The 144179-nt window shown below is 41.6% G+C and overlaps 1 protein-coding gene across 2 annotated transcripts; it reads left to right on the top strand.

Moving 5' to 3' along the window:
- Positions 1-57996: 57996 nt before the first annotated feature.
- NGF (nerve growth factor) lies at positions 57997-111683 on the top strand. 2 transcript variants are annotated; one of them, XM_053393599.1, is made up of 3 exons: positions 58434-58524; positions 86932-87019; positions 110787-111683. In XM_053393599.1, exon 3 carries the CDS (start codon positions 110799-110801, stop codon positions 111528-111530), a length of 732 nt encoding a protein of 243 aa, XP_053249574.1. In that variant the 5' UTR covers positions 58434-58524; positions 86932-87019; positions 110787-110798; the 3' UTR covers positions 111531-111683. The 2 variants fall into 2 exon arrangements, with proteins under 2 accessions (XP_053249572.1, XP_053249574.1); XM_053393597.1 differs by lacking the exon at positions 86932-87019 and having other exon boundaries at positions 57997-58524.
- The last annotated feature ends 32496 nt before the right edge of the window (positions 111684-144179 follow it).

Below are 144179 nucleotides of genomic sequence, written 5' to 3'. Positions count from 1 at the left end.
ACAGCATCTTGAGAAGTAGAGACGTCACCTTGCCAACAAAGGTCCGTATAGTTAAAGCCATGGTTTTCCCAGTAGTGATGTATGGAAGTGAGAGCTGGACCATAAAGAAGGCTGATCGCCGAAGAATTGATGCTTTTGAATTATGGTGCTGGAGAAGACTCTTGAGAGTCCCATGGACTGCAAGAAGATCAAACGCATCCATTCTTAATGAAATCAGCCCTGAGTGCTCACTGGAAGGACAGATCGTGAAGCTGAGGCTCCAGTACTTTGGCCACCTCATGAGAAGAGAAGACTCCCTGGAGAAGACACTGATGCTGGGAAAGATGGAGGGAACAAGGAGAAGGGGGAGACAGAGGACGAGATGGTTGGATAGTGTTTTCGAGGTTACTAGCATGAGTTTGACCAAACTGCGGGAGGTAGTGGAGGACAGAGGTGCCTGGCGTGCTCTGGTCCATGGGGTCACGAAGAGTCGGACACGACTAAACGACTAAACAACAACAACATGTTCTTGTGGTTCCAGTAAGGTATCGTTTGTCTCATGATGTTGCACGAACCAGTCCAGTTTCTCACCATGACTGGAGATTGGACATGGTGAGCCAACTGAAGCTGAACCCATTCCAGGCAAAGTTGGGACAACAATGACTGCTGAGTGACAGGAAGGGGAGGAATAGAAACAACAATAGATACTGTTCTGCCTCACTTGGTCTCTCAAGTCCATGACTGTAAGCTCTATGCGCTCCTGAATCTGTCTCTGGTGTTGTGAATGTAAATGCTACCTCAAGCTTCTTGGAGGAAGGGTAGGATATAAACACAATAAACATAAGAATAACAAAAATCTTTTTAAAAGTTTTGCAGAATAAGATCCCATAGATCTTCACTGAACGGTTGAAAGTGAGGAGAAAACTTTGCCTGGCTACATATGCGAATGTGGAGGGAGTTTAAGCACCAGGCAGATGGCTTCTGTCTTAAGAGTTCCTTAAATAAAAGAACCAGCCACAAGTCCTAGAACTATGGTTGATTTATGGCTTTAGACATTATTTTTCAGTCGATTTTATATTAAGACTCTGATAATGCATGATACATTTTTCACAAGTGAAAGACCAGTGCCTCTTTTAAAATGTTTTTAAAATACTGAGATATGGCGAGGAATTATTGGCAGGGCTTCAGTTATAAAGAAACACACAAGACATTAAACAGCAGCTCCCATTTTGGAAGGATTCACTGTGTCCATGAACGTTTCAGCTGTTTATAGATGCCAATCTTCCATTTCCCCCTCTAACTTGCAGTTGTAGTAAATGCTTGGGCCAGGTTTAAAGAAAACTCATCAAAGAATCCTTCCTTAGCAATAGGCTTTGTAATTGCTAGGTTTCATTTTATCAGTGCTAATAAACTGAGAAATGCCCGAACTTGTTCTATCTAGTGACTTGTTTCAGTTACAAGCCCCTAGCTTTTCACTAACCTCGTGCTTTCCAATATTTTTAATGTGTTTACAATGTTTTTGCAAATCAGTTTACAATCTAGCAGCATGAACTGCTGCACCAGAAAACTGTTTTAGGATTAGTGTGTGTTTAGGATTAGTGTGTGTGTTTCTTGTGGCTGATTAGCTGCTCTCCCTGTGCAAAGGTCAGAGGGGGCCAGGTTTCTGTTGAGGCAGGTGATTAGCTGTGGGAGGAGCTTATCAGAGCTTGCAGGGCAGCAGCTGAAGAAGGAGCAAAAAGGGTTTTCTCATGTGTGTGTTTCTTTGTGGCTGATTAGCTGCTCTCCCTGTGCAAAGGTCACAGGGGGCACACGCAGTTTGATCCATCTTATAGATTTAGGGGAGCTAGTCTCAAACGTTTGTTGGGGGGAAACCTAGGGTTTTTTTGGGGGGAGTTATTTGTCCTGTCTTCACGCTTCTTATGATGGAGGACCGCTGTAGTCACCCCCAATGACATGTTCTCAAGATGGAGGGTGAGGGAACAGCTGCAGTCGCCTGCGGTTCCTGCGCAATTTGCCATCTTGCCAAAGGTTGCAGGCAGCTTTACCTGCAGCAATTGCATGTTGATTGCCCTCTTAAAAGACAAAGTCCAGCAACTAGAGGAACGTGTAGCTATGCTCCAAAGAATTAGAGAGCTGGAGCTCTTCTTGGAAGCAACAGAGCACATCGTCTCCACCAAGGAGGAGACAGGGGACTCCCCTGAGAAGGAGGCTAGTTCACCAATACAGGAGCCAGATATATGGAGAAACGTGACTCAAAGAAGTAGGAGGCCCAGGGTTCGCTCTGATTGTTTAGAAATACACAATCGCTTTGAGGTCCTCTCCCCTAGCATGGAAGACGAAGAGCAGACTCCATTTGAGGATCTCTCCCTCATTACAGTCGATCAGGTATATGAAGACGAGCAGCAAAGTCAGTCCTCAGGGAATGTGCAGGTGACCTTGGAACGGACAGCTCACGGAAGAACCCCGACCAGACCTAAGAGGAGGCGTGTAGTGGTGATAGGGGATTCCCTACTGAGGGGAACAGAAGCAGTGATCTGTGGGCCTGACAAGATGTCTCGGGAAGTGTGCTGTCTCCCCGGGGGCTAAGATCCAAGATGTAACTGAACGACTGCATGGAATCATAAAACCCACTGACAAATACCCCTTCTTCTTGGTTCATGTGGGAACCAATGACACTGCAAGCAATAGCCTCCAGAAGATCAAAAGAGATCAAAAAAGATCAAAAAAGCCAATGCAATTCTGGGCTGCATCAATAGGAGTATAGCATCTAGATCAAGGGAAGTAATAGTGCCACTGTATTCTGCTCTGGTCAGACCTCACCTGGAGTACTGTGTCCAGTTCTGGGCACCACAGTTCAAGAAGAACACTGACAAGCTGGAACGTGTCCAGAGGAGGGCAACCAAAATGGTCAAAGGCCTGGAAACGATGCCTTATGAGGAACGGCTAAGGGAGCTGGGCATGTTTAGCCTGGAGAAGAGGAGGTTAAGGGGTGATATGATAGCCATGTTCAAATATATAAAAGGATGTCACATAGAGGAGGGGGAAAGGTTGTTTTCTGCTGCTCCAGAGAAGCGGACACGGAGCAATGGATCCAAACTACAAGAAAGAAGATTCCACCTAAACATTAGGAATAACTTCCTGACAGTAAGAGCTGTTCGGCAGTGGAATTTGCTGCCAAGGAGTGTGGTGGAGTCTCCTTCTTTGGAGGTCCTTAAGCAGAGGCTTGACAACCATATGTCAGGAGTGCTCTGATGGTGTTTCCTGCTTGGCAGGGGGTTGGACTCGATGGCCCTTGTGGTCTCTTCCAACTCTATGATTCTATGATTCTAGATTTCAAGGTCAGCTTAACTTGTGGTGTGAATACAGTGGTATCTGGGATATCTCTGCCCAGTTCATGCATACACATAGATGTTTGGTTGTCACAGTTGAAATGCAACCATGTAGGAGTTCTATGTGGGGAGCCATTTGGATGAAGGGGCTTCCTAACTAAGGATGAATTCTGGAAGACCTGTATGGTACAGTACATATGATATACAGGAAGCCAAATAGGGAATTATATTGTTGCAGCTGTTGGGATCTCTCTTCAACAGAAGAGCATAGAAGAAACCTACTTTGAATTTCTGCTTTGGATCCTGAACTGCCTCTTCTTGGTCTTCATACTTCAAACTGCTGTTCTTTCTCCTTTTTCGAACTTGTTCTGTGTCAAAGTTCGGTAATATTTCTATGTCCTTTGCAATCTCAGTAGCATCTATCAAAAGGTGTTGCAAATCCTCATCACACCTGCAGCCTGCAAGGCAATTCTTGGTCACTTGCAATTGGCTGGTGGCTGAATTTAAATTAGCTTCCTTATTTTGTAGTAGCTTGCTTGTAAGATTGACTTCAAAAAAAGGATGCTGTAACAAGAGATGCTGCAAACCTGAACTTACAAATTGTACCAGCAAGGGTCTTAGCTTCAATTCAAGAAGTGTTTCCAGATAAACCTTTTAGGCTTGTGTCATCAAATATCTCTATTAAGGTATAGTATATACTACCAAGGTGATATCTCAGTGGTTTCAAAGCATCAATCCGACTATCCCATCTTGTTTCACTCAGTGGCTTAATAGTTATGCCTAAGTCTAATACATGGCTAGTTAAAATTTGCCAATGTTGAGTCTATGCAGAGAATTATAGATCTGTTGAAGCATTAACTACCAAGTTTAAAGAGTGTACATTGCAGGGCACAAAAAGGGCGTGTGGGTTTACATCCAGGACTTTTTGCACGCTTTTTTTTTTCTCCTTTAAAATTAGTGTCATTTTCATTTTTTTATGTTTGTGTGTGTGAGTATCACCTAACCTGAAACAAACTCTATGTTCTATTTATTTCATTTATAAATATACATAGCAACCCATGTCGGAAGTGGGCAAAACTAGAAAAACTAGAAGAAAAAAAAGCTCAACAACTTTTGTGACTGGATTTTCACTTTGTGAAATAATGGCAATGCTATCAAAATAGAAAATAAAAGTAAAATATTACCAGAAAATTATAAAATAGATCAAACACTAATCTGTATGAACCAGGGCTGAATTTGAATCGGCATTCACCAGGGCGGATTCTTGAAACCAATCATCAGTCACAGGCCTGAAGCCTGGAATGTATGGCTGAAAAATAGTGTTCCAGGCACATGCATATTATTGTTTACCTTCCTCATTGACTAACCAAAACCAGCCCACACAAATATTAGGAGCGACGGTTTCTGGGGCAAAGGCAATGACTTTTCAACAGGCTAACACCCTGTCACCTCTCGTTTTCGAAACACAGCATAGTGATGATCTTTTCAGAGGAATGTGCATCCCACACCCTTTATTTATAGAAAGCATATTCCTGTTCCCAATACAACTCTAATTTTGCCTCTTCTGAATTTGCCCCTCAGCCACTTGAGCTTCATTGTATGGTACCATCAGAGGGTAGGTGTCATTCTTGCCACTTAGTTTAGGAAATAAAACAAGGACAAATGGCCACTTTGTGCAAGAGAACAGTATCGTCCCCCAGTTGCTCAAGGCAGATGCATTGCAGCATCCGATCCAAAGATCTCATCTACTTTGAACAAAGGAAGTGAAGACAAAGGAAGTGATTTTTGTCCTTTAGCAGCACTGCATGTTATAGGATAAATGCCTCTTTTCCCTCTTCTAAAATGTAACAGCCTCAGTTATCTGTAGCAGTGGGATATTTAGGCATTCAACAAAAAGGAAGTAAATAACAAATTGGCTCACTTTTCAGATTCCACTGGCCTTGGGAATGACCTGAACAAAATTTGTTATCTAGTGGGAGACTCAAGTAAGTATGTCACCCACAGAGTTCTGTGTTTGTTGTGGCAAGAGTCAGATGCATCAGAAAGAGAACTGTCAGAAGACAAGCACAGCGGACATTCGTGCTGATTTCTTTTCTCAGGCTGATTATTCAGTTTTATACACTTCTGTATTTTTGCTATTTATATGGTTCCAAATGTTATGTGATGCTATGTTTTATGTGATGTGATGTTTTGCTATTTTATATGTGATTTATTGCCTTGCAATGAAGCATGCAAACAGATATATTTCTTGACCAAAGTCTATGGGGCAAACTGACAGGTAGCAGCAGCGTGTGGGGCACAGGGTGAGCCAAGCCATTATGATCTATTTCTTTGCACAGGTCAAACTCCTTACAGATTACAAGCTACATTTGACTGGGAAGTTTCCAAGGGGTGAGGGGTGCATACTCACTTTTTCACAAATGTGTCAAGAAATAGATTAATGGATCACTACCATAATGAAATATAGATATTCAGCATATATTGGGTTCCATTCAACTAATTTTTACTCAGAGGAGACCGTTGAAATAAGTGGCCATTAATTTCAGTGGGTCTACTTGAAGTACAGTGGTACCTTGGTTCTCAAACTTAATCCATTCCAGGAGTCCGTTCCACTCCCAAAACCGTTCAAAAACCAAGGTGCGGCTTCCAGTTGGCTGCAGGAGCTTCCTGCACTGAAATAGAAGCCATGTTGGATGTTTGGCTTCCGAAAAACATTCTCAAAGCAGAACACTTACTTCCGGATTTGAAGGGTTCAGGAGCCAATTTGTTCGACAACTAAGCCGTTCAGGAACCAAGGTACCACTGTACAAGTTAGTCAACAACAACAGTGTTCTATGTATGTATGTTTTTTGTTTCATTTTTTGGATTCTATGCCACTTAAAAATTTCTAAATTATTACCAATTGCTTTTACATAAAAATAATGACGCCGTACTGGACACTGTTGTATAATAACAACAAATGCTTTATTCATATAATCTTAGGGCTGTAAGTGATTTTAAAGGGCATCTAGCCCAATCCACTGCTGATGCATAAAACCCACTGCTACAGCATCCTTGATAAGTGGCTCTCCAGCCTTTGCTTGCAAAGCTCTAATGAAAGAAAACTTGCCTCCTTCCAAAGCAGTCTGTTCAAACACCTGATACTGACCGCAAGCTCTTACTGATGTTGAGTTGAAATCCACTTTCTTGTAATTTGAACCTGTTAGTTCAGATCCTACATCCCAGAACAAAGAACTTCTTATACGTTTTCAGGGTCCACCCTATTCCTCTAATTATAATTTCTTTTCAACAGCTTTTAGTGTTCTATTCTTATATGAAGTGACCTACCAGGGGCCTAAGGGTGAAGGAGGAGGTAATAAATTAAAATCAGCATCTTTTAAAGTATGAGATAAAGGGGCAAGGGCAGTGGGGAGAAAGGGATTATGCGGGCAACTCTCTCTCTCTCCTTGATGTCATGGTATGCCCTGTTCCTCATTTTAATAGCTCCAGATCACTCTGGGGGGACCTGACCCAGTTCAGGGCTGCCTTGACCCAATCCAGAAGAGCCCCAATTCAGTTAGAGAGTCAGGATTTAGTTGGATTGGTTGTACAACCCTAATATCCGCACCTTCATCCTATTTTCATAGGAACTCAGAAAGCTGTCTTATACTAAGCTGGACCATCTAGTTCAGCACTATTGCCAACAATGATCAGCAGTGGTTCTCCAGGGTTTCAGAGATGGAATGTTTCCTGACCCCACCTGGAGATGCCAGGTATTGAACCTGGTACTTTCTGCTTGCAAAGCAGATTCTTTGCCACTGAGCTATGGCCCTTTCCCATAGGATGCAGCCTCTTGAACAAGCACCAACTTGCTGATGCCACTGTTAAAACTGTTGTGCTTGTTCTTAGTTAACCATCCTATTTTCCCCTTCCCACTCTCTGCAATGTATTTCTTCAGGTTGTTCCTTCCAGCTCATCACTTAAAATGAGCTTTATTCTCACCAGTATGTGGTTGTTTTTTTCATATGGAAATCATATGGTAATAAAGGTGTGTCCATACCCTTCATTTGAGAAGCACTTACAGCTTTGGGAGCTACAAGTACTTATGAAGTACTTATGTCCTCTAAAGCATGTTTAAACAGTTCCTCCCTTCCTAGGAACTGAATCCAAGAAGACATGGGCGGATCCCTTTAGAAATCTAGTAAATAAAGTCTCATTATCCCTCTGAATAGACTTTGTTTGCCCTCAGTGATGTAAGTAATTTGATTGGCTGTCTTATGCTGCAGTGTCATCACACAGTCTAATTGTTTTCTAATTGGCTGGCATTGACCAATTTAATCCAAGAACCATTGCCTTCATGCGGAATGGGCATTGTTTGCCATCAGTGACATTTGGCTGTGCAATGTCGTTGGGTTCATTTCATAAACCCTGATTGGAGAAAGAAGCTGGAATTAAATGGCATCAAGCCAGCAGACAAGGGAAACAAATGTGATAAAACAGGATTCCTCTTCCCACACTTCTATTAGCCTTAGGGTGGGGTGGGTGGGGGATCCCTTTGGCACTAAAGCTTACAGCAGGTGTGTAGGGATTCTCATCAGGATTACTTCTGATAGAACACTGATAAAACCCTATCTATGAGCACTGCAGTCCCATTGAAGATTGACTTCCATGTCTATCATTAGAGGTGGGGACTACTGTTGTGCAAGCAAAAATCCTTGCACTGGCAGGATGAGAGAGGTCTTTTCAGGTTTCGAAATTGCAAAGCATGTGCATATTTGGCAATTGACTTATCTTTATGGTTTGTTGGTGTGTGTGGTTTTTTTAAAAAAAACTCCTCTGTTGCTGAGGGTCCAGGGCAGATAATATTTATAAATAATTGCATATTTAAAATATAAAGTCCCACAAATTAAGATCTAACAGTCCCCAAAAATATTTTCTAGTCAAACTTGGTTATTGAACATGTAGTTGTCTTAATAAAAAGGCCTTGCAGACTGCATTTCTCTACACACCACACACAACTTGCTCAGCAGTTCTAAACTGGGATGTTCATTATAACTGGTCTTGTAGGTTTCTTGTATTCTTCACTGACATAACTTGTCATTGTGTTTCATGTAATCTCCTTAATTGACTGAGTTTAGCTGTACTGGAGGAATATTGCAGACATGCTGTTCACATGGATATTCTCTGAAATTATACAACTTTCAAGATGGGATTCAAGCCTGAGAGTCTACCTCTCTTTAGCTATGATTCATTAAAAGGCTATTAATGGTACTCTGATTTCATCCCCCACACTGGCTGATTTGCGTATGAATGAAGTGGACTATATTAATCCATCAATGATTATGCTACAGTACATGGCCTGGAGAGCCAGGCCTTGAAACATGTTGATTTCCATTTCTCCCTTTCAACAATGGCTTTGGAAATGCCTTTATGCCACGACAGCAGAGCCCTGCAGTGATCAAGACACACAGTTGGCAGCTACAGAGTCACCAACTAAGGAGCCAAACCCGGGTCTGGCTCCTTAGACTGTTGCTGGAGAGTAGGAGACCACTGAGCTGACAGAGGAGTTCAAAGAACAACCTTCCAGGTCTGTAGAGCCAGGACCTTGCCAAGGGTTTTTTACTGAGCCTGAGGAACCAAAAGCCTCCCATAATGCTTCCCTAGTTCAGTGGTGCAGGGAATGCCCCAGGCAGGAGGCTATGGGACATCTTCAGACCAGAGAAGTTCTCCATGAGGGGAACGAGCCTCAAACAAAGCCAAAAGATAAGATAGTCACTGAAAGAACTGGGCAGTCAGAGTGTTTCCTTTTTTTGATTTCCCTCCCACAGGACAGTTTTCCTTGGGCCTTACTATTCTCATCCTCCTCCCTTATCAGTAAAACATCAGAGATGACACTCTGCTGGGAAACTGGAGCAGGTTATCACCTCTGGCTATACCACTTCAAAGCGCAGATTAGGACCTCTGCTTTGCTTTGGGACCTCAACAGCATCTGAAGATAGGGTTGCCATATTATGAAGAGCAAAAAATGAGGACACATTAGCTAACTTCTACTTTTAACTATGGATCATTTTGACAACTTTATGCCTGAAAAAGAGGACATATGGTAACCCTATCTGAAGCACTCTCTTCTGGTCTGACTCATTTTTGCTTGAAACCATTGAGACCATTGACACAGATGCATTACAGTAATGACATTTTGCTCTCTGCCAGGGATGGGGAACCTGAGGCCCTCCATTTGTTTTTGTCCTGCTTGTGGCCTTCTGGTTGGCCACTGCTGGACTAGATGGGCCATTGGTCTGATCCAACAGGGCTCTTCTTTTAGGAAGTCATACATCAACCTCAGGCAGCTTGGCCAATGGTCAGGAATAGTGGGAGTTGTGGTCCAATGTAAGAACTTAGGAAGCGCCAGCTGGATCAGGCCTGGTCATCTAGTCCAGCATCCTCTTATCACAGTGACCAAACCAATGCCTATGGGAAACCCACAAGCAAAACAGCAGGATCCCCAACCCTGTCCTCTGCCCATTGCCCCAGCTATGGCAGGAATGTTTGATTGTGTAACACATTAGCGATTGCACACCACTGAAAAGGTCCTTCCCACTGTTTTGTTACTGCTGATGTGTTATAGAACCAGGCATACACTTCTTGTGTAGTTGGGGATGGAAATTGTCTCCTCACATGCTTAGAAAGAACTGTGGCTGTTGTAGACATGGAAGAGACACCTTCAGATTCACAAGAGAAAACAGTGGAGGTTCATTCATCTGTTTGGCTAATGTCGGAAGGAAAGAATGTTTTGTCATCAGGAAATCTTTACAGAGATGACCTAAGCTGAGCAATCAAAAAGAAATGACTGTTGAGAGAGAAACTATTGTGTTCCTTTTCACTCCATTTACTATGACAAGGAAGGCATTCATCCCAGACGATTTATTACACAACGAACGGCTGGCTGTGAAGTACAATACAAGTGAATATTATTCACACTTAATGATGCGAGGGGCGGGGGCGGGGGATGGATCAGGTGGAAAATGCATGTAAAAGCACAACAATCTGCACCTGCTCCAGAGATGGTAATAGCATGGTAAATTGCAATGCAGTTTGAGGTAGTGTCTGCAGGGAAAGCTAGCCAAAGGGTCTATCACACTGACCTTCTGAGTGCAAACGAGCTGCCACCATGGCAGTGGTGACCTTGGGATGACTGAATGAGTATTAGGGGTTAGCATAGATACAGGCAGGGTGATCATGAATAGGTAGAGTATTAGAATTTTAGAGCTGAACGGGATCTTCAAGCCCCACATTCAATGCAGTACCTACCATTCAGAATGCAACTACATCTTCCCTCTGCCTAAATACTTCCAGTGAAGAGGAGCCCAACACTTCCTGAGGCCACTGTCAAAAAGCTCTGACCATTAGGTGTCTCCTAGTGTTTAGCCAAAATCTGCTTTCTTGCTGAAGAGAGACCATTAGCCTTGTTGACTGTCCACCATAGGCACCCTGTCTCTTTCCCTGTGTGTTCCCTGGAGACTATTAGTAAGACCCTGGGGAAACACTAAACATCTAGCTGATTCTCCTAACACATGCATTAAGCCTTTATAAATCCACTGAGAATCCCATATGAAGAAAACATACTTCTAAATTACTGTTTTTGAAACCACAAGTATTACAATTGTACAAAATAACTTATTGAAAATAGAGATAGAACCAAATCCAATTAATGATGGCTCGACCTTGACCTAACCTAATTAATTTGAACTGTGATGAGCACTCCAGCATCAAATACCTGACGGAAGGGAATAATGTTTGAACCCACAACTGGATGAAATTTCAAACTGAGATATTTTCACTCCACAAAAGAAATATAACATCTTCAGAGCCCTGAAGCTTAATTCCGGGACAATTTCTAATTACTCTTGAGACATCTTTTGACTTCTCAAAAAGGAAAGTGATGTAAGAAAATAATCAGGGTTGATGTTTGAAGGCTAGATTTTTCTTTATGACAGCATGCTGTACTTAGACATAAAAAAGAGGACATTTATTAACTAAGGATGAATGGGATTTTCTACATTCATATTTAACACAGGTCAGCATTCTGAGAGATTTCAGTCAGACACAGCTAATTAGCCACGGTACTTTCAAACAAGTATAACAAACAAGAATCCATTGTGGACTTTTATGCTATCATCCTATATACTAATAGTGAACTCATTCTCCATGTGGATCTTTATGTAGTCAAAATGGCATCATCCATTCACAACAGGGGAGTATGAGCAGGCTTAGGAGACCCTCAAGCTTTGCAGAAGTACAAAAACTATTTTGGAGTGGGGACCCTCATGAGGTAACCTCCCTCCAAAGTATTTCAGTGGGCACAGAGTGCTGACTGACTGTTGGATGGAGGAGGGGAATCAAGGCACCTGTTGGTGGGGAGAAAAGTGCAATGTAATGGAGTGTTCTGGAAAAGGGCATAGCTGGTTGGCTGGAATCCTGAAAAGGAGCATATTGTGTTGCACATGCCACTTCTGATGTTTAGGTATAAGTGTCATTGCTTATGAAGCCAAAATGGTATCAGCTACACACAGCTAACTCAGGTTGCATCTCTCTCTATTTTTTCCTCCCTCCCTCCCTCTTTAGGAAAATCCCTAAGGGAGCAACAGGGACCTCAAATACAGTGCAATGAGGACTGAGTGTGCTCATGGAATACTGACTGGGAGGGGGCTGGAAAACAAGAGGAAGATGGGGGATGGAAAGGAATATAATGAGATCACATACTGAAATTCACTGTATTCCACACTGCAACATTTTGTTGCAGGCGCCACTTGTTAATCTTCTGTGGACATTTATTACAGCTTTGAAACTAGTAAGTGCATCTGAAGTTAAATATAAACCATTTCAGATGTAATTTGGTTAATTTATTTCTTTGTTCTTCCTATTAGATTTCTCCATAACTCTATGGTTTGGGGGGCGGGAGAGGGAGTGTGGAAATAACTTGTCACTGAAATCACTGGCAAATTCATAGTTTTGAGTGCAGGCCTTGTAAAATGCTGTGCTGGTAATGACATAAACAAGTCAGCCATCTTAACTAGCATCTTATTACAGTTGACTATCATTTTGATAAATTGGGTATAATTATTTTTTTGAAAATATGGAGCAGAAATCTTCTAGATTTGCTCATTGGTTTTCTCCTTAAGAAAAGGGACGCGGGTGGCGCAGTGGGTAAAAGCCTCAGCGCCTAGGGCTTGCCGATCGAAAGGTCGGCAGTTCGAATCCCCGCGGCGGGGTGTGCTCCCGTTGCTTGGTCCCAGTGCCTGCCAACCTAGCAGTTCGAAAGCACCCCCAGGTGCAAGTAGATAAATAGGGACCGCTTACTGGCGGGAAGGTAAACGGCGTTTCCGTGTGCTGCGCTGGCTCGCCAGATGCAGCTTTGTCACGCTGGCCACGTGACCCGGAAGTGTCTCCGGACAGCGCTGGCCCCTGGCCTCTAAAGTGAGATGGGCGCACAACCCCAGAGTCTGTCAAGACTGGCCCGTACGGGCAGGGGTACCTTTACCTTTACCTTTTACTTTCTCCTTAAGTGCTCCTTACTATATTTTTGTTGTTGTTGATTCATGTATGAATCATTTCCTATGAAGCAACTCACAGCAATTCCACAATATAAGAAAAAAATATGTAAAATAATTGCACGTGTAAGAAAATTGAAACAATTGCATATAGAAAAACAATATTTATACTAGTTCAATTCATTCTGTTTGATTCACTTAGAACACTTGCTGCCTGAAGCTTTCTATAGATCCTCCTCCAAATGTTAAGATCTGGAGTGTTAACATACAGTGGTACCTCAGTTTACAGACACTTCAGGTTACAGACTCTGCTAACCCAGAAATAGTACCTCGGGTTAAGAACTTTACTTCAGGATGAGAACAGAAATTGTGCAGTGGCAGCGGCGTGGCGGCAGACACAAAAGTTGTTGAGCTTTTTGCAAAGTTTTGGAGCTTTTCTTTTTTCTTTTCTTTTTTTCTTTTTTGCAAAATCAGACGTTTTGAGCTATTTTTCAGGAAAAATGGCAAAATTGACACTGCTGACACCAGTTGTCATATGGCCAGATTTTCCCAGGCATTTTCTGCCCTGATACTGCTTCCAACTGCAGTATTCCAGGTATATCCGGGAAATTCTGGATGTATGGCAACCTGGCAACCCTACCCACTGCTCACTGGGATGGAATACCACCATCACATCAAGCCACTGCTAAAAGAATTGCTCAAGGTATAGCTATTGCTGTACAAAAATCTTATCTCACTGCCTCACCCCCCTACACACATACCCCAAACATAGAATTCTGCATTAGAGGGTGTCCTGCAGGAGATGAGTTCTGCCCTACGTTCCTCATTCAAAAAGCCCTCTAAATGGATATCTTTATCCCAGTTGGAATGCACATTGGATTTGAATTGGTTTCATGTCTATGTTGCTGTTACTTGAAGCTGTTTTTATGTCCATTTTTTTGCCAATAGTTTATATATATGTAACTATTTTAGATATGTTTTTATTATATTGTAAATCACAGCAGGATGCCTTGGGGGAAGTGATTCATAAATGAAATAAATCATCATCTACTTTGAGTTTTGGCTGTTGGCTTCATATTCTTATGTATATGTGCTTGTTGGCTGAAGAGCTCGCTAGCAAAACGTCACTTCATTTTTCTTCATATCCAGCGATATCCAGCGCACAATATCCCCCTCCCCACTTGGAGAGAAGGATGGTATGGCAAAGGGACATCTGGTTGTAATCTGGGAGAGGGGGCACACTGTCACAAACCTGTTAGAATACTTGTAAGTCAGCAAACGTGAAACTAGTATTTTTTTAAAGGATATATATATGCTCTGGTCAATTTCCCCAGTCCAGCAGTAGTGGAAGCAGCTTTTCACATTCATGGTCAATGCTGATTTAGATGTTGATCTCGAGGCCCATCTCCATCCACATCAGTGGTCATCCAGGCCCAGGTGGTCTTTTGATGTATATGGGGCTTTGCATCATTCTCTGAGGCTACTAGGTGCAGGCAACTAGTGGTGGGTTGAGACGACATAAGATTATTGTTGATTGCAGCCAGTACTTTGTTTCTTTTTGTGGGAAAAAGCTTGGCTTGCTCTCATTTTCATGTGCAGGTTTTTGAAAGGGATGCAGTCAAAAGCACTAATTAGGCTTATAGAGTATATTGGCCTTGATAGCTAAGCAATGATACTGTTGACAGGCAAACCTGGTGACCCGATACTATGAAGATCCACCACTGGGATTTCTCTAAGAGGAGAGGTGGCACAGGGGAAAGTACTGTTTCATGAGAGGAAAAGATGCTGGGGTTAGGAGACAGCTTCAGCTAAGTCAATTTGTAAGTACGGTCTGCCTGGTTTTACAATAATTCTCAAACAAATGGAAATAGTGAACCTTCTAGGCAAAGTATTGGTGATAAAGAATTTTCCAGATATAGCAACTGCCTTTTTGAATGGAAAATAGTTTAATCTAATCAGCATTTTCCATAGTGAATTTCTGTAATCATCAATGAATGGTCTCCCATCTGCTTTTGGCTGCTTGGTTTCCAGAATCTGTATATGCCAGAATGATTCACCCTAGATCAAAGCTTTTGGTTGATAATTTCCCCCAAAATGCTTCATTTAGACCTGGAAAACTACAATATGACGTAGGGGAGCTGTTTCTGTTTGTGATTCTTTCCTCTTAAGGATCTGTGCATGAGTGGTTCTGGGAAACTTGCGACCTCATTGTATTTTAATTAGAAGATTTAATTTTTCCATGGCAACTTGTTTTCATGTAAAAAAAACAAAACTACAGAAGCTGTTAAATCACATGTCTATGTAGAGAGAACCTGGCTTGACTTAACAGAAAGACAAACATGGCAGAATGGCATTACAAATAAGTTTGGCGTAACTTCAAAGCACTAGCAAGCCAATTGTCTGCTAATCAAATTCACTGTCCATTCACTCAAAGTACAACTTAGTGCCAGATCATATGCTCAATTTAATCCCAACATGATGTTCCTCAAGTGTCTCTGAATGTCAGGAATGAGCCAGGGTCTCCATGGACACAGCCAACACTTCACAGAGTTGATTCCCATGAAATAGAGCAGCACATTTTTCAGCCAATGAAGTCACAGAGATTGCCCCTGAGTTGTGAGAGATGTACCTGTAGAGATGCTGGTTCATTCACAACAGATATTCTCCATTCAAATGCCTGCTCAGGGAGTAATGAAAAGCGGGGGGGGGGGGGATGGTTATGATAACTGGAGCTTCATTCAAATAATAAATTCATTCATAATACATTCACTAGAGGGTTTTCTCAAGGGAGAAATCCTGGGATGGTGGATGCCAATTTGTGTGTGTGTTTAGCTTGACTTGCATTGCATGGGTACCCACAACTGGGAAATTTAACTCAAGCAAACAAGTCTTATGATCTGTTTGTTGTTAACAGGGAGTTGCCATAGGCTACAGGGGAGAGAGAGAGGTCTGTGATGAGCTGAATGCCAAAACAGCCAAGTCAGGGCTGCTGTAAAGCATACCTGACTCTACCCCAGAAGGTGTGTTTTCCAGTTCAGCATCCCCAAGGCCAGTTTTACTTATCTCTAGTAAGGATAGCACACATACATGAAGCAGATTTGAAACAATGACAAGAAACACCCCTCATTTCCTTTTCCACAATGGAAATTGCTGCTGTTTGCATGTTCCTCTGTGGCTGGGAACAGAAATCATTCAAGCAAACAAAACTGGTATTTGTTCACATCCTTGTTGTTGCTTTCAAAATCTGATAATGATCTGTAATTAATGGCTTGTTTTACAGTGTTTTGATGCTTTCTTTGCTGTTAAATGAATGTAAGTTACATAAATGGTTGCATAAGTTATATAATTTATGTCAAACAGCAGACAGTGAGGACAGTGAAGTAGTTTTTGGTAGAAACGGAACTGCAGCAGAAAGGAAACATTGCTGATCATGAAATGGATATCACTTCCCTCTTACATTCCTATTGGTGTTTGTGGTGGCGCAGAGCTGACCTCCTGACACTGGCATCACTGCAGCTTAACTGGATAGGCATGGAATTCGGCAGGGCATCATCAAGGTCAGGGCTGGCAGAGCCAATCTGCCACTGCCACTGGTACATCCATGCAGTCCTGACCTCATCACTCCTCTGCCTGCCCTAGCCCTGTACCAGTGCTGGACCTCCATTTTAGGGGCCCTGAAGCTTCAACTGTCATGGGGGTCCCTTCACAACCAGCAACGAGGTCTGAGCAACCACTGTTATCTTCTTCCATGGCATTCTTCCATGGCAAATCGCCACACCTTTACAACATCTGTTCTACTGACTCTCAAACTATAGGACTGTTGAAATATACACAACAAAAAATTAATCAGTTTGAGTGGTGCAACTCAAATTGAGTCTACTAGACCCAAAAATTTAAAGTAATGTGGACTAAATTTACTTCTGGGGCCCCTCCAGGATTAGGGGCCAAAAAGCTTAAGCTTCATCAGTTTCATAGTAGATCTGCTCCTGCTCTGTCCAAATAAGTTGTGGTGGAGTCGGTTTCAGGGCAGCTTGGCTGCTGTCCTCTACCACATGGACCACTACATTGTGAAAAGTAACCTTGCTATTATCAATATGGTTTCAAAAAGACTGGCTTGTTTCTGGATGAGGAAAGAGTAGCGATTCAATCATTTCCTATAAACAGGCAATAAATAGAGTATTCTATGGTAATTGACTCTTCCCCACATTTTCACAGTCCCACTGCTGAACACATCAAACTGAAAGGGAAATAGATACAATGTCATTGGTGGAGAAAAATATTTTAACTCAACTGAGGATCAAACTGTATTCTCCAATATATTTTATATTTTGTTTATGGTAGGAAACACCTTTTGACTCTCTATGTACTGTTTACATTTATGTCACAGAAAAAAAATTAGGAGCAATGTAGCATGCATGTCTATAACATAAATCAGCTACGTTTATGCCTATTGTAATTCATTACTTTGCTGGGAACACAACCAATAGTGATTAAAAGAGTGAGTGCAAACTGTTCTGCTCTTATTTGTTCCTGATTTTAGGATTAAAAGTCAGATACTGCCATGAACTGGCAGGACAATGGGGAGAAGGAAGAGGATCCTGGCAAGGGGTGCAGTTGGGAATGGGATACATCGGGGAAAGCTGGGAATGGGGAAGAAGAGGTTGATGTACGAAGTACTCACAGGATGATGGAGGATGGCAAGGGGATAGGGGGTCAATGCACAGGAACCAGAACAGCCGGACCCATCACCTCTGTATCCACAATCATGGTAGGCTCTGAGGTGTAGGGAACAGCAGGAGGTGCACTCTAGGAGGCTGAGGCAGGCAAGAGCCCACAGCCCAGCTCAGTAGTTGGCAAGTGAGGTTCACTAGCTTTAGGAGGAGGTGTGTGATTCCTCAACTGGAGTAGGCTTGGAACAGGTGAGGGTCACCTGCCTCATCCAGCCCAGATGCTGCAATCAGCATGCAAAGTATAAAAAGGCAGCAGAGCCAAGGTGCTGTGTCTACTCAACTGCCCATGTTGATGGACCTCGGCTTGGATGCTCCAGGATCTCTATGCGGCTGTCCTTTGGTTTTGACTTTGGACACTTGGATTGACTCCAGACTGGGGACTTGACATACTGACATGCTGCCAGGTAGGCTGGGGGTTCAGAACACACCACCACTCTCTCCCACTATTATATTTCACATGCCAAATTTTAAAGCTTATTGTGTTCTCTCCTTCTCTCTCTCTCTCTCCCCCATTCAGGACTGACCACAGTGCACTGATAGAAATAGCTAAGTCTTTCATGGTGTATGTTTTCTATTATTGTTCAGTTTTCAATAAAGGCTGATTCTGCGACTTTAAAACTCTAGGGAAAGAGGGGTCAAGTATCTGGCATCTGTTACTCATGCACTATTATGCAGATTAAAATGTTATTTTGGTGTTTAGATTTATTTGGTATAAACACATCTGGGTGATTGTTCCAGCATGAATTTGTTGAAAGCCCACATCTCTATGTTATCACCTCATTATGTTATCTTTTAGTTCAGAGGATTATTATTTTTGGCACTTTCATTAATGGCCATCCCCACTCTGCTAAAAGGTCAGATCTTTGAAACAATCCTCACCATGTGCTTAACATTTAGGTTAGGATGTGAGCGGATTAACTCTGTAGCAAAACAAACTGGAGGAAAAACTCTTAGTGTTTTGTAAACACCTTTGGTCAGGTAGACCCTACCAATCTCATGCTTCTCCAATTTAAAGTCCAGGATCTGTGCTTCTCAGCATCACCTCACAGATTTTATTTTTTTTTCTTTTACGCAGTTGTGTTGCAGTGATCCTCATGCTACTCACACCAGCCAAAATAGCTGGGGCAGCAAAAGAGCAAAAAGCTCGAGTGGATTTGGCACACTGGCAATGCCCAGATGGTTTACATGTGCAACCTCTGCTGCCTGAGTCAGAGACTCAGTAGAAGCATCCAAATTATGCTATCATTCTTACTCTTCCAGGCTATAGCTTGCGCTATAATTTTAACAGAACTGTTAACAAGAGCAAGTGACCCATCTCCAGGTGGAGTTCACAGCCCCTGTAGCAGGGCAGCCCAAGACATTTTGTCACCTGAGGCAAACCACAAAATGACACCCCCTCCCCACTGGGGAAAAGTGGATGAGTAACTATCTAAATCAGGAACGGGAGTGGGGGTGGGATAAAGATCTACATTGGGATCCCTGTGGGATAAAAATCTACATTGCTGCCCATGTGGATCTTGCCACCTGAGGCAGTTGCTTCACCTTGTCTCATGAGTGGGCTGGCCCTGCCCTGTAGAAAGTAGAACAAAACTTGGGGATCTGTGGCCATCCAGATGTTTCTGGACTACAACTCACATCATTCCTGACCATTAGCTATGCTGGCTGAGGCTGATGGAATTTGGAGTGCAACAGCGTTTGGAGGGCCACAAGCTCCTCACCTCTGAAGTAGAAGCATTTGCGACACTTCTTTGACACATCAAGGGAAATGCACCATCAGGTACCACTTCACACATTATTAAATCTTCAAGGTGGCAAGTCCAACTGAACCAAATAGGGCCTGCTTTTGAATAGGCATGTATAGGATTGCACTTCACATCTTATAACTGCACAGTTAGCCTGTCTTCTTGATAGATACTAATGGTTGTGAAGTCAATGAATGTGAAACGGTCGGCACAGTACAAATAGCCCCTTAGGGCCTGACATTGCAGCATTCTAAACTGTTGCAGCATCCTACGCTTACAGACCACATTTTGTGCCTCCCAGCTTGTAAGATCTAGGTAGCACACAAGTTCCTGGCACTTCTGTAAAAGAGTAGCCAGGTGCAAAAGAGGACAGGGCTTCTGTTTTGTTGGTTGTGCCAGCTACACCTGCTGAAATTCCTTTTGCTCAAATTTTACAGATGCAGGAGTCCTGCTACCCTCCTTTGCATCTGGCCACCCTCTTGCAAAATCATTACTATTTATATAAGCTCTTTGCAGTATGAAACCACTAGCTGATTGACTACTAATCTTAACACGCAACAGATGAACATAGTGGGAATTCCGACAAACTCTTGCTAAAGCTGTGCCCTTTCTGACATCTGTGTGTGAGGGGACCATATAATCCACATCTGCCATTGAGCAAAGTCATTTCCATAGTAGCTGTTGCTACAAAACTGGCTTATGCCAATATATATACTGAAGTGCCATAAAAATAAAATGGCAATGACAGCAGCCCACACCAATCCACCACCATGATTTCTATTTTTTCAAGGGTCTAATTCAATATTGAATCCTGTTCATTACAAATGCTGAGGAAGAACCAGGAAATTAGAGGCAAGAGACCTGTGTTTCTTCCTCCCCCATGTATTGTCTTCTGCTGTTTACTTTACCTTTACCTTACAAACTCACTACAAAGTGAGTTAATGACAAATCAAACTTTATTCTTAATGAGGCCTGGGAGCCTGCACAGACTATTAAGTAACTCTCCCAACCACCTCTGAGTCAGCCCCCTAGGAACTGGTTTCCTGGGTCCTAGCTGTTACTCTTAAAGAAGCTGTATATTTAGTTGACAATGCATATCTTATGTCCATCTACTCTGCAATATCTCCTTCAAATTACCCCATATCCTGACTTCATTGTGGTGTCTCTTTCTATGTTTGCCCACTTCTTGATTGGCTACCACTGGTAGATCCAGCAGAGGGATCTTCTATCTCCCATCTTAATTCTAAGTGCCACAATGGCAAGATGGGAAATAAAGCCCTCTGCTTGCTCTGAGAAGGAAAAGATAGCATTTCCAGACACTGGGGTGGGGAGGGCCAGAAATGCTGGCCATGGGTTGTGAGTGGAAATGTATGTATGGGTGTGGGGGTGTTGGGGGGGGGGGAGAGAGAGCTATGTTCCAGCATATCTTGTATGTGAGTGTGCTGCATGTGCTTTTTTCTCTGCAAACAACCTGCATGGGTGAACTTGGAGGTGATGAATTTGGGACCTTCTTCTGGATGGTGGGCAACAAGAGGAAGGGCTATTTCCACCTGGAGTTTCAGTGGCTAAAGAGGCATAGTGTTTAATGTCTCGTCTGTTATAATTTGTCACATATGTTGCTGCTAAATTTGCTCTGTAGGGTAACAAGGCTTTGAAAATAGTAAGGCAGACATTTTTGTGGAAGAAGTGGACGGATTGTGGTTGCATTTATTTAGCCCTTGAATGCATTTATTTGCTGTTTTTTTATTTTAAAAAATACTGGTCTTTGTTTGTTCGATGGAGCCATGTGAAAAAGCTGCAGCTCAAATTTTTTCAGCCTGTGGCAGAGCCAGAATTCAACTAGTGCATTCTCCCCCAAATTGTGAGTGCCCCTTGGCACATAGTGGCACCATTGCCATTTTGGGACCGTTAGCATTGTTGTTTTACAGCACTGTAACACGAAAAGCTATCCAGAGGAACTGCTAAATGCAGGGGTTCCATGGGGGGGGATGCTTTTATTGGACACAGCCCTTCCTCTGTCAGAGTTAACATTTCTATCAACAAGATGTAAGAGCCAGTGGATTTATGGAGTCCAACATAAACATCTCACAACAGTTCAGGAAAACTACGCCATACGTCCAAGCTGAGTTAAAAAGTAATGTCAAACTGAAGAGCAGACAAAGAGACCTTGAGGCACAGATATTGTTGCTTAGAGAATGTGGAGAAGTTCAACACTGTTACTCAGTCTTCCTGTGAAGTTTCAGGGCAACTGTGCATGCTTAAAGCTCGCTGTAAAACTGAGTATTTCAATAGGACAGTATTTACAATAAAATACACTGTCCTCCAGGGGAAGATCATTCTGCAGCTGCTGGGCAGAGGAGATAGAAGCTGTGAATTGTGAGTTGTGTTTTGTTTTGTATTAATCTAGGAACACTAGTAAAAAGCAAAACTGATAGCTAATTGCACCAAAGCCAGGGAACTTTATGAATCCCACATCAAGCTTAACTCCACCTTACTATACATTAGGTATCAGCACAATCTTTTATTCAGAAGTTCATGTCTAGAACTGCAATATATAGTCTAGAATTATGCGATGAAGAAATCTTGTGCAATGCATCATGCACATGTAAGGGCAAGACTGGACTCTTGCCTCCAATTTCCTGGTTTTTAAAGGCTCAGTACTGAGATTTTAAAATAACTGCATCCTTCTAAATACTTTCTGGATCTGTCAGATACTTACGCAATGAAGATGACACAGGCAGAATGTATTTCTTATCATTTGAACATACCATTCTCCATGAGCTATCTCCTTCAAGGTGTTTTAAGTTTGATTATGGGTTCCAATTTGAAAAGAACAAAGTTGGGGGTTGATGACAGTCATATTAACAGAACATGCACAGTGGATCGATCAAACCCAGAGTTTCTTCCTGTCTTGGAAACTCGGGTTACAAATTAATCAAATCAGCAGATCTGCTGCTAGCTTTGAGACCACCACCCTTCTCCCTCTCTGCCGCCACTGCCTGCTTCTTCCTTTCTTCTCTTACCTATTGTAGTCTCATGGGTGACAGCGATCTTCTCCCTCTATCTTTTCCTTTCTGGCTAGTTGGCATAGGCAAGACTGCTAGCCAACTTCCATGGCAAAATGAAGTGATGCACGGGCCAGTTCCTCTGAGGCTCTAGCTGCCCCCTATTTTAATTTAAAACATTTCAGAACAACATAAGACAATCCTGCTGCATCAAGCCAGTGCCCCATCTGGTCCAGCGTCCTGTTGTCGCAGTGGCCAGACAGATGCCCGAGGGAAGCAGGACATGCGGGCAACAGCAATCTCCCATCCTGAGGTTTTCATTCCACTGGTTTTAGAGGTCCAGAGCCGCAGACAGTAGATGTAGAACATAACCATTATGGTTAGCAGTCTTGGGGAGCTTTAACCTTCATGAATTTGCTGTAGTTCACCTGTTATTTTTCCCTACCTTACTCCTAAATCGATGATCTTGGACTCTTCCCTGTCTTAATGGGGCACAGCAATTGCTGGGGCTACTTATGTCTTCATTCACATAAGGCAAAATGCTCTATCATCTTGCCAGGGCTGTTCAGACTGGTTCCTTATTGGTGAGTAGGCTAATTCCTACCAGATTTTTAACAGAGATTTTCATATGTGCATCTACCGTAATTCTTGGTAGATTATGCAAGTGTTGGAATACCATAACTTCTCTTGATTTCCACACATACACACACGCATATGCTCAGAAAGATGCAATAATTGTTTTAGAATCATTAGACAGAAACTCCTACCTCTGGCTTAAAAGGGAAAAAAAAAAGTAACAGTTAATCCTGCCTGCAGAACCAGCTTGGATTAAAACCAAAATGAGCATGTGAGGAGAATGTTTACATGGCTTTAGAAGCAATTAGAAAGCTAGCTTCTGAAAAAAGTAAAAAACAAAAACCCATAAATGAATAGAAAAGTCTTCTCTGCACTGGTACCACAGCTTTAACACTCCTTGTCGCATTAATAATAATAATAATAATAAATAATAATTTTTCTAGTGCATATGCTTTTGACATTTAAACACCAGGTCAAGGCATGGCTTTTTAATGCTGATTTTGCTATGCTGAAGTGTTTAAGTGCTTCTGATTATCTTGCACTGATGTATAGGGTAAAACAAAAAAGCAGTCTGCTGGATCAGGCCAATGGCCTATCTAGCCCAGCATCCTGTTGCTGATACAGCTCTTTCTTCATTTCACACTGTTGTCAGGGCACTGCTAGGCCATCACTGGGGTCACCTGGGGGACATCTGAGGTGCCCAAAGTCCCAGACCTGCACCTAGTGTTTCTTTTAAAAAAAATATTTAATCATTTTTTCGATACAAACAACAACCGCAAAAGACACTACAACAAAAACCATAATAACAATAATAACACAATTTGACAATTCAGATTTAAATACACTGATATACCTATGACTGCACCTTTTTAACAATATTTCCCCACCTCTCTCTCCTCCCCCCACTTCCCACCACTATCCACCTTATCGCTTAAATATTCATTCCAGATTTCTTCATATTTATCCATTCTTAATTTGCGTTGACATGCAATTCATTCATTTGTAGCTAATCTGTCCATATTATCAATCCATGTGCTCAATGGAATCTTTTTGCGGCTCTTCCAATTCATCATAACAAGTTTTTTTGTTTTGTAACGCAACCCTACCAGTGCCAACTGCACATCAGTGAACTGAATTCAAGCTCTTTCCTCCATACTTGAGGCAGATTGTTGGTCCTCCTTTTTGTTGTTGTTAAAATCAGTATTTACTAATTGTCTTATTAATGAAAAACAAACTTCTTTTTTAAAAAAGCATTAAAATTTCCCCAACTTCCTTTTATATCCAATTGGAATGAAGTCCAGAAGCCACTGCAGAGTCCTCTCCCACCCCATAACCCAGCCTCCTGCCCATTCATTCTTCTAGTTGGGCCCCAGAGCCACTTATTGAATGTAGTTCTCAATTACTGTGACACTCATACTTCAGATAAGTATAAGATCATTTGTCTGTCTAGCCCAGTACTGTCTGTTGCAGGGATAAGGAATCTTTTTAGGCCTGCGGCCACATTCCCTCTTGGCTGACCCTCTGGGGGGGCCACATGTCAGTAGTGGACATGGCCAAGAAAAGCAGACTCTACTGTGACTGACAGCAGCTCTCTCTGTGCCAAGCAGAAGCCTTTCACAGCTGTGCTTAAGAACCTGGGACCTTCATCACTGAAGGTAGGTTCTCCAATGATGAGCTGCGCTTCTCCTCGAACACTTTTCATTGGCTGACCTTTCAAAACAAAATGGTGACGCCTTGCTAATCTGTTCTCCCAAGTGCCTTGTCTATGAATGTTTCCCATCCCAGTTCCACATGTTTTTGCAGCTGGCAGCAACTGACATTGCCCGCCAACCTTTATGGGTAGTGTATTCCCACCAGCATACTATTTTTATTGTTCCTTTGTTTCTTCTTGCATACAGAATTCACATAGTGATTTGCATTTCTCCATAAGGAGCGCTATAAAAATAAGGAACTGGTGGGTAAAGGAATTCAGATTCTCTGCATCAAGGGGCCAGTAATGCCACATTGATGCATCTGTGAGGTCTGCATGAAAACGTTGTGATTTTGCTTTGTGTCTGTGGACTTATTAATCAGTCTCTGACTGACCCAAGTTGTTTGTGGGAGAGGTTTGTATGTCACCTGCTGAAATCCCCTCTTTTAAAGGTGCACAAGCCATGTTCGCTTTTTCACCTAGCTGTGCTATAGCAACTGCTACATACATAGTCCATATTCATCATCTCGAGTCAGCAGTCTAATGATTATCCCACAATCCTTTGCTTGAGTAACAGATGGACCAAAATGGAAGGAAAAGTTAAGGACCTTCAAGTGCTACTCTGTGCTCATACTGGGGGATATAAATTAAACAACAGTGATGGGTAATCTGACAGTGACTAAACATAAACTGAGAAGTAATTACCGTGGGGAAATGAGGACATAATACTGATAATTATATTATACATACAGTGGTGAAATTGTAGCACAGATACACCCTGTCTTACTTTAACCAAGTGTATAATTAACTAATTAAAATAAATAATAGAGTATCTCACCGCAGGTGATGTTTTGACACCATTTAATGAAGACAATCATCTGCCTTATTAAATAACACAAGCAATGCATATAATATCATCATGAATGTATTGCGCGGCCAGGAGACACATACACACCAACTTAATTCTATGAGAGTCCCATTACCACTAACACTCTATCACAGGAAGCACTGCAGGTTTGAAGATAACTTCTAAAATCACATTTCACCTGTACAAGTAATGAACGCATCAGAAAATTCCATTAATAAATTGACGTATGTCATCAGTCCTAAATTAAGGGTCTGAATAGGATTTCTTATTTGCAAACCAGAAGGAATCTCACAGGTTGTGGACTCTGCATTACATAAAGGGTCACTGTGAGACTCTGGGAAGCATGACAATTTCAGGGGTGGAGGGTGGGGGGTAGGTTGTGAAGACGAGCCTCTTGTCTTAGTGACGGCATCAACAGCTCTGAGCAAGCTTCACATAGTTTAGCTTGTTACCACAAGACTTAATGAAGTATTTTTAAATCCTTGTGATAAAATTGCTGTTCAGAAATGTCAGAACACCTGCACCCTAGCATTGTGTATTCCTTAGATTTTTTAAATGAACTAAATAAATCCTATAAGCAAGCCTACTATTTGGGGGCTAGGGAAGAGTTTTTGCCCCCCCCCCCAATGACAATATATTTTCATGGCATAAACATTTCCTTGAGACCAAGAAGCTTTCACCTTTAATTCTCTTTGACAGATATTTGTATAACAATTAAACAAAGAAGCTGAGGCCTATTGGTAAATCATAGAGCTGAAACCACTTGCCCCCCTCAAAGCTTATAGCTAGCATCAAATCTCTGATCACATCTGCCTCCATTGCCTGAGTAAAACAAAAAAATATAAAAGTCAGTGCTTTCCAGTGCTACCATGGTGCAAACCATGGATCTGAGATTTGTATGGATCCTCATAAATTTGATAAGTGATCCCTTCAAAACCACCATTTACCTCTGTATCCACTGACATGTTCTGTGATTTGTTGGTTGTTGTTTTTTCATCCTGTCTAAAAACCGTGAAGTTCCATGAGGAACTCTGCCTTGAATTAATTCTTTCTGTGGCACTGACAAGCACCGGATCTGTGATTTCCACTGTGTAGTCTATCAGCGTAGGCTTTAACATGATGATGGGTTTGTGGGGGGGATGGGGAACCTCATTTAAAATCATGACAGGACTATAGACAAAATGAGCAGAAGGAACCTTGGCTGCCTTCTCTTCTACATGACAGGATACTTAAAGGGCTCTTTCCAGTGTCCAGGATGTAAGGTAGGAAATCCTGTTAATAGAAAGCAGGAGATGCCCTGGTACAATGTTCGTGGGAGGGCCATAGCTCAGTGGCAGATCATCTGCTCTGAATGCAGAAGGACCCAGGTTCAGTCCCCAGCATTTCCACGTGGGGCTAAGAGAGACATCTGCCCCAAACCCTGGAGAGCTGCTACCAATCAATGTTGACAATCTGGACTAGATGAACCAATGATCTCGCCCAGTATAAGACAGCTTCCCGTGTTCCGAATACAATCAAATAAGCGTGCTATTCATCAATATCCACCTTAGCCCTGTAGCGTACTATCTCCTGCCTCTTTTAAGAATGGTGTTGTGGCAAACTGAAAGGGTGTGTTGAGTGAAGGATGAAGTGTCACATGGGAAACTTTCATGTTAAACAAAGAAACAAAAGGCAGGAAATGAAACGCTTGTGCCTCATTATCCTCTATGTCATTTCTTTGATGTATCCTCAGGATGGCCTAGGGAAGCCTGGACATTGGGGCATGACATATCATCATGGAGCCCAGGTTCCTCGGATAAAAGGAGAGCACACCAAGAAAGCTCAGAATTTCTTAGAGCACTTTTATTTACTGAACTAGCCCTATAGATTTGAAAGCTAGCAGAAATATGTACTTTGTTGCTGCTGAGTCTCGGATTCATCCAACAGCCTCCTGCCAACTTCATTACAACTGATTTAGGGGGATAACACTCTGTAACAGAGAAATGCAACACCCAGCGGAATTTGGGGGCAGAGATGTCATAAAAAGTGAGAGTTCTTCAACCTTCCACCATCTGCAGTTTCCCCAGCTTCTACAACCTCCTACACTTTTAGCATTCATCAGTAACTGTACAACCAAGGTACCTGCCTAAACTTAATAAACACAAAGATCCAGATAATAGGGGCTGCCACAGCAAAGGATCCAATCCTAGCAAGAAATCTGACTTTCTGGACAATATGAAGGGTTAGAAATAAAGCCGGTGAAGGGGCTGAGTATGGCATCAGGTTCTCAAAAGGCAGAAAAATTGCATCTCCTGCATTAACTACCTGTCCATTTCCAAATCTTCCCAGCTGCTACATCCTTTTTGCACTCCCCCTATATTATATAACACTAACCAAGTTAAGCCACCCGAAGGCAGGCTGATGGGAGCTTGATGTGGCATCAGTGCCACTTCAATGACAGGGAGGAGCTGTTTGTTAGGATATTGATGTTCCGTTCCACCTTAAGAGGAACAGACATGTGGGTTGTTGTATGTCACATGTCTGTTTACTTCCAGCACAACCTGCTGGGAACTTCCGTTGTGTATAGCTTTTGCTTATGCTTTTGCTTGGACACGAAGGGGAGCAGACATGTTTTTCCTTTGTCCTGATGCTGAATAAAATGCTTGTAAATATGCTTTACACAGCCTCTCTCTGACCTTCTGTTACAAAGAGTTCTTATTTCTGCTGGCTTGCGTGCCCAGCTTCTGACGGCTTCTGAAGCTTGGGTCGCAGATACATGCTGATCCAAGGACCGGAGTTCGCCTGGCTGCCGGCTGGTGGGCTGGAGCCAGCTGGGGGCCTGCCAATTGCCCCCGTTCCCTTGGACGCATCCCAACACTGTTCTGGTAGATCAGCACTTACCCCCCAAGACAAGTTATTGGTACCACCGGCAGTGTATCACTGGCAGTAGAGACCAAGAACACAAGAGCCATGCTGGATCAGACTAAAGGCCCCTAGTCCTGCATCCTGTTCTCACAAGAGCCAGCCAGATGCTCGTGAGGAGCCCACAAGCAGCACCAGAGTGCAACAGCACTCTCCCCAACTATGATTTTACAACGACTAGTATTTAGCAGCATACAGCAACACAGCACCAACCTCCATGCTGACTCAACTTTTTCCCTTTATAAAGTGGTGGTTCCTCCACTATGGGATCGTATAACTATTGCTCAGCAACTCACAAAAACAACCATTAAGAAATAAACATATATAATAGCTACGGCAGTAAAGCTAAACACAAATTGTACAGTCGACTATAATAATAAAGAATAATTTATTATTTATACCTTGCCCTTATGGCTGGGTTTCCCCAGCCACTCTGGGCGGCTTCCAACAAAATCTTAAAACACAATAGCCCTTCAAATATGAAAAGCTTCCCTAAACAGGACTGCCTTCAGATGTCTTCTAAAAGTCGGGTAGTTGTTTTTTCCTTTGACTTCGGATGGGAGGGCGTTCCACAGGGTGGGCGCCACTACCGAGAAGGCCCTGCAACTTTGCTTCTCGCAGGGAGGGAACCGCCAGAAGGCCCTCAGCACTGGACCTCAGTGCCCGACATACTTTAAAGTACACTACATCATTGCTTCTTTAGAGGGATCACTGTGAAGAATTACAAATATGTCAACCTGCAATTAAACTGGAACAGTGGAGTAAAAGACACTTGTTACAGCATTTACTCACAAGCAATGTAACTGAAATTCTATCACTTGAAATCAAACTATAGATTTGCAGTCTGCCATCCTCAGAAATGTTCCTCCCTGTTCTGGGACTGGATAATCATTTATTCACGTACGACCAATTTATGAATAATGTGACCTCTGTAGCTCTCAATAAGCCAAAACTTTCTGCTGAATTGGAAAATCCATCTGATGTGGCCTAGAAGTTATGTTTTGGGGGTTTATCTGTGTCGCTCCTGCCAAAGTGTGGATTATCTGTTTTCACATCCATTTACCATACTGGGGTTGTGACAGCACAGACAGCAATCTGGATTTCATTGGCTGGGAAAGCTGCCCTCATAAACCTGACTTGATACATCTGTCCTCTTGGCTGCCTGCACTTGTGCCCATGTGCTTTCTTGGACTTCTGCCTGCTCGGTGGTGGATCAGCTTCTGTGGTGACAGCTCGGAAGATTTTCTGCATTCCCTTCCTCTTGTACAAAAACAAACTTACCCCAAGACGTAAAGAGAGGGAGATGTGTTTATGAGCAATTCTGGATGACAGCCACAGGCAAGATTTATTCTCAGAAATCTCAGGGGAAAAAGAAAGATTACTTGATGTGTCAAATTTACTTGATGCCTCCCTGTCCAGGCATTCCTATACTTGTCATTTGCTCTGCCATAATGAGTGAAGAAGAAGTAAATGTGCCGTGTTCAGAGCAAGGTTCTAGAAGGCTTGCTGCCTTGTTTATTATGCCTATCGCATGTGCTGGTCCTCTGTGGCATTGGTCTTCAGCTGGTGGGTTGGGACATGACCTAAGGTGGATCACAACAGCAACCTCCATGTAAATATATAGTAAAAAAGAAAGAAAGGAGGACTTCCGGTTAGCGCCAGCGCTTAATGGCGGATTTCTCCCGGAGCTCCGGGAGAGATCTGCTTCGTGGGTTCGGGTCCTGCAGCCACGGCGGAGCGAGGACCCCTAAAAATCACAGGCGCGTAGCCTGTGAACTGGAGACTCGGCGGGCACCTTTGCGCCCCCCCGACGTTGTGAAATAGCCTTTCTAAAGGCTACGGAACAGCGGAGGGTGTATGGAGCGGTGCTGAGAGTCGTTTTCACCCAGCCTGCGAAGCGAAGCCGCGTCGCCATTAGCGGAGAGCGCTGACTTCTTCTGGTGAATTTGGACTAAAAAGAGCAACTTTCCGTGAGTAGGATTGAGCTTTAAAATATAATTGGACGTTAAAACTAAAGAAATTGGGCACCGAGACGGATAAGCATCAAAAAGGAAGTCTGCTTTCCGTTCTGTAGCAAGATCAAAGCAAAAGGCATTTCAGCTGTAACTTTTTGACAGGAGAGTTTTATGAACTAAGAAATCCATCACCAAGTAAAGAACTCCCTCCCCCGAAGGCAGGAGGGGGGGGGAGAAGACTTTAAAGTGATTTCCTGCCTGTTTTAAAAGAAATTGAACTGTTTACCGCTGCTCTTTTACCTGGGGGTCGGACTGCCGGAGGAAAGGAACCGGCTAAGGACTGTCGCTACAATAAGGCTAAAAAGTAACTGTAATATTGACTTTGGCTACTCTCAACTTGAAACATCTTATTTTGTTGAAATTAAAAGAGAAGGTGAGAGATTGGTTGCATTATCACCAAATAAATGAAGTGTTTAAATTGGACAGTAAAGTTGGCTTCCAGGTGGAAAAATCAAAATTAGAGACTGAATTGTTAGAATCCAGTACTAAGAATTTGTCAAAAATGTATAACTTGCTGCTGAAATGGAATACACAAGATGAAACGGTCAAGTCAACTATGATTAAATGGGCTCAGGACATTGGTCATAATATTTTGTTTGCTGACTGGGAAAAGTTGTGGACTACCGGGATGAAATTTACGGCATGTAATGCCTTAAGAGAAAACATTATGAAAATGATTTATAGGTGGTACATAACCCCAGTCAAGCTTGCAAAGATTTACCATTTGCCTGATAATAAATGTTGGAAATGTAAAGAAAAGGAAGGTACATTTTTTCACCTTTGGTGGACGTGCCCGAAGATTAAGGCATTCTGGGAAATGATCTATAATGAACTTAAAAAGGTATTTAAATATACCTTTCCTAAGAAACCAGAGGCCTTTCTCTTGGGCATTGTCGGCCAAGGGGTGTTAAAGACGGATACAACTTTCTTTATGTATGCTACAACAGCAGCTAGAATACTCATTGCAAAGTACTGGAAGACACAGGATCTACCCACACTGGAAGAATGGCAGATGAAGGTGATGGACTACATGGGCCTGGCAGAAATGACGAGCAGAATCCGAAACCAGGGAAGAGAAGCGGCGGAAGAAGATTGGAAAAAGTTTAAGGACTATTTAAAGAAATACTACAAAATTAATGAAAGTTAGAATGATGTTGGACTGGAAAGTAAATGGTTACTATTAGCGATGATTAAGACAAGGAGAATAAGGAAGATTAGCTTAAATTCAAAGTAAAATAAGGGAAGATTTGCTGAGTATTTGATTAGAATTTGGAATACAGAAAAGGGAGGCATGAGGAAGTCGAGGAAAAAAGGTTTAAGAAATTAGGTTATGAAATGGTACTTGTCTTTTTTCTTTGTTTTGTTTTTGTTATTGTTATTGTTTGTCTATGTATTTGTTGTTGTTATGTATTGTTTGTGTGATTATAAAAACTGTTTAATAAAAATATTTTTTAAAAAAAAGAGATAAAAAAGAAAGAAAGAAAGAAAGAAAGAAAGAAAGAAAGAAAGAAAGAAAGTAAGTAGTGAGTCCCCAGTGTTTGGACCAAAAGATGGGTCTGTGGATGGGCAGATGAGCCACTGGATTAACTTCTCTCTACCTGCTTTGAAATTTTGCATGATACTAAAATGTTCTCCTGCATTTTCCCAACCACTGTCCTTCAGTCAATGAGGGGAAAATGCATTTGGAAATTAACATGGGGGAAGGCATTGCTCATCAGTAATTTGTGGGGCTTTTTCTTGTGCTTCCCTTCATTTTGAGGGGACTGAGAGGTGTTTGTATGTGTGTGTCCTTTCTTTCATTCTACAAATCATCTCTCTGAAGGTCTGTGCTCTGCAGCCTTCCTGGGTGCCCATGCTTAGAGGGAAGCCCAACCATGGATGTCAGGAGTTTGTGAGAACATGCAGGATGGGAAGGCTGACAACAGATTGTTGTACTCACTCGCACATACCCCTCATCCACTTTGTAAGTAAGGTAAGTGCAGACCAGGAATGGCTGGTGGGGTGGTGGGGTGGTATGCACCTGCCTTCCAGGCAACAGTGTCACCACTGCTGACCAAGAGGAAGAGGGGTCAGGCAGCGGGGAGGTTGGCACTAGAGTGCTAGATTGGCTCCATTGGTGCATCTCCATAGCACTGATCTCCCTGCCACCTTGCCCTCCTCAGTAAGCTGTAGTTATGCAGCTGCCAGGGGTACACTCCCTCCCTCCTTGCTGGCTGCTCATGGTGCAAGCTCTGATAAAACAACATTATAAAACTCTATATCTAGCTATATTCCTACCAGCAAAAGAGGTAGAGTAGGTGGTTGGGGAGAGGAACAGCCTCTTTTGCATGGGAAGAAAATTATCTAGAAATGTTGAGGGCAGAATTGGCATGGCACTAATTTGAGGTGAATGCTTCACAAAAATGAATGAGGCGCTCCTTTGCAATGCTGCTTGGGTTACTCCCCATTTCAGGACTCTTACAGGGCATGTGTACAGATGGGAACTTGCTCCCCACCACCCAACACATTCCTCCCTGGGCACTGGAGCCCACAGTTGCCAGGATCTGTGTTGTGTGCTCAGACATATGAAAAGTCATGCAAGATCATTAGAAATACATGCAATTAATTGTGCCAAACACAGGCGCACACACATGTGCACCCCAAATTTAAAGACAAATTCAAAGACACTATCCTGGTAGGAAGGACGTTACACATATAATGTTAACTTAATACCACTTAAAAAGCAGAGACGTCACCTTGCCGACAAAGGTCCGTATGATTAAAGCTATTGTTTTTCCAGTAGTAATGTATGGAAGTGTGAGATGGACCATAAAGGCTGATCGCCGAAGAATTGATGCTTTTGAATTATGGTGCTGGAGGAGACTCTTGAGAGTCCCATGGACTGCAAGAAGATCAAACCTCTCCATTCTGAAGGAAATCAGCCCTGTGTGCTCACTGGATCCTGAAGCTGAGGCTCCAATACTTTGGCCACCTCATGAGAAGAGAAAACTCCCTGGAAAAGACCCTGATGTTGGGAAAAGAATGAGGGCACAAGGAGAAGGGGATGACAGAGGATGAGATGGTTGGACAGTGTTCTCAAAGCTACTAACATGAGTTTGGTCAAACTGCGGGAGGCCGTGGAAGACAGGAGTGCCTGGCGTGCTCTGGTCCATGGGGTCACCAAGAGTCAAACACGACTAAACGACTAAACAACAAACCACCATTGTTTTGTTGGTTTGCTGTTTTAATTGTTATACAGATGTAGTTAGGGAAGCAGGAGTTAATCACTGGAAATTAGCACATGATCACTTTGTATTACATTTATTTATGTAATTTTTATATCTTCTTTGTATCTGTTGTACATTGCCCTGAGACCTTTGTGGTAATAGACAACCAATAATATTAAAATTAAGAACTTAAGACGAGCCTGCTTTATCAGGCCAATGACCCATCTAGTCCAGCATCCTGTTCTCACCGATGCTGATCAAATACCTGTGGGAAAAGCCTGCAAGCTAGACATGAGTTTAACAGCACTTTACCCTCCTGCGATTCCCAGCAACAGGCATTCAGAGGCAAAAATGCAAAGTACGACAGTTATACAGATTCTAGTGAGAAAGGTGTATTTACAGCAAGGTATGGCAAGTTCCACAATTGCCAATAAATGAAAAGTAGCTACAGTAGAACCATTTTTTGAGATGGCGGGGGAAGATGACAAGATGAATGGAACTGTGCATTTGCCCTGTTCCTGGTTTAAAGCATCCATGCCCTGGTCATTTGTATCTGCCTGATGCTACCAAATATGGTTTATGAGGGTGAGGGCGGGGGTGGGAACTTGCGGAGAACAGGGCATTGATAGAATATAACCCCTAGGCAAAACTATATTCTCTATTCCTCCTGCTTTAATTGAATTTGTGGCTCTACCTTTTAGAATCTTTGCTCTCACAGAGTCAGCTAAAGTACGAAGAACAAAAAAAAAGTTAAAGTAGTGGGAAATATCAGATTCTTGAGTAGTGTCCAGCTGGAATTGGACAAAAATAGACAGAAAGATTCTCACTGCAAATTTGCCACTGGAATGAAGGACTTGTTTTTTCATGTCTTCACTAAAGTCCTCTCAGAAGAAAGGGGGATGTGGAAGAGTAACTACTGGGAAAGGGAGATTTTCTTGTTCCCAGCCATGAGGTTAGGGCCTAAAAGTGAGTGGTTGGTATAGAACAACACACAGCAGTTGACTCTTGACAGAACCCCATAATAACTTGGCAGGATGGGTCAAATTGCCATCAACAATATCAATCAAGCTATCAATCAAAAAACCAATAACTTCCTGTCAATCAAGGACTTGTTACCAGATCTCAGTATATTACTGGTATCCAGCTTCTGATAATGGTAACTCCCAGTATCCAGTCTCCGAGAACAGCCAGGACATCACAGTTCAAATATATAGAAAGGTACCAATATTGTTCACTCCAAATAACCAGCAATTAATAGTAGTCTTTAACCTCTGTGTGGATGTGTTCAGCTTCTTTGGGAATCTTCTATATCATTTTTATTTTACCTTGAGGATCCTTTGTTTACTGTAGCTCAGGGGCTGAGAAAATGCAAAGGGAGATCTTTTTATCACCCGGACTGAAAACGGAGGTGGTAAAATCTGAAAGTTCTCTAGAGAATTAGTTCCTACTTTAGTAACTCCTATAAATGCCACAAATCCATAGGTTGCTGTGTTGTGCCTAATCAATAACAGACCTTGTGGTGGAATATTTAAATTAGGGCTGATTATAATTTTCTGACTTCAAACAAATCCCCCTCACACACACACACCCGCCACCAATTTTGTTGCCCACAAATAGAATGGAGAATTTTGGAAGTCCATTTTAGCTCAGCCCTAATTTATATGAAATAACAAGGCCAGTGGAAGTGATGATATTCCAGCTGAACTGTTTAAAATTTTAAATGATGATGCTGTTAAGGTGCTACACAAAATATGCCAGCAAATTTGGAAAACTCAGCAGTGGCCAGAGGATTGGAGAAGATCAGTCTACATCCCAATCCCCAAGAAGAGCAGTGTCAAATAATGCTCTAACTACCGCACAATTGCACTCATTTCACACGCTAGCAAGGTTATGCTTAAAATTCTACAAGGCAGGCTCAAGCAGTATGTGGACCGAGAACTCCCAGAAGTGCAAGCTGGATTTCGAAGGGGCAGAGGAACCAGAGACCAAATTGCAAACATGCGCTGGATTATGGAGAAAGCTAGAGAGTTCCAGAAAGACATATACTTCTGCTTCATTGACTATGCAAAAGCCTTTGACTGTGTTGACCACAGCAAACTATGGCAAGTTCTTAAAGAAATGGGAGTGCCTGATCACCTCATCTGTCTCCTGAGAAATCTCTATGTGGGACAAGAAGCTACAGTTAGAACTGGATATGGAACAACTGATTGGTTCAAAATTGGGAAAGGAGTACGGCAAGGCTGTATATTGTCTCCCTGCTTATTTAACTTATATGCAGAATTCATCATGCGAAAGGCTGGGCTGGATGAATCCCAAGCCGGAATTAAGATCGCCGGAAGAAATATCAACAACCTCAGGTATGCAGTTGACACAACATTGATGGCAGAAAGTGAAGAGGAATTAAAGAACCTTTTAATGAGGGTGAAAGAGGAGAGCGCAAAATATGGTCTGAAGCTCAACATCAAAAAATCGAATATCATGGCCACTGGTCCCATCACCTCCTGGCAAATAGAAGGGGAAGAAATGGAGGCAGTGAGAGATTTTACTTTCTTGGGCTCCATGATCACTGCAGATGGTGACAGCAGTCACGAAATTAAAAGACGCTTGCTCCTTGGGAGAAAGGCGATGGCAAACCTAGACAGCATCTTAAAAAACAGAGACATCACCTTGCCAACAAAGGTTCGTAGAGTTAAAGCCATGGTTTTCCCAGTAGTGATGTATGGAAGTGAGAGCTGGACCATAAAGAAGGCTGATCGCCGAAGAATTGATGCTTTTGAATTATGGTGCTGGAGGAGACTCTTGAGAGTCCTATGGACTGCAAGAAGTTCAAATGCATCCATTCTTAAGGAAATCAGCCCTGAGTGCTCACTGGAAGGACAGATCGTGAAGCTGAGGCTCCAGTACTTTGGCCACCTCATGAGAAGAGAAGACTCCCTGGAAAAGACCCTGATGTTGGGAAAGATGGAGGGCACAAGGAGAAGGGGACGACAGAGGACGAGATGGTTGGACAGTGTTCTCGAAGCTACAAACATGAGTCTGACCAAACTGCGGGAGGCAGTGGAAGACAGGAGTGCCTGGCGTGCTCTGGTCCATGGGGTCACGAAGAGTCGGACACGACTAAATGACTAAACAACAACAACAACAATTTATATGATAACTTTGCTTTTCTTATTTCTTGAAGATAAAAAAATAATAATATCACCCCGTGCATTGAAAAATCTTTCCAAATGCCTGTGGGAATCATCCTCAACCCCAAGAACAGACCACCACCAATGTATTTTACAAGGTGACAAAACCTGCTTTCACTTTGAAAGGCAAGCACCTGAAAAATGAGAGCAACCAGGACCCATGAATGCAGTGAAACTGTGACGCCAAGATAAGGATCAAAGAACAAGGTGTGGTGCAGGTTGTCCTCTTGTGCTCGTCTCTATACTGATGCTAGCCATTTTTCATAATCCAGTCCTCAGCATTGTTGGACTTCATCCAGAACTGGTGGTAAGATTTAAAAAAACCAACCCATTAAGCAATCATACACCTTAGTCTTTGACTCTCCACCTGGAATTGATTTTCATCGCTTAATGTATATGTATGATTCCCAGAAGATATTCCCATGCAATTTTTTTAAAAAAACATTATTCAGTACTACAAAAGCACTTATTACAAAACATCCAGTATACCACAAGAGATACTCATCTCAATAAGTTCTTCCCATTGCTAATTCCATTATATAAATATATCAGTTCTGTTGTTATCTGTTTCAGTAACAAATAATCCAGAGTACACAAAGGATCTCTAGATTTCCTGATTAGTACAATTATAATCTTAACCACAACTAATAGATATGCAGCCAATTTGTTTTTGATTATACACTTAAATCACTGGAGCAATGTTGTAAGAGGGTTCCAGTTCAACAGCCCCTGCTATGAAATTTCTTCAAAAATTCCTAACATAAGGGCAAACTCAAGACATAATTAAGATGGTATTTCCACCACTGAATCAACTACACACACACACACACACACACACACACACACACACATATATATTCTTGCTAACAAATCTTTGGGATATGATAAAATCTACACATAACTTTGTTCTATGCTTCTGTGTTTTAAGGATAAGGGCAATCCTCTAAATGTCATGTAACATCTTCCAACCTTCTTTCATTACTTGAATGTATAAGATCCATTTGTGGTCAGGTAGTGTGTGTGCACCTTGTCAGATGAAGGTGCATAAACTGGAGGGGCATGATCCCACTGTTGCTGCAACTGCTCCATATGGCACAGACCTGGGAACAGCTGCCTAGAGGCTAGAAGCATGTGTGCATGTGTATCTGGGGCACCAGGGAAGTTGTTGTAGATGCACACTTTTAGCTGTGGGTGCTTTAGAAGCATATATGCATATTACAGTGAAACGCACATACTAGTTCACAGATAGAGCAATCATGGATGGTTGGTGAGATGAAAATTAGCATATAGGTCAAAAATAGACTTTTCTCACTTCTGGAAAGCATAAGACCCAGAACATACTCCTGATCAGTAGCTGTAATGGATGCAATATACCATGTGTATATACACAACATGGATAATGATTTTGGTGGTGTCTGAAATGCGTTTGAATGTCCACATTCATGTACAAATGTTAACAATCCAAGATGAATTTTGTGAATGTCACTCCCTAGGTTTATATCTATATCTAACCATTCATAAGATAATTCTGACAATCAAAAATGCAAAGTACCACAGTTATACAGATTCTAGTGAGAAAGGTGTCTTTACAGCAAGGTATGGCATGATTGACACTCACAAAAAGCTGCTTGGGATTTTCAAAGTGTGAGTGCTGACACTAACCATATTTTCAACATTCACTTTAACAGAACATGTTGGCTTGTGGAATCCCAGGGCCCATTTAAATAATATACACTGGGGCTCTGCACACACACCCTGATACATTTTTCTTGGGGCGGGGGCCTAATCTGGGAATCTGGAATGGTCCCAATTTGACCTGGATCTGGGCCCTGAACCCAATCATGGGACCTTGCAGTGTTTAATTAAATTAAACTACTCATTAATCTGGGAATCTGGAATGGTCCCGATTTGACCTGGATCTGGGCCCTGAACCCAATCATGGGACCTTGCAGTGTTTAATTAAATTAAACTACTCATTAAACTAAAATATTAGTTAAACACTGCAAGGTCCCATGATTTTAAAACATAACTGAGCATGTCCTGGGAGGTGAGGAGCTGCAGGCTGCATGTACAGTTAGGGTTTAAAACGGGGGACAGCAAACTTTTTCAGCAGGGGGTCGGTCCACTGTCCCTCAGACCTTGTGGGGGACTGGACTATATTTATTTGGGGGGGTGAACAAATTCCTATGCCCCACAAATAAACCAGAGATGCATTTTAAATAAAAACACACATTCTACTCATGTAAAAACACTCTGATTCCCAGACCATCCATGGGCCGGATTTAGAAGGCGATTGGGCCAGATCCCGCCCCTGGGCCTTAGTTTGTCTACCCATGGTTTAAAACACCATTCAAGGCTCCCAATTAGGCTTATTGCCTGAAAGCCCCCCTTTTGACAGCCCCAGATATCTCTGGATGGACCTGAATTTGGGCAATTCAGGGCTGCATCAACCTGCTCCAGCCAAATCTCAGATTGGCCCAGATCAGCCCAATTTGGCTGGAGTGGTTGCACATCCATGGCTCTTTTCTTTTAAAGAAGACTTTCAGAATGATGATTCTGTCCAGCAGGCAGGCAAGCCTGACTTTCCTTCCACACTTTATTGCACCCTGTAAAAGTCTTGCTTCTGGCGGCATCCTCCGTCCTCCTATAAACCATTTGCACTGTACAAATTATCAAAGCTACATGTGTGGCTGTCACATCACAGCGACGTGTCCCATAGATCAGAACAAGAGCCTAACATTTTATGTGTGTAGAGGCGGCATTCTAGTAAGGCATTTCCACCCCACCCCAAACTAGTAATATGGCAACGTCACCCTGTGCGATGTAGAGTGAGAGTCTCAGTATGCTATCCATTCCTGGTTTACTTCAAAGTCACAGACTATGGGGGGGGGAAACTTTCCCTTTTCCTATTAAAAGAGATAATAGTACATTTCTCAGAAATCTAAGCACACTAAAACTTCATAACTCTGTTTTGTGAAACAAACTATAGCTGATTTAACTGTGTTTTTTTAAAAAACGTAGACAACTGTTGCCACATTTATAGCAGAACCGAAAGTCTTGTGTGTGCCCTTTATAGGGAAAACTGAAGCCTGTTTACAGGACGTGCGATTTATAAGCCTGAACTCTTCTCTTAATATAGCCACTATCGTAACTCTCAGGTTAAGTGCCATGCCGGATGGCTACCCATCTGACAGCTTGAATGCGGAGTCCAGACTAAATTATAGCACCAAAAATGCAATGAAAATATCCTCATAAAATTCTGTGTGTACGGGGGGAAAAAAAGAAGTACATGGAGGAGATATCACTACTTGGAGAGGCCTGAGGTACTAACTGAGCACAGAGTAGTCACATATCCTTACTGCATGCTTGAGGACAGCCAGTAGGGGAGCTGGACAGTGCAGGGAAGCATGCACTGCCCATGCTCTGGGTACCTCCAGGGTAGAATACTGTAAGGTGCGACACAAGGCGCTGCCTTGAAGACTGATTTGAAACTGCAGAATGAGGCTGTTAACTAATACTTGGCTTATGGACATATTCCACCTGTGCTACGCTGCATACACTGGCTCCCAGTCTATTTCTGGGCCCAATGCAAAATGCTGCTTTTGACTTTTACAACTCTTCATGGTTTAGTTTTGGAGTACATGAAAAATCTCTTGTTCCATGTGTATTTTCCCATACACCCAGTCGCTGCAGGTACCACCAGAGGTGAGGTGGGTTGTTACCGGAGAGGGGTGTCTCAAGAGTGGTCCCACAATTGTGGAATGTCCTCCCCAAAGAGATTCACCAGGCATCTTCTGGGAACCAGTAGCCTTAATGCTACCCCTCACCCCACAATTTTTAGATACAGGCTGGATCTAGACACATCAAAAAAAGTGTTTCAGGAAAACTTCATCAAGGGAAATCAACTTGGCGAAAGATGGGACTCCACAGCGCCATCTGGTGTTATAACGCATATAAAGCTGTTTTTCTTTACTAAAGCAGCTGAGTCCACAGTGTTCAACTTGCTGATTTTTGTGTTGCTTTTGTGATCTTAGGGCCTTGGCTGGAGCAATCCAAACTTCCAAATTCTGTGCTGGAGAGGGTTTCTCTGCCAGCACTGTTTGTCTTTGCCAGCCTCTGCTGATAGTGGAAGCCACCAAGGAGTGATTCGGTGCGCTTGCCTAGACTGTGGCCAGGTGCAGGCTGCAAGCCAATGGTATCCATACTGGCAGTAGACCGTATGAACCCCCAAAATGGGGTGGTCAGGGGATGGGGTGGGTTAGAGGTACATGAGCAAAGGATCAGCTGGATACTGAGGCAGCCCTGCTACTGTTACATGACAGCCCCCAATCCAGACATCTTCACTACTGCACCCTGGGAGGCAACATAGCTGAAATGTACCCCATACCCTCCAGCGGGCTGCTGTGAGCATCAGGGTTGTAGATGCTGTAGTGGCTAAGCCACTCCATGGAACCTTGCTGCTGTTAGCCAGGGGATTGGATTGGAGTTTTATTTTATGTAGTCCCAAGGCAGGAAATCTCACAAGGACCTCTTCCTCTCTCCCTCCTTTGGCAGTAAAAATACAACAATAAATTAAATAATTTATCCCTTCCAAGGTTGCAGCTGAAACTTCATCTAAAGTGAAATGCGAAGGAATCTCAAAAGAAGCTCAAAGAGTTCTGATGACTACCCAAATTGTTGTACTGCTTGCTAGCAAAACAGCTGTGTGAATGGTGTATGGAGCATTCATGTCTTTGCAGAAGTAGGCATTTCAATGAAGACATTCCAGACCTTGTGTTTCTGGAGAATTTCTCCCCATCCCATGGCCTGTTGCAATTATTTGAACCACACAGGCAGAGGTGGAGCTAGCTGCTCCGGCACCTGGAGCGGTGCAAATGCATGCAGCTCAGGCAAGTGTCCTGGGGGGTGGGGCAGTGATGTCAACCCCCCACCCCGGATGACACCCGGGGTGGTTTGCACCCACTGCACCCCCTTCCTCCACCAGTGCACACAGGTACCCATTGAACCACGTGACTACACTGCAAGTGGTCACCAAGTTTACCCCATGTGCAAATCAGACTTTAGCCGCATAGCTCCTTGGAGGCAATGCTGATGTAGAAGCACCATGGATGGATCATTTTTTCCATGAACACCATGGAATAGTGGATCAGGCTGATATTTGATTTACTAAGACAGAAACAATTATGAATTGATTCTTTGGTAACAAAGTTATTTCACTTCACAAGCCAAAGTGATGTCTCAATAATAGATCAGAGAGTTGGAGAAGATATTTTCAGTCATTCTGTCCAAGCACAACACATTTTGGGTCAATTCAAAAGGGCACGACACAAGGTCCAGACTTCCAATCTGCAAGCGACTCCATTTGGCTGGAATATGTGCAGTATCAGATTTCATTAAGCCCAATGCTTGACTTATTGTCACCACACTAAGTGCATCCTGTGCTCTGTGGCTGACCTGTGCAGAATATTATGTGCCCCTGTTGCTCTGATTCTAGCTTATCAATGAAGGACACAGATGTTCACACATTTATGTCTATTTCTTATTCCCTCTGCCCAGCTTCCTTTGCTCTCCTGACAGCAAATGCCATAAACGAGGTCACAGTATAAAACAAGTACTCTGCTTGGATTAATTTCCCAGATATCTCCTTGCCAATTTAAACAAACTGTCTAGTTCAGTTTCTGATCTAAGCTAGCTCCATCTAGGGCTCTGCCCACTTGGGAGCTTACTGAGCAGGCAATTCTTTGCTAAACTCTAATTTTGGGAAACAGTACCATAAATAGGAGGTACTAGACTGTTTGTACAATATACTTCCATGAGAACAGTGGTACCTTAGTGAACCCCAAATTGCCCAGGCATACTCTGCAGGTTAGCAACAATGAGCATGGAGATCAGCATAATTGGCATGAAGTTTGCAAGAAGCAGGCATTGGAAGATGCAATAAAATGCAGGGGGAGGAAAGCACCTGAGATGTAATGAGACACAGGTTCAATTCCCAGCATCTGCCAGATATATATTTAATAACTTTTGGTTTGCACAGTTCTTAAACAACTTGTAATGAAGCATGAGCCTATTGTAGGGTCCTTGTTTATCTTTCATGGAATATACCTTCCTAACACTAAAACACTGGGGGCATGCTGGAGTTCCTGTTTGTGTCTGAAAACCACTTTGATAGAAATAGCTTAAGTTAATCTTGAAGATTCTGTTGATTCTGATGCCTCCCAGACTTACTGTAGCTTCAATATACATGATGAAGTCAATTTGTCAGGACTAGCCTGATAGACCATCTCTTGTGACAAGAAAGGACTTATCCCAGAAAATAACTGGCCTGATAGGCTGCAAGCCACACATTAAATATCATATGGTACTCATTCACAAACCCAGTTGGATTACAGATTTCCCTGGGGATGGGACTGACAGCTGGTCCCATTGATGCTCTTGTTGTTGAAAGATGGAATTGCATGGCCATCAGCAAGTTGTTTCTAGGTTGCCTCGAGCATTCTCCTCTCAATTTTCAGCAGCAGAAATTTCATCCAAAGATATCTGATTGACCGCTTCATACTCTTAAACCACAGTTTGCCACCATTTAGTGTGAATTTGCAGGGCTTCCACTTCCAGCTGGCTTTTGGCAAAAGCTGTAAATAAATTAAGAGAGGACATTTCACTGCGGAGGGTCTAACCTCAAGTTGGAGTTGCAATGTTATGACGCAGTTGTAGCTCTTGAGTTGTTTGTCCATGGAAAAAAGAGCAGAAATTGAACCCTATTGCCCAGAGATCCCGTTCACATATTCTAGAAAGAAAAGTACAAATGTACTTGCAAAAATAGTCTGTTGAAATATTCATATAACTGAATTATCTTACTCATAACAAAAAAGAACTGAAAACATTGAAAAGTGTTTAAAAAACAAAACTGTATCTGGATTTGTGGTAAAAAAAGATAGTGTCTCAGAATTCATTTGCCTGAACTGCAGTGACAGTTACTCAGAGTAGTCTAATTGAAATGAATAAACATGGAAGATGGAGAGAGCTTGTTTTCTGCTGCTCCAAAGGGTAGGACCTGAACCAATGGATTCAAATTATAAGAAAAGAGATTCCGACAAAACAGTAGGAAGAACTTTCTGGTGGTGAGAGCAGTTCCACAGTGTAATGGACTACTGCAGAAGGTGGTGGGCTGTCCTTAATTGGAGGTTATTAAGCAGAGGTTGGATGACCATTCTGTCAGGAATGATTCCTGCATTGCAGGGGGTTGTAGATGGCCCTTTGAGTCACTTCCAACTATGACTTCATGACTAAGTGAAGTCTATTCATTGCAATGTGTCTACTCTTGAGTAAAACTTAGTTGCATACCACCCATTCTATGCCTTCTGATGATTGACAGTGGTCACTTATGCATCATCAAAAAGGGGGGAAGTTGCATAAAATTTGCAGATGATCATTTATCTATAGATGCACATTTAAAAATAATTGCAGCAATTTAAATAGAAATACAATACATCTCACCATAGTGGGGAATAGCATGGCCAGGTAACTTCTATGCCTGATCAGTCTGCTGTTCAGGTGCTAGTTGTTGTTGGGCAACTTCAAGGTTCCTGCTTCCCCTTCATAGACTTATTTATCTTCAATCAGAACTTGGACAGGACAGCCTTCCCAACAATAGACTATCCCCTTGACAGTCTTCACTCTCCTCTATAGGAAACAATGTTGGTTTCAGTGGATACTTTTCTCTGCTACTTAATTTTTGCCTTAATTTCTGCAGCCTGAAAGAACAACATAGAAAAAGTCTGAAAGGCAAGTAAGCTCCTTTAGCAATAAGAGCAGGTTATCACTTACAAGATTCTTTTTAAGTTTAGCATCCTGATCTGTGTTTGCTTCTACCTCCATCCTTGCTGTGGGCTTGACAGCGCATTCCTTAAGCTGCCCCAGAGTAATAAAGCAATAATAATAATATTAATTATGGTACTGCTCCTTCTAAGGTCATGCTTATGTTCCATGACCTTTTCTTTCCCACTGCTCCTAAATTCAATAGCAACCTGACTGGAACAGCCATCTTTTCTTCACCTTCTGAACCACTCCTCTATTTTCAGTGGAGTTTAGCCAAAGCCAGCCACACACATGGAGGAGAGGAATGTGAGGAAGTTTTCCCTGTCCATCTCTAGGTCATGAAATGAACTTTGCAGTTTTAGTCGGGGGGGGGGGGTGCTTGAAGTTTGTCACCAAGCCTGGTAAGGCAGAAGACAAACCAAAGGGTCTAAATGAATGAAGGATTTAAATGAATGAGAGGTTAGCAGAATGAACCTAATGGAGAGCCCAAATCAATGTTCCTTGTTGTTAAAATTAAATTTTTACTTATTGGTTTGCAGTGGTTCTGCTGTTTACATTAGCAAGCCATACTTAAAATATTGAGAGAGTTTCCATGGTCCAGTCACAAGCTGGGCCAAGCTTACTAGGATTGTGATAACACACAAGACTCTGTGGAAAGGGCTCCATGATGCAGCTCTCCTCAGACCATCAGGCCCATTTCATTTCAGCTATGTGTGTGCCATGTTTATATATCTCCTTTCTTTCATGCCCCCCCCCACATAATAGAGTACATGTTTGTACTATATGAACATGTTCTGAGCCTAAATAAGAGCAAAGAGCTTTGAACACCCTGGCTGTATAAGTATTTAGGTATCCAGGAGAGGGCAGATTGACATGAAAGACTCATGCAGTCAGGAATTGTGGTTGGGTTGAATCCAGAATTCACCATGCTTACAGTAGATCCTATTTGTTAGTCCCATTGATTGAGTTAGTCATGACTCATTAAAGTTCAATAGATTTCAGTGTGTCTGCACTAAAAACATCTAAGCCTGGATTCAACCCATTGAATCACACACATGCTCAACACAGCCACAAAGCCTCACAATTGGACTACTGTAGTGCTCTCTGTGTCTTTTTCCTGAGGCTTTCCTTGACCCATAAGATTAGACTCTGATTTATTAGAATGAACTCCCTGAATTTGTTCTATTTGCTTCTAGATACATTTATATGGTATTTATTTCTTTATTTCATTTATTTCTTTTATTTGTTTTAATGAATATTGTTTTTATACTGTACATAGTGTGCACCACTTAGAGATTTCTACACTATCAAGCAGTTTAAAAAATGCTTTGAGATAGATAGATAAATAAATGGATAATACCACAACAAAGTGATTTCTCCTTAACTAAGTGTACAAAGGAAGCCTCAGACAGCCCCAGATTTTTGTAAGAAGGTACAATGAGATATACATTGAAAAGGCATTATTCAGACGTTTGAATTTATTTCCCTGGTTTTGAACATTATTTATAAAATTGTGTCCACTCAGTGCTTTCATAAACCAGCCAAGACAGCCGTGCTTGAAAGAACTCACAGTATGTTCTAGTAAGCAAACCGCAGCAGACATGTATAGCTCCATCTTTTATGAATCAAATAATCTTTTAATTCAATCTACCTTGATTAACCTTAGAAATATAGTGCCATGCCTAGTTATCCATACAGAGCACAGATGCATAGAGAATTCATTACTGCTGGCTTCCTATGACATGGCTGTATTATGTAAAGTTGTGCCTTCTAGAAATCTCAAAGCACATTAAAACCTTTAACTAAGACAATGTGTTTCAAAGGAATTTGTTTTCTTTGGAATATGAATGTCCCCATAAAAAGGCATGATCTGTATTACGCAGCAGTGCCCAATGATTTGCAAGCCCTGCAAAACATGTCCTGGAGTAAACCCTGCTCCCCACTAAACCAAATTGGTTTGTATTTGTCCAGAGCATGCAGAGAACATTTTGGAAAGATTACTACAGCTACGTGCAGTTAACCTAGGCTTTTATTTGTATTGTTCTTTAAATGTCTGCCTTACGACCACCTAGTAGGTATGGCACAGTGTATATGGAATGTTTACCACAGTCTGTTTCTGCCAATTTGCTCCTCTATCAAACACACTCTTGACGCCTCCAGTATTATACATAGTAATGGAAAGGCAGGGCAGACAATACTGCACAAGATGGACCAATGGTTTAACTCAGTGTAAGGCAGCTTACTGTGTTCATATGAGTACACTACAACTGACAACTTCTAGAAGAGTAGCCATCTTAGTCTGTTGCAAAAACAGAAACAAAAACAACAACACACAAGCCCTATGCTGTGGTGACTTAAAGAGTCCCATTTTTGTTATGACATAAGTTTTCATGGACTCTCCATGGAAGCTTATTCCAAAATACAAGCTGAACAAATGAATTAGGATGGGACTGGGAATGAAGATGGGACTGAGAATGAGGTTCAGACTGGAACTGGTTATGAAATGATGGAAAGCAAATAGGTGTGTGTGTGTGTGTGTGTGAGAGAGAGAGAGAGAGAGAGAGAGAGAGAGAGAGAGAGAGAGAGAAGAATGGTTAGGTTAAACAAAACTGAAGGTTAAACAAAAGACAAGCTGAAAAAAATGTCACCCAACTCATGAAATGCTTTCTAATGTTCAGAGAACTTACAAAAGAGTAAAAGGTAATGGAGGTGAATACCTAGTTTTAGTTTTTTACCACCCACCATCCCATTTACTAAGTACTGTTATTGGAGAGTGTTGCGTGAGATTGGGTTAGGTTGGATTGGATTGGAAGCTAGAGTTGAATAGCCTTAAATTTTCACAACCACTAAATCCCTGCTGGCCAGCATTAAGTCTGAGCTGAAACATAGTCTTCCACTGTCATATTAAAGAAAAGCCTAGATTTCATTGACACAACTATTCCTCTTGCCTGAACTTCTAAGTTTTAAATAAATATGTGTTGCTTCCGCCAAACATATATCTACCTATTCCTATATATACAGTAATCAGAAGCTGTTTGAGATCTTGGATTCAATATAAAAGTCAATTTATGTTTGGCACTGGGTTCTTTTAGTTGTTGTTTCCTGATGGTGTTAAATCATTGGGCTCACTGTGCCAGAGTCCAGCTGCAAAATCAGCTGGGAACTATAAATTACTAACGATGGAATATGGGTAGTGCTTTAGATATCAGACATCAGCAATGCTCTTTTGGACATAGATAGTAACATAATTATGAAAGTGTGGAACAAGTTACTGAACATATAGTAATGATAATATGTTAACCAAAAGAGCATCTTTGAACTAATAATCCAAAAGGCAGGGCAGACGACCCTTCAGATGACCTCATGATCCAAAAGCTCCTTCAGATGACCTATTGAACTTTCATTCTGATTTGCTTGCACAAAGCTTACACAGAAGTTCTCTGAAATCATATAATTGCCCAAATGTATTGGAACTGCTTTAGATGAACAGCTTAATATTGGGGGCAGCCTCCCCATGGTTGCATTTCATACATCCACATACCTATTGTTGACCTGTGGGAATCAGACACATTCAATCGCTCCCTCTTGTACCAAGCTCAAGTGATGAGGGCTGACAGGGTTGAAGCCAAAGTGGGACCACAGAGCAATCTGAGGATGGCATCAGCATGACTGAGTGAACCTCAGTGTTTGCAAAAGTATGAAAAACACATTTAGAAAGAAAGCTAGAGGGTTTTTTGTGGGAGGGAACATGCCAGAGGCAGCCGAAGTGAGACTGAACAAACTCACTAGACACTGCATGTTGAGTGTAGTAGGAAAAGAAAAACAGAAGATGGAGGGAGTGGAAATGTAATGCCGTGTTCCTGTATCATTCTAGCAGGGAGGGTAATCCCATTGCATTCCATAGGTTTGTTGTTCCAGGTCTCATCAACCTAGCATGGCGAATGATCGGGGATATCTGGAAGAAGACAAGGCTGACTGGCTGTCTGGAATCCTGAACCTTGAACTTCCTGTTAGGGGTGATGATATGTTGCAGCATTTTGTTGCAGGTCCCACTTGTAACATTGTGATAACAAACTCACTAAGAGTTGTCATAAAGAACATTATTTAGCATCTTTAATGCACTGTAGCAGGAACGGTGAACCTACTTTCCTATGAATTTAATCCCTAAGCTGAGCCCACCTCCCTGGCTTGGAAGAATAGTCCTCACTCCTCCTTCTTGTGGATTTCCTACTTTAATTAAAATAACAAGTTGATAATGAAATTGCTGTGCACTGAGAATAAACAGCCGAACAACAGCTGTCATGATTAGCCTGCCAGAGGCTTGCATAATGGAATGCTAATCAGATGAACTAAACTCTTGGTACAATTTCCAGAAGGGTAGCTGTGTTAGTCTGTTGTAGCAAAAACAACAAAGTCTTGTGACTAGCACATTTATTATAGCTTATAAGCTTTCATGAACCATAGTCCATTTCATCAGATGCATGAAGTATATTCCTGAACTGGAAAATGGGCAGAGCACAGCAGAGAAGTGAGTTCAGAGGGAAACGAAATGCAAAAAGGATAATGATGATTACCTGAAAGCAAAATAACTACAGTGACCAATCAACAAGGCAACACTGGTGATAGCACAAACATCTTCACATTGGTAAAGTATGTTTTTTAAAGCTGTAATCTCTATTCAAGGCACAGGTAACAGAATGGAGTTACCTGATAAACTGTAATTCAGAGGTTTTCTGCTGGAGTTGCCCTTCGACATCCCTTTGATCAGGTATGGCCACCTTAAAATCAGGTAGAGAACTGTCCTTAAGGTGACCAGCCTCAAAATAAGGAATGTTGGTTTTTTTAACATTTCAAAGGAGTATTTGGTGTTAATTAGCCAGCAAATGTCTTATCACCAATTCTGCCTTGTTAAATTGGTCACTGTAGCTATTTTGCTTTCAAATAATTCAAATAAATGGGGACGCGGGTGGCGCTGTGGGTAAAACCTCAGCTCCTAGGACTTGCCGATCGCATGGTCGGCGGTTCGAATCCCCGCGGCGGGGTGCGCTCCCGTTGCTCGGTCCCAGCGCCTGCCAACCTAGCAGTTCGAAAGCACCCCCGGGTGCAAGTAGATAAATAGGGACCGCTTACTAGCGGGAAGGTAAATGGCGTTTCCGTGTGCGGCTCTGCCTCGCCAGGGTAGCTTTGTCACGCTGGCCACGTGACCCGGAAGTGTCTGCGGACAGCGCTGGCTCCCGGCCTATAGAGTGAGATGAGCGCACAACCCTAGAGTCTGTCAAGACTGGCCCGTACGGGCAGGGGTACCTTTACCTTTACCTTTACCTTAGCCAGCAAATGTCTTATCACCAATTCTGCCTTGTTAAATTGGTCACTGTGGCTATTTTGCTTTCAAATAATTATCATTCAGGGCCTGGGACCCCTACAACCTACACCAATGCCTGAAGTGAGAAAATAGGTTATGGGACAGGAGATGAACAGTGGTCTAAATCATGGACAGGAAGTTTTAAAATGCTCAATTTTTAGCCCAGATGATCCTATCTTCAGATGGTTACATACCCTGTATTTAAACACCTTGACTGCCCCTGGGATGTAACAGCCACTTTGAAATATAATCAAACAGTGAAATCACGGGGTCATCTGTCTCTCCTTGCCAGCATCATGCTGCTTTGTTTCCAGTTTCACAGCAGGGCTCATGTTTTAAATAGATTATGTACTCTACTCTGAGCTGGCAACAACTTGCTAATAGCCAGCAGCTGAGTGATAAACTATTGTTGCTGACAAGGACCTATAGGGCTCCAGGCCTTTTGTATATTTCGGAAGTACAATTACCTTACCTCCGGGTCAGTGGATACTTTGCCTGCTAATTATTTCGAGACATTCCAATTAAGAGCAGCCAAGCCCACCCCTGACACAATTCATCTTGAATACTATTAATATCTGTCGCTTTTCTTTATGATCCCCATAAATACAAATGACACCCGTTATAACATTGATTCAATTGAAGTCCTTTATGGGAGATATATTATCCTATGGGCAATAACAACTGGTACATCTGTACTCTACACTTCATTACAGTCCAAATCGAGGTGTCTGGTTCATCCATACTGGGTATTCCTACAATGACCTTTGGGTATTCCCACCATGGCCTTGTCTGGATTGCAATCTATTATAGAGGAAATCAAGTGGGGAATCGATTTTCTGATTGTGCCCCAGTTCAACATGCACATACTGATTACAGTGTAGATTCATATGGCAGAAACAGGAGACAGCATTATATAGCAATCTAATTAGGTGGACTCTATGACCCATTTATCTGCAATGTGAAAGTTAATACTCACTGTTAACTAGGTCCTCTTTGGACTTATTTTCTGGGTTCTTGGTGTGGAGGGCTGCACAGAAGGAGCAGATCCACAGATTGTATGAACCATAGTTTGCTTTTGGAAGTCATGATGACTACGGTATATGCCAAGGCTGGAGGAGCAGAAAAGATAGCAACTAATCATCCCTGAATACACAGATCATTTTTCCCCACCATACAAATTTTGAGATAAACACAGTGATGAGTCCTTTGAAGATGAGTGCTTGGATGGCTGACAGTTCACCAAAGGGATTCGTGGATGAGATAATTATTTGCAAATGTAATGTATGATCTTAGCTAGAAAAAAGGTGATTTCAAAGTTCTTCCAGGTTTAGGAATTTATGGCTTACATTTGATAAGGAAAACTGAGTTGCAATGAAAAGGAGAACAATGAAGGCACAGAATCCTGGTGCAAGCCATAAATTAAAGAAAGCTTAATTTTAATAGGGAGTAAATTTATTCAGAGGTGTTACCAAAAAGAATCAATCATAGTGTGGGAAAAGGTAAGAAATGAAAGGATTTTATATTAGGGAAACACAAGGAACTAAAACTGTTTTGTTTTGTTTTGTTTTGTTGTGGAGGAGAGCTTTTCCTTTCTCCATTCTTTATTATTATTATTATTATTATTATTATTATTATTATTATTATTATTTGTCCCAATCTTCATGAATTATATTCACTCAGGAGTCTTCCACTGGAAACCTCACCATAGCAAGTCTGGTACATATGAGCCTTTGACTCGCCATTCCAGAAAGCCCCTGTCTACCTCTTCTTTTAAAATGTGAAGTGACTTTTCTTATATTGTTTTAGAATGCCTTAATAATACATTTTCCTATAGTAGTCTTGTTTCAATTGTTTCATTTATCAATGTACATTAATCAATGTACATTGCAGCCATGAGCAAATTGATACAAGATGTTAATCAGAAGATTATATTAGCATTTCTCTACTTAGCAGCAGTATTGAGTACAGCCTTGCTCAGCTGCACAAAGCTGGCAAAACAGGCAAATACTCCATTCCTCTCATTCATTTACAAGCTAGTAGATACCTAAAGCTGAATTGCTTAGAAGATCACTGAGGTACTCTATCGTAGGGTCATTTAATTTGTTACATTTGGGAAGTGTCCATCTTAAAATGTAGAATGCAGAAGAGGCAAACACATGTTTGGAATGGAAACACACATTATCTGCAGACTCTGACATCGGAGAGCCAGCTCTGTCTCAAGTATCCTCACGGTGGCAAACTTGGGCTTTTTGCTTTGCAATGTGTGCAACAGCCTTAACAATCTTGTGATCAATGTATATTTTCTGCCATCCTATTCAAGTGGGATATAAATTTAATAATGAAATAAATCACTGTTGCAAGTTTTGTTTTTCTTAAATGTGATGAATGTTTGAATTTAGTATCTACTAAAATAGGAAACGATGGGGCGCTGAATGTTACTTAACATAGGGCTAATCAACCCCTGCCAAACTCCCAACTCTGTTGCCAACTGCCCTCCCTTTGCAACTGGCCAAACTCCCTCCCCCTCCCTTTACTGATCCCCCCAACCCCTTCCCCTCACAGCTCTCATCCCCCGGGCTTCCTTCTCTCAGTCAAAGCAGTGGGGGGGGGGGAGAGAAGAAAGTCATCCTCCCCCCTCTAGCCACAGCAGCAGCAACAACAACAACAGGAGAAATAATAATTACAGCATCATCTGCATAAAGTAATAAAAAGAGTGGGCTATTGTTTAAATAAGGAGTATGAGTGGTTGCGTTTTGAAGAAATAATGGTAGGTCAGATAGAAATAAATTAAATAGGGTAGGGGCCAAGATACAGCCTTGCCTAACTCCTCGATTATTCAGAATAGGACCTGCAAGTCTACCATCTTTTGATACTTTAACATATATTTGGTTATTAGAATGTAAACTTTGAATCAGTGTAAGTAGATATGGGTCGATACCAAGGTGTTCTAGTTTAGTCCATAGTTTATTGCGGTCGACCGAATCAAAGGCACTTTTTAAATCCACAAATGCCACAAAGAGTTTTCGTTTATTTCTCATGACATATTTATCCACAAGATGACTTAACACTAGACACTGGTCAAGAGTTGACGAGCCTGCCTTAAAACCAGCCTGCTCTTTACCAGGTAGACCTTTTGTCAGCATCCATTCTTCCAATTTAATAAGCAGAGATTTGGCATAGATTTTACTTATGCATGGTAACAAACTTATAGGCCTGTAGTTCTCTTGGCAATTCCTATCACCTTTTTTAAAGATTGGTACCACTATTGAGTTGTTCCACGACTTAGGTACAAGAGCTGAGTGATAGATAGAATTAAAAAGCGGTACAAGTTTATTGGCCCACCATTCTACATCTAATCTCAACAGGTCTATTGGAATGCCATCCATACCAGGTGATTTCCCTTGCTTAAACGAAAAGATTATCCTTTTCATCTCCTCAACAGTAATTTGAAATTGTGTGGTTTTTGCCAGAGAAAATTTAAAATTTTCCTTTTTACAAACTTGGTGATCATAAAAAACGGCAGTAAAATGTGAAATCCAAGCCTCATCGCTTATATTAGGGAAATCAATGATATCTTTTATTGAGAGAAGTGACCAAAAAGTTTTGGTATCTTTAATTTCTAATGCAGTAACAATTTTAGACCATTTGGCTAGTGCGAACTCAGATTTTTTTTCCAGGAGCATGTTCTTAAAAGCTTTTTTCATTTCAAAATAAGTCTTCCAGAGACCTTGAGAGTTGGTAATATAGGCTTCTTTTAGACAAGTTCTAAGTTCTTTCTTATAGTTAATGCAATCTTTATCAAACCAGTTGTATTATATTATTTATGTACATTGATTTATTTTTTGGAGTTAAGAATAGGACTGGGATAAATTGTGTTCGCTGAGCCCGTATTTTATACAGTCTGTATATGATGTTTGTTTGTTAATGTGAGGTGTGATATGCCTAATAAAGGATTTTGAATTGAACAACAGGAGAAGTGTGGGAAGGCCTAGCTTTGCTTGTGAATGTAAACTTGGTTTTCAGTGTAATGGCGGACAAGTGCTGATATAGTAAAGAGTGGCATACCTACATATTGAAATATTTATATCCCTCCTTTCAGTCCCCAGAGAGACCCTGAAGTAAAGACTTCTCAGAAGTTGGTGCCCAGTATAAAAGGCATGCTTGTAGGTTGAACATTGGATAGGTTGAACATGGGCTACAACACATAAAATCCAAAAAATATGTAGTTATTTACATTTAATATTCAGTTCTATTTATGCAGCTGAATAAAGAGCATCTCGGAGTGAGCATAATATAGGCTTGGATGATTTGTCAAGTTAACAAGAGCAAACACAAGCATCAAATAATTACTTTCCCAATCAGAATTTTAGACCATCTAAAATCAAAATTAGGCAAAGAGGAAATCAACATAATATTAGAGGAAATCAATGTAAAGTGAAGAACTTGCTGGGTGTGCTTGAAGAATCAGTGATCAGGCTTTTAGAACAAACTTCCTTCTTACATTTCTCTGCAAGTCCACTTATCAGTCCTGCATGGTGGAGTTCCTATTAACTCTAGTGAATGGTAATAAATGTCAAGCTGTAGTTATGAATGTTGGATAATTGATTTGTTGTTTTAATTTGAACTCTGTTGAGTTGGTTAAGTTTTTTGCCTAGCCACAGGACCTGGCCTATTCACATTGCCTATCCAATTCAACTGCACTAAGTCCACACTAAGAAAAGATGAAAGGAAAGTGCAGATTGGGTCCCTGTCTTGCTCTGCTGGGCCTTGCTAAGAGTACTACTCTCCCCTCCACAACTCCAGACACCTCCTGGTCTGGGAGTGAGGAGGAGAAATGGGAGGTGAAAGATATAAAACATCTCCCAAGTGGTTCTTCGCCCTGTGGAATGCCCTCCCACCAGATGTCAAAGAGAAAAATAACTACCAAACTTTTAGAAGACATCTAAAGGCAGCCCTGTTTCGGAAAGCTTTTAATGTTTAATAGGTTATTGTATTTTACTGTTTTGTTGGAAGCTGCCCAGAGTGGCTGGGGAATAAATAATAAATTATTATTATTATTATTATTATTATTATTATTATTATTATTATTCTGTGAAAAGGCAGGTGGATTGCGTGCACTGTTTGTCTCACAGTAAGAACAATAAGGCAATTAAAACATAAACCACAATAATCAGAAAGACAAAGCAATCAGAATTACTGCTTCACAGTGTGTTCAGCATAACAGGGTCTAGAACGGATCCCAGTGTGTCATAAAGCATATTTCCAAAATAATTTCTTTCTATATAACATTTCAGTCCCATTGATTTCAGCAGTGCGGTTAGGCAGGTGCTTTGCTCTTTTCCAAAGAAACTGAAATGCATGTGCTGAAATTTGCACCGTACCAGTGAATTGACAGTAAAAAGAATAAGAAAAAATACAGTCAAAATATAAGCCAAGTCTGGAATTTTGACCATTTAATCAGTTTGCATGTGTGTTTAAAATTAGAATATAAAAAGCAGAACTAGGTGGCGCTTTCTAGTCATGACATATATAGTACACAAGCATTCCAGGTGCAGGAGTTTAAAATAAAACTCACTGCCCCATAACTGCTGCCTACCTGCTTACCCAAACCATAACTGTAGAGGATTGCTAGAGTTTGCATACTACACCCCTAATTTCCAAGGATTCTGATACATTTTCAGCACACCAAACTTTCCCCCCATCAATCTTCAGTCTTCCTAGAGTTAAAAGATATGATACTCATCTCACCACACTTCCCTCTGCTGGATGGAATGTATGTTGCATCATTTTACACATCTGAACTTGGCATCAGAAGCTGAGGCCAGTATATTCTCAAGTAAGAGGGCCTAAGTTACAGGTATGCTGTGTTTCTGAACAGGACTTTCTCATGGTTAGTTTAGGTGTTGCCTGTTATCATTTATCATTATTATTTTTTAAATCATAGACAGTTCCCACAGCACATTATTCTTTTATTTTCAGTAAGGTTGCCATCGAAGGATATTGTAAAATTGAGTATTTTGGAGCTGTGTCTTAAGAAAAAAGAGCCAGTTCAATGTTTCTATTACATAGTCTGCAGCACGATTGGTACAGCCATGCACTTCAGGTTCCATGCAACTCTCATACCACCTGAATTTGACTTCCCATGTGTTTCAGACTAGCAGCAGTGTTTTGTCATACTGGGAGCCAAATGCACTGGAATGGTGCTTACAATGAAATCATTCAAGAAGACAAATGAAGACATCACCACAGCCACATGCATCCCTGGCCACATGGAAGTAAAAAATACTGCAGCTGTGCTGGGATAGCCATTATGTTCTATGGAAGTGTGAAGCAGGCAGCCATCTCTGCACAAGGTATGTTGTTAGTTTCAGGCTTACATCCATAGCTGTCAACGTTTCCCTTTTTAAAAGGGAAATTCCCTTATTCCGAATAGGATTCCTCGCAAGAAAAGGGAAAAGTTGACAGCTATGCTTACATCCCTTTCAGAGACCTTATCCATCTTTGTTGCCAGCAAAGAGATGAAACAAATATGAGTTGTATAATGTGTCTAAACTGCGTATTTATATTCAGAGTCTGAAGGAATGATTTATTGCTTTGTTATCGATAAATTATGCAATTTGCTATTACGCAAACATGCATGTTATTTGGGAGCACCAAGTATGAGGCGACACCTTGGGAACGAATTGGTTTATTGTGGCATGAGCTCTGCTTATGCTGGTGCAAAAGCAGGGGATTGAATTTCATACTCAACATTTTGAAAGTTGTACATATACAGAAGAAGAACCTTGCCAGATCAAATCAGAGGTCCATTTAGCCCAGCATCCGGTTCAGAATTTGCAGTTTGCATGTGGCTAGTTAAAGTGCAGTTAGCAATTTGTGAACAGTTAATTGGCTCTGTATTCACTTTTTAATATAAGATTCCCAATTTTATTTTAGCAAACTTGTTATTATGTTCAGTTACGGTTGCTTCACCTTAAAAAAGGATGTTGTACATTCAGGGGGGGAAAGGCAACCAAAATGATCCAGGGGATTGAGCAGCTCCCCTGTGAGGAGAGGTTAAAACCTTGGTTGGCCTTTTAATATAGAGAAAATGTGAGCAGCAACATGAAAGGAGTGTAGAAAATGATGTATGGTAGGAGAAAGCAGACAGAGGCAAGTTTTTCTCTTGCTCTCTCCTAACACTAGAACTTGTAGAAGCTGAATGTTGGAAGATTCAGGGCACACAAAAGAAAGCAATTCTTCACACAGTGTATTGCCAGACTATGGATCTCACCCACCCAGGAGGCAGGGATAGCCAGCAACTTGGATGGCTTTAAAAGAAGAACGGGCAAATTCATGGAGGAGAAGGTATTTGCCTTGATGGCTATGCTCTGTCTCCAATGTTGGGGGCAGCCTGCTTCAGAATACCAGTTGCTGGAAATCTCAATGGGAGAGAGTCAGCTCTGGCTTGCAGGCTTCCTATTAGGATTTGATTGGCCACTGTGAGGACAGGATGCCCGATTAGATGGGTATTGGCCTGATCCGGTTCTTATATTCTTATGGCTATTGGCTGATGTTGGTGGCTCAAAATGGAATTCCTTCATTCCAAAAGTTGACAACTTTCTGCTTGCAGTTTGGTGGTCTGTTGCATCTTCTTTGAGTGGGAGAGGATTCATCATTCGTGAACCAAGAATCCGGAGTTTACACTCAGTTAATCTGCAGCGGGGTTTGTTTTCTTTTCATCTACCTGTGAATCGGGTTTACTCTGCATTCTTCATGAATCCAAACCTTGCTTTTTATGAATCTACTTTACTGCTCTTTCAAAGTTCAATTCGACAGGAACTGGGATGATTTCTTGCTTACGGAGCAGGTATTTTATAGTGGACCTCCAGGAAGAACTAAAAAAAAAAAAAAAAAGCTGCCAACTTTAATTATTCCAGATAATTCCGGCGCGAAACTGGATAATCGCCCCCAAACAGATGACTCAAGGGGGCTTGGAACGTTCGCCTTCCTTTGCGCGGAGTGGGAGGTTCCTCGCGGGGCGCTCCGCCCGCCCTCCTCCAATCAGAAGTCGAGCAGGCCTCCCGAGGCGCTCGCCTGCATTTCCATTCATCTCCCGCAGGAGACAGGAGCCGCGCACGTGCCGGCGAGTCCCTCTCGAGAGCCCAGCAAAGGCGGACGAGCGCGAGGGCGGGAAAAAGCTCGCGGGCGGCCTGGGCGAGCGACGTCTTTCCCGGGAGTCGCTCCGCGCCCCCTCAGGGGACTTTCCCGCCCAGCGTCTCTGGGCTAAGCGCGGCGAGTCTGTGCAGCTCCCGCGCCTTTTTTTTATGGCGCTAGGACCCAGGCGAGTCTGTCTCTCGTGAGTCAGTTGCCGCAACAGCAGCGGCGGCTCGGTCGGAGTTGAGCGAGAGCGCCGTGGATGAGGCTGCGGCGCGCGCGCGAAGTGAATGGCTCGCGTGCGTTGGGAAAGTGGCCACGGAGCGAGGCGCTCGAGGATCCCGTGCGTGAGCCTGCGCGACGGCGCCTATAGCGGCGGCAGCAGCAGCAGCGGCGGCAGCAGCAGCTCCTAGGGGGGCCTCTCTCCACCTGCCCGCGGTCGCAGCGCTGAGGTGAGTCGCCAGCCCGCCTTGGGCCAATGGACGCAGCAGGCGCGTGAGGAGAAGTTGCTGCTGGGCTGCCCTGGCGGGGAGGGGCCGGTCGCAGGGGACGCGGGCCAACTCCCAAGCCCGCGAGCTGCGGTCCCGGGGCTGTCACTGGAAATGGCACCTTGGGAGGAAGGTCCCTCGTGGGGTTGGACCAAGCAAGCCCAGCAGCCTCTGGGATGAGCGAAGATTAGTGGCGCGTCTTTCTCTGGGGAGCAGCAGCCCCGTCCGAAAGTCGTGGCTTAGAGGGCGCAGGGGTCCCTCATCAAATCAATAAATCCATAAACGGCGTGAGTAGCCCGTTTTCGCCTAGTTCCGCGTATGGTCGCACAGGGGGGAAAAATGCCTATGGCATTCTGGTGTAAATCAGGGCCAAGGCTGTGGTTCTCTCGCGCTGTTTTTACACTTTTTAAAGCCCCCAGACACGTACAGGGTTGAGTTCCCCTCCAGCTACAAACTCCCTGCTGGGACAGGATGGAAACTGACGGTGCTCATTGATTTATGGTTTGTGATTAAGCTCCCCCCCCCACCCCTGAAAGCGAATGCCAGGCAGAAGGGGAAAGAGGCGAGCAGATGAGCGGGAGGGGGTTGTTTTGTTTTTGTAGCTCCTTGGGACAGTTTGTGGATCTGTTTCTTCCACCCTTTAACTTTTGAGCATTGCCTTGTCCGGTGGGAAACCTGCAGCCGGCTGGTTTTTCCCCAAATTGTCACAAGCTTGGAAATTTGTGAGCATCGCAGTGTATTACTGTAAATCCTTTGTATAAGCTAGGTGTGGGTTTTCTCTTGTACAGCATAAAGTAGCCTTGTACCTTAGCTTAACTGAAAACATGCATCAGAACTTGGTTAAGTTGTAGGAAGAGATTCTGTCTAGAACACCTCATGTTAGCTTTACTTTATCTTACCTGGTTCGAGTGATGCTCTCATTGTTTGATCGACATTCCATCATTAAATAATTCCATGGCACTGTACTGCTATAAAACGAGGAACGTCATTATGGTCCATGAAATTGTATTATTGGGGGTGGGGGGGAGTCAGGCATTTGCCTACAGGACAAAAAAAAGATAATAAGGACCAACGGCCAAATGGGTTGGATGAGTCATATATTGAGCCAAAGACGATCAGGACCTTAACATCAAGTATCTGAATCATTGCTTAACAATCTTTGAAACATCTGGAGACATTGTTCAGTGATACAGTCACTTTCAAAGGAGTATGTGGAATTGGGATAACGATAATTCAGCAACTTGAGAAATGCAGAGAACTCACCCTTAAGGGACAAAATCTGTTTCACAAGATGCTAGGAGAGGAAGTCATGAAGTTTCTGTTGCTCATTACTTTCTCCTAGTATTAGGTAAGCACAACTTTGCTCAGAAGCAACCTTGCTCTTCTTCTTTTAATTGTTCTCTGTTTTCTCATTTTAAAAATGGGCAGAAAGCTAAAGAGTTGTGAGATTGTGTCTGTTCAACTTGCTTCAAAGTGTCAAAGTTTCAGTTCAAGAAAACTAACTTGTTTCTGAATGGAAAGTGCTTATCCTTTACAGTACAACATACAAAGGAAAATTCAGCTGGTATATTATGAAGTCTGAAGTTGTGTTGGTGAAATAGATCCCACTTGTTGATGCAGATTTGTTTTGCTTCTGTACAGATTAAAATTCTGTGTCACTTGCATGTATTTCAAAGGGGGAAAAGTTTGTTTCAAGACTCACGTACAGATCTCTGTAGTTTGTTTTCTAAGCATCAGTTTAAAGGTGTATTTATTATTTGTACTAAACAATTTAATTCTGCTTGTATTGTGGTCATGTTTCAACTGTTGAAAATGAAACTGTTTCATTTTTGCTTAAACACCATAAAGTGTAACAAGCATGGAAATACAGTAGTACAAAATTCAGTTCTGTCACATAATGTCAGTCCAGGCCAGGCTGATGGAGCTCTCCCAGACCATCCATTACAGTTTTTGAAAATGTCACTGTTTATCATGGCCATTTAAAGCAATGGTGACCTCTGCTGGCAATTCCCATCTAACAAATATGTGCTGAATTCAGCCATCTGATAAACATAAATTGTTCCTGATTGATTTAATAACATGCATTAAAGTAGGTTGGCTAATAAAACCATGAAGTTCACTTACACAGTTGTAATGACATTAATGGAATTTGCTTCTAAGTAAGCATACATAGGATAAAGTTGTAAAAAAAAATCCCTATTCTACCACCTCTCCACATGTGTTCTTCAGTTTTGTACTGTTTTGTGAGCTAGATTACACATATAGATTCCATTTTTTTGGTTTATGTTGCTTGCCAGAAACCCTGTCTGTTTTCGAGGTGAAGGAGTAGTTTTAATAATATAACAAAATTTCAGGGGGAAGACTGTTCCACATGAATATCTGGCATTTCAGATGGAAATAGTTTACTTTGTTATTGGTTAAACATTAAGCAATCCATGGTCTGGAATTAATTCACCTATAGAAGCAGGGGGGAGATTCTCTGCTTTTTTTGGTTTTTTTCTTTCTCTTGGCCTTTGTATGATTACCAGAAGACAAAAGAGATAGATATACAGTTGAGTTACAGGTAGATGAGAGAGAACTTACTCGTGCGTACACATGCAGCTGTCTTGGAGTTAATGGTGCTTGCCTAATTTAACCCTGCTTTGGTCTTCTAGCATTAACATTAGTGGAAATAGTAGACCACCCATAAGACTGTAAATGATAGCAAAAACTTTGTAGTAAAGAACATGAGAATGCAGAGGTCTTTATATAAAACAACAACTGCAATACGCACACACATCTATACATCAAAATTAGTTTTTGTCTACCAAGGCAATAATTCAATGTTGGCTCAGAATCTTGAGATCTGGACTTGATAATAGCTACTGTGCTTGGAAAATCAGCTTCTGGATAACAGAAAATAGCCAAATGGTGCTGTTTTAAATATTGAAAGCACTCAGAGAGTTTGTTCAAATGGCAGATTCCCCAATACTGAAGTGTTAAACTAGAAGTAGATGATAAAAATGTAGAGAGGTGTAAATGAATGTAAAAGTACCTAAGGAAATATTTTATCTGCTTTATCTTGTTAAGTCAGTTGGATACATTTTAAGTAGACTAATAGATACAATAATGATAATTCAGTGAGTTCCCATTTGCTATAATTGTGTCTTCCAGTTGGAATCAGCAAAGAGATCAAAATGCAGCCCCTTTGAGACAAAAGGAGAAAGCAAAATAACAACACAAATATCAGTAAATCCCATGGCAATCTCTAAAACATCCTATCCTGTATAAGTCACTTCAAAATTAATTCCCATTGAGTTTCCAGGTCAGAGTGAATAAGACTGCAGCCTAAAAAAGTAAAAAGGCAGTAGCAGTTTGTTGTTGGCATCTGTCCGTCTTGAGAGACAATGGAGTGTGCATTAGGAGCCCTGAAGTGACCTCTTCAGGCCTCAGCAGTGTGTATGGAGGTCCTGGGCTTGGCTGCAGGAGTTGCCGGTAGGAGGTGTACGAGGCCCTATCTTAGAGACTGCACTCCAAGTTTGTGTAGGGTTTATTTTTTAGCCTTTCCTTCTCTTAAATATATCCCACAAGGCAGTGGAGGCTTAGGATCAGAGTTTTCATTCTCCTAGGTAAGCTACCTTCCCAGGTTGATGAGCCCCATCTGCCCCAGTATAGCAGAATAGAATGATAATCTGCAAAAAGACTGCTGAAATTATGCATTCTTCACCCCCCCCCCATTTAAAAGCGTGGTACGAACCTCTCATGGGAGAGGGTGCCAGTTCTTGGCTGCTGAACTAAATGTCTCAGAAATGTAGGGGGGATTGTAGAGATTCTTGAGGAATACTGGCCCCAGGCCATTTGGGGTTTCAGAGGTCAAAACCAGCTCCTTGCATTAAGCCTGGAAACAAGATCAGTTAAGCTGGTACAAGATCTGTGTAATATGAACTGATTGACTGGCTCCTGTCCAAGCTTCTGGTTGCTGAAATCTGAAACTTCCAGATTGTCTTCAAGTTCAGCCCCACATAGTGAACATTAAAGTGGTCTGATCTGAAGGTGAATGACTGAGACCAGGTCTGGTTTATCAGAGAGAAAGGGACAGTTATTATGTAAGATGAAGCTGGAAGGACGTATTTCCTGCAACCACTGCCACCAGAATATTGAACCATCACATTTCTATCTATCTAGAGTTAACAGCCCTAGTCCAGATTTGTTCACTCTTCTGTGGTATCTTCTAAAGTGCATTCATACACCTCAGTCATCTGGTCCAACCCTGTACAATGCAGGAATTAACACAACTTCAAGAAGAACCAGCAATACTTCCTCCTGGACCAAATTGGAGAGGCATCTTTTATAATTGCAATATTCCCTTTGCTTCATCATCATCAAAACTTTTATTGGCGTCACATACAAACATCCATAACATAACACGTATAGCTCTGGTGGCAGTGACCCAGTAGTGCTTTATTCAGCTAAGCAGAATCCCTTTGCTTAATGCAAACAAACTTCTATTTCCTTCTTCTCGTTATGGATTCAATTCAACTGAGCCACAGTGTCCTAAAAATATTCTTTGCCTTTGCAGTTATCCTCATTACCGAAAATTACAGATGTAATTAATTTAAAGGCAGCTAATATTAATAGAACAGCTTCTTTTTCTTGTTATTACAATCTTTGGTTTATGCTCCATACAGAGACATTTAAAAGATTTGTAAGCGATTAAAGCTAGAGTAGAACTGAAGTACATATTCAACAGCTCAAAGCTCACTGGCTTATGCAAGAGTTTGTGGCTCCTATGAGTTTATTAAAATGTGGGGTAAAGCTATATTCCATGTACTTTTAAAATCGTGTCAGACTCAAGCTGAATTACTAAATGTTCATCAATATGACTGGAAGGAGGATTTTACATCACTTTTTAAATTGAATTATATATGTCTAGAATTGGATGGAACCTTGTAACCCCTGTCCTGCTGCAGGAAATGCAGACCTAGAACATTCTCACTAGATGGCTGTCCCTACCAATCCTCTGCCTAATTATTTCCATTTGTAATGGCTTTCACCTTCAAGATGTTTTTCCTAATATTCTCCTAAAGTCAACCAATGTGGTGTTGTGGTTGTAGTGTTGTACTAGGGCCTAGGAGGTCCAGCTCCAAGGGCCCTCTGGTGGTTCCCCCCCTGCGAGAAGTGAGTTTACAGGGAACCAGGCAGTAGGCCTTCTCAGTAGTGGTGCCCGCTACTAATAATAATATAAACAGCTATCTGAGTTTTAGAAGACATCTGAAGGCAGCCCTGTTTTTAATGTTTGATGTTTTATCATGTTTTTAATATTCTGTTGGAAGCCACCCAGAGTGGCTGGGGAAAGCCAGCCAGATGGACAGAGTATAAATAAATTATTATTATTATTATTATTATTATTATTATTATTATTATTATTATTATCAGACACAGGGGTTCAAATCCACAGAAACAGAAATGAATGTTCTGATGGTTCCTAAGCTGTCCCAGGGAAAGAGTGGAGCAAATCAGAGGGTTTCTTTCTGTTACCAGAGCACCAGCTACTTGTTCAGCACCATTGCTGTTGCCTGTTTTACCAGTCATAAGGCCAGCAGAAGAATGAGAGTTGGGCTGAGTAGATGGGATTTTCTTCTCCATTGAAGCCCTGGGCATTTCATCTCTGTCCCGCCCAGCAGCACAATAGCAATATAATAGCCCTTTTTGAGATGGGTCTGTAAAGAGCAATCTTCCTTCCATCATAGCATTGGGCTTGGTGGAAAGGTTTCTCTCTGCCCTGCAGTGCCCAACCCAGCACCATGATGGGGGAAAAATTCTCTCCACACATCAGCAAAGGAATGGGGAGGGTATTGTGTATACAGTGGTACCTCTGGTTACGTACTTAATTCGTTCTGGAGGTCTGTTCTTAACCTGAAACTGTTCTTAACCTGAAGCACCACTTTAGCTAATGGGGCCTCCTGCTGCCGCCACACCACCGGAGCACAATTTCTGTTCTCATCCTGAAGCAAAGTTCTTAACCCGAGGTACTATTTCTGGGTTAGCAGAGTCTGTAACCTAAAGCGTATGTGACCTGAAGCATGTGTAATCCAAGGTACCACTGCATATCTCTTCCTCTTCCTCTTCCGCTTCCTCTGTGTGGCTTTGTTCCTTGGGCTGAAAAGGGTGAGCCAGCCCTATTTTATGCGCTCCGCTTTTGTTTATTATGAGAATAAGCATTTCATTATTAAGACTTCATGCATTTCTCTGCAGATATCCATAACTGAGATGATTATGACTGCCTAGAACCTCCATAACTAAGGAAGATGAAATACATCTGTCGCTCTAATGCAGTGATCTAAGTGCTTGTGCTTGGGATTCAGTTTGTAATTCTAGTTCTGATCTAGTAATAATGTTGTTTTAGAAGAGAACCCTTTATGTTTGTAACCCTTCCCACAGATCTGGGATGGCTTGATCATGGTATATGAGACTTACAGTAGATTAGGTAATGAAGTGCAGAGTCAGTTCCTTGTACCCTTTTCAGGCAGGTATTTCTACCTGTTAGGTAAAGAATGATGCTGGCTCCCAGGAATTTTAAACATTTAAACTGTCCTGCATAGCGTATCTAAATATTTGAAACTGAATACTATTGATTTTATAATTTGTTATTTATATCAAATTACTGGAAAACAGTTTAAGCACATAAAAAACCAGCAGAACAAAAATGGAAGTACAATAGGTTATTTCACTCTTAATTAATCTGACATATGCGAATTCTTGGATCCTAGTAATTGCAATTCATTCTGCGGCAGGGGAGCCTCATGGTCAAATGTAGCAAGCCAATGGAACACTTAATTATTTTCCTTGTAAATCTTCCAGTAGGTCCAGCCAGAAAGGCTCTTAAGAACTATATGCAAAACTGTCCCCTTTTTACTCCTTCTTGTGCCTTTGACAACAGGTTGACATGCAGATATCAAACAGGAGAGAAAAAGCTTTACCAGTTCAACTACTGCTTCTGCATTTGCTGTTAAGGACACAGGAGCAGGTTAAAAGTCAGGCACCCCTAACTTTATGGAGCATTTGATCTAAAACTTGCAAAGGGAAAATAACCTGTGTTTCCTCTCATCATGTGTTAAATGGTGAGCATACCTAACCAAAAAAACCTACTAGATCAAGTCAGCTCCGGTGTGACAGGCAGAATACTGTGCGTGGCATTTTGATAAATTGAGAGAAGTCTTAGTAGCAGGGTTTCTAAAATTCAGGCAGAATCTGTGTTCGAACTGACCTTTTTTCAGCATTGCTTATCAGCTTGTGTGTCAGTGTTCACTCTAAGGAACACTTTGGAATCTTGAAGAGGAGAGAAATATTTGCTTCCCAGGAAACATCTTTTTCTTCTCTTTCCAAGGGTTCTGGGTTTATGGTATTACAGGCTTTAAAGAAAAGAAGGTCTATTGGCAAGTAGCCATATCAAAATCCAATTTTCCATTACTGGGAACAGTAACAACATATGATTATACTTTCCAAGTTACTCTGATGAATCTACCTTGAGCAGTGGTAAGGAAGATGAGAGGGATTGGGTTAAATGGGTGCAGAGGGAAGAATGTATTCTAGCTAATGACAGGCAGAATCATGGGCAATCATAAACCACTTTCTGCAGCACTAAATGATAACAGTCATTTTGTGTAGCAAACCTACGTTGATCCCAAACCTGAAGCCCAAGTAATTTGCAATAAAGCTTTAGAGAAGTTTCTACTGCTGGAAACTCTTGAGCATGAACCTTCAAAAGCATCCTGATGGGCTCTTTAAAAAGATATATAATGAAGATCCAAAATAGCTCTCCTTTTACATGTCGTGCTTTCATTAACAATGCCCTATTGAAAGATCACTTAATTTAATAAGAGGGAATTTAAAGCAAATCTATGAGCATAAACCTGCTTGTAAAAAATGCTCAGTTTCACAGGAATTTGTTTGAGATACTGATTGGATAATGTGTTGGAAGCCACATTATCATACTGTGGCCACTGCAGCAAATTATTGGCCATGTCTATTTAAGTTATACTCAGGAGAAGGGAATGGGGTAAAAGAGAGGATGTTCCTCCTGTTTCAACACCTATTGTTTTTCTTTTTAAACAAACGTTGCAGGTGTAAAGCAGGCCAAAGCATTGCGTGTATGGTGGTATGTTTTAACACACATGCCACAGTTTGTGTTGTAAGGGCACCTTTACTACTATGAGGAAATGTGAGAGATTCCTGTTATAATTGCTTCTCAGCGTGGAAAACAGTGTTGTTATTATGTTAATGAAGCAACATACACCCAACAGAAACTACTGTTGGAGTCTTTATTTACCCCAGTGTTCAGCTATACAGCTTTGCTACCCCTACGATTGTAGAATTGTATCTGAAAACCTAACATGCTTGGTATGTGTGTTTGCTTGGTATGTATGATGCATGCTTGGTATGTGTGTTTAGCACCAGAAGGGGGCAGAGAAGAGAGATGTGCTCAGGAAACCCAGATTAACCACATACATGTAATTTAATCTAAAATGTATGTGTACAGTTACTTTAAATTACCCATTGTGCCTCCCAAAATTTTTTTTCACTGAATTTAGTTATTTTTGGGCTTAAGACCTCATGGGTAGTAAATATGAAAGAGACCTAAACACACTGGCTTGACAGACAAGGCAGCACATTATTGGGGTGTGATGAGTAGGTATCCATACCAGCTTGGTTTACTAGGTGCTACTTCAGATGTAGTGCCTGTTGCTTTAACAGATCCATTCTCCTACTTCCTCTCATTTTCCTCCACAACTATAGCAGGTTGTATTGTAGCTGTGGTTCACCACTGATGGAGAAGAAGACAAGCCCTGTTGCTATGGAGCTCTAAAAGCAAGCAACAAATTGGTTGGAGTCGGGGCAGAGCTAGGAAGCCCACAATGGGATGCCTGGATTTCTCATATGGCTGCCAAAAGTTGGATCTCAGGTGTTGGTTGTTGTTTTTTAGTTTTCTTAATAGGTTTAGGCCACTTAAAATGTGGGGTTGCCAAATCCAGACCCTTTTTCCAATGAGCTCATGGTGGTGTACAAGGTTCTCCCCCTCTTCCAGGTCCCAGTCCAACTGTCACATCACACTGTTTCTCAGACTTCCTGGGTTTTTGTCCTACAGCTTCAGTGTAGTTATACACATAGAATTTATTCAACTAGTCTGCAATCTCTTCATACTTATTTAGCACATCTTTAGTTCACTTGTCATCTGACTTCCTCCCAGCTGGATTTTCTACTTCTGAGGAACTTAAAGATTTTTTTAAAATCCTTGTTCTTAATTTTCTTAGTGACAAGAGCCTCAAATTCTTTATTTCGTTTCCCACCCCTCTTCATCCACTTCTGTTTTGTGTTTGTGTGTGCACACGTGCTGGTTTGTGTCTCTTTTTGTTCTGATTTGTATAAGAGACACCCATTTTCTGAAGGAACCCTTCTTGCCCGTAGTAGTTTCCTTGCTTTGATATAAATATGCCCAGATTGTGTCAGAAGTAGGAGCTTGTGGATGTATATCACATTGAAACCAGTAGTATTAAGCTATCAGCAAATTCCCCTCTGCTATATTGTTTTGTTGAAAGATGCATATTTAAGCAGCAGAGACTGTACTGATTTTCAGCTGAGCAGGTTCAGGCATAGTTACAGGAATTCACCCAATAGCAGGTATGGTGATTTATTTGGCTGTGCTTTGGGGGATTTTCCTCTGTCTTGGTTAAATGTGACAACTGTTGTCAAAAATATAATCACAGGTCTTGCCTCTAACACTGAGCTGCAATAAACATGACTGTAAAATTTTTAGCCTGGCAGTGGGTCATTTATTTTATTTTTGAATAGCTATGCAAGTTCCAGTTTCAAAGCTGCTATGCTTAAGGCTTATTTAGCTCCTCTGTGGGGTGGTGACTGTTTGGGAAACTAATAAAAGATTAGGCTCCATTTGACAGCTTTGAACCACACAGAGGAAATTAGTGGAATTCGTATTCCAACAAGAGATGGATTATTGCTTTGCCAGTTTCATGTTACGTGAAATGTACCTCTGCTTTTCTTGCCACCTAAGACCTTTTTTTTTGTATTCTAAACAGTATTAAGGCTTGGAGTTTTGTTTTTATGGCTCTCATTAATTTAACAGTTTTTCTAAAGACTGTGAAATCATGGGTCTCAAGGGGCATTTTTTAAATAGATGTCAACTCCACTCATTTTTATAGTGTGGCTTGTTTCCTATACAGCACAGTCCTGCTTCTCTTCTCCCCTGCACCCAAGAGTGTGTGCAGATGAATGTGGCCTTGGAAGAAAGTTGCATGTTTCAAAGCAGGAAAGTGCACTATCAATGGTAGTATGCTTGTATATTGGCACTCAAGTAAACAGACATTCAAGAGAATTCCATTTAGATTTAGGCATCAAATTAGGGGCATCTGTCATCCCCCCCAAAATACTGTAGGCTCTATCAGCCATATAATCACTCAGGTGATCAGAGACAGATAATGATAGAATTGTAGAGTTGGAAGGGACCCCAAGGGTCATCTAGTCCAACCCCCTGCAATGCAGGAATCCCAGCTAAAGCATCCATGACAGATGGCCAGCCAACCTCTGCTTAAAAACCACCAATGAAGGAGATGTAGAAATAAAAGTCAAATATTTTCAAAATTCCAGGTACTGCAGTTAATATAAAGTTCTGAAAACCTGCAATTATGTTCCCTGTGAGATGTATGGATAAATTCCACCCCCCCACCCCCAATGATGAAGGCATTCTCAATTATCTACTGCTATGGAATAAGCTATAACATGTGTACTACTGTACCGTAACTTAAGTGCAAGTCTTTTTTTTAACAGAGCAGCAAAATCTTGAAGCTTCCCTCTTAACCCTGCTTTTTTAAAGGGGTGAGGGATATGTGACTCTCCACATGTTTTTGGGACTTTCTTTCCCATCAACTCCAGCCACCTTGGGCAGTAGTCATGGATGATGGGAGTTGAAGTCCAGCAACATATAGGGCCCCAGATTCCCCACCCCTGCTTTATTACAAAAGGTTTTGTAAACCCATGCCTCCACCATCCTAGGAATGGCACTGACAACTCTGAATGTCATGCAAGGCTCTTCTTCTCCACAGTCCTCTCCATTCTGCCTCACCCTCTAAAAGCCACTTTTATTGCATATTTAATGGGGCTTTGCATGAGTGCTTTGGGTAGCTATATCTACATTGGGTCTCAGATTGTTCTCCTGCGTCAACACTGGGTCCCCTGTGCTGGTTTATGTGCACCATTACTTCAGAGCAGGATGGCATACTTGGACTCTAAAGTAAGGTTACCATTTGTCATTGAAGGATATGCATTTGAGGACTTTAAAGTGGATGGAGTCCCATTCCAGTTCCTTTCCATCAAAAGCTTATTTTCATACAAAGGCTAATGTAGCTTGGTTTGATACCTTATTCATTTTCTGCTTGGGTCCAGAAGTGCCAAACTCAGTTTCTGTTATTTTACTTTCAAAAAACCCCAGACCAAATCCAAATAAATATAAAGTAAAACTAAAAAAAACATTTACAGTGGTACCCCAGGTTACGAACTTAATTCTTTCTAGAGGTCCATTCTTAACCCAAAACTGTTCTTAACCTGAGGCATGCTTTTGCTAATGGGGCCTCCCGCTGCCGCTACACCACCGCCATGCAATTTCCATTCTCATCCTGGGGCAAAGTTCTCAACCCGAGGTGGTACTACCGGGTTAGCAGAGTTTGTAACCCGAAGCACTTGTAACCCAAGGTACCTCTGCACTGGTAATTTTCAAGGAGTCAAATGCTGAGAAAAGCAGAAGAAAGCAGAACGTGAAAACTGGTCCTTTCCCATTATTACCTGATGCAGAAAACAAACAAAACAAAGACAACAAACACATAGTATTCAAGCATGAAAGAAAAAATAGAACATAGACTGTAATTCTGTGCACATTGGGCTGCTTAGATTCCATTGATGTAGGCAAGATGTAAACCAGGGGTCAGCAAACTTTTTCAGCAGGGGACCAGTCCACAGTCCCTCAGACCTTGTGGGGGGCCAGACTATATTTTGAAGGGGAAAAACAAATTCATATGCCCCACAAATAACCCAGAGATGCATTTTAAATAAAAGCACACATTCTACTCATGTAAAAACACGCTGATTCCCAGATAGCCCGTAGGCCGGATTTAGAAGGCGATGGGGCCAGCCCTGGCCCCCGGGGGCCTTAGTTTGCCTACCCATGATGTAAACATTCCCACTGTGCATGAATGCAGTCATAGAAAGTTTTTTTAAAAAAAACATTCACATTCAATTTGCACTGTAGGTTCCCCAATCCTACTCAATATTACTGTATTTCCGGTTGAACCTACTTGTAATAGGGTTTTCATATTAATAGACAGTTAACTTATTAAAAGCTATTGTAATCCCAGTTGCAAAGTCTTGAGCTTTGCAATGCCATGTGCAAGTTTTCAAGATTGGACATAGTGATAAAAAGGTGTAGCTTTAGAAGAGGAAGGCTGGCCAGCATGTGTGGAACAATATCTTCTAGGATTCAGAGGCTCCTACTTCAAAACAAGAGATAATGCAGCACATATTTGGGAACTAAAGTTACAACTTGTCAGAAACGATTTTAAAAAGTTTCACATATGAGTACAGGACAGAAAATATTTTTCAGTTACTTGGGAAACTTCTCCTTCAGCTAGATTTGGTAAATATCGGACAAGCAAAATCCATGCCGAGAAATTTCAAGTTATATGTCTTATAGATTATAGACTTTAAGCAAATTATAAAAGTGTAAATTAGGTCATGGTTGGCTCAGACAGTTTATTTTAGTACACTAGTCCATAGTAATTGAATCCATTTAAAATAAATCTGCCTTGAAATATGATACTGTGAATGACAAAGCCATTTTAATAAATATAAAAAGTCAGGATCACTCTCTATTCAGGTCAGTGGGGCAGAATGCCTTGCATCAGGACTGCCTGTGAACCAGAGGGTTTGGTAACTACTAGCCAAATTATTTCCATATGTGTGGTCTCAGTACCGTAAGGCAAAAATGTGACTTTAGACAATTAAAATGTTAAGTAACATGTATGACTGCTTGGCAGCATTGCCAAAGTATATCGCTAGTTGAATCTCTAATTGTTCACATTTAGGCAGAATATACATTACACCAGTAAAATGTTTTAGCAAGGAGACAAATCAAGATAATGTTATCTATTTGAGAGGAACTCCGCTGTCTGTTCCATCTGGAAAGCTTATCTCCCCTTTGATTTTTGTTCTACTTGTATATATTGCCTCCCATATTCATCCCTGTCATTCTTGCAGTCCTAATTTAACATTTGGGAATTTGTGGTTTACCAAAGTCCTAACCCAAGCAAATCTTCTAACTTTCAGTATCTTTCCTATAATGTACCTCTTGCCTTGACACTCTTTCAGCGATGTAATTAAGTAACTTTTGTGCAGAGAAAGTCATGCAGCATGATCTTCTTACAGTGATATAAATTACAGAGATGGTGATTCTCAGCCCCTATTTATGCTGTTGCAGTCCCATTGAATTAATGGCATTCCATCAATGCAAGTTATCTTAGGGCAAAACTAGACATGGTAATGCAGTTTGGTTGTGCACAGCTGTTTTTTCTTCAACTAGTAGCCAGCACAGTGGGACTGCGAAATAGCATGGTGCACTTTGGTTCTCTGCTCTTGTTGTAGTTCTGATTGGAATTGACTGCTTTACCTCCTATTTGTAATGGAAGAAAAGTTCCAATTGATTCCCATTGTGAGTAGCAGGCATGGGATGGGGGTTGCAGGGGGACTGTGGTGAAGGCAAAGGGTTAAAGCCTTCTCACTCACTCACACACACACCACAATCTTGATCTGTCTTGAGGGTCCAATGTAGCATCTACTAGTTAAAGGGGGGGCGAAACAGCTGCACAGAACTAAAGTATATTACAAACTTCACATCAGTTTGGCTTGTTTATCCAATTTTAGCAATAAGGTTATTCTTCCATTGATGGGAAGGCAGGAAATAGTGTCATAATATTATGTTGCTCCAATCATCCTGTTTGCCTCATATCATTGCTGTTTAATTTATGAGCTATTGCTCCGACAAGTTAGAAGTTAACATGTCAGGAAATGCACAGCCCTGAAAATTTATTGTGCTCCAACCAGACAAAAGCCACTTTCCAAAGCAAACTGAATTAAGACTCAGTGGCTCATTTATAACATTTTTGGGCGCTGTTCTCTTCCGTTGTGGGGTCGGGGGGGGCGGAGTATGTTTGTATTGGATTTTCAACAAATGCAAAATTATTGCCCAGCAGGGAGAAGCCAGTTGAAAAATACAAACAACTCAGAAGAAAGAGGTTCTTCAGGGTTAATAAAGAAACCAGTGCACTAAAACACATTCAAAGAAGGAACTGGCTTCCTGTAAACTCCAGGAGTGTGCCACATTGGATAAAAATATTCGGTTTGGATAGGACTGGATAGATTGCTCGTGTTTCTCCTGAAGTGTCTGTGACACGTAAGGCTGGCACTTAAAGGCACAGTTGTAGTTTTTGTTTTTGTTTTAGCAGCCACATGATACCTAGAAATGTACCTGGTGAAGCTTTTGCTGGCATGGAGTTAAGAGGTGGGAAAAGCATCACTTAGCAATTTAAAGGCATTGACATGGGGCCAGAAAAAAAATATGATGGCAGCTCTAATAAAAAGAAATAATGCAGTCCCTACTGACATCATGTCTAATTTACAACATTTGATAGCAGGATGTAGAGATGATGTGTGCTAAAGTTATGTGAGTAGTATTGCGTGTAAGCCAGTATAGTGCCAAAAGAGCCAAATTCGCAAATAGACCATGACCAGTCACATTCCCATGATGGCTATTATAAAGCTGATTTTATAATATTTACATACTTTCTTCATTCCTAAGTACTTGGCTTCTTGCAGCTGTGACACTGCTTCCTTCGATCATACTGTAGGTGTAGACATCTTGTACTATTACTGCATCTCACTTAACGTTGGGAGAAACACAAGTGCTTTTACTAGCTCCACCTGAAACAGTAAGGAATTGGGACTTTCAGGCCCTAATCCCAACTGCAGTGCTATTGATAACTGTGTAACAGCACTTCTCATCAGATGCTATAAGCCAGGGCTGGGAAACCTTTCAGCCTGCAGAAGTTGTTGGACTTCAATTCTTATCAGCTCTAGTCAGCATAGTCAGGGATGATGGGAGTTATATTGCTGCAGTATCAGTGGAGGGTGGACAGAGGTTCCCCAGCTCTGCTCTCAACTTTTGCCACCATTCCCAGTGGCGTAGCGTGGGGGGTGCAGGGGGGGGCGGCCGCACCGGCCGCAACATCTGGGGGTTAGGGTTAGGGGGCGCAAATCCACGGGTTAGGGGGTGCAAATCCACAAGTTAGGGGGCGCAAATTACTTGCCTTGCCCTGGGTGCTGACAACCCACGCTACGCCACTGACCATTCCCACTCATTGGATTGCATTTTACTGGGGGCTGCTATTAATAATATGTCTGGTGATGCTTGTTTTCTTGTCGTATTTGCCATGCTTTGATTAGCAATCCAAAGAAATGAAACATTACCCAAAGAGACACACCTCTTCTAATCAAGCGGTCAGCTCTTCTGGCCAACAGAGAGGCAACTTATGTGATTCCAAGCCTCTTCTCCTATGTTATTTCATTTTATTTATTTCTCTGAATATTTGCACCCTGCCTTTTTTCTCAGATGGGCCCCTAAGGCAATTTGTAATCCATTAAAAGCAAACAATAAAATGCAAAAGTACAATAACTAATAAAAAGTAGTAACTTCTAAAATTGGAACCAATGAAACACATCCTTGCAGGGGAACAGAAACTCAGCCCAGACTAAAGGTCTGGCAAAACAGAAGAATGATTTTGCAGCTTGCAAGGTACAGTCATTAAATAATGGCCCAATCTGGCCTCCTGGAGAGGGAGTTCCATTAACAGGGCAATTCAGCTGAGAATGTTGTGTATTGTACTGTGTACTGTGGATTAGCTTAAATACAGTGGGCCACAGGACAAGGCCTCTGGTGAAATATACAGTTTGTGAGCATGTTAATGTGGAAGAAGACAGTCCATCAAAAAATCTGCCCCCAAATGGTTTAAAGACTTTGTATGTAATAATCAGCACTTCAAACTGGAGTCTAGAAATGACTTGGCAGACAGATTGAACAATGTTGCAGCCTTTAGTATTTTACTCTGGGATAAAGAATGACATTTATTGACGTGAATGTTCAGGAGAATACTTTTAGCTAATATAAAGAACTGTTGACATGTTTCCCTTGAAGAATAAGAAGTAATTACTCTTGAATGAGCTGAGTGATAAATTGCAGTTACCTTTCACACAGGTATGTGCCATGCTAAAGGCACAGAAGTGTGCCTGTTTTAAAAAAGTTGGCAACTGGTGGTGTGAACTGTATTCCATAACAATATCACACCTAATTTACAACAGTTAATATAGCTTGGGGCTGAGATAAAGTGTGCTAATGCTGTGTTTCTGACAACAATGCAAAGCTGCATAGGCAAATCCACAAATATCTCACAGCCAGCATGTAGACAAGATTATGATAGTAGACTTCAATGAGTAGCAGTAGGGGATTTAAACAAAAAAAACCACACCACACCCTTACCCATCCAAAGCACATGTGTTGGGGGTGCACGGGCTTGCCCCATTCCTCTTCCATTGAAGCATCCTGTGTATACATTATCTGAGTGGCATGGAACTGCATGGAAGTAGCTCCCTTGCATAAGTGTGCATCAGTTCATGGTCCCCTCCCAAGAAGTGGTACAAGTGAAACCCAAAGGCACAATCACCTGGGAGGATTGCACAATAAAGTTCTCCTGTGGAGGACGTAGTACGTAAGCAGAAGACCTACCCTAGGTTGGGCTGTGAGGTGCATTTATTGTGTTGCTTCCATTCCTGTACTTCATTGCAAAATTAACCTGTTAGCCGTACATTGTTGATCAATCAGTTAAGGATGGCATGCCATGCAGAGAGTGCATGAATGTGATTTTGCTTTAGGGGAAGTGCTTCTCAGATCTCCTCTTCCAATTTTCCTCCACAAAACAGCAGCCCAGACATGTAGTCATTTTCCTGAGGCCTGATCCAAAAGCCATCAAAATTAAGATTTCCCCTCTGTGTATTGTTTGAAGTTACTGGCTTAGGAAGGGGGTGGGCCTGTGTACTGTTACCAAGATGAAACAGTAAAACTTTCCAGTAGTGTATGTCTAACAAGTTTGTATCGCTAAGCTAGTCCAAAACAGAGATACTCCCTTCCCATGTTGCTTTTCCTTTCTCCATTAGCTGCTTCCTTCCAGTTTTCCATTCCATTCTATGGCAATCTTCTTCTTGACCTATGCCATACACCCTTGTTTCTCTTACTGTTTTCTCATTCCAGAAATCCATTGAGAATAAATCATGAGTCACAAGAGAGAAAAGTTCTCTTTCAGTAGTCTTTGTGGCAAGCAAGTGTGAGGCTTAAGGTTATTTTACTTGCTTTTTTGTTGCTATGTTACTCCTAAAGTATTTTAACTTTTTTCCACTCAATACTGCAGAGATGTATAACTCTGCAGAGGACAATGAAAGCTGCTACGTTTTGCACTAGGTTTCAGTGCTGGACTATTATTATTATTATTAATTTATTTATATCCGCCCATTGCTGGGTTTCCCCAGCCACTCTGGGCGGCTCCTAACCAAATATTAAAAACACAATACAGCATTAAACATTAAAAACTTCCCTAAACAAGGCTGCCTTCAGATGTCTTTTAAAAGTAAGATAGTTGCTTATTTCCTTGACATCTGATGGGAGGGTGTTCTACAGGGCAGGTGCCACTACTGAGAAGGCCCTCTGCCTGGTTCCCTGTAACCTCATTTATTGCAGTGAGGGAAGTGCCAGAAGGCCCTCGGCACTGGACCTCAGTGTCCAGGCTGAACAATGGGGGTGGAGACGCTCCTTCAGGTATACAGGACCAAGGCCGTTTAGGGCTTTAAAGGTCAGCACCAACACTTTGAATTGTGCTCGGAAATGTGTAAGATGTCCATGTATATTGCATTAGTTACTGGACAAATACATATTGGGTCTAGCTCTTCCCAAGCTGTTGCTGAGGTGTTCTGCCTACCTGTGATCCTAAACATACTCCTTAGCACTTTGACTTCCAATACAAATACTTCTTTCCATGCATGACTGTGCCAGTCAAGAGGTTGGAACTCCCTCCTTAGCAATGCTTAACCTGGTATTAAGCAGGATATCTTTCAGGCAGGCAGCAAATATAATCTTACTCACCTTTGTACCTGTATATTGGAACCCAAACAGAAAAAGGTTTAGGAAGGTATGACCCAAAGAGAATAGCCAAAAGTATTACAAGAATAAACATTGTAGTTCTTGGTATACATGATAAAAGAATGGACAGATATCATTGATTTATGAAGGTGGTTTTCACAGCAATATTTAAAGGCCACTGTTGGATAGATCTAGGATTTACTGCACAGTCCTATGTATATCTAGGGGTGGGGGAGAAATTCAGTTTGCTAAGAATTTTAATGGAAAATTAACCTAATTTGCAGTTTCAGAAACAAAATGCCAACTGAAACATAACTATCCTTTGAAATTTACACTTCTCCAAATTTTGCAGTGCAGTCAGTTTATGGGAGTGTTATACACTCATAACTGTTCTGTTGAAATAAGAGTGATGTGCAGTGCAATCCTATACATCGTGACTCAGGAGCCCCATTGAGTTCAGTGGGACTTACCTTCAGTATTTTACCGTATTTTTCTCTGTATAAGTTGCCCCCATGTATAAGATGATCCCTATTTATTTTAACCCAAAATTAAGAAATTAAGTTGTTTAGCTTTGGGGGGGGGGAGGTCACTTCCTCCAATCGCCCACCCACCTGCCTGCCACTGCCGATCACTTGCCACAGCCACTGCTGATCGCACACCTTGCAGTGGCCACCAATTGTCTGCTTGCTCGCCACCACCAACAGCCCACCCGCCCACTTGCTGCAGCCGCCAATCATCTACCCGCCTCACCACAGCCACCAATCGCCTGCCCAATTGCCACAGCCACAGCCAATTGTCAGCAGGCCTTACTGCAGCCACCAGTCACCCACCAATCGCCGCTGCCAATCTCCTGCTTGCTGCTGCCATTAATTGCACATCCCCCCTCTGCATTCACTATCCATGTGTAAGACGACACCCAATTTTTGCCTAATTTTTTTAGCAAAAAGCATTGTCTTATACACGGAAAAATACAGTATGTTCTATAAATACTCAACAAAAGTATCTTACTACTTCCCAAATCCAACTCCCTCCAACTTTGGCTGCTCTTGACAATACTTTCCTTCTTTTTCATCTCAGGCATTAGTATTAGTATTTTGAGTCCTGTGAAATATAGGCAGGTTTTACTAAAACATATGAAAATTTAAGCCACAAAAGTATGTAAGGAAAGAGTATTCCGTTTACAAGCTGCTGATCTAGCCTGTACTATCAGAGCTGTATCTCAGTAGGACCTTAGTTTCTTCCAAAAATAGAAGTCAGCTTGTGATAGGAGTTAAGTGATGCCATTGTGCTCCTTCCTTTAGGGCTGTCAAAATTATTTCAAGCTGGTTATAATGTCTGTGTGTTTATAATCTCCAGCCCCCTCCATATCAACTGCTTCCTAATTTCTCTTTTTTTTATAATATTTTTATTAAACAATTTTTATATTAATGCAAACAAAACATACATAAACAAACAACAAACAATAACAGAACAAAAAACAAGTACCATTTCATATCCTAATTTCTTTAACCTTTCTTCCTCGACTTCCTCTTGCCTCCCGTTTCTGTATTCCAAATTCTTGTAATTATTCAGCGAATCTTTCCCTTATTTTACTATAAATTTATGTTAATCATCCTTATTCTCTTTGTCTTAACCATTACTAATAGTAACCATTTATTTTAATCCAACATCATTTTAACTGTCATTAATTTTGTAATATTTCTTTAAATAGTCCTTGAACTTTTTCCATTCTTCTTCCGCCGCTTCTCTTCCCTGGTTTCGGATTCTGCTCGTCATTTCTGCCAAGCCCATGTAGTCCATCACCTTCATCTGCCATTCTTCCAGTGTGGGTAGATCCTGTGTCTTCCAGTACTTTGCAGTTCCTAATTTCTCACTGGTTTACAAAAGTACACGAGTTTAAATGGCAAAATACATGTAATGGCCAAGCTTTTCTGTTATAAACAAGGCAATCTGGAAAATATTAATTTAAAAAATAAAGTAAAAATCAGTTGTCAGTCTTCAGGTATCATCAACCTGTCCTTTACCCTTCAGCAGTGAATGTCTAATCACTCTCTCTAGGACACTGATAATAGTGTGAGCAGGATTTCTTCCCTGCCTCAGTTGGAACGTGCATCTTATCTTGTGCTATCGCAAGTCTTGTGTCAATAATACAATGCCTTGGAACATATTTTGTTTTTCCTGAACTAATTGCAGGAACTGAGGAGTCTAAAAAAGAAACAATTTTCACTCTCCCACCCCACCCAAGACATGTCATAATTGGAATGGAAATTGCCCTCCCCAGTGTAACTAAGGACCTTAGAAAAAAGTTCCCGTTGGTGCCAATGGGACTTGTCCCCATCAAAGCTCCTAGTCACATAGGGGTGGGGTGGGTTGGGGGCAGAGGGCAACTCCATTCTGATAGCTGTTGGAAAGCAAAGTTCTGACATCAGGCGGATAAGACCTGGAATCAACTCCCTGATCAACCCTTAAACTGACCACATGGCATTGAATATGGCATATAATTTGTCTATCTCACCCCAGAAGAGGGATGAGGGAACAAGAGGGAATCAAAGTGCCATTTTGTACCCGGGTTGACTTACTCTCTTTGCATTCTCCCTCACACACCCTTCAGCCTAATTTACCACACGAAGTCTTTGAGGGGGGAAATGGAATACATGCTGCCCTGAGCTCCTTAAAGGTGCCCTACATACAGTACAAATAATGTGTAATCTGAAACCTTTAAATGCTAATATTGTGCTTTTGCAGAATTAATTTGGGAATCATGTGTGTGCCTGTGTGTGTATTCACACAGCATGAACCACTTTTAGTGTTGTTTTTTTAATTCTGACAAGTCCATATATAATGGAGGAATTGGCATAAGATCATGTCTGTTCAGTTATATATCTTGAACCAATTATTCCAGATTAGTGAGGGAGGTTTGTTTTAATGCCTTATTAAATATTCCTTAAAGTGCATATAAAATGACCAGACAAGAGGAAAAATGTTTATGAAGCTTTTGCAGTGAATAGCCATGGCAATATAATGATACCAGACTGTAACCATGACCATCTGTTTTGCTGTCTAATTAATACTGACTTGCAGTAGATTGGAATATGGATTTTCCATCAGGCTTTGCCTAATTGCTGCTCTGCAGCTACATCACTGCACATTGTGCTGACATTCTATGTTTGTGCACATCCTCACTGTAAACATGGCCTGCAGGTTCCGAGTCCTGATCTTTCCCCTACACATTCCCCTATATTTAGTGGAAGGTATAACAGTGCACCCATGGGATGCGGGTGGTGCTGAGTTCTAAACCACTGAGCCTCTTAGGCTTGCCAATCAGAAGGTCAGCGGTTCAAATCCCCACGAAGGGGTAAGTTCCCGTTGCTTGGTCCCAACTCCTGCCAACCTAGCACACCAAAAGTGCAAGTAGATAAATAGGTACCGCTCTGGCAGGAAGGTAAACGACAATTCCGTGCTCTGCTCTGGTTGTGCCAGAAGCAGCTTAAGTCATGCTGGCCACACGACCCGGAAAAACTCTCTGCGGACAAACGCCGGCTCCCTCGGCCTGTAAAGCGAGATGAGCGCTGCAACCCCAGAGTCGTTCACGACTGGACTTAACTGTCAGGGGTCCTTTACCTTTACCTTTTTATAACAGTGCAAGGATTACATGCAGTGCTGGCCGAAGACATTTTGCTGCCTGAAGTGGAGCAAAAATCTCCTTAATCCTACTAGGGCCAAACACTTTAGTATCACAGCAGGGCAGGGCAGGATCAGTGCTGGCTTTTGTTTGTTTCAGAATTTATCAGAATTCAGAAAATATCTGAATATAAAACATAGATAATAAAATAGTATTAAAACACATAAATCAACAAGAATTAAAAACTATCTGATTTGAGAAGGCTTCTGAGAAAAGAAAAGTTTTCAACAGATATTGAAAACACTAACCAATATTGGGGTTGCTTCACTTTTGAAGAAAGGGAATTACAGAGAGCAGGTGCCACAGTGCTAAGGTCACATCATGCCTTACTGTAAAGGTGTATGTCACCATCAACAGATGCTCCTCCACAAATGTAAATGACTGGGGCAGTTTCTCAGATTCTGTTGTTCAGAATTGCATAGGGCTTTATGCACCGGTAGTATAACCTTGAACCTAGCTTAGTAGCAGATTGGCAGCCAGTGCATCACTATCAACAGAAGTGTCACATGTTCCTGATAAGATGCCCCAGAGAGCAACCATGCAGCAGTATTTTGTACTATCTGCAGCTTCCCAATCAAATGCAAGTGCAGACAAAAGATGGTATTTCTTCACACAGCCATGAGGACTATGCTGCCTTCACAGTCATAGGTAGTGTGCTTCTGAATGCCACTGGCTGGAGACCGCAGGAGGGGTACATGCTATTGTACTCTAGTCCTGCTTGCAGGCTTCCCATTGGCCACTGTGAGAAGAAGATACTGGACTAGATGGGCCATTGGCCTGACCCAAGAAGCTCTTATTTTCTTAAGGGCAGCCTGATGTAAAGTGCATTAAAGTAATCCAGTCTAGAGGTTACCACTACATGGATCACTGTTGCCTAGCTATCCCTGTCCAGGAACAGTTGTAGCTAGCATACCAGCTAGTGTCCTAGTGACTAAAGACACTTGAGCCTTCAGTGACAATGCTGAATCTAGGAGTCCCCCCAAGTTACACACCTATTCTTTCAGGGGGGAGTGCAATCCCATTCAGAGCAAGCAACTGACCAATTTCCCAGACCTGGAAACTACTTGCCCACATGGCCTTTTGTCTTACCTGGATTTAATTTCAGTTTATTGGCTCTCATCCAGACAATTATTATTGAGACTAGGGATTAATTTGTGACTTGCATGGCACCTCCTGATTCAGATGCTACAGACAAAGATCTATGTGTCATCCGTGTACTAATGAAACTGTGCTCCAAATAACTCCTCATGACCAACTCCAGTGGCCTCTTATAGATGTAGCATAGGGGACAAAGTAGTGTCCTGTGGCACCCTACAAAACAACTCCCAGCAGCCCAAAGGGCAATTGCCCATGCCCTGGAATCAGTCCTGTAGGTAGGAGAAGCAGAGCCAGTGTAACACAGTATTCTGCACTCCCATCTCACTGAGCCAATCCAGTAGAATACTGTGGTCAATGGTATCAAAGGTCACTGAGAGATCAACAGGGTCACACCCCCCATCTCTCTCCCTGTATATATGTACAGGCCTGAATTCAGATTGAAATGAATCTAGAAAATCAGTCTCATCCAAGAGTGCCTGCAGCTATGCCCTGACCACCCTCTATGATACCTTTCCCCAGAAAAGGTGTATCAGCAACAGGGTGACAGTTGTGAAGAACCCCAAAAGGGCATTTCACCATAGATATTATGAATGGTTAAAAAGGAAAACCACTCAAAGAGGAATGAAATTAATGCTGTATTTATGTTTGACAATAAAATGTTTGAAATCTGGCCCATACTTCTAGAAAAGGTAGATTTTCACTTGCTGTGCAGGCGAATACCTGTAGATGCTTTGTTTTCGTTATCAAACCCACTCAAATATCTCTTGCATCAAATTTCTAGTTATTCCCATCCTCCCCCACAATTTACCCCAGGACAATAAGATTATCATCATAATTAAATATTTGCATATTACTATTTGCCTGGCTCAGGAAGCAGGATCAGTTTCCAGCTCATGCTCTTAGTCAGAAAATAAGCAACTTAATTTGTTTTGTTTAACCATCACAGCTCCTTTAATAAGAAAAATACCACCATGGTTCCCTCCACAACCCCTCTGAGGTTCTGATCCAACTAAAACGAGTCACTTCTAAAATCCAATGAGAACATTTAAACTAAGTTTTTCCCAACTAAATTTTCCCATTGTTTCGAATGGGACATGCAGCACAATCCTGCACATGTTTACTCAGAAGTAAGTTCCATTGTGTTTAGTGGGCCTTACTCCTAGGTAAGTATGTATAGGATTGCAGTCTTAGTCACATGCAGACTTACTCAGAAGCCCCACGATGCTCAGTTTCATCAAATATGAGTTAATCGTACTCATATTTGTATAAAACTTTCAAGTGCAACCCAAAATGGTACATACCCTCTCCCTACCTGTCCTTTGTTCTCTGCCATGTCGGTTATTTATATTTAGCTCCTGATCCAGTATGAAACTCAGCACCTCTCAGAAATGGCAAGAACTTGCTAAATTCCTCCATCACCAATCTCTGATGATATATTTGGGTTTTCTTTACAATATAAGATACTTCAGCTCATACAGAAGAGCCCTCCTGGATCATTGTGAATAGAAAAGTTTTTGCTGTGCCCAGTTAATTGATGAATCAGCAGGTATATTGCCATCCATCTGTCTGCAGATTGCCAGCAAGTGATCTACAAACAGTTTGTTGAGTTGTGAAACACATTTGCTCCTCACAAGCATTGGCAGACAAGCTTGACATCACTGATGATCAGAATGACACTTAAATGCTTTTTTTTAAAAAAAAAACTACTATAGAAACATGAGTACTACAGCACACTATATTTTAGCTGCCTTTGAAAAGTGATTGAAAACTGCAACTGTCCTAGAATGTGGCCGCCAAGTTAATAAATGAACCTGGCCACTTACCAGCAATACTAGTTGAAGGTTAGTTTCTAGTAGGAGTGTGCATCAGACCCAGACAAGCCCTGAATCCCAAATTGAAGTGGGACATTTTAGACAGAGTTGAGGCTTGGCCAAAGCAGGGTCTCTCTGAAGTGCCCCAACTGAAGCAGAGCTCTACACAGTAGTTCGGGACCATTTAACTTTAGGGACCTTTAAAAAACTGTGAAGATAGGCTTAACTTTTTGCAGACACACTTTCATCCTGTGAAAGTAGGGGTGACTTTTATGCCAGGCTGGAGGGACAGGAGTTGGATAACTCTTTTGTGATTGACAGCTTCTAATCAGAGGGAATGGTTGTACCAAGTCTCTTCCACCAGTATTTTGGCACAGTAATATATCACCATGTTCTTTTTCCCAGGCTGATGAGGAACCATTAATGAGTACTTTTTGGGTTTGGTCAGTCAACCAGCTACAAAGCCACCTAAGAGTTACCTTGTTCAACCCACATTTTACTAACTTCCTCACAATAATATGCTGGGGGACTTTGTCAAGAGGCTTACTGAAATCAAGAGGCTTACTGAAATCAAAAGGCTTACTGAAATCCACAGCATTTCCCTGATCCACCAAGTTTGTAATTCCATCAGAATATAACTCAGAGTGGACTGACCTTGAACAGTAGCCACAGAATGTTGACTATCAGTTGGGAAACAGAAGTGGAGGACAGGGATAGGAGTATCCCATATGCAAGTGTGTGACTGACTAGAATCCTGAAAAGGAGTTCTCAGTACTGCATTGATTTGTTACAGGGTTCTATTTGTGTAGTTGTGATACTCTTTCTTGCATTACATATGGCATCATATCAGCATGTGAGGTATTTCCTACATGTTTAATTGTGGTCTGTCTAGATAAACTGCATACTTTACATCAAAGCATGAAACCATGTAAAAGTAAAGCTGTTACTATACAGAGGGAAGCAAAAAAAAAAAAAAGATTATTTAATTATGCATCAGCTTCCTTCAGCCTAAATGCCTGGAGCAAAGTAAGTGAATCATACATATCACTTTTGCTCTGCTGGCAGCACATTTGATGTGATATCTTAGAGTCACTTTGCATTGAGCAAAAGTGGGAGTTCCCTCTGCTCAGCAGAAAGTGTTAGCTATAAAACTTTGGAGTAATATAATTTGGAGTCTATTGCTTTTATTTATTTCATTTCTGGTTACGCCAAATAGCAACTTGTCCTTGCTATGATATTATTGATAGGAATGTGAGCATGTATCTGCCTTAAAATAGAGTAAGTAAATTGTGTAATATGTAAACCTGGCTACCATGATCAAAGACAACAAGGGATAGTACACAACTGTATCCACAAATAAAGTGGACTTTTATTTATGCATCTCCCAGATATTTGCCAGAAAGTTGGCGGACCCTCTGGAGTAGATTGGAGGGCACGAGGATTCCATGGAGGAATGAATGGGGAAGTCTGCTCACATGACATTGGATATCACCTATGGGTTTCCAAGAAGCATACCAGCATGTTTTGAGAAATCAGAAAGCAGAGCTATATCATATTGTTTCTACCTGTGGTCATAGGTTTGTCACAGTAACCCTAAGTGGTCTCTTGACATAGAACTGAAAACCTTTCCTTAGCTTATTTCAATTTCAGTCTGTGACTTTTGTAGTTATTTATGTTCTCAGGGACATAAGATGGACACAGGAAATGATGGACAGATACGAATTGGAGATATAGTTATTCTTGATTCTCTGGAATATGTGGGTGGCTTTTGTTACCATTCACCATGGCATCCTTCTGAGCTATCTTGTCTGCATTGGACTGTGAAGTCCTGTGTTTCAGTGGCTCTGGTCCTTTTTGTCTGGTTGGTCTCAGAAAGGGATGCTGTTTCCCATAAACATTGGCATGTGGACCCCCACAGTGATCCATCTTCTCCCCCGTGCTATTCAACATGTACATGAAATTGCTGCATGAAGTTAGAGCTTTGGGAGGTTGATGATACATGTCTCTATCTCTCTTCTCCATTTGATCAGAGGGAGTGGGCAGGTTAGGTCCTAAAGCAGAGCTGGAACACAGTGATGGGCTAGCTGAATCTGAATCCAGAGAAGATGGAAGAACTGTTGCTTAGAGTTTCTGTTGATCCAGGGATAATTGCACAGACGGTGGCTATGTACACACAACATTTTGTTCCAGAATTGATGGAGACTGAATACTTTTTTTCCCTTTGTAGTCCACAAACAATCTAGATCTATTGCATATGTTTCCATTGAAATGTGCTTATTGAGAAACTGGTTTCATTTAGAAAATAAAAGCTCATTGCAGATTCATTCTGTATTACCCTACAGTGTGCCCATTTGAAAACAAATAGAGACACTCATGTCTAATGATGTTGTGGGTGGCCTTTTACCAAGATCACAATCACCACTTCCTACTTCATTCACTTGGGGCATATGCAGGGAGGAAAAGATGTGGATAACCTAATCAAAGAGAGGGTTTTCAAACACATATCAAATAACCACTCCCATCCTTATAGATGGTAGGGTCTAGAATCAGTATAGATTGAAAGCAGTACGTTGAGAACAAACCATAGTCTGTCATGTTTTGATTTGCCTTGATTGCATTTGAGAAAGCTAATATTTTTCTGATTTGGAGAGTATATCATAACAAAAGTTGTTGAATTTTTAAAACATTGCATTTTGTTACTTAGAAATTTCCACTATTCATAGGAGTTCTTTTTTATGCTAGCTGGATATTAGGACTATTGCCATTGACAACACTGTTGTTTCAGTATAAGTAAATAGGTAGTTTTCCCCAGAGTTAATGATATCACATTGAGGGATGTGATATCATTAACACTGGGCACACAATGAATTACAAGTAGTACTCTGTAATATTAAAGCTCTGCATTTGAGCAATGCTATTAATGATGTCAAATCCTGCCCATCATGTGGACCTTAACCCTCAGTAGGAAGAGTTCCAGGATTCCCTGTAGATTAGTATGAGCATATCTCAGGCTCTGATTTCTGGCCAGAGCCTAGTTCAGTTTGGAAGTATACAAGTCCTTCTTTCCAAACAAAGTAAATGGTAACATCAGCTACTATCTGGCCAGCCTGTGCTCTGAATTCAAAGAAGAGTGTGTTCTATGAGGTGGAGCTTGGTTGTGTTCAGAGCCTCTTGTTGCAGTGCAGCTGTGTGACATAATAGTATCTCGGGACATGTCTGCAAAGTAATTTCACTGCAAAGTGAAAGAAGACAAAGCTGAGACTGGGAAGAGGCAGGTAGCTTGTTTCTCATTCCATAAGCATGAATGCTGCCTTGCAAACTTCTTGAACTTATCCTATGATCCACCCAAATCTCCTATCTTTGATATGTACAGACAAGAACAAGCTGAAGTCTTCTGTGATTGTGGACCATGGTATCTGATGCACATTGGATAACCTTCAAAACTATTGTGCAGATGCATCTTTAGTCAGATTGTTGTTTTTTTCTATTCTCTTTCATAGAACCATAATCAAAGATGGAAGAGACCTCAAAGATCATGTAATCCAATCCCCCCACCGATGCAAGACACTCACTACTACAGCATTGCTGGTAGGTGGTCATCCAGGCTCTGCTTAAAAAAAAACCCAACTATAACAAAGGAGAGTCTACCACCTTCTGAGGCAGCCTGTTCCACTGTCAATCAGCTTGTGCCACCGGGAAGTTTTTCCTAATATTTACTCTAAATACTTTTGCTTGTCATTTGAATCCATTGGTTCATGTCCCACCATCTGAAGCAACTGAAAACAAATTAGCTCCATCATCGGTGGAAGTTTCTGCAGGTTATGAAGCGCAGAGAGGAAAACACTAGTTACACAATTTGATTTCAGGACAGACTAGCACTTACTAACTGGAAAATATTTGTTTAGGTTCTGGAGAATGTGACTGCTTTTTCAGTTCTGTGTTAAAAGACTATTTAGGTAGATACATCCTGTGTTAGTATTTGTAACACATAAATAACACTACATATTAGCAGCAACCTTAATGTGACCTCTCCTCTCAAATGATTCTTTGCAAGTTCATTTGCAAACTATATTCTGTCAAATCCCTTTCCATTTTGAAAGGCCTGAACATAGGCCAGATAAAGTCAGAACTAAAAAGATCCCTGTCTTGTGGGAAGTGTTCAGCTTTATTTGCCCCTTCTCAGGCCTAAGACTACAACCCAGAGCTACTTTCCCTCCCTCTGATTAGTACAGCATGCTAAACAACTGAATATCAGAGATAAAACCCTCTGCTGAGCAGTGCACAAGATTCCAGGGGTCTTGGTACTTAACTAGGGTTTGTGTTTCCTTCAGAAATGAGGCACAATGGATACTACAGTGGTTTATTTACACTATATGGTTTATTTACACATCTCTATAACCTGAGCCTACTTGTGGAAGAAGGTCAGTGCATCAATATTCCAAGAAGTTTCTGTCCCTCTCATAAGATATCAACATATCTCTCTCCAGCATACTGCTTATTACCATCAACCTACCTTTTCTAAAACTCTGGTATTGTCTTTTGAACTAACTCTCAGTTGAAGGAGGTAGGCTTCCTAAACGATCATTAGGAAATTAGTTTTTACATGTGTTGATGGCCTAGGATTAAACGGGGTAGCTGATACACCATTTAGGAAGGTGTTCTAGGTTAACATATGCCACTTCCATGGGATTAACATTGACTAATGCAAATCTAGAATATGCATTTTAGCACCTATAAATCTATTATTATTATTATTAATTATTATTATTATTATTAGAATTTATATACCACCCTTCATCCAAGGACCACAGGGCAGTTTACACCATATAAATCTATAACTATACTGTAGCTAAAATGGGGTATATGATTGAGAGAAGGAGAATAAGGGACTATTTTGTAATAATCTGAAAACCCTTTTAGAAGACATCTGAAGGCAGCCCTGTTTAGGGAAGCTTTTAATGTTTAACAGACCACTGTATTTTAATATTTTGTTGGATGGCGCCCAGAGTGGCTGGGGAAACCCAGCCAGATGGGTGGGGTATAAATAAATAATAGTAGTAATAATAATTAGATAAAAAGAATACCTTTGTTCTAGTACAAGATGGTGAGGGAAGGTGTCAGCCAAAAACTAGGAAAAAGCCACTCCATAGCTTCCTTTTTAATTGTTATCCATCCATCCCCTTTTCATTAGTGTATTCCATGGGCAAGAAAACTGACTGTGTTGTGAGGTCTATAACAGCTGCCTTCCCTCCAGAAAATGAGAACACCCACTCTCCCCTGTTCTCCATTTTCTCTCCCAGGAACTGAGAAGGTCCTGTCAAAACTTGGATTATATTCAAGCCTTTCTCTCCTTAGCTTCCTTCCTTGCTTCACCCCTCTTTGGGAGTCATGAACCAGGCAACAGCGGATGGCCTGTTCTGGGCTTGTCACCTTCACACTGAATCCAGTGTAGAAGGAAAGGTATTTCTGGCTTGATTGGGCTCCCTCTTGGTTTCTGATTAGACTTTAGCTAACACAGCTGGAAGCCTTTGTGAATGAACTAACTGTGTTGGAGAAACAAAGAGGTTCTCGCTGGCTATGTCATGACCTCACAATAGAGTAGTTAGCACTTACATAATGCCATCTTTTTGCAGCAGGGAAAGGTACACATTTGTGCTTGGCTGTTTCACAGAGAAAGTAATAAGCATGGTATGCGTAAGATAAAGGTCCTCCAAAGTAACTAGGAGGATGCAGGAAATGGTCTAGAGTGGGGACCTTAGGTGATGGAGGTAATCCACTCATAACATGTTTTGTTTGTTTTCACTTTGTTTTCCATTTTAAAATTGCTGCAGGTTTAGATTGGGTTGTATATGTATAGGTAGAAATCCAGCATTTGACTTATCCTTGTCTTATGGAACATTTCAGAAGTGGAAATCAGCCAAGCCCCACAATGAATGCACTGTGTGCTGATGGGTCTCAAACACTCACTGAGTTAGGGACTTCCCCTGCATGTGAAGATAGGCTGTGACAGATTGAGCAGATGAGACCAATAGTGGATCCAACAGTCAAGATGGCAGTTTTTGCACATACTGTGGAAGAAAATGAGGGGCGGATGGGACTCATCGACCTGGGAAGGTAGCCCACCTAGGAGAAGGAAAACTCTGATCCTAAACCTCAGGATCTAAACCTTTTCTTTCAGGAGAAGAAAAGGCTAAAGGGTCACCCTACATAAATCCAGAGTGGAATCCCTAAGACAGTTGGATGGTGCCATGTATGCCTCTTTCAGGCAATTTCTGCAGCTAAGTTGGTGCCAAATGTATTGCTCTGCTTTCATATGAACCACATCAGGGTGGCTGAGAGGGGGGTGGGTCTCCATACACATTGCTCAGGCTTGCACCTCAGGGAGGTCACTTCAGTGCTCCTAATGCAGCAATGTGACTTCACCCCTGGAGGTGTACTCCAGTGTACTTGAGATAGATGCCAGAAGCAACATGTACTTTTAGTTGAGATTCCTGCATTTTATGGGGTTGGAGTAGGTGACCCTTGGGGTCCCTTCCAGCTCTACAATTATATGATTCTGTGATTCCTAGACTGAACACAACTAGTTCTAAACTTCTGTGCCAAGCTTAGAAAGTGAATGAAATGTTTTGGACTTGTGAATATCTTCTTCTTCTTCTTCTTCTTCTTCTTCTACTACTACTACTACTACAGCATCTCACTTCCATTTTTGGATATACACCACTTCAAGTTCTCTCCAGCATTCTCTTTTGTTTGCTTCCTGTGAGTAGATTAGCACCTGCATATGGCTTAAGTATTCTTAAGTATTAAGTATTCTAAAAGAAAATACCGTATGCAATTAAATACCGTACGCAATTAAAAGTTGAACATATAGACAAATAAAGAGGGTTGTTTGAGGTCATTATTTATCATCTTATATTTGGAGGAATGTATTGACTAAAATATGTGGCTGCAGGTTATACAACAGGGTGAAGTCAGGACCTGCTAAATTAATCCTCCAGCAATTATAATTTACAATAAAATAGCTACCCTTGATTGCACACTCTTAAAACTGGTGCACCATTTTAAAATTTGTGACAAAGGCCTAACCCAAAGTATTCATTGCACAGAGTAAATGCTACTGAGAATTGGATCTCTTCATCTGTTTGATGTACACAGTGAGTAAAATGTAAAGTAACATGTAATTCAAGCTTTCATTAGATTTTCCCTGTTACCTTTTTTCCAACACAGCAAGTGTATTTCAGAGTTGTAACATGAGGCAACAAAGAAAGAATTCATTTAGTAGAAAAAGCAACCCCCTCATATGGGTAACAGACCTCTCTCATTTAAAAACAGGAAAGAATCTCCTTGAAGTAACCAAACAAAAGAGGGAATGCCCCTACTATGAAGGAGACATACTGTTTGTCATGAAGTTTTGGAGTTAGGTTTTGGAGTTTTCTTCTTGATCACCATGATTCATTGTCACTATATGGTGCATGCTGGGTTGAGTGAGTTTGTACATACCTCTTAACTAATGTGAGTCTTTGAAATGAAAATTAGTGTCAAAGCAGTAATATTTTTCCAATGAACTTTCCACCCCCAAAAAATATTGCAAAGAGTGTGTGTGTGTGTGTGCGCGCGCACGCACGCGTGTGCATGCCCCAGGAACACAGGGTTGAGGATGAAAGTTGGAGTGCAAAAGGGGTTGCAGAATTATGTGACTTCATAATTGGCCAGAAGGTAAAAAGGGTGCTTAGTAGTCACGTTGTTTAAGAGAAAGAAAGTGGGCATTATAAAACTTGCCATCCCTGAGCCTACAGCTGCAGCCTACAGCTACTCAACTCATTGCCTCCAGTTTTCTTGTAAGAGAAAGCTGGCAACAAGGAAGGAAAAGCCTTCTATGTGGAAAGGGGTGGTTTGTGTGCAAGAGAATACTTTAAAAGGAAAAAATAGACCTCTTCAGACAATTTCAATAATAGGCAGTTCCTGTCTGTAGCCTGCAGGCTTTTATAACCATGTGATTAAATATTTTAATTTAATTTAACTCATTCCCTGCAAGTTTTATAATTGTATAATTATTATTTTTTATATGGTCATAGAAGGAGCCTGGTTAGAAACAATACCCATGTTACCACAACCTCAGCTCCACCCTGATGATTCATGGGATTTGCCCTCACCTTTTTGAACTGAGTGGCTTTTGTCCATGTGCAATAATAGTTCAGTGACTCCTTGGCCTCAGTACATATTCCAGGGTATCCAGCTGCTCAAGTCCTTGCTAACTAGTATTGGCAGTTTCCACATGGAAGCAAACTCCTGTTTAAAATGCTCCATAATATATTGTGATATATTTCATAATTTTGGAGTTGTCCATTAGTATTTATTTTATTGTGGGCACATTCTCATGCAAAGGCAGGATGTAAATTTAAGAAATAAATGAGGACAAGGCATGTTATCAGATTTGACGTTCCTCACCACAGCTGCAAGTTATCCAGGCAGTTTAAAAATGGGATATAGTTAGAAGTATTCTTTTTAGCCCTGCACAGATATGCGTGAATACAGAAACATAATGATTTAATGCACAGGTGGGGAACCTGTGGCTACAACTCCCATTATACCTCTCTCTTGGCCATGCTAGCTGGGGCTGGTGGAAGCTGGAGTTCAGCAACATGTCTAAGAACATGCATGCTTGTCTGAATAAGACCTTGTAGAGCAGCCTGAAGCTCCTTCATCCCTGGATCTGATTTGATCACTCTTCCCATGTTTTCTCTGGATGACCTATCGCTCCTTTGGGATGCTGTAGTATAATGCTGCAGCTTTTGCTTACACAGTTTGACCTTAAGTGACCTCCTTATATTCAGAGCTCAGGCCGCACACATTTTGATGACCCTCACTTTCAGGCCAGCCCACATGGTTCTTGACCTAAACTGAGTTTTGACCATGTGTCCTGCAGTGCCTTGTCTGTGCTGGGGTCAGAATGGCTGATAAACCTCTCAATTCAACCTACTGCTCAGGTGATCATAAAATCCATGCGTTTTCCACTAGTATATTATGGCACCGAGTGATTTATTTTCCATATTCGAGGAGAGACTTACACAGGGCAGATCGCAACAATTCTTGCAGTCACAGAGAGAACAACTCTCATTACAAGAGATACAGACTTAATCTGGCCTGAGGATACATTGGTATAGTTGAATCATGTCTTTTTAATTCGCTTTTTAAAAAAATCAAGGTATTTTTGAACTTTTACCAAAGCTTAAATGCTCCCAGCAATGCAAAATACTAGTTATCTAGACTGAATCATCTTCCGAACTAGTTTTGCTAGCAGATTGTTTGTGTTTGTTTTAATGCCTTTCATATACTTACTCCATGTGCTTGTGACCATATAGCTATCTGGAATCCAGAATAGAAGAATTGTTTCTCTCCCTTTTTCCTTTACTTCTGTGTGGTTGCCAAAACTACCTGGCTTCATGCCCAGCTCCTTAGATGTACCCTATCCCTCCAGTACTGCAGGTGCATTTCTCGTCTTGCCTGAAGAATTGTACACAAGCCCTCTGCTCTTAGTGTAAGGAGGCATTTTCTGCTGGTCTGGAATGTGGCCATTAACTCATTCCCTTTCACTGTTTTGATAGGCCCCCTGGCATGCTGGGCCTTAACAGTGCTAATTTTAGAACTGTTTGTTCTGCGGAGGTCATTTTTGTCTTGGGTATCGAATTTGGATTGCACTATCTCTTCTGTCAGAGTAGCTCAGCAGTGGCTGTGTCACCCTGTTAGCACTTGGGATTGTCAAAGACAACTGCTTGGCCCTGTGGCAGACCATTAACAGAATCGTAGTGCCCTAGAGGTGATGGGGTGCCAAATACAGTTGCTGGTCATTAGAAATGTGTATACTCTTTTTATCTATCTAGCACTGTGTGTGCGCGCGTGCGTGTTGTGTGACCATAAAATTTAGAAACATTATTAATGGATATTGAAAGCCTGTCTTTGTTTCTTAGCAGCACTGTTTCACAGCACCGGGTTTTCCAGAATCAACATTCTCCTTTTTTACTGCTCACTTTTATGAGAGTCCCCTTAAGGCTGATTCTCTTTACCATCATTTTCTCACCAGATGAACTTGGCTTCCAATGCCACCAAAGTCCCAGCAATGCTTGGAGCCTGATTTTCAATATGATTCTCAGAAACAGAGCATACTGTCTGCCAATCAGGTCACCCGCTATTCTTGCTATAGAGTCTGTCTGGGCTGGGTGCTGGAAATGTAGAGGCGGAATGCTTAATATCTTAATTATCCACACCCAGCAATCTGTAAAGCAGAAAAATGCACCCGCCCTTGCTGCTGTGCTTTGTTGTTCTAAATAAATAACACATTCTTGTAGAAACACTTTACAGCAGTGGCACTGGGACCACCTTGGTAAAAGAGCAGCGTGCTGCATAGCTCAGCACATATATAGCTATGTGCATCTTTAGCTGTACAGCTAAGCACAAGAGGAACTACAGAATATATGACCATAAATTTAAATTCATTGTTGCCCTATAAACCTTAGAAGGAAGGAATGTGGTTTTATCTCATCTCAGAGCAAAGATAAAGTAGATATTAAGACAGAGTCACGTGATGCTGTTTACTAGATGAACAGAGATACAACTGCCAACTAAGGCTGCAATCCTTATCTCACTTACCTGGGAGTAAGCCCTGTTGAAATCAGTAAGACTTACTTCTGAGTAAGCATGGTTAGGATTGTGCTGTAAGTGACTCATTCACGCCTTTGACGTTTACCCCTATAATTTATGCACCTTGTCCAAATGCTTTAATTTTGGCCTATATATTTGCAACAGTCCAGCTACTATGCATAGAAGAGATATTTCCGGAGAGGTGACCTTGCTAGTCCATTGCAGCCAGCAAAAATTTCAAGAGTCAGTATTTTCACATTTAAACTTTAAACTATTGACCCAGTTTGCATGTTACACTAAGGCAAGCCATGGTCTAGAGCAAACGGTGAGGGGAGATCCCAGAAAAGAGATCACAGCCACTGTTTCTCCCTGATCAGCTTGCTGCTGGGCTGGGCTGAGCTGGAGTTAGGCCATGGTCTGGCTTACCATGTTCAAATCCAGACTTGTGCTTTTGTACTCTCCAGACAAACCATAACTTATAGCTCACAGTTCAGTTTGCCCAGACTGAGCTAAATCATAAGCCCAGATCCAGATATATAGCATTCTAAGCCAAACAGTGGCTTAGCTCAGTGCTGAACTAAGTGTCCTCACGGTTTAAGTTTTACCTGGAAAGTAGTGATGTCCTAATAAAAATGGATTTTAAAAAAGAAAATAGTGATGTCTGGGAATCTGAAATCCATCCGCAAACTCTTTTAATCCTATCATTTCTTATGTCTGTTCTTGCCACAGCCACCACCTTTATTGCTACATCAAGTGCCTTTTTCCTCTTGTATTTCATTCCTTCTAAAGTGATCCTGGGCAATTGCACCACCACATAGCCCATCATATTTAGCTGTATGCTGGTATTATTTCTAAGGGTATAATATAGACCATTATGGTGACAGCAGTGTTTCTTGTACTGGTCACATTGGTTAGAATGGTCCATCTGTTGTTAACACATAGGAAGGGAAACACATTGGACTTGTTTTTCATGGAGTGCTTATGTTCAGTGTGGTGTAGTGGTTAACAGTGGTAGACACGTAATCTGGTGAACCGGATTCGCTGCCCCACTCCTCCACATTCAGCTGCTGGGTGACCTTGGGCTAGTCACACTTCTCTGAAGTCTCTCAGCCTCACTCACCTCACAGAGTGTTTGTTGTGGGGGAGGAAGGGAAAAGGAGATTGTTAGCCGCTTTGAGACTCCTTAGGGTAGTGATAAAGTGGGATATCAAATCCAAACTCTTCTTCTTTTTTCAATTGTACACACCATACTTTTCTGTCTATAAGATGCCCCAGTGTTTAAGACTACCCCTATTTTTGGGGACTCAAATTTAAAAGTTGTGGAGCTTTTTTGCGGAGGATTACCCAGGGTTGTGGAGCTTTTTTAGGGGGGATTGCCAAAAATCGCTCACCCGCACATGTCAGTCAATCTGCTTCCTGTCTGTCCATCACCTCCCGTCTGTCCCAGGAGCTGCAAATTGCCTGCCCAACTGCTGGAGCATCAGCCACGCAACACCACCTATTGACGCAGCAACCAGTAACACGCACAATAGCTGCTGACAGCCATGGCAGTAACCAAACAAATGTCCACCCTATGCACTACCCATGTATAAGACGACCCCCGCTTTTTAGCATGATTTTAAAAGAAACAAACATAGTCTTATACACGGGAAAGTACGGTACATTTGTGGAATAATGTTGCCTAAACCAGAATTGCTATCTTGTCTGTACATACACATGGGCATACTTACATAATAGTACTCATCAATATTCTGTACACCCCTCCCCTCAGTTACTCTAACCACACACCATAAGCAATGGCAGAAATAATGTAGGACCTTCTACACCTGTGCAAGCACAGTTCCTCAATTTATTTTAAAAAAATGTGTTTATTTATCTCCGTATCCGTGATCCGTATACTTGGCTGAACCTTTATTGAGCACCAGAATCTCAGGGAGTTCATAATGTAGTCCTTTGGGTTCATTAAAGAGGAAGCAAGCAGCCTTTTTCCAACACCCATGCAAGAGAATTGTAAGCAGATGCTTTAACACACATTTCATTGTTAAATAGGCATTGTTCTCAAGTTTGTTACTATGGTGTTGGCTCCGGTCTGTTTATAATCTGACTCCATTTCATTGTGCTTGGTGATAAAATCTCTGAAGTCTATAGACTCTGGCAGGGCTTGTTGTCTCAACTCTCATTGAGGGAGCATTAATTGTGTAAACACTCAACACCATCTGTGTAATTTATACCTAAGGAAGTGCACTTACTACTTCATAAGCCCAATGTATTTTGTGAATTTTTAAAATAAATAAGCAACTTCAGTAACATATAATTTAGCTCCATGCATTTTGTTTGCTGACATACGTTCCAAAAACTCTGATCCTTCAGTGATGTGCTTTGTAATGTGTTTTACAGCACAATCCTACATGTTTAACCTGAAGTTACTTCCATTATGTTCAGTGGAACTTAATGATTAGTCAACAGTGCAATCCTCAGAAGTAAGTCCCGTTGAGTTCAATGGGAATACAAAAATGAAGAGTTGAGTAACAGAAGTGCTCCAACCTTAAGATACTTGAGTCTACTCTTAAAAGTGTCTTCCTGGAGATTTTAAATACTGCAACCAGCATATTCAGCATGGGTGGGAGGAAATGGCACATCACTGAATTTAAAAAAATGAAAAGGCTCTCTTTCAACAGAGGAAACCGTATAAATACACATGCTATGTGGCTATCTCTGTTAATTAGAAGCAAGGGAGAATTGCTGGTATGATATACAATGTAGGAGAAAGGAGATACAGATGCTGTTGGAAGATTCCCCTTCATTTGTTTCCAATAAATATTTGCCAGATTCCCATGGGTGATGTTTATGCAAACTAGGGGCTGTATCATTAATTACATTTGTGATTTCAGGAGTGTCCTTATATAAACTCAAGACCTTAGCTTTCATTTTGTGCTGAGAACTGTGCAACCCCAACAGTGTGGCTGCAATTACTGATGATACAACTCAGGTTTTAATATAGTTTCCTAGTCTTTTATGTTTCAAATTATGAGCAATGACAAAGCAATGAAATCACCTTTTTAACAGAGCTGCAAAATGAAAGGAGTAAGACCTCAAAAGGGAAACAGAGTATCCAGCTCACAAGGGAAATGTGGATAAGTGGGAAAACATTCCAGCCAGACACAGTGAGAATTATGAGTTGTTAATAGTTGGAGCACATTTTGGCTCTTTCAGGGTTATTAACGGGAACATTTTAGAACTCATGTTTGCATAGGAAATAGCAGTTTATCAGCATTCATATCACATAATCAGAACCCCGCAAAAAGTCAACTGTGCTACATTTTGAATGCATATGCATGAATCTAAATGCAGATATCTATGATTTTTCAGCTAGAAGCAAAAAGGAGAGGGAAGAAAGTGGGAGAGATTCTTTCACTCGAAAGGTCAGCCATCAGAGCAATGCTGAATTTTCATTCTTTAACATTTACAAGGAGTAAAAAAGTATTCTCCAAAGCTTTGCTTTCAACTTTTTCATGTGGTTTTTCATGTCTGTTCAAAACCATTGCTCTCATTCTGCTTCTGTTCTGGTGTCACCTTTAAAAAAAATTAACTGTGCTGGTTCTTTCTCCCCCAGTGCATGATTTTAGCTGGTCATGGTGAATATGATCACATATAGTATGAGCACATCATATAGTCATGTATCTGCTGACACCAGTGAGTGCAAAAGAGAAGCTATTGTCATTGAATGTGCATTGGAATGCACATTCAAGTACACATCCTACTTATAGCACTAATTGTCAGAATCCATTCTCAGCTCTAGGGACGCGGGTGGCACTGTGGATTAAACCTCAGCGCCTAGGACTTGCCGATCGCATGGTCAGCGGTTTGAATCCCCGCGGCGGGGAGAGCTCCCGTCGTTCGGTCCCAGCTCCTGCCCACCTAGCAGTTCAAAAGCACCCTTAAGTGCAAGTAGATAAATAGGTACCGCTTTATAGCGGGAAGGTAAACGGCGTTTCCGTGTGCTGCTCTGGTGCCGGTTCACCGGAGCAGCTTCGTCATGCTGGCCATGTGACCCGGAAGTGTCTGCGGACAGCGCTGGCTCCCGGCCTCTAGAGTGAAATGAGCGCACAACCCTAGAGTCTGTCAAGACTGGCCCGTACGGGCAGGGGTATCTTTACCTTTACTATTCTCAGCTCTACATATCAGTGTTCATTCAACTGCATTCCATAGCCAATGTTCTGTTTGGTAGATTCATTGCCACACCACAAGCTTGGCAAAACAGAGAGCATCGTTGCAGTTGCTGAGGCAATAGAGATGCCCCTGTAAATACATTTTGTTTCCCTTTCAAATGCCCCCAGTATCTCTCTGAAAATAATAACACCTTTGAAAGGGTATACAAGACTTGGTCCCTTTGTTCAGCTCATCTCTCCTATACACAACTTCAGTACAGTGGTTCCTCGGGTTAAGTACTTAATTCGTTCCAGAGGTCCGTTCTTAACCTGAAACTGTTCTTAGCCGGAAGCACCACTTTAGCTAATGGGGCCTCCCACTGCCGCCGCGCCGCCGGAGCACGATTTCTGTTCTCATCCTGAAGCAAAGTTCTTAACCCGAGGCACTATTTCTGGGTTAGCGGAGTCTAACCTGAAGCGTATGTAACCTGAAGTGTATGTAACCCAAGGTACCACTGTATATTTGGAGCCTAAATCTAGTCTCCTACCAACAATTTGAAAGCAGCATTAGAAAAGTAAAACAGGTTATCTAATTCAAACTGATCATAAAGATGATAACAGTATGTTTTGTGTAACATTATATTTTACTGAGTGGGAGATGTTACATAGTAGGAAACACATAATTTGAGATATAGTTTTTCATTTCCACTATATATTTTCTACAGCATCAATAGGCATATCTACCTTGGAAAATTGAAGATCGAAAAAGGGAAGTATCTAGGGATGGACAAACAAACCCATTTCAATTCTACGTCAGTTTCATTGGTGCTCAATCATAGGTCTGTTCTGGCCTGCTGTTTTGCAGATATTTTGAAAGAGTACATTAATTTATATTTAAATTGTAAACATTTTATACACATTCTTCTCTTAAGATGCATGTTCTTGTTTGTACTCTTTACAAAAAAAATGCACAAGTTTGTGCATTTTTCATACTGAATGCATCACAAAATCTGGAAAAAAATAGTAATTTGACTGATAGTTGTTTTATAATGTGCTAGCAAGTTGAAGGCTTAAAAACTGGGCTGGTCCATTGCAAAAAACAGACCAAACTTCTCCTTCACCTTTAGAAATAACTAACCCAGGAAGAGGCAGAAACCTGAACTGTGTTAACTTCAACAGTATTAAGCCTGAGATCATAACATGGAAGTCAAAAGCTAGATTTTTCAACATAGTTGAATTGGAGTTCTTTCAGCACTTGAATTCTGCATGATATGACTGGCTTGGGGGTGCCAGCACACTCTTTATTAAGAAGTTACACTGATTTTTCTTTCCCCAAAATGGGTGACTAAGCTCTGGGCATTGGCTATAATTGAAACAAGAAAGTCAGTACAGAGAGGGAGGGCGTCTGCAGTTTCTGCTGGGAATTGTATGAATTCATGTTCCTTTGAGTCTTAAATATCTAAATTGCATGGGGTTAGTGGTGAGGGAGAGAGCGCCTGGTTTCCTTCATTCTATAGGTGTGGGAAAAAAAGAAATCTGCTCTTAATCTCAAGGATTCTCTTACTCAAATAAACGGAGTCTCTTGAGGCAGATGGGTTCTATGGAGCTCTTGTTAACCCCAGAGCCAATTCCCTGGGTGGAGAGCTGTCCTTTGTTCATGATGTCATGGTCAAATGGAACCAGAAACACGAAACACTAGAAGATTGTGAGCTTTTTTTGTTTTTGAAATGTAATTATATGTGTATCGAGGAAATTTAGGATAGCAGGTTTTCATCTCCCCCCTGACCTTTGCTACTGAGTTAATGAAAGGGTAGATGGATCCACTTTGAATATGAGCTTCAAACAACCCTTGATAGCTCAGTCTTTATTACAGCTAACCATGTTGTTGACATTTTGTCAGATACCAAAGGGTGGGTTGGTGTGTGTGTGTGTGTGTAAATAAATAAATAAATCTAAACATTTGTATGCTGTTTCTTCACAGCTTGAGGCAATATCACATTTGTATGCTGTCTCTTCAGGGCTTGAGGCAATATCTAGCAAATAAACCATCAACTGTAATAAAAAAGGAACATTTGAAATAACAGTGCGCTTTCTAGCAGCAGTACGATAGGACCAAAACAGCCTTTCCACAGCTGTAGGACTCCTGGATGAGGTAGACTTTGTGTCCATTTGCAAAAGCCACCAGAAAAGTACAATTTTCTGTCTCATTCAGCAGGTTGTGCCATAACGTCAGAGCAATTGCAGTAAGAGTCCTGCTCCTCTTCACCAATTATTCTTTTTTCATGTACTACACCCAGTCAGAGCCATGACAGAGGTTATTTTGTCATATCCTTCAATAGCTATTTACATTTTATTGAATGATCTAAAAGCAAAACTGGGATTCTGAAAACCAAAAAGAAGAAAGGAAATGTAGACTGGATGCCAGCAAAGCTCCGGCCTCAACCTATAAAAGTGAACAACTAAAGGGGGGGAGACATAGGAAGATTAATAATGGAATTATAATAAAGGATCACCACTGCATAGGGACTGACAAATATATGTGAAGCACTTGGATGTAAAGAAATACTTGTATTATAAAAGTGTAAACAGGCATTGCAAGGACAAATACAATTTATACAATAGTCAATTAGCACAGTGTTTATGGGGAAGTTGGAGGTGTTGCAATGAGCTACACAGGTAATTATAGTAAATAAAACACATTCCATTTTATGATAGAGTCAACCTATTAATCCACGTTGAACTCTGCTCTGAATGATGAATTATTATGAATGCAGCAAGTACCGGTAGCTAAAGTAGAGGCAAAAGGCAAAAATTCTTGGCTTACAAACTGGTGGGTTACCAATTTAGTGACTTGATATGGGGCCCCACTTTTCTTCTTGAGCTGTGCATAGTTCAGCAAGCATGCCTAGAAATTGTGTTCTGGCATAGTAAAAACTTCTCTCTCAAAAGTGAAAATCAGTGTAGCAATTTCAATCCACTCACGAATTTTGCATCGTGTGTGTGTCTGAGGGGGTAAGCAAGTAAGGGAAATCTAAGAGCCTACTACTGCGAGATACTAGACAAACCTACTTTCATTGGCATGGATATAAGAGAATTACCGTTCTATTTACTTTATTTTTTGGCAGAATTTAACAGCATAGGACTATAATGTGTAATTGCAGAAGCACTCAAGATACCACTCTTAGTTAAGTTTACCATCACTGAGGTCCACTGAGGCTGATTATCCTTAACAACTACCATCTAATGCTCAGAGAAATAGAGAATTCAAAGGATTTGACATAAATGTTATGTACTGGCATTCATCTTGGAGAAAACACATACTGTGATCATGTGTACAGTGCAGCATAAAATATGGAATAGTATTCCATAAAGGCAGTTGGGTTTTATTTTTAGTGGTCTTCCGGTTTTGGTTTTCCCTGACCTAATTTTTGTGACCCTTTTCTGGTTGTGTCCTCTGCATGAGCAAAGAGAGCAAACCTTTTGGAGGTGGAAGCATATAGCTGCTTGCTATTAAACTAAATGGATTTCAACTAGTTCAAATAGCAAGCAGGGGAAATCATTTATATCTGGATTGACAACTTGCAAAGAAAGATTTCATTTCAGCGAATGATGTTAATCCCTGAGAATTGGACTGACAATGGAAACACTGACAGATTTTATCCTTAGCATCGTTTGCTTGACACTGCTTCATTTACTGGATTTAGCCTTCATGGTGAATCCAGAAAATATAGACGAAAAGAACATTGAAAAAAACTGCTGAAAGTGGAACTTTTTTCTTGTGGTTATAACAAGCCGCCAGTTGAAATAGAGGCTCTGTTTTCTTAGGGTGGCAGTGCTTGGAAATCCAATGAAATTATTTTTGGCATAAACCCGTAATAGTAGCTCTGTGGTTATCATTGCTTAAAGTGGTGGACCTAGAGCTAAACCATTGTTTTAATAGGATAGTCCTACAAAGAATGTAATTTTGTACATTCTGTGTGGCATGAGGCTTTTCTGTTTTGTGGGAAGAGAACAGCAGCCAGCTTTTGTTCTGAAACAATTCTCATTGATGAAAATTGAATTCCAGAACATTGGGTACAACAACCTATCTATTTATCTACTTTATTTCAGAAATTTGTAAGCTGCACCTTCATCCAAAAATGGATTTTAGGGCAGTATACGATCTATAGATATAATATGAAACATAAACAATACAATAAGATTTAGAGGAACACAACTATTTAAATACGTTTTAAAAATACTATAGCATAAAATGGCTAGTCAAATGAAAAGCATGGCTTTCCCAGCATCTTCAGACTGAGGAAGACTCCCCTACAGCTCCTCCTCCTCCACAGCCACACAGGAGTATGCAGCTACAACATTTGCTATGGTGTCTTTTAAAGTTTGCATACAGCATGCCCAAGGAGATAAAAATACTCAAAAGAAAATGTTAAGATGGCAGCCTGAATATGACTCTGATGGCCAGTTTCCATAACTGAGGCAGCAGGGCCCACTGGGAGTTGCACACAGCCCTGATCAGCTTTGCATAGCCCCACACCTGATATAGGCTTGGAAAGCTTTTGGTAATCACTACCACTTCCAAGTCATGGCAGAGCAAGATGTCTGTCTGCCTGCCTGCCTGCCTGCCTGCCTGCCTATCTATCTATTATACTATTTTATTAATTTTTACAATAACAAACAAACATCACATGACAACTCCCATACATGGGATTTCCAAAATCCCTTGACTTCCCTCTACTCCCCCTTCTTGGTTCTTTTGTTTTACATTTGTTCATGCATGCCCATAATATCTTCAATTCATAATAATTCCCAATTTTATACCTTATCATATTATAAGTGTTTTTGGAAATCCTGCTAACGTATAATATTATACACAATGCTTTGAAAATATGCAATAAATATTTTTCATTTTTCAAATTATTGTCCTTTTATTTTCTTGAGTTTCTATTTGATTAATCATTGCTGCATGGTCCATTAATTTATTTTACCGATCTTTATCTTCTTTAGCGGGGGGCTTCTTCTTTTTCATAATCTGGGATGATTGTGGCCAAGCAACTGCTATCAGATACAGGAGGAGATTCTTTGCGAGAGCAGGATATTTAGGGCATTACATTAAGACCCAGTACATTGAGTTTGGCTTGTTAGCAAACAAGGTGCCAATATAGTTCTATCAGGACTGATGTAACATGGCTGTATCTAGGAAAACCAGTAAATGCTAGCAGCTGAATTCTGTACTAGTTGAAGCTTCCAAATCAATTTCAAGGGCAGTGCCACATATAACGCACCACAGTAGTCTAACCTGGACTTTACTAGATCATGGATCATTGAAGCCAGGCTCTCCCTATCCAGCAAAGGCTGCAGCTGGTTATACAACCAAAGTTGGTGAAAGGTGCTTTGGGCCACTGAAGTCACTTGAGTCACAAGCAACAGAGCACCTCAAGGCTGTGCATCTGCTCCTTCAAGGTGAATGCATGTCTCGGGAGACGATGGAGGAGTGCACCTTTGGGGGTGAAGTAAAACTAATCCTATCCAAAATAAGAAATAAACAAACTTTAGGGACTCAAGAACCACCAACCCACAGTGCCCCTGTCTTGTCAGTCTCAGTCTCTTCTTTCTGCGCAGGCAATTGTGACAGATACAGAACTAAGATTGGGTGCACTATGCCAGCTGGTTCCAGTAACGATCTTGCTGGTGAAGCAACTTTCTGGCCAACACCCAGTTAGATATAAGGGACTACCCACATCCTCCTAAGCTTAGTTTCCCAAGAGAGGAGGAGGAAGAACATAGTAGTCAGAAGAATGTACAGGTTAGTGCTGTACTGAAACCTATCCTCTTGCCTACTTAAAAGTTTGCTTCGCCTGTGTGACGGAGGCTTCCATTTTTCTGCTTCATTCACATGGCACTTTATAAATTTAGTGGGCAAAGAACTGGACCAACTTTTTAACTGCAAGGTAGCCATGGGTGGTTTGTGGTTTTTCCTCCAGTTAAAGGTTTCTCCAACATTCTGCTCCCCTGCCATTCCTGATCCGATCTGAAAAAGCCCCATGTGACAAGTTATCTCACAATTTCTTCCCCTGGGCATTAATTGAAAGCAGGTCAGGAGTAGAAGCAACTTGTTGGATGAGGCGGAACCACTATGCCAGCTTCCTTGGAAGTAAGTTGGTTATTGCTTACTGAGAGGAGGAGGGGCAAGGCTATGAAGAGGTCGTCATGGTGCAAACACACTGGCAGGAGCACTGGGTTGGCTCCACAGGTGCATTTGCACCACTGCAATGTCCCCACCACCTCACTCCCATCTCTCTCCTGCCTGGTAAGCAGCAATGATCCACCTGCTAGGAAACTAGTTTAGTGGCTGCAGCTCCATGAAGCAACCCACTTCTGCTGGGGAGGTTGACTACTCAGCACATGAGACCAGCAAGCTCAGCACATTTGTTTTTAAGCAGATTCCTTCCTTTTACTCTTAAATTTTCAGCACCAGTTTCTTTAAAAATAAAATGACCTTACAAAACAAAACAAAAAAAGCCCCAAACCAGTAAACAGTTGTCAGGCACATGGTAGGAAGCCTTCTTGAACTTAAAGGAAAGCCCAGCTGAGATGTAAAGACATGGCTTATTCCTGTCTTCATTTGTTAATTGGGCTCTTTTGGTTCAGTACCTATATTTTCTTCGTGTGAGCTGAGTACCTCATACAGAGAAGTGACAACCCCCTGCAGTGTAACTGTTGGCTGTTTTCAATAGGAAAAGCTAAGCAGTCTACTGTTAACATTTACCCTTAGCAACTTGCTTCAAGAATTTCCTGCTGTGTAGTTGGCTCCACAGATTCAATAAGCATTGTGAATGATGTGTCTGCCATTGCTTGCCTTTTTTCAGTACACTTAATACACTGCTGCTCCTTATTCTGGATATCATGCCTGTTCCAACCTTGCTATAAAAGAGTGATGCAGGTGACTTAAGTCACACATTTTGGGAAGTGACAGCTCTTACTTTGTCAGTTATCCTGGAAAAGTTCCACTTTGCCATGATGAGAAGTCACCTAGACTCTGGCCAGCAGGGAGAAGCCTGAGGCATCCCCTCAAACTTGAAGCTGCAGGGCATTTTTTAGGATGGGGAAATGCCCTACCAGAACTCAAAATTCCCCATCAATAAAGTGCCCTTTTGTGTTCACTCAGCTTCTTTCTCAATATAAAGACATGGATCCCTATGCCTCTCTGCCCATCTAACCAGTTTTGTGCCCCTTCTCAGTAAACTCAAACCCACCCACCACTGCTCAAGTGCCTTTTTCACAGTGTCCCTTCCAAAATATTGTTTATAGCACCACACAGTCAGAGGGCGTATTAAAACAAATGGCAAAAATGCACATTGAAAACAATGGGCCATTCCCCAAAAGTTTGTTGGAGATAATTGAGCTGTGATTGTCAGTTGAAATAAATACAAACTTGAATATTAAATGTGATGAAAGCTTGTGCACTTGAATAATTTGCTATTTTAACAACAGGAAGAAGACAGAAAATAGTCTGGAAAAATTCTTTATGTCCAGTCTTTTATATTGCTGCTGATGCTAAAGAGGATGGCAGGGAGAGAATTTAACCCTGTTTTGCTAAATACATAATAGAGTGGGCTGGGGGTCAAGAGGAAGAGAAAAAGAGCTAGCTTGCTTCTGTGTTGAGAATTCTCATACTTTGCATTCATTCTTTGATTTAATTTGTAACTCTTTGACCTGCTGCATATAGGTCTTGCCTCACCTTAATAAACATGCAGCCCTAAATGCCAATGTAGATATTTTGCTGAAATGCAAGAGCCAATCAGAGTGTAAGGAAGCACCTCTAAGCACTCTTACTGTATGTCAGAGACAGGAAAGCCTAGATTGGAGTCTGGGGTCTGGGTTCCGGCTGATCTGATAATTGAGCATTCGTCCTGATTCATTTGCAGTGCGCTTAGATGACATTGTATCATGCAAACATTATCCTACACTTTCCAGTCATTTTCCCCATGTACATTTCCCATGCAAGCGGTCCAATATTTGGGGGAAAGAAAGTTTGTTGCATAAGACCTCTAAATAAATTTTTATTGCACAAACTGAGTTTGCCAGTATGTGACTGAATCCCACCCAAAAATAGCAACACTCTGGAAGTGTCCTGCATTGTGAGATTAAGTTGGTAGTCAATCAGCGTAAGTGACTTGGATGGGTTGTTGGTATTATGGCAAATGCTAAAAGAAATGCTAAAAGAAGCATACAAACGTGCAAAAGGCTGCTGAAAAATGTCTTAAATTGACATGCCTTTTTGCCAAGTGCTCATCAGCTGCTACTATTTCTACCAACACTTGAGAGAAAGCTATTTTGGAATTAGGCACCCACTAGCTATACTTCTGGAAACAATTCCAGATGTGAATGTCTCTGCCTAGGTATTGTTTGTAAGCCTATATTTGGTTGTAGGGATGTGGGTGGCACTGTGGTCTAAACCACTGAGCCTCTTGGGCTTGCCGATCAGAAGGTTGGTGGTTCGAATCCGCACAACAGGGTGAGCTCCTGTTGCTCTGTCCCAGCTCCTGCCAACCTAGCAGTTTGAAAGCATGCCAATGCAAATAGATAAATAGGTACCGCTGTGGCGGGAAGGTAAACAGTATTTCCGTGCACTCTGGTTTCCATCATGGTGTTCCCTTGTGCCAGAAGCGGTTTAGTCATGCTGGCCACATGGCCCGGATAGCTGTCTTTGTCTGTAAATCCCTTTTGGTATGAGAAGAAAGATAACCCAAAAACTGACCCACAATGCTGCATAAAAGAGACAACCAATGGAAAGGGAGATGGCTGTTATCAAGTCATAAGATCTGATGTGAAGTTTATTGGCAGAATTGTAATTATTACTTGAAGCTGTTTAAGAATGAGGGGGGATATTTGTTGCTTGTAAACTGTGGCAAGACTATAGAGAAAAGGGGGGAAGCACTCAGAGAATAGGACTTTTCTAACTGCTAGTGGTGCAAGAGCGCCAAGAGCGCCATCAGTTGTTTCTAGAATGTCACCTGTATGTTTTAATTATTTTCTGCTGTAGCTTGGCTTATCCTCTTGAACTTTGTGTACATTAGTTGCTGATTCTGACCTAACTGTAGTGTGGATTGTGTTAAGTTGATGATTTTTAAAGTCCTTTTTTAACAAAGGTATCTCAGTGTGTGGAGAGTTGGACAGACCAGTTATTTATCTTATTATTGTTCTGCTGATTGAATACATTTAAAGGAGCTTTCAGAGATAGATAGATATAGATATATAAAACACAAGCTTAATGTGCATTTATAGATAACTGACTGATCCTATGCATGTTTATGGGGAAATAAGTCTTGATACATTCAGTGGGGCTTCTGAGTAAACAGAAATAGGATCAGGGTGCAATTTGCAGCGATCTTTCAAGCTGGTACCTTATAACAATTTCAGTCTTTCTCAATGAAACGTTCTTTCTTTTAATAATTTTGTGTTTAAGATCTAAGGGGGAAAGAGCTTTGCTATTGGTATGAGGAAACTGATTACTATTTCATCAACAATTCAAAACTTTACTACTGGGAAAGGAAAGCCCCGCGTTTTTCTAGAACAGCTCTAGCAGTATGGAGAGTTCAGTAAGTTTATACTTCAATATTCTGTGTAGCAACATGTTAAAGGCTTTTTTCTGTTCTGGGGGGGAATGCACATTGAAATATGCTCTTACGTTTATTCATCTCAAATAAATACTGTCCCCGATTCCATATTCACAATTATTTCTTCATAACAGAATTCCCAATTTACCCATTAAGGATACATTATAGAAATGGTATACAGGGTCAACATCACTCTGGTTTTGAGCGCAACAGAGTCATTAAATTAGAAGCAGGGGTGTGTAGAAGTCATTAAATGATTTTTAATCATTTGATCAATTTTGAAATAATTAAAAGAGTATCAAACAAGATAGCGAGACCGTTTCAGTGAATTGTGTGTCCTTGAATTTTATAAAAGGGAGGATACACGAGTCCACCAATTTCAAGCTAATTATTCTTTCCAAGGATCTTTTAAAGGCTTTTGGTATTTAAGCTGATTTTTGCCATAGAAAAGTGATAAAGGGGAGGGGAGGATGCAAAAAACAGGATTCCAGTTGTGACAAAGCACCACTGGGAGGGGACCAAGGTTTCCTCGGAAATGGGTGGAGAGAGACAAAACTTGTTCTTCTGCTTGTTCTTCAGACAACAAAATGCTTTGGGACAGCCATGATTACATTGCAATACATGCAATTAGTTAATTGTGGCAATGGAAGCTTATCCAGTTGGCATTACCATATGCCAGACTATATTTTCTCCCTGTTGATAAAACTGTGAAATTTTTCATGCTGAAGCCATTGTGAAATCCTACCTGATAAAACTTACAATGAGATATGCTTGCAAGCTATGCCTGCCGTTGGCATTATTGCTCTCCTTGAAGATAGATGCATCTGTGAACAGCATGCTCTGTGAATATTAATAAAATTTCTTACCAAGAAACAATAGTGCTATAGGGTCTATGAATGGAAGAACAGAAATGACCTTTGGTGTGGTCCCCATACTGAAGTGTACTCATTGCAGATGATGCACAGAACTGTGCCAGCTTGAAACTCCATGTGACAATCATACCTGACCTGTGTCCTTGCTTTTTAATTCTTCCTCTTTCCTTTGTCAATCTATTTCATCAACAAGAATATCCAATTTGATTTTTTTAATGTTAGGAATCTGACGTGGAAGCAAATACCCTAATACTATTTAGCTATGCAATAAAAAAACCCAAAGGAAGGGAGATAAATCCTTTCTTGAATGTTGCTACAGTTCAAAGCAGCAAATCTGCCCATGTATTTAACCCCAAACAGTGTTTTATGGCCATCCCTAACCTCCTTTTTCCTATTCAGAAGGGAGTTACATACCAAGGGATTGTATTTAAACAACAAAGGTGGAGATGCTACTATGTGCTAGTGTCTGGATTTTGTTGTGCAAACCTTTTTTCATTAGCATCCCTATTGCCATCAGAAAACTCGTTTGAGCTGTCCTGACACATCTGACTTTCATTTTAATTGTTCAGGAAATGGGGCCTGCGTATTCCTGCAGTATATGGCTGGTGTGCTTTTTTTGCCCTTGCCCAAGAAGCATCTGCCACTTCCTGCCACACAGCACAGGGCTTCACTCTGGGTCTAAACATGATTTGAGGTGTGCCAGAGAGGTCTGGCTAATGAGTGCCCTTTGTCTAGGAGGGCTTTGCAACTGATGCCTAGTATCAGAGTCTGAACCATTTCCTTATGAGAGCTTGAGACTTTTGTCCACTCAGTATATTCAGCCAAAACACGACAAAAAAAGGGGGAAATCAATCTTGACAACATTTACTCAGTTTACATTTGTGACCGCAAGTTACATGCATTTCAACTCCCTGAAATCAATGCCCTTAAGCAGCCTAAATTGTGGGTTAAATTGTTTATTACTCTTTTCTCTGGCTTTCAACATTTGAGGTGTATATTTTTGGGACCCTCCATTCTTTTGTGACTGCAGGTTGTTCCAAACAGTTTTTAATATTGTGTTTTCATGTTGTAACCTGCCCTGGGAATTTAAAGCAAAGTGTTGGTAATAAATTAATAATAACACCATAATATATTAATGCTTCACTACTGACAAAACTGACAAATGTAGATGGGTTAATGGTCAGGTCAGGGATTTTATATTGGTTTTTAATTCAGTATATCAGTTTTTTGCAAGTTTCTTACATGTTATTTGGATATATTTTTAGGAAGCTGATTATGTCCATACTGCGTGTCTAGTGTCTTGTTTGGAGATATACCAGTTCTGGCCTCCCTGTGGAAATATTTAATTTAATTTAATTTAATTTAATTTATTAAATTTGTATACCACCCTTCATCCAAAGATCTCAGGGCAGTTCACAGCATAAAAATGCAAAATAAAAACACAAAATACATAATAAAAATGAAAACAAAACCATAAGCCCCTCTCCCACAAATTTAAATACATTTAAAAGGACATGGAATGTTAATCAGCCCTTCAAGGCCTGGTTGAAGAGAAACATTTTCACCTGGCATCTAAAGATGTATAACGAAGGTGCCAAGCAAGCCTCCTTTAGCCATGTTTGCTATCTTTGTGGCTCATTCCAATCTAGGAGAAGAAAATAATTCTTGTGAGATAGATAAATATCTTTCTCCAAAGGTTCCCATGTAACCAGTGGAGAGTCTTGCCAGGAGCAGCACTCCGCATTAAAGCCCCCAAACAATGGCTCTATAAGTCATCTCCTAATAACAAAAACCACAGGAATTAACAATAACCCAGTTATGATTTCCTAGTGTTCCCACTTTATGAAGCACATCACTGCTATGTGAGTTAGCCTTTCTTAAAGGAGTGGGGAGGAAAGCCACATCTGGCATCCACATGCAAGGCCTTCGCGAAGAAGATGAAGTATTTTAACAGTGCACTTTCATTGGGACTGCCTTATCAGCACATATCTATTGACTAGGCTTGAAATGGAACCTTTTGCATGTCGCCCTCTTTTTTTTTTGCTCACAGTAATGTTCCTGGTCTGTTCTCTCCTAGGTGCATAGCGTAATGTCCATGCTGTGCTACACTCTGATTATAGCATTTCTGATCGGCATACGGGCAGCACCAAAAACTGAAGATAATGCACCACTGGGGTCTCCTGCAACATCTGGCATTTCTGAAAGCAGACGGACTAAAACACACCACATTATGAAAACGTCTCAGCACAGAGACCACAGCCAGCCTGTTACTGGGAAGGTAGTGAACAGGAAATCCGGGCAAGCTGCAAGCATCATAGTGGATCCAAAGCTTTTTCAGAAGAGGAGGTTCCAGTCACCTCGGGTTTTGTTCAGCACTCAGCCTCCACCTTTGTCAAGAGATGGGCCGAGTGTGGAGTTCCTAGACAGCACAGACTCTACGAACAGGACGATCCGAGCCAAGCGCGCAGCTCACCCTGTGCACAACCGAGGAGAGTACTCTGTGTGCGACAGTGTTAGTGTGTGGGTTGCCAACAAAACCACAGCGACAGACATTAAAGGCAAAGAGGTGACTGTGGTGGTGGACGTCAACTATAACAACTACCCTTACAAACAGTACTTTTTCGAGACCAAGTGCAGAGACCCTAAGCCGGTGTCCAGTGGGTGCAGAGGCATTGATGCCAGGCATTGGAATTCCTACTGCACCACCACACACACCTTTGTCAAGGCACTGACAATGGATGGCAAGCAGGCAGCTTGGCGCTTCATTCGGATTGACACTGCCTGCGTATGCGTAATCAGTAGGAAAACAGAGAACCTCTGAGATAGACCAACCCTCCATCTTATACCCACCTCCTCCCAGCCCCCTACCTCAGCCTGTAAATTATTTTAAGTTATGAGGACTCTATGGTATATTTATAGTTTATACAGTAAAGAAATGAATCCTCATTATTTATTAAAATCTTTTGAAACTGCTGATGTGTTGTATATTTTAATGGCATCTCTTTCCTTTTAAAACAGGAGCTTTTTTCCCCCTTTCTTTTTTTACAATTTTCTTAGCCGCAACTTTCCCTTTTAACATGATTGCCATAGCAAGATTTTGAAAATGGATTACTTTGCCATTTTGCCTTCCACATCCTGATTTACCACGAAACAGCAGTTTTTGTGTGTGACATTCTATAGTCTTGAAATAGACAAAAAGCAAAAGCTGTCATATTAGTCCATTGGAAGAATTCCAGATATCCTTCAGCTCCTCATCCAAGCCAAAATTAAACCCAAGTAAGCTAACCCAGATATTTTAATATTTGCATTCATTCAGGCCACATATCAGAAGATACATAATTCTGCACCTTCAGTCATTCCGTAGTGGTCTTCATGTTTATTCATCCTCATAGATTTCAGCTGACATCTTACAAAGCTTATTTAAAATCATCAGTTTTCACCATCTTTCATTGTGCCTGTTTACCTATTAGAACAGGCATCCCCAACCTGCAGCCCTCCAGATGTTTTGGGACTACAACTCCCATCATCCCTAGCTAACAGGACCAGTGGTCAGGGATGATGGGAATTGTAGTCCAAAACATTTGGAGGGCCGAAGGTTGGAGATGCCTGTATTAGAAGGTGAAAACCTTTTTATTTGAGTTGGTTGGTGATGCCCTTTTAAAGGAAACAATTGAGCAGATTTTTTATAATAAGAGAAATTATCTAGTCTGTAATATGGAATGAAACCACCAGTCTTTTCTACATTTCATTTGGGTCAACTGCAGCTAAAATTAAGACAGGTCCTAATCATGCTCAATTTAGTTCTAATGAAGTCCCATTCAAACTAAGATGAGTGATGAATTATTTGTCTGTTGCATTCAATGGGACATGCAGTCAAATCTATTTTTACTCCAAAGTAGGCCTCACTGATTTTATTCATTTATTTCAATAAATTTGTATACCATCTTTATCCAAAGATCCTGGGGCGGTTCACAGCATAATGAGATATGCACAATATTATATGCATCATCATTTTAATGTGATATGCTCCCAAATAAGTGTACATAGAATTACTATCTGACAGCACATGCCTAATGATGTCCATTGGCGAAGGGCTGCAGCTCAGTGGTAGAACATCTATCTGATTTGCATGCCGAAGATCCCAGGTCTAATCCACAGCAACTTCTGGCATGGTATATGCACAACGAATTTGTATGTTGCAACCTGCTCCGAGCTCCTCTTTATAATGTAAGGTGGAATATCCATTTTGCTTAATAAGTAGCTAAAATGGCTTAGCTGGATTGGGACAAATGTAGATAGGAATTGATTGGCAGTTCTGTTGGATTAACCTGAATACAATATATCATGCAAAGTTTTTAGGGCTGGAAGGTGGGAAGATCTGAAACAATCTTCCTCTGATCATGACCAATTTTTTAAAAAACAAAAAGTTCTAGTGGATGCTTCAGACACCCACTTTTTTCTGCAGTCACAATAACAAAAAAAAGCACACAGTCTTAATGGCATTTAGGAATGCATCTATGTATGCAGCATCCTGGTGCTTCTGAATAAAATGATACTCAAGCTGCCCAGCAGTTTTTACTAAATGAGATACTGTTCATGCAATTAGCAGACATCAGGTTCCAGGGGTGGAGGGATTTGGATCAGACCCTAACATTCAGGGTTACAAGGCTTTAATGCTTTGCTCCCTTTTGTGGCCCCAACCCAGACACTATTTGCATCCAAGGGGAGAAGCTCCCATTTGTACATTGCTGTTGTGTGCGGTAGGGGATAGAGAGGAAGAGGAAGCAATTCAGATTGGGACCATAACAGGGAGCATAGGGTTAATCTTCATGCCAGGATCCTGATCTAGACCACCACCAATTTGCATCTGTAATTTGCTTTTTAAAAGCAACACACACTATTACTAATTGCTTGAATGGTCCTCAGAGACTAAATGAACTTGAGTGCTTCTGCGGGAGCAGCCAAAACTGTAAGATTGTCTGGAGAAATCAAGAACCTTATTCTGTTTGTACAAGAGCATTTATGGATTGGGTGACAAAAATGTTACTATGATTAATAATCTTCTTTTATTTAAAAGGATGGGCCTTCAAGCATTTTTCTTCCTACCATAGCTGTAAAAACGCAGATGGCTTCCTTTTGCCAGCTAATAATGGGGATGGAAATGAGTATGTTTACACAGGTTTTTTGTTTTTTAAGAGTGTTTTGGCCATTTTTTAGGTAATATATTCCAAGAGAAACCTTTCTTTTCCTGGTGCCTTTGCTCCCACGCTGGAGAGACAGCTTGTTCAGCTTGAAGACCTCCACAGTGTAGCCTTTGGGCTTTGACCTATAATGTGTGTTCCAGCCCATAGGGGCTGCAAAGAATAAAAATCTTCATAGTTCTCTTGTTTTCTTTGAAAAAGCAACTGCTGTCTGTTCAACAAACCAGTTCAAGATAAATATCACACAAACTCTTTAAGTTATAAAATCTTTCAGAACTCAGGAGAGCAACTAGTTTCAGCTCCCTTTTTTCTACTTGCACACTTACTTCCCATCTTATTGTTCCCACCCACAGCCAAGACAAAGGATCTCTGCAGGACAGTGTTTCTCTTCTAAGAATAGTTGTGTTTTAGAGGGGAGGAAGCAGCAATCCAGCTTTTACAACCACATTGGTATTTTCAGCAAGTCACAATCTTATCCTTGGCTCTTACACATGTACTGTAAGCAAGAACTGTCCAAATTCAGACAAAAATGTGCTTTGCCAGATATTTCCACTTGCTGCGTTGCTAGTCTGGTGGATGGGTCCTAGGCAGTAGCTAGTTTGGTTTGAAAGTCTGTTCAAAAGAGAAATGGAGGTTAGATGGGATAAGTCCCAGGGTATGGTCTGAAGCCATGTGAAGCCATCACCTTACTGATAGTAGTGGTCAGTGTGGTGAAGCAGATCTACCTTTCTGACACCACTACTGCTTACCTGAATGGGGCTGGGACAGGGCAGTGGCTGAGGCTACTTGAATGCCCTGGTGGAGCCAATCTTGTGCTTGTACCTGAGCATCCGGACCACCAGTCCCATCCAGGGATTCCTTCTACATCAATGCTGATCCATCTACAGCAATGCTGATGTTGAGAGAGGGGTTCTGCAGCTGTGCCCCACAACACTGGGTGCTACTGCCAGTCTGGTTAGTGGTTGGAAAGGTGGCCACCTAGGAACCACAAATATACTACATTGGGTTCCATGATGGAAGAAAAACGGCAAATAATTGTAAGAAAATTAAGTCCATAACTCCTGCCCCTCCAAATATACTTTCAGCATGTCCCATTTATATAGTTGCTGCTCCCTTTCATGATCCTCTTTCATCCAGCATCATGCCTCCAAGGGCTAGATTTGGCTTAGGAGCTTCCAGTTACTGATCCCAAAGCTGTACAGCGCACAAAGTCATAGAATGATAGAATCTTAGAGTTGGAAGGGACCCAAGCGTCATCTAGTCCAACCCCCTGCAATGCAGAAATCTCAGCTAAAGCAGCCATGGCAGATGGCCATCCAACCACTGCTTAAAAACTTACAAGGAAGGAGAGTCCACCACCTCTCATGGGAATGTGTTCCCCTGCTGAACAGCTCTTACTGTCAGAAAGCTTTTCCTAATGTTTAGTTGGAATCTCCTTTCTTGTAATTTCAAGTCCTACCCACCAGAGCAGGAGAAAACAAGCATGCTCCCTCTTTCCATGTGACAGCCCTTAAGATATTTGAAGATGGCTAACATATCTCCTCTCAGTCTCCTCTTTTCCAGCCTAAACATACCCAGCTCCTAAAAGTGCTCCCCATAAGGCTTAGTTTCCAGACCCTTGATCATCCTGGTCACCCTCCTCTGCACACACTCCAGCTTGTTAACATCCTTCTTAAATTGTGGTGCCCAGAATTGGACACAGTATTCCAGGTGTGGTCTGACCAAGGCAGAATAGAGTGATACTATTACTTCCCTTGATCTGAACACTAGACTTCTGTTGATCCAGCCTAGAATAGCATTCCTTTTTTTCTTTTTTCTTTTTGCTGCTGCATCACACTGTTGACTCATGGTCCACCAAGACCCCTAGATCCTTTTCACAAGTACAGCTAGTAAGCCAGGTGTCCCCCATCCTATATTTGTACATCTGGTTCTTCCTGCCTAAGTGCAGAACCTTACATTTGTCCCTTTTGAAATTCATTTTGTTAGCTTACACCTAGTTCTCCAATCTGTTAAATTCATTTTGAATTCTGATTCTGTCTTGTGCAGCATTAGCTTCCCCTCCCAGTTTGGTGTCATCTGCGAATTTGATGAGCATCCCCTCAATTCCTTCATCCAAGTCATTTATAAAGATGTTGAACGACAACAGGCCCAGGATCAGAACCCTGTTGCAGGTGCCTTGTGCAGCTGCTGCTGCTATTCTATTCTATTCTATTCTATTCTATTCTATTCTATTCTATTCTTTATCAAGATGATTTTGTTTCTCAAAGAAACACTCAGGCTGAAGTTTCAAAAGGCTGTAATTTTAGCCCTGATTCGGGTGTGACAGTGGAGTAAAACCACTGCTCATATTTTGCATGTTGGCTAGACCTTTCTGGTGGGACAGCTCATTGGAGTGCTTCAAAGCTCCATCAGGCTTGTGGTGGTTTTAAATTTACCAGATTGCCCCATTCTGAACAGCAAAGGTGTGGTGGGGGGTGTCACAAAATGGCAGCCTCCACTAGTGGCATTTTGGGAAATCTGAAATGGCTGTAATTTAACAACTAATGTAAAAGTAAGGGTTTTGGCTGAGTGATGAACCTTAATCTCCCTGGCCCGATATGACATTCTGCTTGCTCACTTGTGTGCATTCTTGGCTGTGCTACCTGTTCCAGCTCTGCACGAGTTCTCTCTCTCTCTCTCTCTCTCTCTCTCTCTCTCTCTCTCTGCTTGTGTTTCTTTCCAGTACAAGGTGGATAAATCTATTGCTCCTAGCTCATTTGTACTCATGGGCTGCTTTTTGAGTATTTGTAGTTTATACATGCAAAGAGCAGACTGGAATTATTTTGTCAGTAAGCATCTCTCAGCCTGCCATAATAAGCAACATGCTTAGACATTTACTCAAGAGTAACTGCCCTTAGGTAGGCACTCCAGTTGGCGCCCTTCCTCACCAGCAAATCCTAGCAACAATCTCACTTTATTCCATTTATGGCTTTGTTAGTCTCATTCCCAAAGTATAAAGAAAATTTAGTACAGCAGACTGCAATATCCCTTGCCAGTGAATCTGTTGACATGCTTACTTGCTCATGTAATGGGTTGCTTGTCAGCTTCCAGACTGAAATCACAGGCTAGGATGCTTAACTGCAAAGGCAGTTCATTTCAAGCAGCAACCTTGTAAGCTTAGCATGTCTGCCTGTAGTCTAGACAGGTACTGGAAGGAAGAGAAATACCTGCCCAAGGAAATATTCACTGGCTGTCACAAACCCCTGAAGCTGAATCTGGGACATGACCCTGGACATGGCTGAAAAAGTAAAATGGTTGAAATTTTAAGGCTCAGCCTTCGACAGGATTAAGCATACAATTTGGGTGGTGCATGTAGTGGGTGGTGCTTTTCAAACATTATGCTTCCTGCATGGTGCACAGTCTTGTGAAAGAGCTTCTCAGCAGCTCCCACAGTAGGGTTGTAACAACGTTTAATTTGGCCCCAGACAGATTCTGATTTGGGGAGCTGAGACAAAGCAATCACTGCTTTTCAGCACCCTCTAGTGGCAGCTAATGAATGGCAAGAAAGAGTATCTGAGGGTGGGCTGGAGCAGCCACTGTCTCAACAGCTAAGTAAAATGAATATATGCATGGCACCTTGTTATGTTCTTGAAGGGTTGGTAGCTTCTTACTTAATGAAGGCTGCCTTTTGCAGAAGGGGAAGTTGTGCACAAAGTGTGATATGAAAAGGAAACATTAGGGGGAGAGGCGAGGGCAGCCATAATAGGAAGAGATGCTACCAATGTAGGAAATTCATATATTCAAGGATAAAGGCATTTTCACTTGCAGATATCATGAAAGCATGCCCTAAAATACTTAGGAACATTAAATTGATCCTCCAAATTGATGGAAGGTATGCAAACCAGCTTCCAAGTCTGAAGCTTTACTGCATTGGAGTTAGGAAAGAAATGCAGTCCTAGCATGGCTTGAGATTTTTATTTTATTTTTTGTTTACCAAGCCTCAGGTTGACACGAGAAAACTACAGCTCCAGTGCTGTCTTCAGATTGTATTAATTGGAAACATGTGCAAGACCTGGCGGCTCTTCAAAGAGCTTGGGAACTCTGACACAGGCTTGTTCTCCAGATTGTTGTACTAAGCGGAGGACCCACATGTGTAGGGCACACAGCCTATTCAGACTGCTTCCAGCTCCACCTACTCTTCATATTCTTTCCAGGGAGAGAAAGATAGCTGCCAATCAAGTTCATCTGCAGAAGATGTCTGTTAAAATCACCAGCCATCCTTTCTTGCCCAGCTGAACTCTTAAACAAATATTTCCAACATTATAAAATCCCACTTTTTTAAAAAAATGAGATGTACTCTTTTGCCTGCACCCATGGCAGTGAGATAGAGACTGTTTCTGCGGTACATCTGCATTAAATCATGAACTTCAGAGGAAGCTGAAAATATAAAACAGTTGCATCTTTTTAGATATCCTCGCATTCCTTGTTGGAATCCCAAATCCCAAATTTAACTCTTTGGTATGAACCTCGTCACCATCTTGCTCTCAGCCAATGAGAAAGACAACATACAAAAATGTAACAGTGCAGCAATACCTTGTACTGGGCCAGCCTCTTTCGATGATACAAATGTTTGGGTTGCAGAGGATTATTCTTTGAGAAGAATTAAAATGTAACAAGCGCTGTTTGCAAATAGTGTGCTCCTAACTAGGTAGAAAGTTTGGCCTGAACACAAAGATTTCACACAATAGTAGCAGGTAATGGGTAGATTGTTGCAGACTTGTCATAATAAGTCTGAAAGTCAAGACTTACATTCAACCCAATGTTCTTTGCATTTAAGAAAGTCATAAATTTTAATTTCCAGACAGGTGAATTAGTACTTACAGATAAGCCCTGGGGTCACAGGTGAACTAGCTAGCAAGGAAAAAGAATAAGAAGTGGTATGGTTTTGTACTAAATTTCCAAACTTCTGGCACAAACTAGACCAGAAGCTTGTGTTCCAAATATTCTGTATTTGGAATGATGCTCATGGACAGATTTTACATAAAACCACTCCACTCACACATTTTAGCCTGTTTGTCACAAGGCAAAAGTTAAATGAATACAGAGTGAGTAGTGCTGCAGATCTGACACTTCTTAGCTGCCATTTAGTCACTCTAAGCCACATTCGTGTGTGGACAGGGTTTAGCATACATGCACAGCAAAGCTGTGAATGACTCCTCCAGTGTGTTGACCACGTGGAACAGCATCTGTCCTTGCCAAGAGGAAAAGTGGGGAAACTCAGAATGAGAAATGTGTGGGGAGGATTCATGCTATGTCATCTGGGTTGCTGTTGTTTTCCAGACTGGAGATGATGTAACTCAGCAATTGCAAAAACTGCTGAGATTCCCCTGCAAGTATGTGTGGGGAAAGCTAGATGCAAGACAGGACTGCAGATGAATTTTTAAAAAAAGGATTTTCTGACCTCAGGAAGAGAATATAGAGCTGTGCGGTCCCCGAAGCATGCCTGAGAAAATTTACTTCCAGATTCCTCCAGTGAAATCAATTGGAGGAAAGTTCAGGACAGCCCAAAGGAAGTACTTTGTGACACAAGGCACAATTAATTTATAGCACTCACTGCCACCAGGTGAGGTAGTGGCCACTCCTTCAGATGGCTTGGGAAGGGGGTTATATAAATTAATAGAGGATAATTGTTTTTGCTGGTGGTTTAATTCTTTTATTCTTTTCATAAAGTGCTTTTAGGTTTAACTTTGTTTTGTTTTTACAAACACGTGGTATATGAATTTTGCTAAATAAATAAAATGAGACTATGGCTAAAAATCGCTCTAAGTACAAGTTGCAGGGGAGCAACAACAGGAGTGAGCAATTGTCTTTTGCCCTGCTTATGGGCTTCAAGAACACATCTCATTGGCCACTGTAGGAAACAGGGTGCTAAACTATATGGATTTTCAGTCTGTTCCAGGAGCTCTTGTGTTCTCTATAGAAACTTGCACTGAATTTCATAAATAGCCCAGAGTTTGAATACTTGAGTAATTATTTTGATTTTGAATTTATGTAAATCCATATGTTGCTTCAGAATGCTCACATGATGTGTGTGTGTGTGTGTGTGTGTGTGTGGTTGGTTGGTGTTTTTTTTAAATTGTTACCTTTTTATGTTACCTATTTATTTTATAAAGGGCTAAAGCGACAATAGGAAATTTTAACCAAAACCTGCTTAAGAAAATCAAGTCACACTAGTTGTGTCCTGTAAACCACTCAAAGTGTTATTTTTTATGGTGACTGTGTGTTTTACTCTTCTGATAATGATGAGAGACAGGACTGAGAAGTAATGACTTTCTCAGTGCTGCCCAGCAAGCTTCATAGCTGAGGAGGTCTGAACCTGAACTTCCCATACCCAAGCCTAACACAACACTGCAGATGCCAAGATTATCTATAAGAGGTGGGGGGGGGACTTTTAAAATCAACTTAAAGTTCTTCGGAAATGACAAAAATGGAAATGTAAGCACATGAGTGGGGGGTGTCAGGAGTCCAGGTTCCCAGCTTGATAACACAGTAGGCGTAGGTAATTAAAAAGAAGGAGTTATTGCAAAAACAAACAGATAGCTCTGGATGGCTCTGACAAAGCCTCCGGCATCATTACACAAGATGACCCTTCTGAAGACTTCTTCCGGCGTCTACAGAAGATATTACATCTCTTGTTTTGCTTCCTATCTAGCAGCCCTCCCATTCGCTGACTCTTCGGACTTAGTGGATCAGCTCCAACCTCTTCCTGTTCTGAGAGGCTGTCTATTTGCGCCTATTTGTGCTTCCTGCGAGTTGTAGCCATGTTCTAGCCCGCTCTCAGCTACTGCCTGATCAGCCTGCCCGTTAAGGTCAGGAAGAGCCAAAGTCTGCAGCTTCCAGCTCTCCCCTGCCTAACATCTAAGCCTCTCTGTTCATGGCTGCTTTCTACACTTGGCTGCAAACCTTCGCTTGGAGCTGGCTCATTCCTGACAGGGGACAACAGAGATGAGTGTACCAGCTCAGGGCGGCCCCCACATGCAAAAGACAGTATCCAGCTAACTCATTACACTTTCAAAATGGAACTTCCTCCCTTTCTTTCCCCTTGTACCCCCAAATATGTTATTGGGGTTTCTCCAGTCCTCCAGAAGAGATTTGGGTAGGGTACAGATCAAGGAGGTAAAGTTCCATCAGCAGACATGTTGCACTGACAGAATGAGTTGGTTGTATTCTGCCCACACATGCCATTTTCATCACCTTCCATTCATGGAAGATTACTGTCTGCACAGTGCAGGGGGAGCTTTTTGTATCCATGGAGCCTCTCCTTGCATTTTGGAATGCCAATATGGGGAGCTGTCATGGATACAGAAGGTTCCCCACTTCAGGGAGAGTCACATTCAATAAGCTGAAGGGTAACAAATATGGTGGTAGGAGGGCAGAGCGTATCATGCTCATCCCCACCCTCTTCATTGCATCGAGGAGGTTGCAGCCTCAGCTGAACCAAGAAGACACCTCTAACTGACTCTCCTCTTGATTCCCAGCCTGTACCTGCAGCCCCATTTTCCCCAAGGTTATAAATTAACTTTATTTAAGAAGGCTGATCGCCGAAGAATTGATGCTTTTGAATTATGGTGCTGGAGGAGACTCTTGAGAGTCCCATGCACTGCAAGAAGATCAAACCTATCCATTCTGAAGGAAATCAGCCCTGAGTGCTCACTGGAAGGACAGATCCTGAAGCTGAGACTCCAATACTTTGGTCACCTCATGAGAAGAGAAGACTCCCTGGAAAAGACCCTGATGTTGGGAATGATTGAGGGCACAAGGAGAAGGGGACGACAGAGGACAAGATGGTTGGATAGTGTTCGCGAAGCTACCAGCGTGAGTTTGACCAAACTGCGGGAGGCAGTGGAAGACAGGAGTGCCTGGCATGCTCTGGTCCATGGGGTCATGAAGAGTTGGGCATGACTAAACGACTAAACAACAACAACATAAATTAACTGGCTGTTGGGTTCGAGATACTGGATCCATCTGGATATGGATTGCTCAACAAAGTGTTTCCATCAGAACATTTGGTTCACCAGTGAACTTTGCTACTGAACAAGGGCACTTGGGTTTATAAGACCTCAACCACAGCCTTCCTTCTCCCCACTGCAGACCACATCCTCCCTATTCTGGGCTCAGTCATAAAATAATTAGTCCTTTTTGAAGCCACATTTAAGAGAATTTCCTAGGATGTGTTCGTTTTGAGGAGAGAAGCAGCAGCAGCCAAAGGGGTGATTATCTAGAGCAATTTGTTGTGTACGATTCTCTTTCATGACATCTGCACACTGGTTATTGCAAGCCTTTGTGAGAATCAGATGTTTTGATCTTTACTAAAGAAGACCAACTTTCAAGTAAAGTTTTAAGAAGGTTCTGGGAGGACTAAAAGGAAAAGAAATGGGTCTAACCAGGCATCATAAAGGGAGAAGGAAATGTAGTTATTAAAGGGATGGAGCTAAAGCAAGTCCTACAAAAACCTCAAATGACCCCAGGCAAAAAAAAGGGGGGGCTACATTTATGCAGAGAGGGGCAAATATCAGCTGCATTGCAGTGAAGCATAGGCAAAACCATTCTTTCTACATTTGAGTAGTTATCTGTGTACTTGTTTCTTCACATGTCTGCTAACTGCAAATAGTTTATTTTGCTTAGCAAAGAATCCAGACCTAAACCTACAGTCGAAGCCTTGAACTGAATTGTGTAGAGGTAAGTCGAGACATATGTCTTTCTAAAATTAGGCTTAAGTGATCAGTGTATCCTACACACACACACACACCCCAAATATTTGTAGCTTCAATTTTTACACACCGTTTACCTTTGCATGTAACATTTGTACAATTGCATTTGTTGTAATATTTCCGATTTAAATCACTGCAATGCCTGTCTAAGGTTGGAACTAGATGTTCTCTTGGCAGATGTGTTCCAAAACCAACATTTGCCAAGATAACATGAATGCGAAGGAGGCACTTAGAGGGAAAGATCTATGCACTGGCTGTGCACAGGGTGAGAGGCACTTAACCTAAGCAATTACCTCTCCATGGGCACTTCCTTCCTCTCTCTACCACCTACCCCACACCACCAGCAGAATTGCTTCTGGTTTCAGAGGCTGGCTGTGGAAGAAACATATTTAACATTGGGGGGCAGAACTGACGAAAAGAGGTTAAGCACCACCTCCAGCACACTAATTTTCTAGAAATGCACCCCAACCCCTGCATTAGCATTATGAAGGTAAAACAGGCTTGGGGACACATTGATTTCCCCACAGATTTTAGTTCCGCCCTGAGCGGGTTCTCTGAAGAATGTGGGATTTAGTTCTCACTATCAGTGTATTGTTAGCAAAGTTCAATGCAGGACCCCATGCAGAGTCTGAAAATGAATATTTAGTGGGTGGGGAGTCCAATACAGTAGACATCCAATCCTAAGCTCTTCTCCAATGGCACATGTATTGCATTAGGGAAGTGTTTGTTTGAAATGTTCAGATCTCAAGTTCGGATAGTGGGTATAACTAAATACAAAACCAGGAACATTGTGCAGGCTTGTGAGACTTTCGGCAGAGCTTCAGGCCCAAGAACAAACAATTAATGGATTGAGAGGAGGCACAATTATAATAGTTTAATCAGCCACGGATTAACATCTTGCTCCTGAAACGTTGAGTGAGGTGTGCTGCTCCAGGTGAGTTCAAATGAAATACCAAAAAATTGAGCATGTTTTAAATAGCTATTACCCAACCTGCTTCTCCTCACTTAAGCTCCTAACAATAGCTGTTTTAATGGTAGGCATTTGTGCATTTTAGTTAGTGTGTTTTTATTAATTTTTACTTTCTTATACAGATAGTTACTCTCCCATCCACCTATCCAGCTTTCACAATAAAGCAGGTTTCAAAACTGCTGCCTGGGTTCTTGTGGCCAATGAAAATTTGCCCATCTTGTGCTTTGCTACCTCCAGATGCCAAAGTCTTCCTTGTGAATACACAAACAATGTATGTGCCCTCTGGTACAGAGTGTTGCAACTCCCCAATCGCTGTCATTCGTGACTCCCCAGCTTCTCCTTGACAGGGCTGAATGTTGCAACACACTTTTGAGGGTTGAATCTTTCGGTTCCTCATTGGCCTATACCTCAGTGGCTCCCACAAACGTTGTGTCAAAATTGCAGAGAAGAAGCAACTGAACTTAAAATTTCAGACGATTTGGATTCCAGCCACAAAGGGCGCAACCTCATCCTTTGTGGTGGTGATGATTTGCAGATATGTCCTGTTTTTGTTATGAGTGATGCTTATTCTTGAACCAGTTTGGGATTTTGATGATTGGCAAAGCAGAGGCAGGAAACTTTGCTCTAGATTTTTATTTCACAATATCAGAGGGTGATGGCTGGAGACGCAACAGTTTACACTGTAATTCAACAAGGGGGTAAACTTCTAAATTTGAAAAACACATAATATTGCTCCATCTTTTCCCTCCATGTTTTCTCTGTATGCAGAACAGAGCAAGCTATGCGGCAGTGATAGCTTTCTTTTTTCCCTTGCTGTTTAAGATGCACAAAACAAGTATTAGTACTGCTAAGCCATATTATTGGAAGTGCTCCTAAAATAAATAGCAGCAACAAGTTGGGTTGATTTGAGCTTCTATTGACCCTAGAGTGCCACATGTTCCATGTTCCCATCAAACTGTTTTTCTAGTACCAAAAATTCATGATACAACAGCCAGATGCTAATACCCCACCAGTAGACCAAAATGGAAACTTTTCATCCTAAATTTGTCCCCCTCCCAATATAAGCTGAGTTTGCTTTAACAGACTTCTTTATTTTATTTTTGTGTGCTGAGCGATGCCTCTGTTGGCAAATATCATCTCCAGTCCTTTTTCCCCTTTCGTTTTTGTTTAACAGCAACAGCTTAAAGTTCAAAAGCCGTCTCCCTGACTCGTTGCTGCCAAAGACAAATACAGTTTTGTTAGAAATGAAAATACCTGAAGGAGGAGACTTGTTTGCTTCTGAGGCAAGAGTCCAAAGGCAAAAAGAAGCATCTTTACATGCAATAGCCTTCTGGAAAAAGCAAGCCCAGTGTTTAGATCATAGGTGTTCATAGAACACTCAACTATGGGTCACACCATATGTTTAAAGCCCTATGTCAGAGACCAGGCTGAGGAGTACCCTATGATACCACTTTAAACAGTCGTGGCTTCTGGAGACTGAGTCTATAGTCTGAGTCTATAGTCTGGAGACTGAGTCTATAGGCATCCTGAAGAACTACGTTTCTATGGTTCCTTGCACCTGGGACACTATCACTGTCCCACCCATGGTGGAGGTTGAAATGGGGTGATCGGTGGGGGAAGGGAATCAGGGGAGACTGTGGACCCAGAGAATCCTAAGCCCCCTTGTTCCACAAGTTCCTACAAAACTACGCTTGCCCTAGAGCTGTCCAAGTTTAATTTCCTTCCTACTGCAGTCAAATGAAGATTTAAAACAAGAACAGCAACAACACCATGAGAAAGAAGAAGAAGCTGCTCCTGTTCTTCTGCTCTGGCCAACACAAGCTACCAGGGCTTGGAAGTGGCAGCTTCTCCACCATGGAATCTCCCACCCTTTGGATTGTTATGGCCTTTATTTATAACGTTTTGACTTCACCTTATCACTTGATGGCTTTCAATGTGTTTAGCAATAACAAAATTTAGAGAGAGAAAAGAAAGCTGCAAAGGCAACAGATAGAACACTGAAGCAGGGCTCAGGAACCTGTGGCCCTTCAGATGTTGGACTACATATCCCATCATCCTTAATTGCTGACCCTGCTGGCTGTGGATGATGAGGTTTGGAGTCCAACAACATCCAAAGAACAACAGGTCTCCCAGCCCTCCAGTAAAGTCAACAACTAACCCAAGTAAACTATCAATCAGCTGCAAAAAAGTGAAGTTAAAAGGTTCCCTGACAATATGAAAAGCCTTCATTATTCCAAGCTTACAGAAAGGTCAGGAAAGCAGAATAACTCTACATCACTGATAGTGAAAAGAAGGTATGTGCGAATCATTGCCAATGGCCAGATGATAAGATTATTCAAAAATTATCACAATGTGTACTTAAGACAGTTTCAGAGTAGTATTTCAATGTAGCTCCTCCTAGACCCAAAGCAAATGACTTTCTCCCAGCACTTGGGGTTAACAGAGAAAGCGGAAGTAACAATCAAAGTCTCTTCAAAATAGGTCAGGCATAGCCAAGGCAAGTCTAGGCAACGTCAAAACATGTCTCTCTAAGCAGGTCAGGACCTTGGGCAGCTCCTAGTGGGCCCTGCTGGCTGAGCTACAGAGGATGTCTCAGCCAAGAGAGCTGAGGCTTTACGTAGGCTGGCAAGGCCTCTACTGCTGTTGGCACAGACTCCTTGAAGAGCTGAGCTCTTATCCAATTGTGCCAGTGCTGACTTCTATTCTTTGGAAGCACTTGTTGTTCTCCAAGTCTGGGGAAAGCAGGAAAGTTATGCCCTTAGGGCACAGGGAGAGGCACTGAGCCTTCCACCCCAATAAGTGGATCTGCCAGTATTTCATCCATGAGAGGCCAGGTTCTGGGTGGCAATTATGTCATCCTAGCTCTCTGGGATCTCTCCTGGAGGCATTTCAGAAGACTGGACTCCAGTGGAGTGGAGCTTCAAGAACAGGAATAAGGGGAGGGGGGTGGACTCACTTGCAGCAGCATGATATAGCTGTGTGGATAACAGATGTCAAAACAAAGGGTACCTCCTCCATCTAGCCTAGCCCAGTTCTCTGTGAATAGATGTTACAGCTGGGACCAGGTGGCTCTGCTGCCCTCCATAAACACAAATTATGGAGAAGAGGGGGGAGGACTCACCTGGAGGCAACATGCCTGACAGCACTCAGGGTAATAGCTGGTGGTAAAGCTAACAAGGCAAAAATGTTTTACATATGTATGGTCAGGACCAGATTAGAAGTCTGAGGGAATTATGGCAGAGAGGATGGAAGGTTTAAATCAGGCTTCCTGAACCTCGGCCCTCCAGATGTTTTTGGCCTACAACTCCCATGATCCCTACCTAGCAGGACCAGTGGTCAGGGATGGTGGGAATTGTAGTCTCAAAACATCTGGATGGCCAAGTTTGAGGAAGCCTGGTCTAAATTGCATGCACTTCATATTACAATAAAGAATTGAATAAATAGAAGTAATCAAACAAATTATAAAAAGAACACCACATGCCCCAAACCTTCAAATATCATTCACTACATGCATTTCTTCAAACCACTTTTTTCTTTTCCTGGATTCGGCAAAGTCAGAAATGATGTCATTCCTCCAAGGGGATCAACGTAGCATGCAGACATACATGCATCTATTTTTTTTCTGACTTCCTCACGACAACCTCCTGGGGAAGATAAGGCTGAGAGAGCTGGACTGGCGCAAGGTCACTCAGAGAGCTTTGTGGCTGAGCTGGGAAGTTTAAAGGCCTAAAAAATGGGAGCCTAATTTTTAATCCAGCCCTGCATAACATGTGTGTTCAGACAGAGGCCACATTTACACAAAACATTTAAAGCACTTCTTATTTATTACATGCACTATTTCTAACAAAAAGGTACACTAACATCATAAAAGTATACTAACTAAAAAGTAAACATCAAAACTATGTCAGGCAAGTGAGGAGCACCGCTTGAGCATCATAGTGCTATGCAAATCTGTGTCTTCTTTTATCCTTTGTGTGTGTGTTGTATTTTGTCTTTGGGATGGCAATGTGGTATATGTGGCTATCCTAAACAAAAGGCAAGTGGAAGGACCTGTCCCTGAGGGGAAATCCCACAGATGAGCAACTGGACATGCAACGGAGTGAGTTGTGCACACATACAGTGAGCTTGAGCAGTCGGGCAGATATAGTCAAGAAAAAGCTGCTTGTCACTCAAGTGAAGTACAGGCGAGCTGAAAGCCTTCATAACCCTACCAGATCTGGAGAAAGCAGTGGAGTGCCTGGGCCTTTCTGAGTCAGGCTGTGTCACTGCATCATAATCCATGGAACCTTCAGAGCTGTTTAGCCCTGGGCAGCTCACCACATGGGGTGCAGAAAGCAGGGATCTGAAGTCTCTGAACTCTAGCCCTGTTGGCTCCCGACATCAAGGGCCTGGTAAAGTTGAAATAAGAGACACTTAAAATTCTAATATCTTGGGATCACTTTTATATGACCAACATTAAGAAGGAAAACAGACTTAATCCCTCTCTTTGGTTTGCTTGCATCACTGGGGTGAGCTGCCTCTGCAGCAACAAGTGTTTGTTTTTGATTAAGGAAGAAACAAAGAAAAAAGACAGTTTCCAAGGGAAACAGCTTACTTTCTTCCATTTCAAAATAATTTAATTAGTGGTCTGATTTCCTCCACTGAGCACTGCATTTTTTGAAGAAAGAGGGAAAAAACTTCATTGTGACTGGTATAGCTCAAAGGCATAAAGTGCTATATAATGTTTAACAAGTTCTTTGTAAAAATCCACTGCCATTCCCACCTATCAACAGGATGCTGTTTATATATAAATCATCCCTCCTTGTGGGCTCTTGCTAGATAATTTTCAACAGCAGAAATGCAAGTGAACACAGGCCTGCACTTCATTAATCACACACAACTTTCCTCAAGGTACAGCACAAGGGCTCAACTGATTGTATCTACTTAAGAAGCAGACATTAGCTCAAGACTGCCCTACCATTAGACAGAGTGAGGCATTCACCTCAGGTGGTAGATGTTGTGGGGTAGAGATGCAGCCTCGCACCGTTTCTTCTGAAACATCTAACTTGGTCTGCCCTGCAGCCCATAAGCTGGCCTGCTGCCCCCAGGCGTGGTATGCTGGTCCTGTCACCAGCATTGAATTAAAACTCAAATGCCAGTCTGTGGAATGTGAGGGTGGCATCACGTCATTAGCCTCAGGCAGCAAAATGCCATGGATCACCCCTGCAGCAGCTTCCTAGTAGCATCATTTGTGAGCAAAACTATAAAAAGTAAGCAATGTCTTAACAAAAGGTGGCATATTTTGCAGGTACTATGTTTATTGCACACAACCCTAGGCACTGAAGACAAAGGATTATTACGCAAATTATTGTTATTTTCATTCTTTTTCATGGTTAGGAAGCCTTTGTTGGCAATATTATTAAAGCTAGCTGGTTGTAACTGGGTTTATATTAGAAGAAATATTTCACTAGTTGTTATTTTTGGATGTGTATAATATTTGAAGACTTTGAATGATTTCTTCTTGCTGTTGTTCAGTAGCACAACCGGACACCTTCATCTGTTCCAGATGCAACGAAACATGTCTCTCCCACATCAGTCTCTACAGCCACAGCAAGTACTGCAACCTTCCAACAGCTAGACCTCATCCCCAAAGGCACCTCTTCCATTGTCTGCTGAGACAGATGGATGCCAGCTTTGTTGTTGTTCTTTATGCTGAATTGACCATTCTTCATAGGACTTTTATTTCTAGCAGTGCCAGCTCCATTGTACAAGACCCTCTCCATGGGCCTCCCTCTCTCTAAGTACATGATTGGCAGAGAACAAATGAGCATTCAGGCAGAATCATCTACTGCTTTTCCTTGTCATCACTACTATTGCCGGGACGAGAGCAACAGGAGAATGAACAATGCAATCGCAGGCAGGAATGCTGCAGAATACCAGTTGCTGGAAATCGCAGGAAGGTAGGGTGCTTTTGAGCTCAGGTCCTGCTTGCAAGTTTTCCACAAGCATCTGGTTGGCCACTGTGAGAACAGGACACTGAACTAGATGAGCTGTTGGCCTGATGTTCAGCAAGCAGGCTGAACAGAAGCAAGTCCAAAGAATTCTTCTCACTGGGCCCTTTGCTGGGCTGTAGAACTTCAGGAGATGCTCAGAAGTCAAGAACTTTCACAATGGTTGTGAGGGATGAGTGCTGCTTAATCTGTCCTGTGTGTGACAAATCTCCCCTGTAAATGCCCCCTTGTGGTAATTTTCCTGGGTTTAGAGCCCAATGGGGGGGGGGCATTAATTAAAAAACAGTCAGAGGAAACCAGCACAAACCCTTTAAAGACCCATGAATATCTAGCTGTTTACCTAAAGGCCTGTTGCACAAAGGAGAAATTCCTCACCTACTTCTTCCTACTAGAGAATCATTTGCATTCATCACAGAAGGTCTAAGTAAAAGACCTACATGAGAACAGAGAGAATGGGGTTCCCTGTGATAAAAGCAGGCCATTTTCTTTTTTTGTAGGAAGAAGTGGGTAGGGATTAGCAGGGCATCCTATCTCTAACCAGGGGAATCACCTTCTCGGCAGTTCTCTTTGTAATGAGTTTTTGGAGCCTTTGCAACATCAAAAGAATTAATGCATGGATAGTAATTACCCAGCTGACAGTATTCCTTTGCCCTGAAGTAAAGAAGCAGATTACCAGGCCTGGACAGTGCTTCAAAATTTGTTGCCCTTTAAAGAAAGCCAAAGGCCATCTCTGGGTGAAAACCCCATGCAGTGAACATGCTGCCTTTTCACCCTGTGGTTACCTGCCTAACCAGGAGATTAAAGGGAAGGGAACACCCTGCCCTGTCTACTCATTTGCCAACTGCACCTGACACATTGTGTAACATGCCTAATAGCTTCCTGGAACTACATCTGAAATTAGACTTCACTTGGTGCTTCTCCCTCAATTTGCATCTTTTAGCTGCCAGGGGACTTTCCTCATGATTTTTTTTTAAAAAGCCTCCAGAAATGCTGGCCAGGATTTGTTAATGAAAATGACTGATCAGATCCAGGTGCTTTGTGGAGCAAAACAGCAATTAACCTGGATCAGGAAAGTCATAGAAGCTTCTAAGGTGTGAGATTCCACCTTGCAGGAGGACTGTAGTCTCCTTGGTTACTTGATACTTGCCACTGAGCATTCCCCCCCCCCATTGGAAATGGGCACTTCAAATGAGCACTGCTGTTTGTGGCACAGATCACCGTGCATATCAAAGGCTGTGGACGTTTGGTATGGTAAGAACATGTCTTAAGGAATTTTGAGAAAGAGATCTTCCACGAGAACTGTAACAAGTTACTTGGACAAGCTTCAGGCCAAACACCTGCAGACTAGAGAACAGTGACGATCTGCTAAAATGTTATTTGGCTTTGGCTGAAACCCACCCAGCAGATGTAAGAGGGATGGCTTGTATAAGCAACTGAAAGGTCTTGTTCACTTGCTATACTCAACGAGCTCAAAATCAGACAACTTCTCAGCGATAGATATTATGAAAGCTTCAGCATGTCATTGACTGAAGTCTTAATGGCTCAATGTGTCCCAGCGGGACTTCTGCGCAAGACTGTGTTTCACAAGATGTTTACAGCAGTGTTGACTTTGCATGATGCTGAGTTATGTATCTAGTGCTTGAGCTCTTATCAACAAAGTTTAGCAAACTGAAATTAATCAAGTAAACTGGGGCCTTGAACTTTTGAAGATAAGTTTCTGGTTTTGCAGCTTTTTTCAGTTTTGCATTAGTGCTTTCAAATTTCATTTTTTTTCCATTAAAAAAGCCAAGAAAAGTATTTCTGAGGTAGCAAAAGGATGGATATTCCTGTCCTACAAACAATGGAGCCATCCCAGCCCTGTGCATCTTTCCCCCTCACCTAAAGATTCCCCAGTTTCTTTTGGGGAAAGGGATGGATAGTATTTGCTGCACACTAGAACAGTATAATAGCTATGATCACTAGTATCCCATGACTACTAGTCATGATGAACATATATAACCTGCAGTGTCAGAGGCAGTATGCCTTTAAATATTATTTTCTGGGGAACAATAGCTACTGCCCACATATTAAAGGTAAAGGTACCCCTGCCCATAAGGGCCAGTCGTGTGTGACTCTGGGGTTGCACGCCCATCTCGCTTAAGAGGCCGGGGGCCAGCACTGTCCGAAGACACTTCCGGGTCACGTGGCCAGTGTGACAAGCTGCATCTGGCGAGCCAGCACAGCACACAGAAACGGTGTTTACCTTCCCGCTAGTAAGCGGTCCCTATTTATCTACTTGCACTCGAGGGTGCTTTCGAACTCCTAGGTTGGCAGGTGCTGGGACCGAGCAACGGGAGCGCACCCCGCCGCAGGGATTCGAACCGCTGACCTGACGATCGGCAAGGGGTGATATGATAGCCATGTTCAAATATATAAAAGGATGTCACATAGAGGTGGGAGAAAGGCTGTTTTCTGCTGCTCCAGAGAAGTGGACATGGAGCAATGGATCCAAACTACAAGAAAGAGGATTCCACCTAAACATTAGGAAGAACTTCCTGACAGTAAGAGCTGTTCGACAGTGGAATTTGCTGCCAAGGAGTGTGGTGGAGTCTCCTTCTTTGGAGGTCTTTAAGCAGAGGCTTGACAACCATATGCCAGGAGTGCTCTGATGGTGTTTCCTGCTTGGCAGGGGGTTGGACTCGATGGCCCTTGTGGTCTCTTCCAACTCTATGATTCTATGATTCTAAGTCCTAGGCGCTGAGGTTTTACCCACAGCGCCACCCGCGTCACCCACATATGATTATGCCGTAATATTACTATGGGCTTCCCATAGGCATCTGGTTGACTACTATGGGAACAGAATACTGAACTGGATAGGCCCAAGAGGGCCTTTCTCTGTTCTCAGAGAGTAGCCTCAGAGAGGGGACTTGATAAGTCAGGTTGTGCATCCACAACAGTGACCAGAGTAGGAATGACCACTGGGAGGAACACAGAGTGAAGAAATGCCACAGTGCATCTGCACAACTGGATACCTTCAACTGCCTCAGCGGCAACATTCAGAAATTCTTTAATCCACTTTTAAAATGATGATTTTCCCACACAGACACTGTTGTGTCTCTGATGATATCCTAGCTGTTCAAAGATGCGGAACGTTGGAGAAGGGGGTCAAAGCTGCCTGCATGTTTTGCCATGTCTAGGCTCCTGTGGGTGGGGGAGAGTTTAGCTTTGCTTTTTAAACTTGGTTCACATGAACACTCCCATTAGTTGTTACCCCCCCCCAAAAAAAATACAATTTCATTACCCAATAGTATCGATGTTGTGTAGATACTGCATTTACCACATGGCAAGAGCTGTAGAATGAAAGACTCATGTGTGAATTGGAAAGACTGGCTTTCTTTAAAAAAATAAAAATAACCAGAACTAAATGGTGGTGTTATTATTGCTTTAAACACAAACAGCTTTTTTGCTTCCCAAATGTTACATTTGACAGCCTGTTTAAATTTCCAAAACATCTGTGCCGTTAACTCTTGGAAAACACTCCCTTCCAGATCCTGGCTAATTCTGTTGGCCTGCTCAACACTGGCAGCAGCAACAGAAAGGGGGGGGAATGTTTGTAATGAGTGTTCCATTTCCACAGCATTGTACACATTGAGAGCCTGATTGTCCTGTTACAGTTGTTCTCATCATCTGACTGTGCCTCGGATGCATCTATTGTGAGAACCCAACATGTTTGCTTCCCTCAAACCGATGGCTGTTGCTTATTTTGAAGCTATCCAGAGGCCTTCGTACTCTGGAGCTTCCAACACTCATTGCCTTTTACCATCAATAAACTGTCTTTCAGAAAATACAATTGAGGAGTCTGCTACCTAAAAGGCAGCAATTGAGAAACAAATCAAGCTGGCATAATCTAAACTATTTCTGACCCCAGGTCCCCCAAATCCACACTTTGCACTTTGCAGGAGGCCTGGGACAAACAACAACACACCCAGAAGTAAATAATATGTGTTTTCTGACACATTTGTCACAGGGGGTGTTTTAGGAATGATAAAAATGTCAAAAATAAAATAAAATGGAAGTATTCTGCAGCTGAAGCATCCACATACTAAAATGGCTGGAGCTGGGCTTTTTATAAATAAACATTTTAAAGGTTTTACTTCTGAGACTGTCAAAAGCCTTGAATTATGTGTTGTCTTCCAGGGAAATCTTTTTTTTAAAAAAATTGTCAACAATACACAAGCAGTGGCATAGCGTGGGTTGTCAGCACCTGGGGCAAGGCAAGTAATTTGCGCCCCCTAACCCTGAGTGAGCCAGGTAGGGGCAGAGAGCTGCAAGTGCGAGCACGCCCCCCCCAGATGTTGTGCCCGGTGTGGCCGGGCCCCCCTGCACCCCCACGCTACGCCACTGTACACAAGGCAATATTCAGCTAAACAATTTCACAAGTGGAACAACAACTGCTTGCTCCACAATATAAAGTGATGGAGAAAGTGTGGCTTGGATTTGGTGGATATACCTGATATCTTCAAGTTAGCCTTTAATTCCAGCATACAGGTAACAGTCATACATATCCATGAAGAGGTTAAAAGAACTGCTCATTTTCGCTCACTCCCTATTCAAATCTTGAATCACTGCAAGTAGCCCATTGCAACAAACTCTCTTTTCTACCTGTTGACTCCTCAAGTCTTTTCCTTTTCAGGAAAGGACATTCCGCAGAGAAGGATAATCTCTGGCTGTTTTGCCTGCCAAAGGGAAATCCTCTGAAAATAAGTCCATAGCCAAACCCTGGTGACATTTTCTGTGACAAAAGAGCAGAACGAATTTGGTGTGCGGCGGGGGAACCTTTCCAGGCTTCTGGGCTCTGAGAACACCAGCTCTTTGGTTATTACACTGTGGGCCACATTCAGCCATCTCCTGCTGTACTAATTACACGAACTTTTGGCCAAGCAGAGATCAAGGCACCCTGCAGAGAGCTAGAAGCTGATACTTCGTTAAAATTCCTCTCTCCATCCTACACGCCTCTCTGTTCTATGCTGCTCATAAAAGACAATTAGGTGACCAGGAGGTGACTTCAATAGGTTTACAGATCTCCCAGGAGGCAACTTCAATGGTTTTACAGATCTCCCAAGAGTCCCTTTTCACTCTGCACAGACAATCACCACTTGTTCTCATCTGGGAATCCTTGCTCACACTAAGCTCTTAGCTACTGATCCTCATGCTCATTTACCAGTGGCTTAAGCTTCCCTTTGCTGTGCAAATAAAAAATAATAATCTATGGACAACCTTGGCTGTTTTCCAGCCTTGCAAGCATGTTAAGTTTTAAGAATAAAGCAGAAATTTACATTGGGCATTTAATAGTTCCCTCCCTCTCGTCTCCTTGCCTGCTACATAGATTGTAGCCCTGTCCAGGCCTGCCTAGAGCTGGGAACAATTTGCTTGTAATTTCACATATCAAAGGGGCTCCACATGCAGTTAGTCATTGCAGTGCCTTTTTGCAATATATATATTTCATTCATGAATTACTTCCTAATGATTCATCCCAAAGCAATTTCACAAAACAATAAAGACATAGATAAAACTATTGCATATATAAAAAGTATATATATTTATGAGTTAGTTCTCAAAACGATGTACATCTATCATCTCTGCCCTTGAAGCAGCCCTGTCATATAAGCAACCATAAGTCCCATTTATGGATGACACACTGAGACTTAACCATTATAGGGTCCTTTCCTTTGGAAGCAGAGAACAGTATAGATGCATGTGAGGTTGTTTTTTAATTCACAATTACATAAGTTGAGCAGAGGGGCAATCAGTTATTCAGCCATACAGTGCTCTTTTACAGTGCAGCACCAGTTTATGACAAGCAAAATCAGTGGTATTCCCCCAACTCCAAAACCTGCTTGCAAAACTCAGGCATCTGCCTCTGTTGGTTGCATTCAAACTGCCAGACAATTTCCTCTCAGTCCCCATGCAATCATATGGGGTTTGTGGTGTCACTGGTCGTTTTACCTGCCATCACTGCTTATTTAAGTGAGCATTTGACAACCAACAGTGTCCTCTGCAGCAATGTCATTAGCTTTATCGGCCACAATAAATATAGCATCCCCACAGCACTGGACTAATAAGGCACTAGAGACTCAAAGTAGGTTCAACAAGTTTTCAGCAATCCACAAATTTTATGAACTCTTCATATAGCTGGTGTTTGCTCCTGGCCACATGCATGAAGATGAGGGTTTTCCTTCCCTTGTTGACGTAAGATTTCACATAGCCAGGACAAACAACTGGAATGTTTCAAAGTCTATGGAGATGATTTAAACAGCTGAAGAAAGGAAAGAATGCATCCAATCCCTCAAACCCAAAGCCCTTGTAAGGGAAGACCCACTAGCCAATAAATATAAGGATGTTCATTATTGGCTCTGGTTGTGACAGGAGAAGTATTAAATAGGAATTTAACTATGCACTAACCCAAATTTAGAGGACCTCAAAGGAAAGCAATTATTCACCACCACATTCTAATCACAACGTTTAACTCAGACAATCTTGAAAGGAATCCCCAGTTTAGAATCCAGAAAAGGGGCGGCGCAATTCAAGAATAGCCAGGCATGTGCTTGAGAGGGTACCCACCCCATCCCAACCACGGCTGGAGCTACATAGTGAATTGAGATGCCCATTTGCCAAGGGTTTGCTAATTCAGCAACACTGTGGTGTACCTGCAGCAACACAACCAGGCACCATCATCTGCAACAAGTCTTGCCCTCATTGGTCTCTACAGCCACAGCAGGCACTGTAAGTCCCCAACAGTTTAAATTCACCTCCAAAGGTTCACTCCTCCATTTTCTCCCGAGACAGACAGGTACTAACAACCAACTCAGGATGCACTTAACCATGCAGCGAACCAGTTGCCTATAATATCCTGCTAAGTAGTGAGGAAAATTGTTCAACTTGTTTTCCTGGATTTCTCATCTGGTGCCATTGGTGCCAACTCCTAGGGGTGGAGGTCATTTCAGGGGGTCCATAAAATATTTGAGGAGCCCCCCAAGTTCACATGACCAATAGCCAGAGATTATAGTTCAACAACATCTGGAGGGTTACAGGCTCCTCAGCCCTACATTATATTTTTGTGGTAAACCATTCAGACTAGTACACCACCCCAGGAATATCACATGGAAGTTTCTCTACCCTTACTAGGCAACGATCGAACCAAAGATATGCTTTGTGGCTATGCTCTGCTACGTGTGATGTCCAGTTCAAAGTGAGATGCCCCCCAAAGGAAGCTGCCTTATGTCAAATCAGGCCATTGTTTCATCTAGCTCTATATTGACTTCACTTACATGAAGCAACTCTTCAGGGACTGAATCTGGGACCTTCTGCAAGGAAATCATGGAGCTTTGGCCCTTCTCCTGGTTTTCATATAGATCTGAGCTGGACCAGGCAACTGAGGTACACAATGCAAAATGTTCTTGTGTCAGAGGAGCAGTGGGACTGAATAAATGTATTCACCTTACTACTTTCAGTTTTCAGAAATGCGAAAGATGTGAAAGTGCCAGTGAATCAGCCCAGCTGCAATTATTATGCTGGGCGTTCAACTCATTTCCTATTCTTTCTTTTTTTAAAGAATAATCTTTATTGGTTTCCCACATAAACATATATACATAGATAACGTCATACAAAGCAAAAACAAAGAAAGAAAGAAAGAAAGAAAGGAAGAGAAGAAAAAAAGGAAAGGAAAATACATTTAAATAAAAAAAATATGAATGTAAAACTTCCAATCATTCTCGTTATACTGCTTATATTGTCTATGTTTTCTCACACAGATTTATATTATTTCATATTATTTTTATATAATCCAATAAAATATCTAACACACTTTTTGCTTACAAGTATCAATCTAGTTCTGCAAGTATATTGTTGTTTGTACAATACAATTTTAGATATTCCTTAAATATTTTCCATTCTCCTTATACTTTCTGGTTTGAAACTCCTCTGACTCTTCCCATCAGTTTTGCTAGTTGCAGGTACTCTATCATAAGGGTCTGCCACTCTGTTATTGTTGGTAGTATTTCATTTTTCCAGTTTCTTGCCACTATTATTCTAGCTGCCGTGATTGCATACATAAACAATGACCTTATATCTTTTTGAAATTCTTTGGTAGTATACCTAATAGGAAGATCTCTGCTCTTTTTTTAAATGTAAATTTAAATAATTTTTTGAGTTCACTGTAGATGCTGTTCCAAAATTCACAGATAACTACACAGTTCCACCACATATGAAAGTATGACCCTATGTTCTTTTTGCATCTCCAGCATGTTGGCGACCTGCCTTTATACATTTCAGCGAGTTATAACATCTTCATAGTCTTTTCCCTGAGGTTGTAACATGCCGTGAATTTAATATCATTTCCTATTCTATAAGGTTTGGGCATGCCCCCTCAGGCAAGAACTTAGATAGAATTCCTGAGGACCTGAGATTATAAGGAAATGTAAAGGAAACGCCTGCTTGTAATTCATTGCTCATGAGTGGCTTCCTTTAGTGTCTTCCCTGCCAAAGCAAAGGGCTCAGGCAACACTAATGAAAAATCCGGCACCCCTTGCCCTCATCCACAGCTATGTCTGAAAATAAAAAAACACAATTGCTGAACAGTCTGTCTCAAACAACCATTGAGTGTATTAAAAACACCATGGTTTCCTTTCCAGCTAGAATATACCGTATAGAGTCAGTTTGCCAGAATGTTTCTGCAACTCTTTCAGCTGGGGCAACTGGCCAGGAAATATTTTAGCTAATTAGACATGAATGATCTATTAAACAAAGTGGATCTTCATTAGAATCATTTTTTCAGTAAGTGGCAAGGTGTGTGATGGTTGGGGATTCTAATCAAAGAAAGAAAATTGAAGGAAAGAAACCAAGATTCTCCAGACAGAAAGAAGAGAAGGTACCATCAACTTTAAATCAAACATTGTTGACTGGTGTTGTTGAACCATCAGTATGTGGGGAAGCCAGCAGAGTCCATGGAAAAACTTTCTTCTGGAGTGTGATGTTTATTGACTTTATGGCAACAAGCTTTCATTCTTTGAGCTGATGAAGACTGAAGTTTACCCCAGTTCACTCAAAGCAAAAAGTCTGGAGCCAAATACAACAAACCCCAGAGGGATTACTCTGTTTCTTTAAAGGTAGCAATCAAACAGTCAACTGTTCTTTGATAACTGATTGCACCAGTTCACAGAAATAGAAATCTAGAAGGAATCAAGAGCAGATTCACTTCCACTTTTGTAAATAAAACTCGCCACACGCCCAGAAACGGATAAGTAGGTGCCAATAACCTTGGAAGAAGCCTTGTATCAGTTGAAGTACTGATGAGCTAAACACACAGCCAAGCTCAATTCAATTGGCTCAAATCCAAAGTCCTGTCTGAATTTGTAATCACTGCAAGTATATTTATCATGAGCTGAACAAAATGTCTGCATATTACTATCACAGGTCAGTTCCATAACCATTTTGAGCTTACAAACGGCTTTTCCAGTTTGCTTCTGAGTTGCAACCAAACTAGCAGATTTCATGTGTTTGTTTCCATTTTACAGATGAACTTAGCCTGGGAGAAAGTGACTGGCCCAAGCCACCCCAGATACATTGAAGACTACATTGACATTTGGTATTTGTGACACCCTGATTCAGGATTAACCATTTGTATTTTGCATCACAGCATCGTGAATCCAGGTGAAATGGCTAAACCTTACCAAATGAAATATTAACATTTGAGAGAAAGCCCCATTGAGTCCTGCTGGATCAGACCAGTGGCTCATATGGTCCAGTATCCTGTTCTCACACTACTAATCCCACGTCTGTTCCTCAGCAACTGGTGTTCAGAAATATACACATAACCGTGATACTGGCATGATTGTTTGTCTTGGGGCATGTTGTCCACTGAAACAGCTTCTGGACCTACAGTTAGTTAACCAACTGTAATCAAACAGAAGTTATTGGATGTTTCTGTAGTGAGAGGATAATTAACATTTCTGCTTTTACCTGTTTTCTATATTTCTTGATATGATCATCCTTTTCTTTTGGCTGCTTAGAATTGCATATCACATCAAGCTTTTTTTTTAATGCAGATGTTGTCTAAATGTTTTAAATATCAGTCGGTGAATCAAAACTGGGGAAGAACTTAATGAATCACAGAGACATGCAATCCAAGCAAAACATTATATCGTAGGATTGCACACTACTCTGTGCAATCTTAGTGAAGGCAGCAATTGCACAAAACTGGACGAAAGGTTAGATGATTCAGAGAATGGAGCAGTCAGCTTATTGGAGAGGAAAGGGAAAGGGAAAGAAGTCATTTTGCTTATTCAGATTCTCCAGGATGGCTGCATGAATGCAACGGATGAGCTGTGAGTCATTTCAACACACACACACACGCCTTAGCAGTTGTACATACAGAGCACACATGTCATCATTTTGCAAGTATGGGTGCTTATTGTCCTCAGTGTCCAGATGAAGAATGTATAAGAAGCAGAGCACACACTTTGTGGTTTCCAAACATCAGTTCAGTCACAAACCTGGGAACAAAACCCAAGGTTTCCAGATTCCACTCCAGCCGTAAAAACCACAAAGTTGTCTGTTTCAAAATGTCCTTTATTTTAAAAATAAAACCCATTTTGTCTTCAAAGTTCATTGAGGCTCAGCCTCTGGCTTTTAGTCTGTCCTTGTTTTCCCCGAGGCATTCAGCTCGCCTGCATCCAAGCTGTATGTCTGGAAGAAAGTGCTTCCATGCCCAGGTCACAGAGTATGTTGTCTCAGCAACCATCTGATTTTATTTATTATCAGTCCTGTCTGTGAGTTCCAGGGCCAAGCTAGACAATGTGTATGTGTGTGTGGTTGCATTTAATGTGTCTGTTTTTTCCTTTATTCTAAATAGCAACCACCAGGAGGAGGAGGAAACCAGGACATGGGGTATGAGGGGGGTTAATTATTTCCTTTCCCCCACCTCCACCAGGGTGCTGTCAAAAATTGCCCCCTTCTCTTGAAGCTGTTCATCATGGGGGCAGGGCAGCTGCCTTTGATCACTTTGCCATTTGTTAGTCCATACCGAGGGAGAGGAGTAAGCCCTTTTCCATTTGCAGTGGCCCTCGTGCTCCCCCCGGCATATGGCTGATATTTAAAAGAAAATAATTGGACATGTTAAAGGCAATCTGGTATTTAACGTGTTCTCTTGTTGATTTCCTAATTAAAGAGAAGAAACTTTCACAAACGCTGGTCTGTAGAAGGCCAGGATTTCCCTTTTCCTCCATCTTTCCACATGTTTAGTGAACCTAATATAGCTGAAGGCAGGAAGAGATGTAGAACTCTTCATACAGAATGAGTGTATGGTGCGTCCCATTCACTGCTTAGTCAACTAAAGCTACATATGTGACCCATGATGAATAAATGCATATGCTGCTAAAAACAACAACAGGAGACAGCCTTGCATTGGGTCAAACCCAAGACGAATCCTATCACCTTATCAAATGACATTGCAGCACAACTGACCATTGATCAAAGGTGGTGTTGGGTGCTTGAAGCAAAGTAGCACCCCAGCAGAAACGTTTAAAGTAAGCAATGCATCATCTTGGCAGAGAAGGAAAAGCTTCATTGGTTCTTCCACACCCCAGAAGATTTAAATAAAAACCAACAATTCTTGGGAGTTATGGTGAATAAAAGAGTGCTGAGCATGAATTATGGGTGGCTGCACATAACTCATTGTGAGGAATTCTTTTCCTTTATAAGACTCCCACAGTAAGAGAGACTTTGAATTGACTCTCACTCCAATTCTACTTGAAACTATCTCTGAATGGGAGACTTTTTTGCCCACCCAGGCATCAGAGTTTAGTCCGAGTAAAAAGCTCATCTAATGCTAAGCCGAAACAAAAAACATGCAATGTTTCTCCTACATTATTTTTCTGAAAGGCTGAATTGGTCACAGTTCTAACAATTCCAGAACACAGTTCTTCTGTTTGCTACTCCATGTACTAAAGGTTATGGTGTGAAAAATGAGAGTGTCTTGTGTTCTTCTATAGACATCAGTAGTTAGAAGCTCACATTGAGCATTGCCTGAAATAATCAGGTAATTGCAAATCTGGCAACAAATATTCCTGCTCTCAATTTTCTTTTAGCAAACTGTATGAGAAACCAAGAATCTCAATTTGGGGGGTTTCTAGATAGAGATTCTTCCAGCTGCTTTCTAGTGGCATTTGAAGCAGGGTTTGCTCAGCAAGCATATTAGTTTTGTGGTCTACAAAACAGCATATGGAATACAGAATCTCTCTGAATTTTTCACTCTGATTTTGTATCCTGTAACTGACTAAAGGAAGCAATAACCCAACATTGCCAGATCAGCTTTGTTTGCATGCAACCAACCAATAGAGGAAGACACAGATTTCCCTGGAGTCTTCTGTTTGGTTCTCATGACAGAGCCAATCACAAATTGGATCTGCTCCAGTATCATAGCGGGAAGTTTTTAGACAATGACTTGTAGAAATGAGTACTTTTGGTTCCAGGACAAAGTTTTATTTGAGTAATGAAAGGATATACAGCCAAAGCACAGCATATATTTAGGAGAGACATATGAGGCAATGCAGTAAAGAGACGTATCCAACACTCATCACGAACAGGTGATGTTGGGACACTATGTAGGATCCATGTAAGACCAAAGGGCAAATGGAGGATATGAATTTCACTGAGCATTGAGTAGAAGAAGCAGTACTAGATAGATAGATAGATAGATAGATGATAGATAGATAGATAGATAGGCAGACAGACAGACAGACAGACAGATGATAGAGATAGATGATAGATATAGATAGATAGATGATAGATAGATAGATAGATAGATAGATAGATAGATAGATAGATAGATGATAGATGATAGATAGATAGATAGATAGATAGATAGATAGATAGATGATAGATAGATGATAGATAGATAGATAGATGAAAGATAGATAGATAGATGATAGATGATATAGATAGATATAGATAAATCAGAATAATACACATGTAAAAACAGGCTCCCAAATGGCTTATACATGAAGATGTTGGAGAAGAATCTTCTTCTCATCTTCTGTAGGATGAGATTGAGGATACAGTTTGTGAAATAACCCCCATGGTGGGTTGGGCATCCATAGCAAGCCCAGTTACATCCTATGCCCTTCCCTCAAAGCCAAGTCAAACTCTCAGTTTTGCAAGGACAATAGATGAACACAGGAAGTGATATTGCCAAGGCATACCTTGCTGACTTCTGATCATGAAATCCTTTCAGGCTATTATGTCCCCATTCTATCTGTGCATTTGCTGATTTGGAAAAGGCCTGGGGGCAATGAGGAAAAGTGCAGCTTGATCCTCTGTAGCATTTTTGCAAGTCTTACATCACCCATCCATTTCCATCATTGGCTTTCCATACACAGACTGATCAAAAGGAAATGAAATAAATAGGATTCTGAGCTGCCAGCTTATTTTTGTTTTTCTTTTAAACCAACACATCGGCGTCACTGAATGAGTGCACATATGTTGTGAACATGTAGAAGCGCTCCAAATTGTTTAAATCCGCACATGGAAGGGATTGACTGTTCATTTCTATTGATACGTGTAATTGTACACGATGTATTTATTGCCTTTTGTTTGTATGTTCGAAGCCAGTCCTTGCATTGTTATTTAAAGGCACAGCAACGCTGAATAGTTCTTCGCTGATGTGCTTTGCTGTTTATGTGGCCACATCACAAGCTTTTATAACATTCCATGCTTTCTTTTATGAGTTTGCAGATGTTTCTACATAGAAAGCTTTATTAGAAAAGTTTTTAAGGGGACATAACAGCAGCCACAGCACACACACAAAAGGTATTACTAGAACATTCACAAATAATTTTTATTTCTAAAAAATAGAATTTGAAAATTTTATAAACAAAGAAATTGTTATGTTAAAATTTGAGGTTTATAATAATCCAATATATACAGTATTCTGTGTCTGGTGCAGTGGTTATTGTTGTGAGACAGAGACTGGGGAGAATCTTCAGTCAGCCATGAAGCCAACCTCTCTTGGGCTAAACTACCTCACAGGGTTGTTGTGGGAATAGAACACAGAGGGAGGCCATCTATGTTGTTTTGAATTATTGGAGGGAAAGTCAGAAATAAATAAGCTATTATCCACTACAACATTATCTATCTACCTTCCTGGTACGGGAGGGGATACAGAGGTTGTATACACACATTTTATCCCATAATCAATGGATACAGAGTAGTTGTTTCTTCTGTGTACTCCACACACAGTCTTGATCAATTGCATATTTCTTGCCCGTGAAAAGTGCTAATTGAGAAATTGGTTTCATTCCAAAAATAAAAGACCATTGCAGATTCATTCTCTATTGCCTCACAGTGTGTTCCTTTGGAAACAGAGGAAGCCGGTCTCAGCAATAGAGGGTGTGGATACATTTGCCCAATAATGCTGTGGGTGAGCATCTACCAAGACTGCAATCACCCCTTTTTTCTTCATTCGCCTGGGGCATGTACAGGGAGGAAAAGGCATGGATAATATAATCAAGGGGAGAGCTTTCAAAA

Source organism: Podarcis raffonei, chromosome 6 (genome assembly GCF_027172205.1).
Source record: "Podarcis raffonei isolate rPodRaf1 chromosome 6, rPodRaf1.pri, whole genome shotgun sequence".
NCBI classification, from domain to species: Eukaryota; Metazoa; Chordata; class Lepidosauria; order Squamata; family Lacertidae; genus Podarcis; species Podarcis raffonei.
The sequence above is the reverse complement of the archived record's forward strand: the minus strand, read 5'-3'. Positions and strand labels throughout refer to the sequence as shown.

What these genes read in the sequence shown, in the direction of transcription:
- NGF (XM_053393597.1), top strand. Translation starts at nt 110,799, where the DNA reads ATGTCCATGCTGTGCTACACTCTGATTATAGCATTTCTGATCGGCATA.